At 30.4% G+C, this 124,878-nt stretch overlaps 2 protein-coding genes, 2 long non-coding RNA genes and 2 pseudogenes across 10 annotated transcripts; 3 read left to right on the top strand and 3 right to left on the bottom strand.

Annotated features, from left to right (window-relative positions):
* The first annotated feature begins 5,808 nt into the window (after positions 1–5,808).
* Positions 5,809–9,119, top strand: LOC149884487 (uncharacterized). Of its 5 annotated transcripts, XR_016454619.1 has the most exons (5): positions 5,809–6,152; positions 7,258–7,328; positions 7,840–8,023; positions 8,259–8,448; positions 8,788–9,109. It is a non-coding gene; the product is annotated as an uncharacterized LOC149884487 (long non-coding RNA). The 5 variants fall into 5 exon arrangements; XR_016454621.1 differs by having other exon boundaries at positions 7,272–7,328; positions 7,840–8,448; positions 8,788–9,119; XR_016454618.1 differs by having other exon boundaries at positions 7,840–8,448; positions 8,788–9,117.
* A 26,622-nt stretch (positions 9,120–35,741) lies between these two features.
* On the bottom strand, positions 35,742–37,838 carry LOC149884486 (uncharacterized; annotated as a pseudogene). The gene is made up of 2 exons (XR_016454617.1): positions 37,669–37,838; positions 35,742–37,587 (listed from the first exon to the last, which is right to left on the bottom strand). The product of XR_016454617.1 is annotated as an uncharacterized LOC149884486 (transcript).
* Positions 37,839–43,606: 5,768 nt separating this feature from the next.
* Positions 43,607–46,215, top strand: LOC149884485 (uncharacterized). The gene is made up of 2 exons (XR_016454623.1): positions 43,607–45,363; positions 45,520–46,215. It is a non-coding gene; the product is annotated as an uncharacterized LOC149884485 (long non-coding RNA).
* A 2,440-nt stretch (positions 46,216–48,655) lies between these two features.
* LOC149884484 (uncharacterized) lies at positions 48,656–57,347 on the top strand. The gene is made up of 5 exons (XM_090096130.1): positions 48,656–48,765; positions 55,387–55,583; positions 55,984–56,219; positions 56,298–56,457; positions 56,926–57,347. The coding sequence occupies exons 1-5, from the start codon at positions 48,656–48,658 to the stop codon at positions 57,069–57,071; spliced, it is 849 nt and encodes a 282-aa protein (XP_089952256.1). The 3' UTR covers positions 57,072–57,347.
* A 538-nt stretch (positions 57,348–57,885) lies between these two features.
* On the bottom strand, positions 57,886–60,206 carry LOC149884483 (uncharacterized). The gene is made up of 2 exons (XM_090094474.1): positions 59,583–60,206; positions 57,886–58,365 (listed from the first exon to the last, which is right to left on the bottom strand). Exons 1-2 carry the CDS (start codon positions 60,025–60,027, stop codon positions 58,157–58,159), a joined length of 654 nt encoding a protein of 217 aa, XP_089950600.1. The 5' UTR covers positions 60,028–60,206; the 3' UTR covers positions 57,886–58,156.
* A 2,502-nt stretch (positions 60,207–62,708) lies between these two features.
* LOC149884482 (uncharacterized) lies at positions 62,709–119,934 on the bottom strand (annotated as a pseudogene). Its single transcript, XR_016455041.1, has 7 exons — positions 119,770–119,934; positions 119,435–119,585; positions 116,770–117,030; positions 112,130–115,851; positions 81,953–82,163; positions 69,426–70,732; positions 62,709–66,344 (listed from the first exon to the last, which is right to left on the bottom strand). The product of XR_016455041.1 is annotated as an uncharacterized LOC149884482 (transcript).
* Between the last annotated feature and the right edge of the window lie 4,944 nt (positions 119,935–124,878).

Below are 124,878 nucleotides of genomic sequence, written 5' to 3'. Positions count from 1 at the left end.
ATGTTTTTGTATATAGTAATGTTTTGAATTAATAAACAAATAAATATAACCAAACAAAAAAGATAACTAACCAAAAAGTTTTACGGTGCTTACTATATGCCTCAGACAGGCTTCGATCACTAGCGCTTATTTAATTTATTAATTCAAACTTTCTTTATTAGCAGATTTCTTTTATTTTGTATACTTTACACAAATTCTATAAATTAATCAATGAAAAAAATTCAGATAAAATATATACTTAAACGGTAATAGTTACGCAGCCTCAAAAATCTATGCTTTAAATCTGATTTTTTTTCATTAAGTTGTTAGACATGATTTTGAAGCATTAATAACTCGTAAGGAGGTGGCGAAACTAAGGAGATAAAAGAATGCTTACTGTAATGTACTTTCTCGAATTATGATAAAAGGTACACATTTTTTGCAGTTATCCTTAGGTAGAAAGTTAATAACTTTTGTTTTTCACTCAACTCTAGCTTGTATATTTACGACCATTAACTGCCCAGTAGCTTTTTGAAGAACCTCTTTCAACTCAAAGCTTTACGAAGTTCAATTATTTAGGTTTACAAAATATTAAAACTGATCCTTTTTTAGAAGCGTAGTCTGCTCTCTAAAGGGTAGGTAAACTCTACAACAACGTTTTCCCCACTGATCTCAAAATATAACTGGATAGCGTATACGAAAAAATTTTTTGAAGCCAGTTTTGGCCTCCCAAGATGGCGACGGAATTAAGGAATGGTGATATGAAAATTTAGAAACTGATGATAATCAAGTTTCATATCTTAAGCTCAAATATTGATAAATATATAATTTTCTAATAAAAATCTAGTTTTTTTGTTTAACATAAGATTTTTTTCATAAAAATAGCGGAATATTACATATTTACATAAACTTCAAATATAAATATTTTTTTATTTAACAAAACATATTCTTACAATAAGTTGCTCTATATTAACTTTCTGTTTTTCGTTTTTTAGAATAAATATGATAAAATAAAAATTCTCAGTAAAACTTAGTACAAATTTTAATTTTAATTTGCTTAAATTTAGTTTGTTTTATAAAAGTAAAGAAAAAGTATTTGTTTGCTTGTGTAGAAATCTCAAGTTTCAAATGGTTAGCATTTGTTATATAATTTATGTACCTTTTAGTTCTTAACTACCCAATGCTGTGTGCTAGAAGGTTAATAACACAACAGCATGGTAGGCAGCTGATTTTATTTTTAAGATAAAATGTTTTTTAGGCATTAGTTCATCAGATAGGCACTAAAAAATTATAAAAGCTGAGCACTGTGATTACACACAACTCAGAGGTTCCTTCTAGAGTTATTTTATATATATATATATATATATATATATATATATATATATATATATATATATATATATATATATATATATATATATAAAATATCATATCATATCATAAAAGTATTTTTGATTGGTTTTTGAATAGGATAAGTTTTGTTAATTGCTTCCTAAGCTTTTTTCCAGTTATTTTGGCAGTTTGTTTTTTACCCAGGTGATAAAGATATATTTTTGCATAGTTTTCTGAAATAAGTTTAATCAGTGCAAATAAATGGTTATCAGTTATAGCTGAGTCAAACATATGAGAAGTTTGTTCATTAAATATTTTTGAGTAATTAACTGATCTCAAAACAGCACTAGAAATGGCATTTTGAATTCCTATTTCATTTGGAAGGTTGCCATTTATTGAGGCAAGCAACCTTTGGAAACATCTTTCAGTTTCTTCGCATATGATAGCAACACTTTTAGTTGGTTTAATTAAACCTCCTCTGTCTTTGAATTTTAAAAAACTGGTTTGTTCGAAATGATAAGAAAGTACTAATGCATTCCAACATTTAATGCAGATGGTTTATTGTAAATTTACGTATCATAAATTTTTTGATAAGATACATAATGTTGATAATGTTTGATAAAATACAAAATATATGTTATCAAAACATTCCCTTAATGATTTGTTTTGAATAACAAGTTAAAAACAATTGACTCAATTATTGAGAGCTGAAATATTACAAAAAATAATATTTAAGTAAAATAACATATATTAAAAAATAATATTTTGTACTTAATATTTTTATCAAATACTATATCCATTAATTACATATATGTATTAAATAATCCTAGAAGGAACCCCTGAGTTGTGTGTACTCACAGCACTCAGCTAATAGTTCATGCAGCATGTACATATCTGGTATCTTGCTACAAAAATTGAAAATATAAAATTTGTCAAAATTGTAAGTAGACACCACTGCCGCTTACCATACAGTCATGTTATTAACCTTCTAGTATACTGCATTGGGTAACTAAGAACTAAAAGGTACGTAGATTATGCATAAATATTATTTAATCGTAAGTTGCACTTAAAGAGTATATCGAATATTTTGTACCTTAGTATCAAAATAATTACTTTAATTGTCTGATTTTTTTAGAAATCATTTCATTTCTTTAAAGTCATTAAAACTTTTTTTCATAGTCTAGTTTTTCTTTCAAAACTCTATTTATTTTCTTTAATATTTCTGTAAAAAGCCTAATAAAATGTACATCGTTCACCGCTAAGAGCTCCGATCGCCGCCATCTTGGGAGGCCAATTTTGGCTTCAATTTTTTTTGAAAAAGGCAATTGAATACGCTATCCAGTTATATTTTGAGATCAGTGGTTTTCCCGGATCTAGCCCGAGGTGGAGCAGACATTCCATAAGAAGTTGGAGGGCGGATTGAAAATACAATATCTGAAATCCATTTTCAAACCTACAAATGTTTAAAAGGAATCCTTAACGACTCTTTGTCTCCAAAGATTTTGTGTTGCATTCAATTGTAAAACAGTAAACATCCCTGTTCAGTGTATGATATTGAGTCTAGAAATCTTCTCAACTGTGGGAGTCCAACAATATATATTGAAATTGGGAAACAGGACTGATTTCATTTGTTATCGCGGAGGCATCAGAAAATTGAAGGACTTCAAAAATGCTGTCCATTTGCCTCTGCTTGAATTGCTTTACCATTAGCTCGTACTCGAGGCCGTTCTACCTATGGAACTCTACATGTTGCTTTGAGTGCTAAATAATTTATTCAAAAGCCACAGCAATCCTTAGTCAGGTGCCGAGGAACGACTAGCTTAGCCACATATATATATTCAATTATTGGTTGTGAGTATATCTATTCAACCATTGGTTCTCAGTATATCTATTCAACCATTGGTTCTCAGTATATCTATTCAACCATTGGTTCTCAGTATATCTATTCAACCATTGGTACTGAGTATGAAGCAAAAAATTTGTCCTTTTCTTTCAATTGTTCATACCGCTGCATAAACTTTTCAAAATAAGTGTTTTACTTGGACCTTTATTTTAAGTTCAGTTAATACCTCGTAAACAGGGGTAATATGCAGTTTTTGTTTCATTTAATGCTTTTTTTTTAATTTCATGCCGACACTATGGCCGAATGAGTCTTTTGTTTAAAAATCTTTTCAAAATTATAATTTTTCCTTCCAATTTACACTTATTCGTAGCAGTAAAAATTGCAAATACTTAGTCCGGTACTTTAACAAACTTTAACAACCTTTGAATTTAAAAATTCTGAACAGTAGGTTTTCAATGTTACTTTGCACAATTTGTAAATGAATCTGTATGACCACATTCTTGACTTGCAATAGCGACAACATATGGTCACTTGTAACTCTTTGTTTCCGTTTTTATTTAATATGGCTAACACCATTGTTAATACAACGAGGAAGAGGTTTTTTGCCTCTTAACACATTTGTATAATTTTCTCTAACTTCGATAAATTTATGTTCTACGTTCTTGAAACATTTTTATCGTAAAGTCGTTAATTTTGTAGTAGAGAATAGACTTTTTTTTAACATTGATATTTTTTGAATCAGTATGATGAGTCAGAAAGAGTGATGAGACATTTATAGCACCGTACAATATTTTGACAAAAGTATATTTTTGCAGACCAGCTACTTAAATGAGTGTTTTCAGAAATCAGTTTCTTAGGTGCGGATGGCTCCGAAAGTTTTCTGTATGAGGAAGTCTGATGTATTTATGGGTGGAATTTTCAACAAACTCAACATCTTGATTCTAAAACATGAGAATATTATCAAAAAAAGAAGACATGAAATATCAGCTATAAAACTTTCAACTCTCCGTTTAGGATTGATTTTAGGACAAAGCAACTACACTAGCCAGCTTTTGAAAAAAACTTTCTGTTCATGGGGGATTCTGAGGTATTCCTTATTAAAATGGACTTCCAAAATCAAAATATGCCATTTGTTTTGCTTAATCAAGTCAAATTTTTCAGACATTGTACGGCAGTATCTGAAAAATTTGACCTGAATTATTCTTAGAAATGCATTATTTTAAAAGAAATCTGTTAGTTTCATCAAACTTATTAAATCAATTTCAATTATTTCTAAACTGGAAGAAAACGAAACTATTATTTAGCTTAACTCTTTTTTTAAACCAAAATCTACCAACAACATATGAACTTAACCGAGGTTGTAAAAAATTCGTTTCCCAAGGAATGAAGTTCTTAATGGCATTTGCTTGTGAAGCAATATTGGTTTGTCGCTTTTAACACACCAACAATAGTCAGCTAACATGTTGATGTCCCATCATGATTGATATTTGGTCTTCTATCATTTTCTCATTCGTCATATATCTTGTTTAATGACATCCATTAAGAAGTCAAAACTCCCGTTTTCACAATTTAAAACAATTTTTATGTTAAGAAAATGCAAAATTTTTTACACTATTAGAATTTTAATAGGCTGCCAAAATATTTCTATGTACACTTTACCGCAAAATTAACGCACTACTTATAAATTCCAACTTATTTTTAAAAAATCTCATGTATTTCCCGAATTTATCAATTACAAAGATAATATTAATGTTTGTTACGCCTTTTGTAGGTTTTATTCCGTTTCCTTCATTTAATTTCTAAATTATGGCAGCTTTTCATATGTAGCATGTTTTGCTGTAATTAAACCTCACTTCTAAAAGAAAAGTATGTATTGCTGTTAAATGGTTTTAACAGTATAAGATAACTGTCATTTGAGCAACACATCTGTTCACAATGCAGCGTTCTAGACGAAATTTAAGTCGTGATAAATGTGTTGCAATTTTTACTTTGTCAAATGAACGATTAACAAATCGCCGACTAGGTGTAAAATTTGGAGCGTCTTACAATAGTCGATAGGGTTCTACAAAAGTTTGTAGAGACCAATGATCAAGTTAGACGACATGGCCAGGTAGATCACGAGCTACGAATGCCGTGAAGGACCGATTTATAATACTTCAAACACTGAGAGAAGGGTTCAGTACTGCACGAAGTCTCCAACAACTTGCTAAGGTTCATGGAACTGCTGTTAGATGGAGGCGGCTCATTGACAGTATGGGGCGGAATATCTTTAGCAGCTCGCACAGAGTTTTTTTTATTGATGATGGATGTCTCAAAAATATGTGTAGCAGACATTTTAGAACCTTTTGTGGCACCTTTTGCTCTGTACATTGGAGATGAATTCCTTCTTATGCAGGATAATGCTAAACCTTATACGGCACATATTGTTACTGAATACTTAAATAATACTAATATTCAAGCTTTGAATAGGCCAGCTTGCTGTCCAGATATGGACTGCAAGCTGGCCACTTTAAAGCTTGTTTCAAAACGAGTTTTTCCTCCTCATTTTTGATATTGATATTAGACTTAATAGAAGCCAAACTTTTGGAAGTGGTATGAACGAGCTACTTTTCAATGATTTGTATTTAACAGTGTAAATTTTTGGATAAACTACCCAGTAAACACGCTTTAGTTGGTCCAACTGACGGGCCAGTATTGGCTACAGTTGGCTAACTGTTGGCATTTCTTGCCAACCATTAACCGACTGTATACCGCGTGTTTTTGAATCGTAAGTTTCCCGTAAGTTTGTAAATGTATATTATAAATATATTCACTTAGACCATGCGACTAATTATCAAAATTATTCAAATAGATTCATTCAATGATTAAAACTATTCAATAGAGTTAGTTTAGTTTGAAGCTTTTTATCATTTTTTTTTCTTTCAAACGCTTTTTCTACCCTTTAATTAAACTTTTAAACTCAAACTCTCGTACACCTCTTAATATAACCGTTACGCTGGTAAGTAGAAATATTTTACATTTATCCATTAGTAACACATTCAGATATAATTTTTGACATTGGTTGAGTTTTTAATTTATTTTTATGATGACACCATTGTTGTATTTGTATAAGATATTTTAGCTCTATTTTAACTATTATCAAAAGTTTAAATACAGCTAAAATGTATATGTGCGTGTATAGTAGTATGTTTATGTGTGTATTTCTGTATGTATATGTATGTTTGTATGTATCTATCTATCTATCTATCTATCTATCTATATATATATATATATATATATATATATATATATATATATATATATATATATATATATATATATATATATATATATATATATATATACACACACACACACACAGAGTGTCTGCCAGATCAGGGGAATTCAGGGAAAAGTCAGGGAAATCAGATATCTGCAAAAAATCTAGGATAATCAAGGAAATTAGGTTGTATTTTAAAAAAATACGGGAGAAATCAGGGAAAATGGCTCTTCATCAAACTTACATAACTTAAATAAGTTGTACATAGTACATGTAATATAAAAGTTTATTTGGCAGATAGTTTTATGAACTTCACTTGCATCAAGCGAATCTTGAATCTTCACTTGCAAAAATGTAAACAATTATACAACCCATATTAAATGTATCAATACTTGATACATTTAGTGTGGGTTGTATTATTGTTTACATTTTTGCAGTTGAAGAGCATTTTTCTAAACGAATCTAGGTCAATTTTTGTGAAGTTGAATTTGGGTAACTTTAAATTAAATCAAGGAAAACAGGTAGAAGATCAAGAAAGTATCAGGGAAAAGTCAGAGAAATCCACCTAAAAATATTGGCAGACATCCCTATGTATTTTGTATATATTGCATATAATATATGCCATATACAATATTGACATAATATGTGCAGTATATAAATAAATGGTATATGCAATTGTATATACAATATGACATATACATTTCATATTAAGCATATATAACATTTATATTATATTATATTATATATATATATATATATATATATATATATATATATATATATATATATATATATATATATATATATATATATATATATATTCATATAATGCATATAATTATAGCATTTTATTAAAAGGGACTTCGACTTCTGAAAACTATGAGAAAACTGTTCAAAATTTTGGGGATCAGGAAAGTAAGGTTTTGGATAAACTATTTGTTTTTTTGTTTTTGTTTTGTTTTACTACTTGTTATACATTGTGTATGTGTTACGCATACATACATTGATTATGATGCTGACATATATTGACAAAGGAAAACTATTTATATTTTTTGTAAAAAAAATTAATTTGTGTTTTAATATAAGTCATAAATGGATGAAGGCTTTAAAAAAATACATATTTCATGTTACAAAAATACACATTTCTACTTTTTTATGCAGATAAAGGTTTTAAATAACGCTCTTTTCCATGGCCTTAATAACACAGCACAAAAATGTGCTAGAATACCATTTTTACAGCAATCAATTCACCTACAGGGATAAATAACATAAATGTTTAAAATTTTAACTCCAAATATTTGAGTTCCATAACACCTTTATCCATGTATGTCTTCAATTTAAAAACTAGATTGTGTTTTTGAAACCAGTTTTCCAATAAGATTCAAATGCAATCAAATATTATTTAATTATTTATGTATGTTTATAGAGAAGTTAGCAGCTTTGGAGTTAAGATTAACAGAACTGGAGCAAAAAAATAAGTTTTTAGAAGTTCAAAGTTTTTTGGATAATGAAGATATTGTTGTTCCCCTGGCCTTCCAATGGAAAGTAAGGAAGATTTGGAGAGGCTTAACCTTATGATACAGATGAAATCTGAGATGGCTCTCTATAAAGTTTGAAATTATTTTTTGTATTATAATGTTTCTAGCAGTCTTCAGGTTGCGTTTAAACTAGTAACTATTATTTTATAAGATCAAAGATAAGTTTTTTTATAAGTCTTATAATTGTAATTTATCAAAGGTAATTTAATAATACCTTAGTTATATTATACCGCATTACATTTTCATTTACCTTTGAAAAAATAGTTTAAATAAAAAAGTTGTAATATGTAGCATTATTTGTTTTTAGGTCGAATATCTGCGTTCTATTGGCGGTAAAGTTGAACGTCCAAAATACATATGATGTGTGTTGGGAGCCATGTTTTCCAAAAATTTTAGCGCTTTATGTAATCTAAACGGATCTTCAAGTAAGATGATAGCTACTGGAATGGGCAAGGTTAAGTTGCGATGTTATCATTTTGTGTTAAAGTGCTTACTATGTAAGTATTACTAGTTATGTAAATTTTTAGTCTATTAAAGTCAACTGTATTTTTATATTTACAAAAATATGTTTACAACACTAAGAAAGAATATAATATGTTAGTACTTATGACAATTACCAGTGTTGTCATTAGTTGTAAATTTGTAAGATATTATATTCTCCCTTGGTGACTTGAACTTATTATCATATGCACATATTTTTAAAACTGCTAACCAGTTAATGTAATTCTTGATTTGCAAAGTATACATATAAGAGCTTAAAAATAACTTAAAAATAATTTATATTTAAACAAAAAATAAATTGAGTTTTTAAATTTATTTTCATTTTATTCTTTTAGCAGCAGTAAGAATTCAGTATCTTAATTCCAAGGATAAAGATATTTACCCGATGGTTTCAAGATGGTTTCAGGGCGCAAATGATCAAGGAGATGGGCGAATAAATAGACAGACGAAAAGCAAGGTTATAAAAAATCAGTTGCAGTTAATCAATGAAAAGAATATTTAGTTATTATTTTCTTTTGAAAATTTATAAAAGCTTATTTTTCTTGATTTTATTTATAAATCTAATTTTTCTTAATTATTATTAATAATTATCTAATAAATCGCCAGGTTTTTAAATATTAGCGTTTTACAATATTATTTTTAATTAAAGTTGCCAATATTAGTTTCAAACCTTTAATAATATTAACTACAATAATAGAATATTTTTAGTTCTTTATTTGTAAATATTTTTCTTTAACGTTCTGGAAATAAAAGTGTAAAAAATTTGTTCTTTTTTTTGTATTCAACTAAGTTATCAATAAATAATACAATATTTTGTGTCGACAGTAATACTGTTTGGTAAAGTCTGATATACAAACAATCACTATTAGATAGAAAATTAAATATGAAAAAGCAAAGTTATACTTTGTTATTAAGCAATATTCAAAACATGATTTATAACTTTTGCACTTTCAATTTAAGCGCAAAAGTGAATTTAAGAAATCGCGAAAAAAAAATCATATAGTTGGGCCGGTAATGGTACCAACTGTTAGCCAACTGTTTTATTACTGTTGGGCCGTTAATGGCAAACAATTGTTTAAAAACAGTTGGCTAAGTGTTGGTAAAAGCGTTACGTTTTTTTCACGGTACCAACTAAATAGCCGACTGTTGGCCCAACTGTAGCTAATAGTTGGTTATTAGGATCGGGCCAACTACTTACCAACTGTTCGATGTTTACTGGGTATTGACTTTAATGACCAACTACTGCCATATCATTAACGTTTGAAAAATCAGCAATAATCAGTCATTGTATCAAACAAGTTATTTAAACCTGCCGCTTTTAAATTTAGTTCTATTGAAGAAAGAAATTCAGCATCTATTTTTAAAAATTCATCAAGCATTTCTGCTTTTTCATTAAACATTTTTGAAACCATCTTAATCTTTATTTTTGTGCAATCAGACAGACGAAGTTTTTTAAAGATTCCTTACAGATTCACAAAAAATATTAAAAATCAATATAACAATTCACCATTAATTCGCAAAACTACATCAACAACATTAAAAATATTAGCAAAATGCTTCAAAGTAGAGTTTTTCTTTTTTTTGATTTGTAATTCTATTGAAAGCTGCTTATGTTTGTCTTCCTTTTTGTACATTTTTTTTGGATCTATTTTCTAAGCATTTGTAACAGTCACCCAAAAGTGCGAGCATGCACCAACATTTCCTTTTGTCTATCATATTATAGGCATGCTTGGTGTAATACCGTATAAAGCATTTACATAATCTGCCTCACGTTTTACTACACCAGTTGCATCTTATACTAATTTAATAAACTAAGCCTTTTTAACGTTGAATAGCCAGTTAGCCTAAGATCTTCAGTCGCACATTTAAACTTCTTAATCATCGGTATTTCACGCTAATGCGTTTTTGATCTCTTTTCAGCTAAAAATGGACCTTTGTGTGGATCACTACAGCAATCATCTAATAATCTAATCAATTCAGACTTTCGAAGCATAACTGAACATTATAAAAACCAACAGCATTATCAGAAAATGATACTTTCATTTATTAATGGCTTTCTCATTTAAGTAGACAATAAACAGAAACAACCGTGATATCGATGGAACTCTTGCAACAAAATTAAGTTTGTAGTCTCACTTTCTTAATCATACTGAACTTAATTCAATATGATTAACTCAATGGAAATTGTTTTTAGACAGCTTAATTTGAAGTCTCAAAGCCTCAATTTCAGTTCATAATGAAAACAGATTTTCATTAGCACTTCTAGCACACTCTAACCTGAAAAAAGAAAACTACAAAATTGTTCAACAGTTTTTTGTCAAAAATTTTTTTAAAGATGACTGTTTTTTTATTACGTCTATGAGGTCTATCTACAAAACACTAGAGTTTTCTTTTTATTATGGCATAGTACGCGTCTGATAATGGTAGTTACCATAAAGTTCATCAGCCATCATCAAGAAAATGCTTCATCAAATAAAAGTTCTTTCAATTCTTGTATAAAAAAGGTTGCTATCTAAACGTCTCAAAACAGATAATAGGACATAGCAATGTTTTACAAGAGTTTTGTTTATTGGAGTGTTTTTCTATTTGTTAACCAATGGTCTTCTTTTCCAAAAATTTAACTATTTTTTCTATATCATCAATCATTTTAATACAATCACTTTAAATGATTATTAATTTTTCATCATTAAGCCATTCGATAATTATGTATCTTATCTCACGTTATTATGTTTATAGATCTTTTAGATGCTTCGGCACTAAACGTTAAAGTTTTTCATTCTGATCAGTTGCTTAGTTCTACTATTTTTATGATTGCTACTAGAAGTTGTGATTGTCAAATAAAAAAAAAGCAAGTGTTAGATATTGTTGTAGGCAGTAACAAATATTTTTACAGCCTATAGAAAAAACTTCCACATATCACATAAGTCCAATAATTTTACACAACGTATTGGACTTGTGTGATATGTGGAAGTTTTTAAATAAAGTTATATAATGTTATATGTGCAAGTTATTGACCTACACTAAAAGGCAGGTCAAGAGGTACAGGATGAGCAATTACTTTTGCTATGATTGTGAGCCACAGTGACCGCCTGGTTTAAAACCTACCTACATCCGTTTTTTTATTATTATTGAGAATTAATATATTAGTTAGGTTAATTAAGATAATTACGAACTGGAAGGGCGAAGAAAAAAGAAAGGGGTGGTACATGTTTAGCTATATCGAAGTAAAGATATTTCACGTTTTTTAAAGACAAAAAATAATATATGGTATGTATAAAATTATTCACGCTCTGTATTATGTGTTTTTTGTAAATAGAAAATGCAAACGGAATTGTAAAATACTTTTAAATCCAACTTTCTCAAAAATCAAAAATATTTTTAACACAATTAAGTCAAAAGAAAAAATTTACTCCTATAGCAAACATAGAGACAGATTATCTACATAAATGCTGAAAATTCAACAACGCCCAACCTAGATCAACCTAATCTGATAGATTTTGTTGGCCAAACCATGTCTTTTGTTACCAAACCCATGTCTTTTAAAATCTTAATTCACCATCTTGTTCTGTGTAAAGTCATGGATCTATAGCTTGGTTTCCAATAGTTGTAGGAATGTCGTAAAACAGTTGCACAACAACTTTGTTTTATAATGGAAACATTTTCTAGTGTAAGTTGCACAACTTAACGTCGGTTGTACAACAAATTTTATGTTGTACAACTGCGGTTGTGAGGTTTAAAAAAAATCTATTTCTGCAACAGTTTTTTGTTTTTTGTGCAAAACGCGCAGTTATTTTTTAATGGAAACCACACAATAACTGTTGTATAACAATAAAGTTTACAAAATATCGCCATTGTGAGGAATTATTTTAACCTTCCCTGAGACACTAATGAGTCATTGCTTTCTTTATGAACTTGACAATATTTTTCCCATCTGACTGTGAATCATACAAACTCCACTCCCCTTTTGCACAGTAGTACAACCGCCTCATTTTAACACATTGAATACATTAAGACAAATTTGAAAATCCGATTAATGACAAAAGGTGTTCAAGTCTGTCAGGAGACATTCTTGAGTATCGTTTAAAAAAATTCCCTATCAAATAGCATCATTTTTTGCACCAAAGAACTAAACGCACCTTGCTTAACGAGTTTTTTAAATAGTTCTCTGACCCAAAACATATGCTTTCTTTTCTTTACGCTTTTTTGGCGTCTTAAAATTAAAAGTGTAACAAAAAGTCGATAATTTAGAGTGATATTTTTTTTTATGACGGCCATTTTTTGTTTGTTTACACTGTTTTTTTTGAAAGACTTTTGCGCTAATTGAATCTAATGGAAACATTGCGTTGCACAACAATTTACCGCACAACAAATCAAACGAATGTTGCACGATTGTTGTACGATATTTCTACAACTATTGGAAACCAAGCTTATAAGAGATGGACGTGCAACCTATTGTTTTTTTGCGAACCATGCTCGTTGCGTATTGTTACAAACCATTTGTTTTAAACAATAGAAATTAAATTATATTAAAGTCTGTCGGATTCGTCGAAAATTTTTGGTCTCGTCTAGCCAGTCGCATCAACTTCCTTTTAGTTATTCAAGATAACAGCAATAGAATCAGGTTTTAAGTTTAATTTTATATAGCTAGACATTCTTAATGTTTTAAGAAATAGCATTTACTTAACTACTTTAGCATCATTTACTTAACTACTTTAGCACATGTATAACTAGATATATAGGGGAAGTGGGGGCATAACAGCCCCTATAGCGTTTAGATTAATGGAGTATGAAAATAAAAACGGTGCGTTTTTTAACAGTGTATTTCGATAAACACATCATTAAGCTTTAAATTGCTGCAATTAAGAAAAAAATAAAACGATTTTTAAAATGTTATAACACAAAAATTAGACTTAGTGAAAAAAACGGCACCCTAAAATATATATTATATATATATATATATATATATATATATATATATATATATATATATATATATATATATATATATATATATATATATATATATATACAGTACTGTGCAAAAGAAAGTAGCACCTAAGAAATTTTTAAAAAAATGCACATTTAAATGAATATAAGTAAATAATATTGAGTTTTTATTAAATTAAACTAAGATATTCTTTTAAATAAAACTATATTTATTTATTTTAGTTAATGATTTCGTTAATAATATAATTTTTTTATTAATATTTATTACATGGTTTCAACTCGTATCATTTTTCACCCACTTATGTTTGCTCATTTATTGCGGACAAGGATCAACACTAGAAATTGATTACATCAATCACTGTACTATTTATTTATTTTGATTAAATTTATTATTGTTAAATATTTTTTGATAAATAAGAATGTGGCGAAGAATTTTTAGTTACTGTTGAGTTCTCGCATTAATTACAGATTTTTTCGTCTAAAAAAATTTTTTTTTTTTTCAAAAGTTTTGTTTTATAATAAAATTACTTTTCAGTACTAATAAAATGCCAAAGATATCAATAAATGACAGAAATCGCATCATTGTTTTACATGAAGAGGGGTATAGTCAAGTTAAAATAGCCAAACGTGTGAATTGTTTACGAGCCTCAGTTCAAAAAATAGTTAAAAAATATAATGAAACTGGTGATGTAGTGGATAAAAAGAAGTCTGGTTGTCCCAAGAAGTTAATCCTATGTGATGAAAAGTTTTTAAAAATAACAGCGCTACGAAATCGCAAGAAAGTAAGCGCAGAACTCGTTCAAGATCTTAAAAGTGCTAGTGGAACTTTAGGACATGCATCTACTGTGCGACAATCTCTAATAAAATCTGGATTAAAAGGCTGTGTAACTATTAAAAAACCTTTACTACGCAAAGGTAATAAAGAAAAAAGATTAAAGTTCGCCAGAGAGCACAAAGAGTGGCAGAAAAATCAATGGGACAAGGTATTGTTTACAGACGAATCTAAATTTCAAATATTTGGGACGAATAGACGTCAGTATGTTAGGCGAAGAAAAGGAGAGGCAATGAAAGAGCCATGTCTAGCATCAACTATCAAACATGGTGGGGGGAATATTCAAGTTTGGGGGTGTATTTCAATAAAAGGGGTAGGGGACATTGTTAGAATAACAGAAAAGCTTACAGGTGAAAAATATAAAAATATTTTACGTAATCATACTGTGCCTTCTGGACCACAGCTGATCGGGGATTATTTTATCCTACAACAGGATAACGATCCCAAACATACTTGCAAATAAGTTAAAAATTGTTTGTCAAATCTGGAAGAGGAGGGAGTGCTTAAAACCATGCCTTGGTTTCCTCAGAGTCCTGATTCGAACATAATCGAACATGTGTGGGACTACTTAGACAGAAAGAAGATGGAAAGGTTGCCAAAGAATGTAAATGAACTTTGGAATGTTCTAAAAGAAGAATGGTATAGTATCCCCATCACATTTATTGAAAATCTGTATAAAAGTATAACTAAAAGGCTCCAAGATGCTATTGTAAATAATGGTGGTCACACTAAATATTAGTTAAGTCTCTATGTATAGTTATAAATTTAAATGTTTTTAATAAAACTTGTATTATATTACACAATTTAATAAAAAATATGTTTGTACATATATCTTTGTTTTAATTTCATTTTGTTTGACATTTTATCTTGAATATATAAAAATTCTCTTAGGTGCTACTTTCTTTTGCACAGTACTGTATATAGATGCATAGTAATATACCTATATATATACCTATATATATGTATATATATATATAAATATATATATATCTACAATATGTATATATTTATTATATATACATATATATATATATGCATATATATAATATATAGTATATATATATATATATATATATATATATATATATATATATATATATATATATATATATATATATATATATATATATATATATATTCAAATTAGGAAATGCATAATTATATACCTACAATATATGATAATCACCAGATATACATAAATATTATATTTATGTATATCTGGTGATTATTATATATTGTTTAATCTAATATATGTTATTATATATTGCTAAGAGTATAAACCGATATCTTGTTATATTTAATATAAAAAGATATCGATTTATACTCTTAGCTTTAAATTTTAATCAAAAACTCATAAAAATTAAATAAAAAAATACAAAATCTTATTTGCGACATTTCAAAACAATGCTATTTCTATTTAAATTTTTACATGAAGCATTCAAGTGTGACGATTGTGATTATTGTCGTTGATAATTATCTAACAGTAACAAATGTCAAAAGTACGCGGTTGTGCCTCCTGTGCGTCTATACGGTTCTGCCCCAGAGAACAGTTTTTAGAAAGAATGCAGTTTCATAGGTTGCTCATTAAATTATGCTGATGTCAAAAACGGTTTTTACTAGATGAAATAATGCTGATAACAAATATGTTTAACACTAAAATCAAATATTGCTTAATCCTTAAAAAAAAGGTCTGGAAAAATATGATGTAAATATAATATTTTATTCAAAATAGACATTATTATGTACAACTTCCCAGAAACGCACCACGCGTTCTTTGTGCCATAATCAAAATCAATTAGGTAACATTTTTTAAAGGGAAATGTTGGAAAACGGTTATGCCTCCATATGTGGTTATGCCCCAACTTCCCCTAATAAAAAATACAATATATCACCTAGTTTTGTAGCAGCCTAGAGCATATTGGTTTCATGTCTAGGGAACTACTCTATCTAATATATCGCTGTAGACTTTTAGTTTATGAATATTATAGGTTTTTCTATTTTTATGTTTAACAACAGAAATATATACTGTTAAGGATAAATAACTTATACATAAAATGAATGTAAATACAATAAAGAAAAAATAATTTGTCACAGTTTTAAAGAATTTAGCCTAGCCAATTTTAATATAACATGATTTACCAGCTATATGTAAACTAATTTTTATTTGACAAAAACAAACGGGTTATTATGTGCCTTTTATGACAAATGAAATAGTATATGAAATATGAAAAACAAAAACATGAAACATCTGGCCGCATTGCCGCAATTATAAACTTGAATAACTTTTTAAAAGATTTGGCTTCATCAAATGAATTATAAAAAATCCCATTAGATAATACACCTTTAAAAAAATAATGCATAGTGGAATATATATTATGAAGTTTAAGAGTAGTCGAGGCAAAAATGGCGACATATCGGAAAAAATACTAAAAAAATACGCAAAATTAAGCCTGGTGAATGAAGGACCAAGGAGTTGAATGAAACCAGATCTCGACAAAAAATTTTATTTAAGCATTCTTATATTTCGCTATACTTTTTTTAGTCATTTTAAAATTATCCTTACAGGTATAGTTTATTTTTGACGGAACTTTGTTTGCACGAAAAAAGTTCCCAAATTTACAAATGTTCATCTTGAAAAAGTGATGAAAATCTGTTCGTGCCGACAACTAATTTCTTTTACCTTGGTGTAATTTATTTAGTTATTTGTCAACGCGTGAAGTTGTTACTTTATCCTGCACAAAGTTTAATCTGATCACGTGGTAAAAGTTTAAACTTATACCACGTGATCAGAGTTTCTGTTTTAAAACTGTGGGCAGCCATTTAAGTAGTTTTTTTTTGTTGATGGGTGAAAATTTAGAGTTTGTCGGAAACTCGCATGGCTCGCTGATTTCTGCGGCCTCTTTGATGTAAAACAATGAGTTGCACGTCCATCTCTTATAGGTCTATGGTAAAGTTAATTAACAGTATTGGTACTTTTAATGGTTTAATATGGCTAATCGCAATACTTACTAGGGCATATCTAAAATAACATCTTCGTTATAGTAATTTACATTCCATCAAATTAGCAAAGGATATTTTCATTTCTGTAATTAAAATATAATTGTCAGCATCTATTTTTACACCAAAGGCACTCATCAATAACACAACGTTGAAACAACGTTGAAACAACGTTGATCGACGTTGATCAACGTTATTTCAACGTTGTTTTAACGTGTTGTGCTAGCTTGTTTCATTTCCTGAAAATTTCTAAAACATTCATGTATTGGGATTCGATACTCTTAAAGATGTAATACACATGGGTTTATTAGATTTTTACAAAACCTTTTTTTTTTCAAATGCTTTCTTTAATGCTACTTTGAAACCTTTGACTTGGTTTGATGCTGGGATATTTTAAACATTTTATAAGCTCCATGATTCTTTCAAAAGATACTTAATTTGGACCAGCACGATCTCTTAATTTGTTAATGAGCCTCGGCTACTATTGTAAGTTGCTTTCCGTGCGTAACAACCGTGCGTTTTTTTCACCTCTAAAAATATTCACCTCTAAAAATATTTTAGTATCATTTTGGTTTTTAAGATACTTGAAGCAACACGTTCTGCTTTTGCTGATCCCAACCCATATGCTGCATCAACTAAAACTTTTACAGCTTTAACTTTCCCACTGAAAGTGAGTAATTCCTAAAGCAACATCCTCATAACATTTTAATCTTTTCATTTTTTCTTCATTAAATTAAAAAGCTTTAGAAATAATCTTTTTGATAATTCTGAATTATCTGCAGCTCTTTTTTATTATTTGATGGTTTTTATCGAAAAAAGAAAAAAAAAAGTAAAACAATTAAATTTTTTTTTAATTGGAATTTTGATTACGAAAAATCAAACAATCTAAAAGGTAAAGAAAAGTGTTAACCCCATGCACATCGATGGCGAGCGTGCCATTAATGACCCAAGTGAGCTCACTAAACTATTGCAAAGTCTCGCTACAAATAAGTTCAAAAAAATATTCAGTTTTTGTGTTTTAGTTATTATATTGTTATTTTTTTCTTCAACCCTTTAAGGTTTTCCTTTTATAAATTAATTTATTCTTTATTCAACTCGTCTAAATTTTCATATTCACATAACCAAAAACCAGCGAAACTGAATAATAGGCGTAGAGATATATAAACAGGTAATATATAAAATTTGTTATTTACAAAAAAAAAGAAACTAAAGTTTCCTTCCAAATTTATGAAGGTTCAATGAGATTCAAGTCCTTTTCTTTTACAAAAGGATGCATTAGGGTTCTTACCTTTTGAAAATTAATAATAAAAAGCAAAGGAAGTGTAATAATTACTTTAGGCATTTAATATTTATTAAGAATAGAGATTTTTATTACAATTGAACAAATAACTTGAAGACAGTCTGCAAAATTTTGATTATAGCAATCCCAGATAAACACTTTTGTTCTTTCTTTAGTAGCTCTAATTCTTTTATGAAGCTTTGTGGGCTTTTTGCTAAAAGTTTGAAAACAAAGAGCACATTGCTGACTTCCACTTAAAAACCCTGAAGCCGCAATGAACCAAAATATAACTGATGTTTAAATATAAAAACCTTTAAAAACTTTTAATTGAGAAGTCGATGCTTTTTTGGTAAAAAAACGCGGATAGTTTTAACTAAAAATTCTTCTTTGATTTTTTGATTTACCTGTAATTCACCACTCCACCAATGAAATACTTACTTTCATATATGTAGTTGAATAAATTTAAAATACAATTTGATGAGAGGAAACAAACCTGGTGGATTCTTTAGAGCAAAGTGCTATTCTAATATGGCGAGGGCTGAAGAACCATCACGAAAACTTTTATACAGACATAAAATCATCTTAAGCGTCTGTTCCACAAAACGGTACCTCATCAGCACCACAACCGACCCAAAATATAAATACACTTTACATCATTCTCTCTAATGTCTCGCACAAAGTTTTTCTTAATTAAAGGCATTGTGTATTTTTTGAATTATATAAAACTCTTATTAAAACGTATGTTTTAAAGCGATGAGTTGTATTTTGAAAAAGTTGTCACGATGATGAAACTAAAGTCATTGCAGCAGTGTGGTGTCAGCTCAGCTCTTAAAAGAAACTCTTGTATTCTCCAAAATAGAAAAAAAATCTGTTTTACACAGCTAATTTTTATCAATCTATACAAGCTAAGAAATGAAACATTTTTCCTACTTTTTGGCTCAATGAGGAATTTTTCCTTCAATCTGTCGTATTAGACTTTTTATTTACTTCCATAGCGACACACATTAGTCAAATTAGGTCATCAAGATTAAAACTATCATTTAAAAGCAAGTCTAATATTTATAATTTATGGCTTCATGATGTTAATTTAGCGTGTTTTTCGTTTTTAAATAGAAAATAAGACTTGCACTTGGCTATTACCTTCCACTTTATTGCTTTGTATCCTAATTTTTTCATCTTTTATTTAATGATGTGAGCTGTGAGCTTCTTCTACGTAAAGTGGAAAGTCACTACTTTTAGAAAACTTAAACAAGTCAGAAAAAATGAACTTGAGCTATTTGTTGCTAATGATAATGAAAATGATGTAAGTTATAAAAATTCTCCAACTTTGATGCCTCTATGAAACTTAAGCAATTGGCATTCCTTTTAAGAATTGATTCTTATTTTACTTACAGAACAAAAAAAAATTAGGACATGTAACTGATGAAATTAGCTTTCTCTCTAAATAAAATTATCAAAACGAATTTGTTTATTGGATTGTGGATAAAATTTTAAATGAAAATGATTTTATATCATTTCTTCAACCACACATAAAAAGCAAAACAAATATTTTCAGCATTCTATTTCATTACAAACAACGTAGACAGAGCTCTAAGTGTGGGTTAAGCATATTTTTAGGTTATAATATATTTTTACTCCGACTGTAAATAGGTGCAGGCTTTCTTTTATTGACGTAAGCACAGTAGCTGTTCAACATTTATTTTTCCTAAAGGCTTTTTTTTAGTTTATAAAAGCCTTTTTAAGATATCAAATGTTTATTGTCAAGTTTCGTTATTTTACAGTATCTGATACGTTTTACAGTTGCTATTGTTTAGATGCCAGCCAGAAAATAGAAACAGCTACATCGCTTCTTTTTTGTTAGCTTTGTTAACTTTGCAGTAATGTTAATGGCACAGGTTTTTAAGTTAAACAAGCTTTTTCGTTAGCTTAAGAAGATAAACTTTTTATTTGATTTTCAGGCTAACACTCATTGAGTAGTGTTTTTTTCCGCGCCGTTTACCACATATTCTGCGCCTGAGTTTCAAGTTTGCGTCATGTCATTCGATATAACAAAAAAAGAAGAACAAAATTAACGTTGAAATCGTTTAGAGAATATAAATCTGCAAACAACATTAACAGCTTCAATTGTGACACTTCATCACATTTTCTAACTCACCAAAAGTAGCGCACTATTGCCATCACTCTAAGGCCATCAACGTAACATTAAAAAGTTGAATGCTCAGTAAAACTTACCTCTCTCTATGTTGTATTAATACGAATCTTGAATATAAAAAAAATCTCACAACTTTAATCGGGATTTGTTTTATTCTAAATTGAGTCTTTTCATTTTAACGCTATCGATATGCAGCTTTTTCCGTTTATAACAATAAGGAATGCCCACAAGTGTCCGTTTCTTCTACTTTTGAGAAAATTCTGTTTGACAATATCAGTAGCCTTTCATCTTAAAAAGTTTTAAACACCTTAATATTGCCTGGTTAACACTGCTTTTCACTTGTATATTGTCAAAACTATTAGATAATCTACAATACATGATGAAATGCAAAAATTTGCGAACTAGGATATCTGTTGTTTTCCTAGATGTCATCGATTTCTAATACTTGTGTGTAATTATTCTTCGAGACTTTTTTAATGTACTGGCATCCTTATTTGTTATAGGAAATTATGACAGACATTTTCAAAAGTTTTTTAATTTTGAAACTGGTTTACAAAACGTTAGGAATGCGGCTATTGATAAGCCATATGTTTTTTAAATGTTTATCATTGGTTTCCATTTCTAATTCCTGCGCATGCGTGTAATAAAAAAGCCAAAATAACGACATTTATCACAGTGGGCAATACTTAAAAACTTTAAAATATTGTGAAATGGTGGTGTCACAAATAGGATTGATTTTTGCATCATTTAATTCTCTTCTGTAGAGTACTTTCTTGTTGGTTCGTTTCATATACTTGCCTTGGTTTGATTTTGTTAAATTCTTTCTTACCCCACCAAGCACACAACGTTGAAACAAAATTGAAATAACGTTGATCGACGTTGATCAACGTTATTTCAACGTTGTTTCAATGTTGTGTGCTTGATGGGACCTGTTTAATATGTGAGAATAACTCTAATACTTGTTAATGATGAACCAACAAGAAAGTACTCTATAGAAGAAGTTTTGAATAACTTGCATCGGAGATTGCATCTGAATAACTTGCATCTGAATAACTTGCGAACAGCTGTATTTTTGTTTCAATTTTAAGAGATTTTTTTTTCTGAAAAAATTCAAAAATTTTTATAATTTTTTCAAGTTATATTTTTAACAAATCGTTTTTTAATTGTCTAGAAAAATATAAACTTTTTAAATAATATTGCAACAAGAAGCCTTTTTTTCCAGATCTTTCTAATTTGCAGAAGGTGAAACCGTATACAGTAAGTAATAAATCATCTATGTTGCATTATTTTTATTATAAGAACTTAAAAAATGAATTGTAAAAGAAACTTTGTTTTACTATTATTTTTATCTATATTTTAGATCTTTGTTAACTATTTTGTAGGAACATAAAGACGTTTAGTTTGAGTTACTAACCAAAGAAAAGATATAATACCATCCAAGCATTTAGACTCAATACTGTATATAAATTAATATAAAAGTGCGTAATAAATCAGTGTATCTTGTCTCTACAGCGACATAACTTTTACTTATTTAGGCAAACAAATTAAAAAAAGTTAATGTTGATGTTGGCAACAGAGTGCATGATGTTAAAGAGATACAGCACACACTTTCATGATTTGAAAAAAAAAACTAAATCATAAAAAAGAGCTCTAGTTAAGACTGACTAAAAGAAATTTTTTGATTTAGCACCAGTAACTCCTAAAATTATTAAATCTCCATGTTTACTAAAACTAACAATTATATTTCTGCGTCCATCATCATGACCGAACGCTTCATTTTTTACAGCATAACAATTTGCAATTTGTACTTAATCGATAAACTGTAAATATATTAACTATATCATCTACACCTGAAGATGGGTTTGAATTTATTGTTGGTAAAAATCTTTGAAAACTAGTACCGATAAATTATAAGTAATATTCTTATTATTCTTATCTGTATACGAAGTAGGTTGATTTTCAGTAATGTATTGCGTAGTATTCAAACCACTAAGTTTTATTAAAAAGTGTGGAGGTTGTTAGTAGAATTATTTTACGTTAATCCTTTATTCAATCCTAAGCTTAAATAATGTCTTCAAGATGCAATTAGCGTGTGTGTAGGTGTTAAAGTATGTAAAGTGTTAAATATACGTGGGTGTTAATGTACGCAGTTGTTAATGCATGTAAGGTCTTAATGTATTCAATGTGTTAAAATGACGCGGTTGTAAAACTGTAAAAAAGGGGAGTGGAGTTTGTAAATTGTATGTTTCGCAGTCAGATGGAAAAAATATTATCAAGTTCATAAAGAAAACAGTGTCTCTTTGGTGTCTCAGGGAAAGTCTAAATAATTCCCCACATAATATATACATCCAGCCTAATTTTTCAAGTATTCATTTTCATAAGTATCTGTGGCTTCTTTTGTTAAGTTTTTATTTCACCACTGATTATGCTACCAGTGTTACCTTTTTCACAAGAATTGTATTTCAATCAAAATTTCTTCGTAGTAGCACTTTCATAATTAATCGGATCTGTAACACTTGTTAATTTATAATCATCCATATCATATGCACCAGTCGTTGAGCAACCAGATTTTTTTACAAATTATCAACATAAGTTTTAGAAGCAGCATATTGTGCACTACCCAGATAACACAAGGAAATCGGCCCGATGTTTTGCCGACATGTTTTAAATCCGCTTTAGATCGACATAGTTTTACTTCTTCAGGCCAACAAATAAAATAATTTAACTGATGTTCCATCGGAAAACGTAATCAGCTTGATGTCTGCAAACATACACCATAAAATGACTTATTCTGTGAATGTTTAAAATGCGCAGGCGTAATGATACTAAGCGTGCGCAAATTACCACATTACTTAAGTAATGCGTCAACATGCGAAAATTGTCTAAACGCAATGCTTAAGTGATGCGTCAACACCCTAGTTGACTGATCTTACAGATCCTACAAGAATCCTATGGGTTGAGTTGCACAAGTCCCTGCAAGACCTATAAGCATCCTTTTGAAGGATCTTGTAGGATTTAAAAGAATTCTTATAGGATAAGGTAAGATCTAAAAGAATATTTTAAAAGATCTTGAAGGATCAAAATAGGATTCTCATAGGATGCTGTAGGCTATTTAATTTTAGATTCGTAATAGGTAAGTTTAAGTTGGAATTAATATTTTCTTATTGAAATAAAATTTCATTCTGTGTAAAATAAATTTTGCACATTAAAAACTAAATAAATAGTATAGCAGATATTGTTTTTTTTTAGTACATGTACTAAACATGTACATGTACCAAACAAAATGTAAACGTTTTTATAGATTAAACAGGATATACCTTGTTATAACAAATGAAAATGAAATTTTTATAACGAAATTGTTAAAAAAGCGCGTTTCTTAATTTCTCCTTTAATTATCTGAGTGAAGTTAAGAAACGCGCTTTTTTTTCATTTGTGAAAAAAAGTATATTTTACAGAACTAACATTAACAAAACAACTTTTCTGTTTTTACTTACGATCTTACGAATCCTTTAGGATATCCTAAAGGATAATATAAGAATATTGCCATCCTACAAGACTTATAAGTTTTCTGTAAGATAGTCAACTAGGGCATGCGAATATTGTCTTAAAGTTTTCATTATCAATATTTAGAAATTTTCAGCTGAAGCAAACTTTAGACTTTAATATACTTAGTATTTAAGACTTGAGTTCTCTATCAAAGTTTATCTTTATAATAAATTGAAAGGCAAGTTTTTTTTAACTGTTGAAGTTAATTTGTAGACTTACTTTTTAATACCAAAAATGTAATAAAACTGTTGCTAGGAATTTAGAAAACGCATATTGTGTGTGTATATATATAATATATATATATATATATATAATATATATATATATATATATATATATATATATATATATATATATATATATATATATATATATATTCCATGACTGAAGAAGCCACATCAATTTACAGTTATATTTTCGTTTATACAACTTGCTTAAGCAATTTTGCCTTGTTAAATTTATTTAAATAAAAATTTAATTATAAACTAATATATTCATAAAATACATTCAAAATATAGACTAGAAAAAGATAGACCATATTGATTAAGAAATGTATACATTAGTTTTATATTTTATAATGAAATCGGAAGTTTGAGAAATGCAATTGCAAATTGTTATTTGAGTGTATCAAAAAGTATGTAATTTTTTTTAGGTTATAAAAACTGTAAAAGAATTAAAAAATATGGAAAAGATAATTAAATCTTATTTTAGAGTGGTCGCACCACTGACTTGTGATCTTTTCAGATGTACAAATCATTGCATCACAGCTTTATAAATGCTATTATAAAAATAGAATGGTAGCAACATGGCAATGAGTCCTGAAGTTTCCACTTTCACAATATTTATTAATTTAAGGGTTGAATTTTATGATATTAATTTATGGTCTTTTGGCTGCAGTTTGTGTTTTAAGCAGTATTGATATAAAAAGTAATAGAAATTAAAATTAAAGTAATAGAATAATTGAAAGTGAAAAATTTTCTCAGTTAAGTTGTAACCCAGTGGGCATGCATCTTCCGCACGACGTCCCACGGACGTCGCAAGGACGTCTGGACGTCTTATGGACGTCCTACGGACGCCGCGCGGACGATGCATGCCCACTGCATTAATGCAGTGGCATATTCAATTTTATATGCTGATTTATGACAGGTTAATAATCTTTTAAGTTTGTAGTTTTAAAATATTTGTGGTTTTACAATATTTTTGTATTTAGTTCTTTAACGATTCCTTTAACGAAGGAAATAATATCACAGAATTTTTTTTAAAGTTAGTGATCGCTTAAATAATATAATAAAGCTTTTTTACTTAAATTTTATTTATTTTTACTTAAATTTTATATTGTAAACATTTTTTTGTGATGTCTACAATTTTAAAAAGTAATATTTAAATGACAAAAGTATAAGTAAATAATGATCCTATAAACTTACAATACTTTATACAACAAACAATCTATATTAAATGTAGCATATAGTTATAATTATTTATTGCAATAATTAATAATATTGTTGTTGTTTTCTTTTTTATACGTCATATATAACTTAAATGTATTTTTTCCGGGCAATTCCTGATCGGCTATTCATCAGCTTATTCATCATAAGGTAAATTACCAATGTCATTTTTAAAACTTTGTTTACTTCTTGCTGATGAGCAGCCGCCCGTGAAAAATACATCAAAATTACATCTGTAGCCGATTAAATGCGAACATCGCGCTGATATCACTTTTACATTTTTGTTTACGCCCTGTCGATGAATAGCCGCTCGTCAAAAATACATCAAAGTTACATCTGTACCTGATTACATGTGGACGTCGCGCCGATATCGGGCCGATGTTAGTGTGTTATCTGGGTAGTTGGATCTATCACATTTTTTGTTTTATCATTAATTACTTTCAACTCGGCCATTAAGTATTAACCTTTGGTACACCATCTTCAATTGAATTAGTTGCGGATGGAACACTACCGAATTTATCAACGATCATTTTTATTAGTAAAAAAATTATAAATCTACTCCTATTAAATTCACAATTCCAGCTGCAGGTATACCAATATATCTAAAACTTTTAAGCTCACCTACGTCAAGATGATATAAGTTTTCAAAAAAAAACTTTTCATTAGTCACATGGCTTATTTCATCAGTAACTCATTGAACATTTTTCTCATCATGTTTCAGACCCATCTAAATATTCTATCTGTTTTTACATTTTAAAGAAACATAAATATAATCTTGGTATTTAACGGTAGTATTCTGACTTATAATGGTAATGCGCTTACTTTTTTTTAGGCGCAAAATTTCTCGTTTAAACTCTAATAATAACAATTCTTTTCCTTTAAATATCGTTAATAAATATTTCTCCGCTTTCAATTCTATGAAAACTTTTTCTTCTCTTCTCCTTTTGTAATATTAAAAATCCGCACTACTAGTCGTGTTATAGCTATCCATCCTATTCTCTCTGTCTCTGCCACTCCTGACTGTCTATCTTTCGCATCTGCTCCTCTCTTTCGTATTTCTTTTTTTTTTTTCGTTTCTCGCTTTTTATATTGGTTATATTGCTTTGGGCGTTGGCGTCTTTTCATTTGTATTTGTTATTGTGTAAAATATTGATTAATGTTTTTGGATGGTTGTATTGCTATAAACAGCATTTTGATTCACTTAGAATAAGCTTCCCCACAGTAGAATTTAATATGCTCATATGGTTATGTAGTACCGATCGTTTGTACTGTCATTTTTTTTTTGTACAGCACTACTAATAGATTCTAATTCATTAGGCAGTTATGATGCTAGCTTAATTAATAGATGCTGGCTCATGGCTACTCGTTGCTTTGTAAATAACATTCCATTATGTGAATATTAGAAACAATTATTTGTCGAATCAATGTTGCAGTACATTTCGAAGTAAACAAATGCACATTTAAATTTTTTTTGTTTTTGTAACTGAGAATTAAACTTTGTTCTTAAATGTGTCTTATTTTTATATTATTATCGTTTATATATATTTCTTACTTATTTTATTTATACTTATTATTATTATCAGACAATACAATTTGAATGCTTAATTTAGAATTGCTACGCCTAATTTCCGCTAAATTTCCACTAAATTTCCACTAAATTTCCACTAAATTTCCACTAAATTTCCAAACATTTTAACATTTGTTTCCATTTTTATATTCTAAAAGTTTTTTATTTTTAAGTATTTTCTACCATTTTATTGCTAACCAAAACATAATTGTGAATAGTAAAAAGTATGAAATCTACATCAATACATTCCATTTGTTATTTTACTAGTTCTATAACCACCAATCCATATGGTTTCTTGCAAGCTATTTTACGTATTCTTGTAAACTCGAAAAGTGTCATCTCTTATCTAACATGATCATAGCAGATAAAGTTTATAGCTTTTGCGTCTTTTAGAAATACGTATAATTAGTCTCTGAAGCACAATCCATTGTCTCTTTAAATTTTTCTTCAAATGACTTCATCACAATACAATATTCTATTTAAAAAAGATATTTTCCTAAACCATTGACCATTTTAGTTAAACCATCCTGTATTAATTGGTAGATTAGGTAATAGTATTTTTTTTCCATTTTTTGATTTACCTCAGTTATAAGATTGTTAACAATCTCCCCAATATAATTATCAGAATATATAGGAGATTTAAACAATCTTATAACTTTTATTAAATTATAAGATTTGTTTTCCATCTCATATATATTATACTATAGATTAAGTTCCACATGGAGATCAAGTATTTTGCTGTTATTTGTGTTAGATATTCGGAAAAGATATATGCAAGATATAATTAATGGATAGATTTAAGTTGTTGAAAATAAAATTTGCTGCAGATATTGAATTAAAGAACTATATATGTTTGGAAAAGAGTAAGATATAGAAGTTTCTAGAAAGTTATTTGAAATATATTGTTGTAAATTGAAAAACAATCCTTTGACCCTTTCGGTACAGATATGTAGTTTACTCATTTGACTCGCTGCATCTTTGTCAACTGAAACGTTTTATCTGTAGATAGCCTCCAATACGGAAATTTTTGATCGCTCTTTTTGGACAAGTGCTCCTAATTCTGAAGAGCTGGGATCAACCCATACTTTATCTTTATCACTTTGTACTTCCCATTCACCATAAGGTCATTTTCTCCCGCCCTCTCTAACACTTCGTCCAACACACACCTCACCCCTATATCACCGACGGTAAATCATCCGACTCACTTGTCAAAGAAACAACCTTCCACTTAATATAGCAAACAACGCGCAACCAGCCGTACACTGGTAAGAGACTCACGAACTATCTATAAATAGAGGAAACCGTCCTCCTCAATAATTTCCACAATAATTTATCCAGACGATTGCCTCTTGACCACATCCGTTTTCCGACAACCTCTTCATGGGCAATCCAAGGACTCCCGGTCCTCTAACATCAATTCTTTCGCTATCCTTACTTTTCAAACCATATTTTGAAAAATGTTTTCTAGCGCACTCCATGCTAACTACATTCTCGTCAACAAAAATATCATCTTCGTATGTCGAGGTCTCTTTTTTCACTTCGTCATCTTGTTCAAGGATGGCGTTCACTAAAGATTTCATGATCATTGGTGCCACATAAACTTAAAAGCCCGGTCGCGTCAAACAATGGCGTTTGCTATTGACATCACCGTTGATACGGCCACTACGTTTCATTTTATTTTAACTCGAGATGTGCTTTCCGCAATTCGTTAATAGCTGGAAAGTCCCACATTCGTCTCCAATGCCTCAACTCCTTGGTACAGACGTTCAAACTTCTCGTGAATATCTCGATGAAGCACCGGCTAAACTTTGTTTTTGTTGCTTGGAACCACTGCCGTTAGTTGATGGCCCTCTGGTAGTCTCATTGTACATTACTCTTCACTCTTATACTGTTGCTTAAGGTCTTCTAGAACCGTGTACTGCGCTATCGTATGCGTAAATAAACTCGGGTTGTCTCCTTTTCTCTATGTCTATATAACTTTCCAATGTACTTCATCAAGGAATGTTTCGTGATCACGCTTCTTGATTTCAAGTCATAATTTTTCTTCGAACACACATAACCCCTAAGACATGCTTTACTTGACTGAAAAATGGTAATCCCCCTTAACAACTATCTTGAACTCATTCCAAGGATTACACCTGCTCCAAAAAGTACGAAACTTGCCATTAGACCTGATCCTTTGTATCTAGCCTCTGAATATTTTATGCCTTACATCACTCGATCGCTCCAGTCGGTTGTCCTAAACCAATTTTTGAGAATTTAACTTCGTTGAACGTCTTGTATTGACAATAGCTCTCGAGTTTCCAACATCCACCTTGATTTGAATGATAACGTATGCACTTATTCCATGGGTATTTTAGAGCGAGATAGCGCACACAGCTCTCTTCCTCGTCTTGCTGCTGCTTTGTGCAGTACTTAGATTTTTTAGCGATTACTTAAATTATTTCCATGATTGTTAAGAAAAAAAAAGAAGATATTTTAGTACAAAAATCAATGAAAATCAATCAAAAAGGAGAATTAGGTCAAAAATTTATAACAAAACAAAATGTGTCAAAATTATATGATCAGTAAACTTAAACTGAATATCTCTTAAATTAATTATAGAAGAATCCTGAAAACTTATATTTACTTTGATTAAAACTTTAAACTAAATTAAAAAAAAATCACTTTCTTACCACTATTTCAAGAGATATTTCAATTGGTAAATATCTGACACACCAGAGGCAAAATAATAGGCAGAAAATTAGTATTACAAGATGTAAAATGGGAAATAATCTATACAAATATATCAAATATATCTATCCGAAGATAACATAAAAATTTAACAAAAAATAGAAAGATTATGTGGTGTTTTACTATGCTGTGTCCAAACAACGCTCAAAAACTACTAACTTTAAATGACGTAAAAGTTTCGCTAATAGTTGGCAGGCCTTCATAACTAAATTATAGGGATCAAAGTCTACTGTATCGAAGGTTAAGGGAAGCTCCTAAACTTAGCTTCCGAGAACTGTCAGCTGAATTTAGTAATAAGATTGGTTACGTTTGTGTTAGTTATAGCACAGCTAGGTGTCTTTATAAAAAAGGTATTGATTGTTATGTCGTTACCAAAAAACCGCTTTTAAGGGTGACAGATAGGATTAAAAGATATAAGTGGTGCAAGGAAAGACTTCACTGGTCAGTAGAAGATTTGTCTAAGGTCATATATAGTGATGAATCAAATTTCGAGGTGGTTAATCGTAAATCAGAATTTATCGTTAAAAGATTAACTTCAGAGAAATATAAGGAAAGATTTTGTATACCAAGAGTACAAGGCGGTTGCGGCTTGATAGGTATATGGGAATTTACATTGGAAGAATTAACCAGTATTATTACAAAGAGAACTTAGAAAATAAACTTTTACCTGCTGCGGGATCATTTTTTGGAAGGCGTAAAAATTGGATTTTCCAACAGGACTACGCAATGGCACATATTGCCAACTCGTTGAAAGAGTGGTTTCAAAAGCAACATATTACTCTTCTACCATGGCCTGCACGATCTCCAGATCTAAACCAAATCAAAAATATTTGTCCATGGATGGATAAGAAATTATCATAAGAAAATGTGAAAAGCGTTGCAAAATTGAAATAATGCTAATTTAGTTTCTTTATATAAAAGAGCTGCATTTTTTCAATTTAGAGAAAAAACTATGTAACTGTTTAGATACAAAGTTCAAGTTTTATTCATCACAAAGTTCATTATTTGTACACGAAAATTAATTAGTTAATCAAAAGTATTAAAAAAAAGTTGATTTCCTTCTGGACAAAACAAGTGCAACTCGACAAAATGTTGACCAAGCTGTATTTTGCTATCAATATTTCGTGGCGAATCCTTTGTTGTCGATCACAGCCTTGCATCTTCGAGGCATAGATTCGATCAGGTGATCAATGAAACTTTGTGGAATCGCTGCCAAGGCCTTTTGGATTTGTTCAAACAGTTGATCCTTATTACGAACACCTTCACAATTAATTCTCCACACAGGTTCTCGATAGGGTTAAGATCTGGAGATTGAGGCGGCCAATCCATCACCGATTGGTGGTTGTCTTGAAACCACTGCTTGACTACTTTTGCAGTATGTTTCGGATTGTGGTCTTGCTGAAAAACCAATTTTATTGGCATATTCCATTTAGCATGAAGTAACATAACATTTTTTAGGACATTTTTATACATGAAACGGTCCATTATTCCATCGTTTCGATGTATTGGACCTAGACTGTTAGCAGAAAAACACCCCCAGACCATTACATTGCCTCCACCATGCTTCGCAGTCTTATGGCAGTAACGTAAATCGAGGCGTTTTCCGGCCGGTCGACGTACACGGCAAATGCCATCGCTCCCAATGATGTTGAACTTCGATTCATCACTGAATAGGAGAGTTCGCCATTTTTGCACATTCCAGTCAATATGAGATGTAGCAAACAGAAGTCTTTTCTTCTGGTTTTTTAGTGAAATCAGCAGTTTCTTTGCAGGGAGTCGAGAAAACAATCCGGCTTTAACAGCACGTTGTCTGATTGTTCGGTCAGCTACAGGCAGCTCTAATTGCTTTTATATCTCGACTGATGATATCCAGGGATCCTTCATGACGGATCTGACGATCTTAGAATCCTCTCTAGAAGTGTTAGAACGCGGTCTTCCACCTTTGTTATCTGCTGCCAACTTCCCCGTAGAACGATATTTAGAACAGAGTCTTGATACGGTCCATTTTTTCACGCGATATTTGTCACAAATACTTTTTTGTGACATTCCACTTACGTAATCGACAATAACTTTCTTTCTTAGTTCCAATCCAAGACTGTCGGGAGCCATTTTTGCACTTGAAGTCATAAAAATGATGAAGATAAATAATCACGCTTTTCAAGGCTTACCGTGTTACATTTACCTTGTCATGATACAATAATGCTCTGTGGAACACAACGTCTTGGTTGGATGTGGACTGTATTGATGTAATGAAACACTTGTATTTCACTTCTTGTATTGATGTTCTTCGATAAAACACTTTGATAAAACTCACTTTGATAAACTGTCTTGATAATACTGACTGATTGACTTCCATATACTGACTGAATTACATGTCGATTTACATGTCTCTTATATAGTAAAGTGAACTTGTGTGAACCTGTTCTAGAAGATTCTAGATGCTTCTTTTCGATGCTTCTGGAAGCTTCTGGATGCGTCTGGATGCTTCTGAATGTTTCTGGATATTTCTGGATGCTACTGGATGCTTCTAGATGCTTCTTCAGGAAACTTCTGGAAGCTTCTGCATGTTTCTGGAAACTTCTGGAAACTTCTGGATACTTCCTTTAATTATTAAAAAACTTCCGTGACGTTGACACGGACCAGACTTAAGAAAATGAAACAAACCAAAAAAGTTGCTCTTGTTTTGTCCGCTGCAAAATGGCACTTGTCAACGAAATTCTGCCTGTGTGCTGTCACCTGTCAGCTTATTGTTCATGTCTTGGCATGCTATGACTCCAGACTCCTGAACTGTTTGCTGTGGTAGTATAGTTCATTTCGTTTTTAAGACATGTAAAATTAGGAACACTTTTTAGCATTGTTCGATGTTGGTTGCAAATGTTTTGTCCAATACTGTATATGCATTTAATTGAATCTATGTAAAAACGTATTTGAGCCTGCTTAAAAGTGGTGGTCATGCAAAATACTGAATTAAAGCCTGACATTACAATTTTGACACACTTTTTTATTACAGTTTTATGACCTCATTCTCTTTTTTGATTGATTTTGGTAAAAAAATAGCTTAAAGTTTCAAGGCCATATTTGTCTCAGGAGAAGCGATGCGATTAGTACCAGCGAAGTAGCGACATGTTCCTTCAAACATTCTAGGAGATAATAAGCTATTGAGTAGAACAGGTTATTTCTAGCCTCTTTTGTAAAACCCACCCTCAAAGGGTTAAGTCGAGGTATGGTCTTTTCTGGTTGACGTTTGAGATTGGTTGCGTTAGGACCGGCAATCTCAACGTATTTCAGACTGTCGCATGAGATATTGGTATCAAACAACCAGCTGGTTAGTGTACCTGTTTGTTGGATTCTCCTATGGCGTATGATTTTTTTGAAAGCTAGAACGAAACGTCCTTGAGAACTCAGAGTGATTTTTTCCTAAAGTAAAGTAGAAGAGGCTGTCTCACTCTTTTGGTACTTATCAGTAAATACCTTGATGCCTTTGGGCATTTTTTTGCTCAGCTTGATAGGATACAACAAAAAATGACCAAATGATTCAAGAGGAGTTGGTGAAAGCCTTGAGAGAAATGTTATTGAGACATTAGTTCACAGCTGCCCCTGTGTCTGTTGAGATGACAATCTGTGATCGATTGCTAAATAAAATCTCATATTGCAGTTGATCCCCGAAGCTCGAGGATAGGGAAGGATCTAACTAAGTTTAGTTAAGATCACTGAAAACCAACTCGATCCGAGCCCTGAAAATGCGGAAAAACTTTCCAACAGCCTTGAAAATATTGGAGAATCTGTCAAGAATGAGGGGTTAAAGACGAACCTCTGCGATAGCCTCAAACAAGCTGAAAACTACCAGGCAGCTCATAGATAATGAGGTAGATAATAAAAAAAGACAGCTATCGCCACTTTGAAAGGGTGGTTAGTTACTATTTTAGATAAAGTATCAGCCGCTCCAGCTATGGCACCATCAGGCCTGGTCTCAAGCCTCCAGGCCTGAATTGAAAGAAAAAGTAGTCATAGGCAGACTTAAAGACACGCTGCGCTAGATCGCTGGGAATGCTTCTAAAGAATTACCAGGCATATTCGGCTCTATTATTGTCTGGATCTTCCGAATCGCAGCGAATGCTGTAGGTTTCCTCACCGAGAATCTCTGACTTGCTTTTGCTGCTGGCAAAAGACTCATGATCGCGGCAGTAAACAAATGTAACCAGAGTCGCAAAAGGAGTGGTAGAGGAAAGAAAAAGTGAGGTGTATCGAGAAAATGGTCGTCATTGATCAACAATCTACAACAGACCCCCCGAAAAATTTCAAAATCTACATAAAGTCTGGTATTGAAGGTATAGATGTATTACTCCCGGTTTTCATGAACTGGCCACCCAATGTCAACATCTAATATTCTCTGTGATAGGTAGGCTGGGTTGGCGACAAGCCTCTGCAGGCGATCTGTCTTGCTGACTCGCATGAGATCAACACGCATCTCTTTCGCAGATTTTCCATTGTCTTACCAAAGACACAGTTGTTCATCAGCTTAAAGAGGTCTTTTTCAAAGTTGGAGCAAGCTTTTTTCCTCAAATCAGTTCTCATCTGTATGTAGGGCGCCAACTAGGGCTCTTGCATGAATTTTAAAGCTCTATAGATTTTTATTACCACCATCAAAGCGAAAGGTAACGCTTTAGGTTGCGAAAGTGCACGACATACCGTTCCTTACGTCCGAGATTGAGGACGAGCTTTACACACCTCTTGTATCCGAATTTAATATTCTCAACAAGATTTTACTGATAGATGTTAAGCTAACCTTCGGGGACTATCATGGTCTCGGGGGCTAGAGGACAATCGTTGTGGGTACCGTACAGCTCTTCGAGGTACTCAATGTCTAGCTCCTGGACATAGCTCTCTGGAGCATCATTAGGAGTCTCTAAGACTTCAGTCAGCTCCGGCTGGGTCATATCAAAACTGCTAACAGGCAGTGGCTGTACCATAGCCAAGCCATAGAGGCTGTTCGCGTTTAAAAAGGATATATAGCTGTTGGGCGAAGTGACATCGTAGTCGGGATGCCCTGTATTTTTTGCCTTGACAAACATTTTTGTTGAAACTGTTCAGACTAATCCACGATTACCCTTTATCAAAGAACAGATGCGTATTAATGTTGGTTAGAAGCTCGAGCACAACCCCGTCCTTTTTTAGCATGGATTCTCACGCCATCCCTGTAAAGATGAAATAATGGGCTGGGTCGAATCATACGTTTTGCGTTTGCGTTCCAAAATAAAAACTCACACGCAAGCTCTAACGTATTTGACACAATTTATTGCGTTTACTTACGTAAAAATAAACGCAATTTACGCAAATAACTGCGTTTACGCACGTACACGGTGATCTTCTATTTGACTTATTAGTAAATTTTTCGAGATCGTCCGTGTTTTATCATTCGGTCTTATTTTTATAAGATTTTTCATTCCGTACTTTCAAGGCCTTCTCAAACAGGCCACAACAGCTCATTTTCCGTAAAATTAGCGAAGGCCGACTTTTTTACGGTTAAAATTATTTTTTATCCTTGCTTTTGTAAACAAACTTCAAAAACAAATAAAGAGCTTTATTAGGACTAAAACATTTTGATTAAATTTCGGAAGCAAATATTGTAGAAATTTTTTTTTACGTTTATAAATAAGTTAATTACAATAAAAATTTAAAGAGTAAACATATAGTTATAAAAATGACTAAATCATTTTTATAACTATATGCTTATTTTAGCTGTTTAACACTTGTAATACAAATAATAAATTTTTTGATAAAAACAAACAAATATGTTAACTTTATTTTATTAAAATTATTTTGACTTTTTTTTAACTCAAAGTATTTTTATTTTGAAGTTGAAAGTTTTGCTTGTTTTATTAAACATTCCTTCCCAAAATCTTCAGAGTGTTTTTTACAATAGTTGTTTAAAAAAATGTTTGCTAAAATGCAGCGAACTTTTTTAACACTTCGAACAAGCAATTGAAATTTACTATTGCAGTTAATAAAAATGTCAATTAATCCTCTCTTGCACAGCAATGGTGAAACTTTATTCACAAGTGTCACTTCAAATATAAAAAAACAATAAATAACAAAGTAGACTAAATTGTCAGAAGGTTCTCTTAGTCTTTCCCTGTTCAAAGAACTAATCAAAGTTCCATATTCTTGAAACATATCAAAGGTGTCTATTTCTTCTAAAATTGAATGTAATTCCGGAAGTTTGTAAGCAATAAAACCTGCAATATATAAAAGCCCTTGTTTGCATTCAACTGAACCTCACAATTTTCACATATTGACATATCAAACTACACATCAAGTTCACAGTTATCACAATGGTGGTGAGCAGGAGGAAATATTGTAAAATCTGCTTGCTCGGCAATCAAATTACAAGTTTTGTGATTCTAAATTTTTGAATAACATTTTGCAGAGTTATCAGATATGTGCCACCTAACCCTTGCTGATATTTCCTAAACTGTTTTTCTAGTGAATCTGATTGCATATGTCCTAGCAATACATAAGATACACCGCAATTCAACAAATACTTGGCACAACTTGCTAATCTTTTAGAAGTTTTTTGCAAAGCACTCACAGTATCCATTGTTAACTTTTTCTCTCTTAATTTTGAATTTACGCATTTCAAATTTTCAGCAAAATAAGAAATATATAGACCTTTTGCTTTACTGCTGACAATAAGCCATCACTTGACAACTGTTTCAATAAAAAGTGCAGTATCTTTAGCTTCAGGAATTTTCACATGTAATGCTGCAACTGTTTCATCACAAAAAACTTTGAGAACTAATCCATAACTTTGTCGTTCAATTGGTTTTGGTGACTTGATGCCTAATATAACTTGCTCGCTTAGAATCTGTTTCATTATTAATAACATAACTAACAGCATTCTCCAGTTGAGAATAATATTTAATAATTCCTTTGTTTAAAAAAGAAAATAAATATCTCCAGAATCCTCTAAAGTTATATATATTGAAAACTTAGGTACTGGTCCACAATGTTCATATGATATTAAAAATATATTTTTTTCTTTTTCAACAAAATAAGATTTTTCTTCACAGTTATTTATCATTGACTTCAAATATTTTACAATTGAATTAAATTGAATAGCTTCCATTTTTTTAAAGTTTTCGAACTCATCAGGTAAACTATTTCTTTCAGAGCACATTAACCCAGTGACATCTCGTTTTCTAGACACTATTGGAATACAAGACACTGGTATACCTTTAAAGACTGATGGAGGATGCACTGGAACAAAACTACTACCTTTGAATTTTTTAAATTCTGCATCTTTAGGCTAGTGCTGAGCACAAATTCGCTTATAACCTGTAAACACCAAGTTTGCATTTGAAAGTTTTTTAATCCATAACTTGCGATCCTCGGATTCACAGACAAAGACATACCAATTTTATCTTCACCATTTTTTAAAACGCATTCAAACATTGGCTGACCATTTCCTGACTCTAAAACATTGCAAAAACAATCAAACTGATCACTTTCAGTTACAATTTTCCGGAGTGCACTGTAGCCTTTATTGCATTTATAAGACCCTGAATAAAATTCTTCAACAGATACTCCAATATTCACTACACTATCCCATAATAACTTTTTCATCTAAACAAGAAGAACTATTAATTACTATTAGTTAATTAATTCCAGTTATACTATTACAGCTTGAAAAACCATAACCTTATTTTCTCTTCACTTACTTTGAAATTATAGAAAATAATTTCATTTTTGTAAACTTGGTTTGCGATTTGAGTCTGATCATTTTCTGGCGATATCAGAAATTTACTTCAGATTAAAGAAAGAAACAGTAAAAACACCAAGTTTTATAAAACGAAACAAAATACAGAAAGAAATTATTTTGTTATTTATTTGAACGAAATACAGACACGCAATTATTTCTGTAAAGTTAAATAATTTTGCAGACCTGGAATCTCGTGACTCATTCGGTTAAAAGTTCTAAAAAAAGACTGATTTTTTAAATAGTAAATTCTACATAACAAAAATAACAAACCTTTCTCTTTCTACTTTTCTTAATAAAACAGGTCTTATTTTTCCTAATTGTCAAAAAAAAAAAATCAAAATTCCTTTGTTCCTTAATGTGTATTTTTAAATGCCCCCGAACGTCGGTAATCTGCCCCCGAACGTCGATAATCTTAAAAGTGAATTTTATTTGCATGGTTTCGTCAAAACAACATTTTTTTATTTGAAAACAAAAGAACAAAGTTCTGACCTTATAACGCACAAGTTTTTGTTTACAAAGTTAGGTGAATTAGCATTGTATAAAACATTTTAAATAGGTTACATGGAGTTGTTTCACTACTTGGTAATTTCCAGATCCACGGATATTAGGAAAATCTATATACGAAAGATCGCCGCACAATGGAAAATAAAGGTGTGTTTCGGACCAAAAATCGATAACTTTTTTGTTACTAAAAATAGAGATTTGAAATTTTGCACAAATGTAAAGTAGTATATGACGCTTCTTGAGAAATACTTTTTATAAGAATTTTTTGTAATACAATATTAAAAATAAATAAATAAAAATCAAAAACTTCAAAATTGGCAGTTTGTTAATTTACACTTTAACACAATGCTTTACAAATGTATGAAAATACCTTAAAATTATTAAAAACGACGAAAAATACATAAAGTGCTTACCTACTAATTATAGAAATATTTAAAAGAGTTTCTTAATAACAATTTTTAAATAGTTGCTTTTATGAAATAATGTATAGGTATATTAAGGTGGTACCAGGGTAAAGGTAACTTTTTAACAAGAAATTGAAAACTATTAATAGACTTTAGCTCTTTTCTGTTAATGAACAAAAAAAATATATAAAACAGTAGCCCAAAAAAAAAAATTTAGTGATGACGTCATTAATTATGCGCATAATTAGTGTTATGTTACCCCCAAAACTGCTTATTCTTTCATCTAATATAACTAACTCAAAAAGAGTCAAAACTGCTTGAAAATTTGAACATGAATTCTTTAATGTATTAAGAATGTTGTCAATGAAACAGATTTTTTTAAAACATTTTTAATTTTACCAGGTTGACATTCGAACTTTAAGATATAAAATTAAAGGTAGTTTGGGACCAAAGCATGATAAAAATGAGTTTTAAATAAAAAATAACAAAAATTTGCTTCACAGACAACATTCGTAATATGTTCATCTTTAAACCTGCAAAATTTCAGCCTATTATCTATTTTCTATGAAAAGTTATTTTTTCTGAAAAATTGAGATTTAGCGAGAAAAAAAGCGTTTCTAAGGTCGTTGTTATGAAGCAAGAACCAAACTGCTCTTTAAAAAAAGGCCAAATTTGATTAAAATTAAGAAGATTTTTGACTTTTTGCAATACGCATATTGAAATAGGAAGATTTAAGAATTCAAAACATTAATTTTGGTATTTTTAAAAATTTTATCAAAAATAGCCGTTTTTTACCCTGGTACCACCTTAAAGGTACTATATCATAACTACATAGGGACTTTCAGTTCCTGAAATCAGTTCGTTGACTTTCAAAAGCTGCAGAGTATCTTCATCAAGTTCTTGCACATTTCACGCAAAGAATTTATTTGGCTCTTTACTTCATCTACAATGGCTTTAGTTTTCTTGGAAATCTCTTTGCAGAATTCTATGCATATAGGTCGACAAAAACGAACATATGAAGGTGCCGGATTTTGCCAAACAACTGCGCCAGTTACAATATCAATTAGTTTGATAGGCACCAAAGAACTAGTAAACAAATTTGCATCAGAAATAAGTTCAGATTCCTCTGGAAGTTTCTACTTGTATTGGCTTTGGCCAGTGAAACCATCACAGCCCAATTTACTATATGAAAGTAAATGCTTGAATTCAATACTGTACAGAGAATCTATGGTCAAAATTCTAGCTACAGTGTGATCCAATAAATCTTGCAGTTCCAGAATTTTCGGATGTGTGTTCGTAATTTCTATTGCAGAAGATGGTGGATAGCAGGTCTGTTTAATTTCTTGAATTTTACAATATGGTGGAAATATGGAACAATTTCGTTCATTTGTCACCTTCCTCATGTACAAATATTGTGCTTTTGTTAAATATGAATCAATAAACACGCTGAGTGCTTCTTCATCAGTTAGCATATTTTTCTGGCTTGCGTTTTCCATAAAACTCGATATTAATTTTTTTTTGTCTTTATCAGCAATCCTTAATGATTCCACAAGTTTTGCTTCTGCTTCTTCTCCTATTGAATGCAACGCCTGAAGATATGTATTAAAAATATGCTCGAATCCATATTCCTTAAGTAACATGGAATTTTTTCTTTTTTTTGCTGGATTCTGACGAATCTCCATAAGACACGCACGGCCTTCCGCGTTTTTCAAAAGAAGTAGATGGCGTGAAGTCGGTAATTGTCTCTTCTGAGTTAGGTAAAGATACACAATATCCAACCAATCACTGTTCTTAGATAAAAAAGCTTCCTTTTTCCGTGACGCCAGTATCCATAGTTTATTAAAAGACGGAATAATGTGTCTTTGAATATCACCCATGATGAAACACAAGTTGTCCTCAGAAAGTTGATAATTTTCTTTTAAAATTGTTGACAGTGCCTCAACTGTCTTTCCTCCATCAATATAGGAAAGCAATAATTTACATTTCAAACACTTAAAAGTTGTCATTTTAACAAGTCACAAAAGTAACTAAAGTAATATTCAATACTCAAACGAGTTGATTTAATTTCCACTGTGAATTTGTTATACTGATATAAATGTTTCAACTCTTTATATATTGGCAGTGTACATTCACTACAAAAGGAGTGCAAAAATACAAGAATGCCATGGTATAAATAAAAAATTGATAATAAGTTAAAAAACATACACCAAGCTATTGTTATAAATGAACAAAATTTGAAACCACGATAAAAAGCGGTTTTCTGTTTTTTTACTTTTATCACTCTTTTCTCGATAATTTCGGAAACCGCACGTTTCTGCAACTCATTCTTATACATGTTTTTAATAAACACCTAGGCTACAATACTACATTAAATGTAAAGCGTGGGGAAGCGTGGGTAACTACCAAAAGTCTCAGTGAACTTGAAGAATATTATTTTTTTTCATTTATTTTATTGTTCAAATAATTTCTCCTAAACTGAACCATATAAGTAAAAATGTATAACTTTCTTAAAATCTCCATAACATGAGCCTTTCAAAAATGTATAATACATTATACTTATTCCTAGAAAGTTTTATAGAAAATTAACTTTTAGAATGAAGCGAACAGGTTTGAAATGAACATCCGCAAAAGTAATAAACAATAAGGCTTCAAATCTTTTATTTTTACATAAAATTATGTGAAATTCCTGCATTATAGTAATGATTGACCATTAAACTATTAAATAAAATTGAAATATAATGAAAGTAGCGACATTAGTAAAAAACATTTATGATATGCTGTTGCTCTACAATTTTCCACTGTGCGCCGTGGTAACTCGAACGCAATTTACGCATATAAATTCGTTTACAAACGGAACTTATGCATATATATATATATATATATATATATATATATATATATATATATATATATATATATATATATATATATATATATATATCCGTTTCCTTTGCCGTATCATAAAGTTTATAACAAGAAAGATCGTATATATATAGCGTATATATGTACGATATGTACTAAAGTTATTTACTTTGACTCAGTCTTCTCCCCCTTCGTTCGTTGCACCTTACAGTTTAATTTTTTCATTTAATTTTTTTTTAACAATTGTTTTTATTCTCTTCTTTTACTTTCTTATTTTTTCAAGTTTAGGATAGGGTGGGGCAAGATGTCCATACAGTAAAGTCCCCTGTGCATTTGATTAATATTGTTTAATTCCTTTTATATACTATTTTTTTTTTTAGATATTTACATATTCATACAAATAATTGGTATTAATCAAAACATAAACTTTTAAAGGATTTTGTTAGTAAATTACTAGAAAAGTTATAACTTTTTATATATAAAAATTTAAAACAATAGTATATAAGAAAATAAACAATATTAATTTACCTAGGTCTCACAAATGCACAAGGGGCTTGACTTTAGGAAAATCCAGCTCCACAAATAGTTAAAAAAAATTAGTTGTATTAGTTGTGTGATTATAATAAAGAAATGTCTGTTTTGTGGTTAATTTATTACACAATATTCCAAGTATAAAATTTTTAAAACACAATCAATAAAACTAGTTTATTTGCAATTAGCTAGTTTAGGGTGAAGAAAAATGCCCTTTTATGTGTGTGTGTGGGGGGGGGGGGGGTAAAACGTCCTGTGATTATTAAGTGTTAAAAGCTTTTAGGTAAACTTATTTCTTTTGAAACAAAACATGAATATTAAAACCAAATATATACAGGGCGTTTTACTTGACAAATAAAAGGCCATTTTCCTCTTTTTACTAAATACTCTCATTCTATTTGAAAAATTTTTTTTAGAGATTATAATTTTTTTTTTTTGTAGATCTTTTCCCAGCCATGGGCAATTAATTCCTTTAAACAATTGTCCCATTGTATGTTTTTTCATTTTATATATAAAAAAAGATCGCTTAAAACGAGCAATCAACCACAAAAACACTTTGCGATTGGTCAGCGCACACGCACACTTTAAAAATTGCTTAAAACAAAGAAAAACTCATTTTCCGCTCACAAATTGAACACAATAATACTCAGTTGTATACAGTACCATTACTTTAACCAAAACTATTTTTAAAAAAAAGTATAGCTTAATACTTTAATTAGTAAGCTCATTTCAATTATTATAAAAATCTATATAATAATGAATATATTCACTTCATTTAAAAACATAATACACTCATTTTAAAAGGAGCCATTATAATGAGAAATTAAATATCATTTTTAACAAACTTAGTTAACAATTATTTTTTATATTCGTTATAAAATGACCTAAAAGCATATTAAACACGTAATAGTTTGTTTTAAGGGATATGGCATTTCTAATGGCCTTTCCTTACAGCATAAAGAAGTTCCTATAGGCATTTCCTTAAGATATGCAGCTTATACATAAAAGTATAAAAAAAAATTAGTTTAGGAAACAAAACCAAGTTTACTTAATCGTTTCATAGGTATCTAATTTAATATGACACATCAATCTCGCAAGAGTAAGACCTATCATGAGGATATCATAAAGTCTAGTTCAAAAAAGCGATATGAAGAAGAAATATTGCAATCACAACAGTTGCAATTGCAACCTTATTTATCTCAAAGTTCGTCTGCATCTAAATTTGGAGAAGCAATTTCAAAAAGAACAAGATCTTTAAATCCTACAAAAACTACGAAATCTACTATGCAGACAATAAGTGCTGCGTTGGCATCATTATCGGGAAAGTCTTCGAATAATTCTTAAGTTTCCAATATTTTTATTCCTCCTATTCAGCAAGACCCGAGATTAAGGTATCAGGGTTATAATCTTTTGGTAAAATTATCTGAAGTCTCGTGTAATTTGATAAACAAAATGCAAGATTTTGGTCAAAGAAACATTTTTTCTGAAAAAGAAGTTTATTGTAAATTTAACTGAACGGGTATTTAAATTACTTTTTTTTTTTAGATTTAAAATATTATTAAGAACAATTTAGCGTATGATTTTTATATATTTTAGGAGTATACTTCATATCTTCATTTCTCTACATCTGATACTCAAATAAATAAATCATAAAAAGATGTTGAGTTTTTCTGCATATTGTGTAATCAAAAGTTTACAGCTCATGTTGGTCGAACATCCAACATTAAGAAGCATTTACAAAGAAAACATCAGAATATTTTGGGTTGGTGGTTTGACTCATACGACATACTAAACAAATCAAATAAAAGCGAAACGTGCTAGATACCGATACTTTGAACGCTATCAAGTTCTTTATTACATCAAATGGACATCTCCTGAAATGTTGGACTTTATTGCAGTTGGTGCAACATTAACGAACAGTGATTTAAAAAAAGAAATCATTAATAGGTGACGTGACGTCACAATCCAGAAAATATTAAATTAGGGGTTGAAAAGATTATAAATACCTTCACCTTCAATAAATCAAAAATAAATGGTAACTTTTTTAAATTTTACAGCTTTAATTACTTTAAACACAATGAATTTATTGATTACTTAAGTTATATTTATTTAACAGCTATTACATGTCGCGAGGTTAGAATTATTTTGTTTTATCTCCTATTTCAAAAGTTTGGAGGAAATGAGTTATTAATTTTAGTAAGTAATGATTTAAAACACGCTCTATTTAAACTTTATTTTTTAAATAATTTGTTTAAACATTAATTACTTAAAGATAAGTTATTACTTCTTTAAAAATTAAAGCAAAAATTTTAAATAGTTTTTACTATTAGAAAAAAATCAAAAACTTTCTTCCAACGTTTAAATTTGGAGATAGAACAAAATAATTCTAACCTCACGATGTGATGAAGGAAGCTCATTTGTCAGACTGTTTAAGCAATTATTTGGAAAGTCCCAAGAAGATTGAGTTGAATAGACGAAAGGTCGCGATAGTGCATATGAAGATGACCCATCGCTAAACCAAGAGGTTGCCCTTTATATTGAAGAAGCAGATAATGACCAGCTAAAAATATGTGAAGATTATGTATTGAAATTCAAACTCTGATGAACTTCTTGAAGTGCTATAAACTGAATCAAGGAAGCTTACTTTTACAAATGTTATTCAGTTAGCCAAAACAGCTGAGGAAGTAAACATCAGTTATGACTTTAACGAAGATAACTTATACAGTCTTCATAGTGCTGAGGTAAACAAAGATCTTGAAATTGAATTGGGAACATCAAAACTACCGCGGTTTTCTTGCGCAGCTCATAAAACAAACATCGCTGTACGAATCGCTATTAAGAAACAAAAATATGTGTCGTTTACTTGCGACGCTTTTAAAGTACGCCAGAAGCATAAATCAATCTATAAATAGCGTTCAATACCACATAAAAAATGAAGCTAAATGACAAACAAGTTGTGATGGAATTCGTTGATCAGCTGCTTTCCTAATGTTACAGAGTTTTCAAAGTGCTTATAAAAGAAATGCACTCGATCCGGAAAACCAATGCCCAATCGAATTAGATTAGATTGAAATATACCTACAAATCCTTCTTCCCGCATATCAGTTCAAATTAATTGTACAAAAGAATCTTTCATCAATTGCTCATGTTTTGCTTGCATTGACTATTATGATTTCAAAATGGAGTAGAATGGAATTACAAGGAAATCGAAAAGAATTTGCTAACTTGTTAATTTCTTCTTTTAAGTTAAAGTTTCAAATTTCACTCAGGAATTTATCAAGTAGCATCACTGTTGAAAATCTTAAAGCTTAAATTGTGGTTCTTTAGACCTGATTGTCAATTTATTGTTAAAGGTATTTAGTTATTAGGTTGTATTATTTAATTAAGACAAAAAAAGTTTTAAATTTAGTTTTAAAAAATAGTTATTCAAAGCCTAATTTATAAATTCAACTACTTTTATATATTAATTTATTATGTTAAAGTTTGTATCACAACCCAAAATTGTTTAGGAGCAGTAGAAAAGCTACTCGAAGTCCTGAAATTCTTTACACCACGTAATATTTATCAAAATGCTTTAGAATCGCAACCAGGATGTGAGCTTACACAAGCGAAAGAACGATTGAGTTCAAATGATCATCAAAATGATTCGCTCAGAGGATTTATGCTAGACGATAGCTATTGCCTAGAAGCTCGGAAGCCTAATTTTCAACTTTATTTACTTGAAATCGAAAAAGAAATTTTACTTTTTTAAGCAAATCGAAGAGAAAGGACTTGCTGTATCTGTGTTTCCTTCTTATGATTTTTGGTTCAAAAATTTTAAAATGCCAATATTACGAAAGCTATTTGTCATCTTACTAAATATTCCATCATCAGCAGCTTTTATAGAGAGATATTTTAGTACTTCGGGTTTTGTATGTGAAAAGAGACGAGGCAACATGAATGCTGATCTGATTATCAGTCGTTCATTATTAAAAGTAAACTTAAAACTTCTTGAAAGTTTAAATGATTTTTCGGATGACGATGACTCAGATAGTGAAATGTAAGCTTATCATATAAAGATAATATATTTTTTGAACTTGAAAAGCATAAAAATAAAATGAATTTATAATGCAATAATTTCAATAATAACAATAGTTTTAATAATAACACAACGGTTTAAATAAAAAGTTATATCTTTGAAATAAAAAATAAAAAGTAATTACTTAATAATTTGCGTATTCTTGAAAAGACACATTTTTAAAAATAGATTTGATAAGTTGCGTTTGTATAAAGTTTGCAAACCCATTTATACACGTAAGTTGCTTTTGAGTTACGTTTATAAACGCATTTTATATCCGTAAGTTGCGTATTAAATGCGTGCGTAAACGCAGTTATTTGCGTTTACTTTTACGTAAGTAAACGCAATAAATTGCGTCAAATGCGTTTGAGTTTGCGTGTGAGTTTTTATTTCGGAACCCAAACAAAAAACGCAGTTTTTTTTTGCGTTCCAATGTATGGGTCGAGTCCATAGTGCTCCTTGAATGAGTTCCTGACTTTTTCGAAGACTTCTGGCAGCAGTTTTACATCATTATTTAGGTCGACGTTGTAATAGTCGCCAAGGTTTAAGCGTGCTCTAGACATCTTGCGCGTGGACGTAGTCTTCATCCTTTGTCTCGCTCATGTTGAGCTTTGAGTAAATTACCTCCTCGGGTGGTAGACAAGTCTCATCGAACCGGTCAAAGCTATCGACGTACTCGTATTGCGCCTCAACAATTCTGGCTCAATTCCTGTAAGATCTTCACTTGTGATCCTCAGATCCCTCAATTTGAGATTATCCAACAGTTTTTGCCGCCAACCTCAGGCATCACAGTTCTCTGAGGTTTTTCCCCTATGCCTTAACAATCCTAGAGGTGCGCCTCCAGGAGGTCTGCTCCTGAGAAGAAATGCAGACAGCGCCAAGAAGGGTGCTTCCTGTGCCCATTTTTGCTATCTCGCTGGCAGATCCTCCCTAGTTCCTTGATTCAAGTATAATGCATCTGTTCTAAATCGGTCTTATCTGCTATTAATACTAAGGTCATGTAAATCATATTTAGCCCACTCTTTCATGGAAATACGTTTATCTATAGCTTAGAGTTTGGAAGATCAAATTTTCTGACATCCATACCCTTCACCGGGAAATTGATCCCCGCAAAGTTGAGCTCAACCAGATGTTGACTGTATTTGGTCATACGGTCTATATGAAATTCCGCTGAATATTTCGCGAACAGGATAGCCCACTCGAAGCATCTATTTTCCCTTTTCTTCACATTAATGACTGAGTTTGAGGATATAGCGAGGCGTCTCAAAATTGCTACTCCCACGGAATGGGCGGTACACTACAGTGCTGGTGTCTAATGCCTCATAACGAAGGAGCAGTCAGCCAGATCCTTCATTCACGAACTCTTCGAGCCGCTCCATAATACTTTCTCTTGATCTCACAAGGATACCCATGATATCATTTTTATTGAGGATAGTGATAGGACCACTCCTCAGTTAAACGGTTTTTCTAATAGTTTTTTTATGTTCATCACCATAGATATTTTCAATGGTTAAGTAATCCTTTTCCAGCTCAGCCATAAGGATTATCAAAACTTTCCGTTCTCCAGCCCTTTTCCAATACTTCAGGGATGCAGGGAGCAATCTCAATCAGAAACTATAGCATCAGACTCTAGAATATGTCCAAGTGGGATGATGGCTCTATACTCATTGAAGAAGATCTTATTCCCTGTCGATCCCAAATATTTATCCCCTGTCGATCCCAAATATTCCATCACGAGGTCAAAATCTAAATTGCCGAGCGTCTGAGCCGCAGGCTCAGGTCCTGGTAATGCTTAGGGTAGAGGGATTGGTCTTGGTTTTAGAGTAGGGTGGTGTCGTGGTCGTGGAGAGGGTCTTTGGAATGTTTTGGGTGAGTGATAGGCCTAGGTTGAGGGGTAGACCTTTGTTACGGTGTGGGTCGTTAATTGGGTATCGCTTGTAAGGTTTCTTGATTTTGATAATCTCTAAATGGAAAAATATATAGTTAGTACTCTGAGTCTTCACCATTTACTCACCAATACCCTGTCGCAAGCCGCGCTAGACGCTGTAAGACCCAGAGCGTTGACCTAAGGATAGAGTGGAAGGCTTGCGAAGCCACAGGTCTCTGCCCCAAACCGTCGGGCCTACCACGGATGGTCTATAAGACCTGATCGAGGGCTCTATGCAAGGCTTAAGTAGTGACAACCTCAGAGAGTATCCTCAGAGGGTGCCTCAAAGGGTGGTAAAGGTACCTCGGAGGGTAACTCAGGGGGATACATTAGAGGGCTAGCTCTATGCTAGCCTTATCTCAGCGATTTGGTCGAGGATTAGCAATACACTACTACTTTCTTCACATTTGAAACACTAGATATTCTTTTCGGAAACAGCGCAATTCTTCCCAATGTGATTTAACCCTCAATACTTATAGCATACTCAGAACTATACTTAAGTAAGCCCGTTCTCAAAAAGTTCTTGTGGGTGGTGGCAGCTGAGATACTCATTTTATTCGCACTAGTTCAATTCAAAGTGGCTCTTATATTCGGCAATATCGCGCCAAATATCTCGTGGCCCTAAATCTGGAAGAAACTACTTACGGTAATCCAATGACAAATGTCAGTCTCACTGCTTAGTCTGGAAATATTGCCAGACATGTCAAGCGTTACAGATCCGCCAAAAAGAAGCTTAGTAATATTTTCGTGTTGTTATGAGATTATATCTAGGTAAATACTGCCCAGCTAACACCAAACATTCAAGAAACGTTTGACAAACGTTAAAAACGCTCGGGCACGTTCTAAGAACGTTTCTAACGTTCTTCCAACGTGCTTTGAATATCCCTGAAATTTTAAAAGATGATTCTCTTTTCTTTCAGTTACGCATTTTCTTTGGAGTTCGAAAGTCTATTCCTCCAATTGCCATCTTTCTTTCTGTTCTTTGATTTAATAAGAAGTTATGCACATTTTGTGCTTTTTTCTGTCAGTCAAAGTGCATTCTAAAAAAGACTTACACTTACATGCTGTAATGTCAAATGTTTACTCTGACATGCTTCTGAAATCATCAACTGTTTTCTTAAAATTATCATTATATTTCCCTCCTTTCATAGATTTCCGAAGAGTTTTGCATTCCTTTTGGTAGTCAACATTGCCTCACAAACAAAGAGAAGAAGCTTTGATAAATAAACTTTTTAATGTTTCGACAAGAGTCTTCAAGATATTCTCACTGGAGGATCATCTCAAGCGTCCTCATAAGTTGGTAACAATATTTTACTCAAAGTATTATCAAAAACTAAAAATCCGTGTCACTTTTCCACGGTGACTCAGACTTGCCCTCTCTCTAACCGCAGGTGAATGGCATATGTGGTACCGCTAAATAAGTGTGTTTTCCATGTAACGATGGTGCCACCTCATCATATTGTGAGGAGGGAAAATGAAAATATTATATACATCATCTTCAAGTTCTACCTGACTCAAATATAATACATTCGAACGAAGAAAAGAGCGAGTCAGCCAAAACACCAGGTGGACACACCATTAATGTTTAAAACAGTTTTCACAAACACAACTTGAAAAACAATGACATGATTTTAATTTGAAAAGTTCAAGAAAATTCTGTAGCCATTTTGAGATATAACAAATAAAAAGAAAACTTGTAAAAACCTGTTTTAGAATAACATCCCAGTAAACACGCTTTAGTTGGTCCAACTGACGGGCCAGTATTGGCTACAGTTGGCTAACTGTTGGCATTTCTTGCCAACCATTAACCGACTGTATACCGCGTGTTTTTGAATCGTAAGTTTCCCGTAAGTTTGTAAATGTATATTATAAATATATTCACTTAGACCATGCGACTAATTATCAAAATTATTCAAATAGATTCATTCAATGATTAAAACTATTCAATAGAGTTAGTTTAGTTTGAAGCTTTTTATCATTTTTTTTTCTTTCAAACGCTTTTTCTACCCTTTAATTAAACTTTTAAACTCAAACTCTCGTACACCTCTTAATATAACCGTTACGCTGGTAAGTAGAAATATTTTACATTTATCCATTAGTAACACATTCAGATATAATTTTTGACATTGGTTGAGTTTTTAATTTATTTTTATGATGACACCATTGTTGTATTTGTATAAGATATTTTAGCTCTATTTTAACTATTATCAAAAGTTTAAATACAGCTAAAATGTATATGTGCGTGTATAGTAGTATGTTTATGTGTGTATTTCTGTATGTATATGTATGTTTGTATGTATCTATCTATCTATCTATCTATCTATCTATATATATATATATATATATATATATATATATATATATATATATATATATATATATATATATATATATACACACACACACACACAGAGTGTCTGCCAGATCAGGGGAATTCAGGGAAAAGTCAGGGAAATCAGATATCTGCAAAAAATCTAGGATAATCAAGGAAATTAGGTTGTATTTTAAAAAAATACGGGAGAAATCAGGGAAAATGGCTCTTCATCAAACTTACATAACTTAAATAAGTTGTACATAGTACATGTAATATAAAAGTTTATTTGGCAGATAGTTTTATGAACTTCACTTGCATCAAGCGAATCTTGAATCTTCACTTGCAAAAATGTAAACAATTATACAACCCATATTAAATGTATCAATACTTGATACATTTAGTGTGGGTTGTATTATTGTTTACATTTTTGCAGTTGAAGAGCATTTTTCTAAACGAATCTAGGTCAATTTTTGTGAAGTTGAATTTGGGTAACTTTAAATTAAATCAAGGAAAACAGGTAGAAGATCAAGAAAGTATCAGGGAAAAGTCAGAGAAATCCACCTAAAAATATTGGCAGACATCCCTATGTATTTTGTATATATTGCATATAATATATGCCATATACAATATTGACATAATATGTGCAGTATATAAATAAATGGTATATGCAATTGTATATACAATATGACATATACATTTCATATTAAGCATATATAACATTTATATTATATTATATTATATATATATATATATATATATATATATATATATATATATATATATATATATATATATATATATATATATATATATTCATATAATGCATATAATTATAGCATTTTATTAAAAGGGACTTCGACTTCTGAAAACTATGAGAAAACTGTTCAAAATTTTGGGGATCAGGAAAGTAAGGTTTTGGATAAACTATTTGTTTTTTTGTTTTTGTTTTGTTTTACTACTTGTTATACATTGTGTATGTGTTACGCATACATACATTGATTATGATGCTGACATATATTGACAAAGGAAAACTATTTATATTTTTTGTAAAAAAAATTAATTTGTGTTTTAATATAAGTCATAAATGGATGAAGGCTTTAAAAAAATACATATTTCATGTTACAAAAATACACATTTCTACTTTTTTATGCAGATAAAGGTTTTAAATAACGCTCTTTTCCATGGCCTTAATAACACAGCACAAAAATGTGCTAGAATACCATTTTTACAGCAATCAATTCACCTACAGGGATAAATAACATAAATGTTTAAAATTTTAACTCCAAATATTTGAGTTCCATAACACCTTTATCCATGTATGTCTTCAATTTAAAAACTAGATTGTGTTTTTGAAACCAGTTTTCCAATAAGATTCAAATGCAATCAAATATTATTTAATTATTTATGTATGTTTATAGAGAAGTTAGCAGCTTTGGAGTTAAGATTAACAGAACTGGAGCAAAAAAATAAGTTTTTAGAAGTTCAAAGTTTTTTGGATAATGAAGATATTGTTGTTCCCCTGGCCTTCCAATGGAAAGTAAGGAAGATTTGGAGAGGCTTAACCTTATGATACAGATGAAATCTGAGATGGCTCTCTATAAAGTTTGAAATTATTTTTTGTATTATAATGTTTCTAGCAGTCTTCAGGTTGCGTTTAAACTAGTAACTATTATTTTATAAGATCAAAGATAAGTTTTTTTATAAGTCTTATAATTGTAATTTATCAAAGGTAATTTAATAATACCTTAGTTATATTATACCGCATTACATTTTCATTTACCTTTGAAAAAATAGTTTAAATAAAAAAGTTGTAATATGTAGCATTATTTGTTTTTAGGTCGAATATCTGCGTTCTATTGGCGGTAAAGTTGAACGTCCAAAATACATATGATGTGTGTTGGGAGCCATGTTTTCCAAAAATTTTAGCGCTTTATGTAATCTAAACGGATCTTCAAGTAAGATGATAGCTACTGGAATGGGCAAGGTTAAGTTGCGATGTTATCATTTTGTGTTAAAGTGCTTACTATGTAAGTATTACTAGTTATGTAAATTTTTAGTCTATTAAAGTCAACTGTATTTTTATATTTACAAAAATATGTTTACAACACTAAGAAAGAATATAATATGTTAGTACTTATGACAATTACCAGTGTTGTCATTAGTTGTAAATTTGTAAGATATTATATTCTCCCTTGGTGACTTGAACTTATTATCATATGCACATATTTTTAAAACTGCTAACCAGTTAATGTAATTCTTGATTTGCAAAGTATACATATAAGAGCTTAAAAATAACTTAAAAATAATTTATATTTAAACAAAAAATAAATTGAGTTTTTAAATTTATTTTCATTTTATTCTTTTAGCAGCAGTAAGAATTCAGTATCTTAATTCCAAGGATAAAGATATTTACCCGATGGTTTCAAGATGGTTTCAGGGCGCAAATGATCAAGGAGATGGGCGAATAAATAGACAGACGAAAAGCAAGGTTATAAAAAATCAGTTGCAGTTAATCAATGAAAAGAATATTTAGTTATTATTTTCTTTTGAAAATTTATAAAAGCTTATTTTTCTTGATTTTATTTATAAATCTAATTTTTCTTAATTATTATTAATAATTATCTAATAAATCGCCAGGTTTTTAAATATTAGCGTTTTACAATATTATTTTTAATTAAAGTTGCCAATATTAGTTTCAAACCTTTAATAATATTAACTACAATAATAGAATATTTTTAGTTCTTTATTTGTAAATATTTTTCTTTAACGGTCTGGAAATAAAAGTGTAAAAAATTTGTTCTTTTTTTTGTATTCAACTAAGTTATCAATAAATAATACAATATTTTGTGTCGACAGTAATACTGTTTGGTAAAGTCTGATATACAAACAATCACTATTAGATAGAAAATTAAATATGAAAAAGCAAAGTTATACTTTGTTATTAAGCAATATTCAAAACATGATTTATAACTTTTGCACTTTCAATTTAAGCGCAAAAGTGAATTTAAGAAATCGCGAAAAAAAAATCATATAGTTGGGCCGGTAATGGTACCAACTGTTAGCCAACTGTTTTATTACTGTTGGGCCGTTAATGGCAAACAATTGTTTAAAAACAGTTGGCTAAGTGTTGGTAAAAGCGTTACGTTTTTTTCACGGTACCAACTAAATAGCCGACTGTTGGCCCAACTGTAGCTAATAGTTGGTTATTAGGATCGGGCCAACTACTTACCAACTGTTCGATGTTTACTGGGATGACTCAGAAGGTAAAAGAAAAGTACAAAACTTTAAGAAAAAGCAATTCATTGAATGTAAGAGAATTCGAAAGAACATCTGAGGACAGATAGAGAAGGAACGTTTAAGAAAATCTATCAGATTTTTTTTGGCTTTTCTTAGGGAGATTTTTTTAAGGGAAGATTTTGATGAAGTGTTTTAGTTTAAAGAGAGTTTTTGAAGATGTGCTTTTAAAGAGTTTTTCAGTTGTGTATTGTCGGTTATAGATGCATGATGAAAAGACCACAAATGCGTGAAAGTGAGTATCTGTGATTTTTCCGGTGAAGTTTTTAGTTATTTATATTGGAGCCCAGTTAAACTTCGAAGATTTTTTAGGATAATTGAGATCCATGGTTATTTGTGAAAATATCTTGTACCTTTATTTTTTCAGAAGCATTTTACATTTGAAACTAGTTGAGAAAAATTCAGTTGGTAGCTACCCAGTTAACCATCCCAACTGGGTCCCAGCTGGGATTGAGCCGGGATTACTGGGATTGGGTACCGGCTGGGATTTGTTCTGGGTGCCAGATGGGTCCCATACGGTGTGAAAATAACTCCATAAATAAAAACTGGGTTTTTACTGGGACTGGCATGGGAGCTCGTAAATGATTTACGGCTGGTTTGAAGATAGGACGCGTGGTTTAATGGTAGCGTGTATTTTCTAATCAAAGCATATTTGTTGGCATCGTTTTTATTAAAAAGTTTTATTGAAATAAAACTGCAAAATTCTTTTAAAATGTAACGCGGCTTGATTTAGATTGAATATACACTTGCATTTGGAGTAAATATACACAGGAACTTCTTTTGGTTTTTTTATTGTATTTTTGTAAAAAATATTTACATATCAGTTTTAATTCTATATTAAAAGTGTGAATATGTTAAAATCAATATTTAGTCATCCATTTAAAAAATGATTTCACAAAAAAAAAAAAAAAAAAAAATGTGACATGCTCTCAAATTTCTTAGATGCCCTGCATATAAGAAATTTTAGATAAATTTTAGACTGAAATTCAGACTGAATTTCATAGCCATTAATAAGTTTGAGAGTATGTCAACGTTTACTTTTTTACAGACTTGTAAAATGTTTTATCAAACTGAGCTCATGTTTTTTATTTTTAATGCTATAGACAAATGTGGAAATTTTTTCAAATTAGTTTATATGGTTTGGTGTGCTTAGCTATGGCTTAGTCACTAAGTCATTACACATTAATTCACTAAGTTAGTGTGTTTTGTTTTAAGTTATCTTTTTCAAGCAAATCTCAATGTTACTGTACAAAATATCTTAAGGTTTTAAGTAAACTGCCATATCTAAACTTTAAATATTATCTATAAATACATAAATGTTTTACATTTTCTATAAGTTATATAATTGATAATATATTACTTATATTATAAATACTGTAACTGATATTATAAGTTATAATACAATACCATACAACCATATCTTTATATATACAGACTATGTTTTATATATACAATATATTTATATATACTATTTTTTATACTTTATATATATATATGACTATATGTTTATATATGCAGACATGTCTATGTACACTTTGCATTTCTACTCAAAGAATTTATTAATTTCTTTAAATACTTTATAAAATATTTAGAATAAATATTATACAAGCTGATAAAAGCGATACAAGCAAAGTTGATTGCAGTGAAGAGTTTATTGAATAGTAATCGTTTGTATTAGTGATGTTATTGTTAATATTAATATATATATATATATATATATATATATATATATATATATATATATATATATATATATATATATATATCTTTTTTTTTTTTATTAGGAACAAGAAAGTTATTCCAGTGCACAAAAAATTTAAACATGTAGAAAAATCTACTTTTTTACCTAAACTAGAATGTTCATCTCCAATTCATATTATACCAAAGCCAGCTCCTCCTTCATTATTATCAGTAAAACATTCTGATATTTTCAAGCAATCTGATTGGAATGAGTGTGATATTGAAATTACTCTTCATAATAGTGAGTTAATAAGTTTTACCATTTTTGCTTGTTTTTTAATTTATGTTTTGATTATGCTAGTTGCGCTTGATTTAGCAGCTGTTGTTGAAAATAAAACATATATGCCGACATCCAGTTCCTCTGCTAACAGTAAACTTTTATGTTTTTTTCTATATTTATTGTTAAGCCAATTTTTTAACGTAGCTAAAAAACATTTTTTTCCATGACTTGTATAATAATGGAAAAAAATTACCAGGAAAAAATTTATCTTTTATATCTTCCTTTTTATTTTAGTACAGGAAAAAAATTTAATAAGTTATTGAACTTGTTTGTTATTGATAAGTTATTAATAAGTTTCATAATTATCAAAATTATCTAAAAATTTATTTTTCAAAAATAATGTTTATTTGTTATTTTATAGCTGCAAGCACTAGTCAGACTAACACAATATTAACTGCACTTTTGACACAAATTGAAGACATAAAACAAACCCTAAAAGTCCATTCTGCTATTTTGCAAAGCCTAGGGCAACGAGAACAAGGCATAAATGCAAGTTTATGTCAGCTTCCAGAGGATATTAGATTACCTATTTTGACGCATGAATTTTTACTGATAATGGATCAGAAGTTCGTAGATCCTCTAGTGAAGAAATGTATGGTTAGTAAGATAAATTTTTTCAAATAATATTTTTTTTTTCATTAAGTATTTTTTTAACTAATTTTAGACTTTGTGTAGATTAAAGTGATAGCTGAAATTGGTGGAGTTGATCTTTGCAATTTTATAAAACGATCAATGAAATTTCTTCTTGGCAATGATCTCTCTAGAAAGTTAAATTTTACTGGACAAAATCAAAAGCAACCATTTAAAACATTGAATTTGTTTGAAGTTCTGTTTAGTGAGTCTATACTTATACATATACATATACATATATATATACATATACATATACATATACATATACATATACATATATATACATAATACATACATACATACATACATACATACATACATACATACATACATACATACATACATACATACATACATACATACATACATACATACATACATACATACATACATACATACATACATACATACATACATACATACATGCACTGAAATACTTTGCCCACTTTTGTTTTGATTTTGACCCTGAAAAGGTCAAAATCAAAACAATTCCAATTTGTGAGCAAAAATCTTTAACTTTTTGGTGGGTTAGCATTGGTTTTTTTAAACAAACAGGTCATGACTTAATTATTTTTTTGTTATCTAAATTTATTTAATAATTAAACTTATATCTATTAAGTGTACTTCAAGCTATTATTGTCTAAAATTTAAAAAAAAAAAATTTCTCTAGGTAGTGTGAAAGTCAATGTAACTACTCAAGATGCAAATAAAAAGCAAGTTGAGGCAGAACTTTCAAAGTGGTTTTCTAATTCACGGGACCGTGGCAGTGATTGTCGAAAAAAGGGAAATAATAGATTAAAAGATGTCACCGGATAGTTCTTTGCCGAATATTTTGGAAAATAAAATTTTTATTTAAAATTATTTTGATTTTTAAATTTGTTGTTTATTTTTAATTTATAAAATTAGTGTAAAAGTGGATGAAAGCACTAAAAAAGCGAAACGATAAACTTTATAGCAGAATTTTTGTCATGCGATTATGGTGGCGGTATGAGAGAACTACTGTGGCAGAATATTACTATAGTAGAACAGTTTTGCTTCAAATCATTGTATAATAACAGTTTTTTGTTGCATAAAAGTATCATGAAATTCAAATCTGTTTTTTCAATTGATTCGTAAAAATTAAGTTAGACCTAATACATTTTATTGCCCTGACAGCGAATTTAATATAAATAACCTTTACTTTTTAATTTTATATAAAAAATGCGTCGCTTTTTAATCAAAATATTGTCACATTTCGCAGATTCGAGATACAAAAAATCTGCGAAAAACAAACTATAAAAAAATGAGAAAACCCGCGGTAAATGAAAAAATGTCTGGGTTCAATATGGGATTTCCCGTCAAAAACCCAGACTAATCCCAGATGGGACCCAATTGGATCCCACTGACAGAATCAAGATGGGACCCATGTGGGATACCCAGATGGGTCCCAGCATTTTCCCCAGTTGGTTCCCATCTGGGACCCAGTTGGAATGGTTAACTGGGTATTGATTAATCATTTATTAGTTTAACGTTTATATATAGATTTCCATTTCAATTTTGGAGCGCGCAAGTAATAAAATAGTCTTAACTGTGACATTTATAAAAGTAAACACTATTTCACATTAAAGTAAAACTTTAATGAGCACCTGCTTAGATGAATTTTCCAGGACTTTGCCTCTAAAGTGCAGATTACTCAGAGAGTTTTCTGTATAAGGTGTATATAGGTTGTTTTCTCTCTATGGTTTTTTCTCTCTTATGCCGTCCTCTTGAGAAACGGGTTTTTAAAAAAGAGAATTTATCAAAATCAGCAATGTTGAGCCTAAAACATGAATCAACTTATTCTCGAAATTTCTTCCTTTTTTTCCATGCATTTATTTACGTTGCACATTCATGAATTTATTTTCAATATGCTACTGAACTTCTTAGTAGTTACAGCAGCTAATGCTGTCATCAACCACCTCGTTCAATTTTGTAACATTTGTAAATCTGGCTTGGGAAACGAAGTATTTGGAGATTTGGATTGCGAGTGAGTTCAGGACGATGGACTTAGGATAACAACAAGAAAAGTCGGCTTGCAGCATAAAAACTGTTCTAGAACTTTGCAATTCACTGCAGTTGGTTATAACGAGTGCTATTTGATAAAAAAAAAAAAAAATTAGAATGTGTTATGGATATATAAAAGCGTTTTAAAAATCTACGCACACGTTTTATTGGAAACAACAGAAATATAGATTTCTGATAGGGGAAAAATAAAAAACGATCAAACTGATAGAGCCTAAGATATCACCGTTACACTTTTTGAACCAATACAAAACAATGCGTCTGAACAATTTTAGCTTAAAGGGTTGCGTATTTGTTTGACTAACATTCCGGCGTCCATCCACGTTAGCCTTCTGTAGTTAAATAAAATGTTATGTTATAAAACTATTCAGCAGTTTTATAATATAACATTTTGAATTTTCTAATTTTTTGGCGCCCCCTTTAAAGCGGCGCCTGTGGCCAAGTGGTGCTTGACCACGCTGTTGAGCCGGCCCTGGATGTGAGGATCCTGGTAAAAGTAAAAAAAATACTTGTGCATACAAGCTCTTTTTGTAACAAATCAAAATTTGAATTTTTTCTTTTGTTAATAAAAGAATCTCTTCCTCTGCCCTTCCCGTTTAATTAAGAATAGTCCACACATACTCAAAAAATCTAACAACATTGTTAATCCTTCTAGTAATGGTGCTAGTATAAGCTATAAATTAGTGAATATCTATTAAAATATTTATAATATATCTATACATTAGAATATCCATAAAAATACTATTAAATTCCATAAACAGTCAGCCGTTACGACTAAAGTTAGTCTAAGTTAGTAATGCTAAATAAAAATTATTATTGAAACTGTTATTAGTATGGTTATTAGTTTATTAATTTAACTGTTGTAAGTCGGTATTTCACTATTTGTATAGTATAGGTTGCTAGACAGTGTTAAAAAAGGTTGCGATACGCAAACATCAATTCGAAAAAGAGGTTCCACAGGATGTTTATCATTGGTACGAAAAAAATACAGTCAACTGGTATTACTACAGTCTACAGCTCATCTAAGTAATAACAATTTATATTTCTGTATTACAAAATTATACGTGACTACATCTAGTAACATGAACTGATTATGATTGCTCAATAATATTTTATTCTAGGAGTACCAGATCTAGTCATAATTAACTTTGTAATACAGAAAGAGCTATATGTATAGATGCCTTTTCAATCATTTATAATTATGATAATATAAATCATGTTAATAATTATCACAATTATACATTTTTAATAGGGATACTTTGTGTAATAATTATATTTGTTATTTACCTGTTAAAGTTAAATCTTTTTTGATGGTTTGTACTCTTCTGTTTGTAATGCCAAACAAGGCAATAAAGGCTTTAAAGCAGACTTTCTGTTCTACATAGGTTCCACCACGCAGGACTCGTATATGATAAGAATAGCTAAATTCATGGAACTGGGGCTTCCCTTCACAACGAGTAGGTCTTCTCTTCAACACTTTCTTAGTCGTAATAAGAGAAGATAGAAATGAGTCTTGTTCATCTTTTAAAGGGTAAGCATTGAATGCTTTAATAAGAGCTACTCTGTGTTCTAGATTTATTTTTTCGAAGCACTTCAAAAATGTGCACTGGCAGTTATTGCCTATTGTGTGGCTTGAAAGTCGAGCTTTTTTCGCCTTATCTTTTTTAGAACCCAATGATTTTCTTGTCTTCGGCTTTTCCGTCACTTGTGGAAAATCAGATGCATCCGCCATTTCAACAGGTTTGTTTATAATTTTCTCAATTTTAAATGGTTTAGCGTAGTCACATGTTTTACAGCGAGCAATCTGATCGTTCTTCAAGTGGGCAGATAAACCAGAAAGCTATATATCTGTGTATTTTGATCGGTCTTCTGGTTATATAGTCAATTATTATATAGTTAAACAGTGTGGTCTATATATATATGTACATATATATGCATATATATATATATATATATATATATATATATATATATATATATATACATATACATATACATATACATATACATATACATATTCATATATATGCATATGTATATTTATATATATATATATATATATATATATATATATATATATATATATATATATATATATATATATATATATATATATATATATATATATATATATATATATATATATTTACAGTAGCGCCCAAAAGTAATTAGACTAACACCTTTTTGGTTATATTTTTTTATCGAGTTAACATTTTTAAATGAAATTTTCCATAAGCATGTCAAACTATACTACAACTATGAAAAACAAAACAAAAATCCAAATTTGGAGGTAATTACTCAAAACTTTAATAAAAGTGTGGAAATGATTGGCTCAAAAGTTATTGGACAAACTAAATATATCGTTTAAAAGAAATACTTTCTCAATAAAGGATAAGTTCTCAGCATTTTTTATGAAAATTTCTGTTAAATAATATATATAATGTCACATAGTGTTATGTTCTATAACATAATGTGTATAACATGTGCATAATCCTAGTACTTCGTTGGAAAACCTTTTACCGCAACGATAGTATTACATCTACTTGGCATTTAATCAAAATAATTAAAATATCAATTGGTATTTCCTCCCAAGTGCGCTTAATCAACTCAAACAAATCATGCTGATAAGATGGTTTCCAAACACTAATTTTTCTCTCAATATATTCCCAAAGATGTTCGATTGGGTTCAGGGCCTGTAGATTGAGACGGCCATTCCAAGATACCACCTTTCTTTTAACGATCTTACTACAACATTATCTTGGCGAAAAGTTGTTGATTTCTGGCATCCTGACTTTGTTGAAACTTGGAAGCGAAACCGTTGTTGAAAAACTTTTAATGTATAACCGACTGATAATCGCGGAATGTTCATATCTATTGAAATTTGTTGCATAGTCTTACCGTTATTAGATGCTTGTACAATCAACTTTTTCACTGCCTCGCTTAAATATTCATTATGTCCCATTGCTTAAAACAGTCTAAGTTACATCAACATTGTTAGTATTTAGTTTGTCCAATTACATTTGAGCCAATAATTTCCATTCTTTTAGCGAATTTTTGAATAATTACTCCCAAACGAGGATTTTTGTTTTGTTTTTCATAATTGTAGTATAATTTGACACGCTCACGCAAAATTTTATCTAAAAATGTTAACTAAATGAGAAAATATAAGAAAAAACGTGATTGTCCAACTACTTTTGGACGCTACTCCATATAAATATATATTGCCCGTGTCAATAAAGAAATGTATATAAGAAAACATCAAATAATACAATTTCTTTCAATGCAAATAATAATTTTTAGTAAAAATCAGCTCGTAAAATTATGAAAACTTAAAAAAACAGTTTATAGTTAACTGACGTTAGCAGTTATTGACATCTTTCTTTTTACGTAAAAACGTGAAAAACAGAATCCAAAGGTAAGATTTCACTTATTGGCCCTTATCAAACTAATTCCGCCATTTATAGGAGAATATTGATCCTTCTGAACTTCCAAAGTCTCTAGGACATTCGGACGTTTCGATTCAAAATTTTTCTCGATCGGACGTTTCGATTCAAAATTTTTTGCTCTACTTTAAGAGCTTTAGTCGTTTTATTTATTTCGAGCAAAACTTATTATATGTGGCTACTACAGAGTGATGACCTTTGCCCTCGTTTAAATTTACTTGATGTTCAACATGAGAAAAGTTTAAACGAAGTTTAAAAGTCTAATAAATCACAAATATTCAAAAAAATACCTCAATTGCAATCATGCAAATCATAAAACATGATTAATTTAAAAAAAAAAGATTTCAAATCTGAATGACGAAAAGGTTGCTTGCGACAAAGTTTTTGAAAATGAACTCCTGCGTTATTCCCCTGTAATCTTCAATTTAAAGTAAGATACAAGTAAATTCAAAACACAAAAACTCATAATTTCTTAATATTTTTAAATTGGCTCAACATAAAATACCACTCCTTAAAAATACTATTCTCAAAGTCAAGGCAACCCCATGTCAAGCTCATTAAGCTAAAAATTGCATTCTCCACAAATAATGAAGGCTTAAAGAGAAATTTTAATATCAGTTTAAAAAAATTAACAAACTTCCAATAAACAATTAACACTAAAATTTTAGTGTTAATTGTTTATTGGTTTTAAAACCATAAATATTTCATAAAGTTGTATTGAATAAAAAGTATATAATAGTATGCCAACAATTATAAACTCATTTAGCTCAAAACGGTGGGTAATTCAACTTATTAAGATTTGAAGAAAATATCTGATATTAATTTTTAACAAAAAATAAAAAAAAACTTCTTTAAGCAATTAAAGCAAAGAAAGTAACCTTTTCAGTCAGACTAGTTAACATCATTCAAAATTAGCATTTTATATCAGCATTTTAAGACCAAGTTTATTAGAAAAAAAGATAATCACATCTTTATCTCCGAAAACTTTAACTCGGATTTAAATCTCTGAAAATATATTACATCACTCATAAGAAATGGTACATCAGCAAAAGTTTCATATATAAATCCGAAAGGCAAAATCTCTACATAACTAAACATTTTTTAGCATTATCAAATGGTTGCTATTTCATCAAGCACGTTTTAATCCAATTTTTAGTATCTAGTGTAACTGCATGTTCTTCTCCATAAACCTCCTTTTGCATATTTTCAACAACTCTAAACATTTTTTCTGCCTTCCGGAACTGTTGTTTACAATATAAACACCTTGCGATCAAGTATTGGGTAGTAAGTGTGTCTGGATGTTTTTCTCCTAAAACACTTTTTCTCATCTTTTCTTTATCTCTTAACATTATTTCTGCTAGATCGAATTGCTGTTTATCAAATAAGCATATTGCAATCCAGTATTTTGTACTTAGTGTTGCTGTATGTTTTTTTCCTAGGACTTCTTTTTGCATATTTTCAACATCTCTAAACACTTTTTCTGCAATATCGCATTGTTGTTTATCATATGAGCACCTTGCCATCCAATATTGTGCATTTAGTGTATCTTCATGTTTCAATCCTAAAACTTCCTTTCGCATAGTTTCTACATCTCTAAACATTAATTCTGCATCATCGAATTTTTGTTTATCATATAAACACCTAGCAATCCAGCACTTAGTATTTAGTGTATTTATATGTTTCTCTCCAAAAACTTCTCTTTGCGTATTTTCTACGTCTTGAAACAATTTTTCAGCCATATCGATTTGTTGTTTATCATATAAGCACCTTGCTATCCAAAATTGTGTATTTAACGTATCTACATGTTTGTTTCCTAAAACTTCTTTTCGCAAACTTTCTAAATGTGCGAATGTTTTTTCTGCGTTATCGAATTGTTCTCTATAAAATAAGCACACTGCAATCCAGTATACAGTATTTAGTGTCTCTTCATGTTTTTCTCCAAAAACTTCTTTTCGGATATTTTCCACATCTCTGAAAACCTTTTCTGCATTATCGAATTGTTGTTTATCATGTAAGCACTTTGCAATCCAAAATTTAGTACTTAGTGTGTCTGCATGATGCTTTCCTAAAATATCTCTTTGCAAATATTCAACTTCTTTAAATTTCTTTTCAGCATTAACAACTTGTTTTTTATCATATAAGCACCTTGCAATCCAGTATTGAGTATTTAAGGTATCGGCATTTTTTTCTCCTAAAACTTTTTTTTGTATATTTTCCACATCTCTAAACATTTTTTCAGCATCATCAGTTTGTTTCTTATCATAAAAGCATCTTGCAACCCAGTATTTATCATTTAACGTATCTGGATGTTTCTCTCCTAAAACTTCTTTCCGACTTTTTTCAACAGCAGTAAAAATTTTTTCTGCGTCATCGTATTGCTGTTTTTTATACAAACACATTGCAATCCAGGATTTAGTATTTAGTGTATTTGCATGTTTCTCTCCTAAAACATCCCCTTGCATTGTTTTTATATCTCTAAACATTTTTTCAGCAATATCGAATTCCTGTTTATCATGAAAGCACCGTGCAATACAGTATTTAGTATTTAGTGTATCTGCATGTCGCTCCCCTATAAGTTCTTTTTGGAGATTTTCTAAATTGCTAAATATTTTTCTTGCGTTATTGAACTGCTTTTTTTTATATAAGCACATTGCAATCCAATACTGAGTTTTTAGTGCATCTGCATGACTCTTTCCTAAAACTTCATTACGAATATTTCCCACATCCCTAAACATTTCTTCTGCCTTATCATATTGTTGTTTTGTATATAAGCACATTCCAATCCAGTGTTTTGTATTTAGTGTATCTGCATGCTTCTTTCCTAATACATCATTTTGCCAATTTCCAGTATTTCTTAACTTATTTTCAGCATTTTGGATTTGTTGTTTATCAAATAAGCACCTAGCTATCCAGTATTGTATGTTAAGTGTATCTGCATGTTTCTTTCCTAAAATTACATTTTGCATGTTTTCTACTTCTAAAAACATTTCTTCTGCTAAATTAAGGTGTTCTATTTCATATAAGCACCTTGCAATCCAGTACTTAGTATTTAGTGTATCTGGATGTTTCTTTCCTAACACTTCATTTCGTATATCTTCTATATCTCTAAACATTTTTCCTGCGTTATCATATTCTTGTTTTTTATATAAGCATATTGCAATCCATGATTTGGTATTGAGTGTATTTGGATGCTTCTCTCCTAAATTTTCTTTTTGCATATTTTCAAAATCTCTAAACATTTTTTCGGCGTTATCGAATTGTTGTTTATCATATAAGCACCTTGCTATCAAATATAAAGCATTTCGTGTATCTGCATGTTTCTCGCCTAAAACTTCTTTTCGTTTATTTTCTACATCTCTAAACATTTTTTCTGCGTTATCGAACTGTTGTTTTTTATATAAGCACATGGCAATCCAGTATTGAGTATTTATTGTGTCTGCATGCTTCTCCCCTAAAACATCTTTTCGCATATTTGCTACATCTCTAAATTTTTTTTCTGCGTAATAAAATTGTTCTTTTTTGTACAGGCACATTGCCACCCAATATTTTGTATTTAATGTATCTACATGCTTCTCTCCTAAAACTTTTATTTGCCAAGATTCTACATCTTTAAACTTTTTATCAGCATTATCAACTTGCTGTTTATAATATAAGCACAGTGCTATCCAGTATTGAGTATTTAGTGTAAGTGCATGTTTTTCTCCTAAAACTTCTGTTCGCACATTTTCTAAGTCTCTAAACATTTTCTCAGCGTTATCGAATTGTTGTTTAGCATACAAGCATCTTACAATCCAGTATTTACTATTTAGTGTGTCATCATGTTTCTCTCCTAAAATTTCTTTTCGTATATTTTCTACATCTCTAAACATTTTTTCTGCGTTATCAAACTGTTGCTTTTTATATAAGCACATTGCAATCCAGTGTTTTGTATTTAGTGTATTTGCATGCTTCTTTCCTAAAACTTCTTTTTGGCAATTATTTACACCTTGAAACTTTTTTTCCGCGCTGTCGAATTGTTGTTTTTTGTATAAGCACATTGCTATCCAGAATTGTATATTTAGTGTGTCTGCATGTTTCTCTCCTAAAATTTCTTTTTCTACATTTTCTATTACGCGAAGCATTTCTTCTGCGTTGTTGAACTGCTTTTTTTTATATAAGCACATTGCAATCCTGTATTGAGTACTTAAGGTATCTACATGATTCTGTCCTAAATCTTCCATTTGCATCATTTCCACTTTTTTAAATAACTTTTCCGCTTTATCGAATTTCTGTTCTTCATAAAGTTTTTTTGCATTATCAAATGTTTGAGTAAATGTTTCAATGTTTTTTTCCACTTCGTTTAGAACAACAGTGTTAATGGAATTTGAGAAGAAGTTGCTATTTTTTGGTTTTAAATCTTGTTGGTATTGAATGCTTTTAATCTTGCATCCTGCTTCACTTAGTTTGTCTCTAAAATATTTCTGTTTTAATACTTGATCAGCAGTGTTTAAGTTTTCTGCATCTTCGATCCATCCTCGTTGATTTTCAATAGCCGCTTTCAAATCCTCGTTTATGGAAACCTGTGCTTCAAAGAATGTTTCGATTAAAAGCTCGAGGTCATTTTGCTCTGTTTAAGAAAGAAAGGATTTTTTTATTAGCTTGTGGTTTTTGTAGAGTATTAGTTTTTATTAACAAGCAATAAGCAAATGGAAAAGTTATTCAATCATTAATAATCCGAGTGCGGAAATATCTTTGGAGTCAGACTGCGTTCTTTCCTCCTTTTAAACGGTAGTAATTCATTAAACTGGAGTTCTTCCGGTCATGTTTGTTGTTTTAAAAGTCATTATTTTTGGGTAAAAAAGTTTCTTGATTTGTAAAAAGATAATTTTACATTTTAAAAAAGAATAAGAAATCTTATTTCAACGAAAAAGACAGAGATATGGTTAACTCAGTGTAGAAGGAATATAGACATAATTTGCTCAGAGAGAAGTTGAATAAAAACCGAATCAGCGCAAATCAGTTTCATAGATTTGAAACTCAGTAAGAGGCTTTCTTTTACGTTTTTTGAAAAGGGCTTTAAAAAGTTGATAAAGTTTGGTTAAATATGCGCTTAAGATGTTAACATTTTTGGTGTCATGACAAACACTGTCAAACAAAACAGTTAAAGAGTTCAAGAAAAAAAATCACATTCTATTTAAAATAGCGCTTATTACTAACCTCAAAGATAACCTTTGAAGCTAGACAAAGAAATTATTTTCAGTAGAAAAAACAGAATGTTAGCCACTAAGTATAATACTTTTGTTTGTTTTTTTTTCCTTCAACCAAACTAAAAGCGTAATCGATTTTCAAAAAAAAATTGCACTTTGCCATTAGACTCTTCATTGAGTCCTAATTGTCAAAAGTTACAAATGTAGACGCGCTTCAATAAACATTTTTCAAAAGTCAACTTCGAAATAAGAGGGTGAACAGCTTTCACAAATGAGTTTTCTTACTCAATGGGAAAATCTCTTATTTCTTTACTTGCGTTACACTACGTAACAAATATTTTTGTTTTGTCCTCAAGTTGAAAATATGTTTTTCTAACCCATTTTGCTAAAAGCAAGTGGAAAATTATTGTTGGTCCACAAAAACTTTGCTTCTATGATTCTTTGAAATTTGTGTTTTGAAGAAAGTTCTCGATTCTTATTATATTATGATTATTCTTCAAGAATAATCCTAAACTCCTAGAACTATCTAGATGATCCAAGGATTTTCCAGAATATTCTAGAACTTTAAAGAAACCTTTAAAACATTAAAGAAACCTGGATGATAAGGCACATATACAAACACACACATATACACACACACACACGCACACATATATATATTTTTTTCCTTTAATTATTTGAGGGTTATCAACACCGTCGGTCAAGAGTGATCCAAATGGAATTTACATATTCATTATCATTTTTAAATAGATACAATTAATTAAACCCTAATTGATGTAATTTTTAATAATATTAATCTTATCAGCTTTTTATAAAAATATTTAAAAGCTCTATTTTAAGGAAATTATGGTCATTAACAATATATTGGAGCATATAGGGCCATGTCATAATGGTAAAGTAATACCATTTCTTAAAAAGCTTGCTATATGGTATTATCCACTTTAAGGATATGAATAATTTGGAGGCGCAGGGAGTATTCTGTGTTCCGAGATGACGTCACGAAAATCAAAATACATTTGTCTGCCATGTTGGTTCAAAAACAACTTTAGCTCAACTTTATTCAAATGCGGTTCTCTAAGTTAACTATATCAAAACTTATCAGTTAGCCATTTTCCTAGCTACTATTTCCTTTTAGTAAAAGTTTCAACTCGAAAATTATTAACAACAAAACAAAAGTGTTGTATAAAGTTCTTTTAGAAAAGGTTTTATTTGAATAACTCATAAACTCTTTATATCTTCAAATATGGTCTTCTGTTGCATTTTTAATTGCAGTAATCGTTCTGAAAACTGCAAGAAGTCGTTTTATAGAATTCCTAAGGTTATTAATCACCACGATAAAGATACGGAATTGTTGTCAACAGAACGAAGAGCAAAATGGTTTGCTGTTATAAAACGTAAAGATATCGATACAAGTGCCAGTCACTACAGAGTTTGTTCTGATCATTTTGCTTCTGGTTAGTTAATATTAATATATTCTTTCTTATTCATATAAAAACTATTTATAGGATATTTTTGTACACGTATAATAGCCTGCACAACTGAAAAATGTCCTCTTTCTAGTCTCATTTGGAATTTTGTTTATTTTGATATTGTCTTTATATAGTTAAAATAATTATACGATTCTAAACTTTTAAAGCATTTAAGTTCTTCTTTGGTGGCAGGGCTTGGTGTAAACAATAAATATGTAACAATATCAGTATGGGAGATTTTAGGATAGAATTCTGGATCGGAGAGAAAATTTGTCTTTTTCAACGTATATGGATCAATATTATCAATTTTTGAGATCTTTCTATATCTAGTTTTACTAGTTTTTATAATAGTCGCTCTCTGCCGTACTCAAGACAAAGATTGAATACGCTCAGTGTTATAATTTGTTTGTGAACCAACATGGCGGATACGCATAATTTAACATAAATTAAAACTTCACTCGGAACACAGAATTGATACCAATTTATAAAGATTTATAGTCTAAATAGAAAAAGAGAAGAACAAAATCCCAAACAAAAGACGTTAATATATGGTGTAGCTAATATGTAACTGAAACTATAGCTACAACAAAATGATCACTCTTTTATGCAAGAAAAGAAGAGGAAAGAAAAGGAAAAGAAAGAAAGAGAAAAAAAGCTCTTCGCAGATTAGGTTTAGACTAACCAATTTGCTTTAATCCAATTAAATGTAACAACTGAGACCTTGGTAGAACTAAAGAGTGATCCAATCTTTTAATCAATGTTCAGTTTTACCAAATTGTCAGTTATCCGCTCTGTGAAAATAAAAAAAAAAACTTCTTTACCCACAAATTGTTACCAACAAACTGGAAAGAATTTGTTAATAATTCAGCAATCATTTTAATTCCACAAAAAACTTTAAAACAATCCCAAAAAAATTATTCAATAAATGGATTTTACTGTCATCGGAAATGTTTTATTTTAGAAGTTACGAACATTTTCTAATCAATACTCAAAAGACAAACATGAGCTTGACAATAAAAAAAATTTTCTTACCACAGATGTCTTTGAGCCAAAATCTCTGTTTGTGTAGAGGTTCCTTCAACTCGCAAATTAAATTCAAAAAGCTTTCCTCGTCGCAGTGCACAAAACCACTAACAAAGGGCAAGCAAAGCCGTAGTCTTTTGTTATTTATAATTTCAAGACAATTAACGTTGAATAATAAATGAATAGAGGCACAAAGCTTCATTACAATAAAATGAACAAATTGATATTGCTGACTTCCAACTGTTTTTATAAACCCAAGTGGTTCAAGACCGTTTTCATCTAAAACAAGGCCCAGTTCACTTTGAGAAATGTTCACTTTTCCTCTATCCAATAGAGTAAAGGCTACTTCGCAGACGTTCAAAATATGTTGTTGATTTGTTCGCATTAACTCCTGTAGCGGTTCTTTCATTTTGCAGTTTTGTTGCATAAAATGTAGAAATATCAGCGTGTGTAGTTCCGTCGTAGTTTTAACAGACTGAACGTTTAAAGTCTCCAGCGTTGAAGAAGCTGCTTTCAAATAAAGTGATACAGAGAGCAAAGCCGCCTCATTGCGAGATAATTTATAAAGTCTTTTTAGGTCACCATTTAGAGCTTTACTACAAAGAAGATCTTTTAAGAATCTTTTTGCTCCAGTAATGTTAAAACCCATAATTTGCATGCCTACCACATCTTTGTAATTTTTAACTGTGCTCCAGTACCTCATTGCAGCAGCGACTGTTCCACTAATAACACATTTGCAACTTTCAGAACTAAAGGCCTCTTCAAGCACTGTTAATATAGGAATGGTGTTTGAAGATTTATGATTAATTAATTGTTCTAAGTAAAAGAATTCATCTAATCCATCTATTACAAAAATTGTTGAATTAAATGAAGAAATCTCGTATCCCTTCAGAATATTTTTATAAAACTTGTTAATTAGAAGTTTCATGTTTGAAAGATTTTGATGTTTGTTGAATTTTTTGAACTCGAAATAAAATACAAATTTTAAATCATTCCAAAGTAATCCATTTGACCAATTATAAAGACAACTTTGAAGAAAGTTTGTTTTACCAATACCTTTAGGTCCTGTAATCATAATCAATCGTGAGCTTTTGTTGAACACCTGCTCATATTTTATTGCTTTGTAGTTTTTTTGCTTGTAACAAAAGTATTCCACTCGTTAAATTCATCAGTAACCATCTTTATGTCTGCTTCTTCTATTGAAGCAAACTTTAATTTACTAACAAGAAGATCGGTATCTTTTTTTTGAGGCTGTTCTTGTGGATGCTTTATCTGGTAAGTGTTTAGATAATATTCTTTCAACTGATCACTTGCATCTAAACAAAGAGTGTAGCAAATAAATAGAAAATAATATAAAAATAGAAATAAGATAGAAACATTTTGATCTACAAGGTTTTGTATTTTCTTTATTTTATTATCTTTTTTTTTTAAACTCAAATCTTTAAAAACTTTATCAAAGATCTATGTTAGAGTTTTTAGAAAAAGGAACCTATTAATGACGTAGGGAAATTTTTCAGTGGACATTTTACGGATGTGAATTTAATAGAGAGTTAACGGATTTCATCAAGATTTAACTTAATTTAGTTATTTACACTAAACATTAGAACCAAAGATTTTTGGCTAAAGTTTAAAAGCGAGGGGTATTGTGACGAGTTTCCTAAAAATATTTTTTACGTTTAAATTAGTCTTACTGTGCTTCTTGGTTATATAAAATATGTCATGATTTAAATTTGAACGGAGTTGAAAGCTATTGAAAGCAACTGATGATCTTTAATCAATGGAGGATCAGAGAAAAGAAAGAGTTTAGCTTATTTATCACATCAGAGATGGAGGTGTTAAGAGCAAGATTTGAAAGGAGAAAAGAATTACTGAAGGTATGAATAATGCAGGAATCCTGAACAGACGATTAATCAAATCATAGTGTCTATTGAACTTTCTTTTAAGTAAATATGATCTAGAAGTGGAACCTTGCGGTAAAAGAAGAACATTATTCTTTAAACCATGTTTTTTTTTTTTTTTTTTTTTTTTTTTCTTTTTCAGTACGTTGTTTATATTCATATGAAGCCATCTTCAAAGAACTTCTTCATGGATTTAACATTAAGTTGGTTCTAAAAACATGAGTTTAAATACAGAACTAAGACGATACCAATAAATTCAAAACATTTGACGAAAATTTCTACAAACAAACACATGCAAATGAAGGTATTAGTCAAACCGTTACCATCCGAGACGGTCGTATAGCAACAACAATATGTTGTAGAGAAATTCGTACAGACTCAAAAAATATTTATAAATATGATAAGTAAAAATATAATATGTTTTTAATTAACTGTATTGGAGTAGAAATGATGGATTTGAAGTAAAATGATGATACTGAAAGACGGAGAAAGTTGTTTATGAGACTAAATACCTGACCAAGTCTTTTTGTGTTTAGAATCACAAAATATGAGAATTCGAGTGAGCTCACAAATATTTAGTTTAGGAGCACAAATTTTCCCAGGGATGCAACCATCATGAAGAACACCTAGCTCTTTAGTTTAATTTTAAGTGTGATAAGTTAAAAGAAATTCAAAATATATCAGCCTGGTGCTCGCTGTGAGCCTCGTTTTAGGGCAGGCTCTATATATTAGATGGCCTTTTAAATTTCATCATCAGTAATTGAATATCTACATGAACTACCAATAGAAAACGTTTCTAAAATAAGTTTTAAAAATGCAATTTTCCATGCATTTACGCTTTAAATGTCTAAGCATATATATATATATATATATATATATACTTATGATTAGTAAAAGACTTCTTCACTCGAGAGTGCTCAATAGCCTGCTGGCAAGAGCAATTACATAGAAGATACAGCACAAGGATGACAACTTTGGATGACAATTACATAGAATTGTAAACCAACAAAACGCAGATGAGTAAATCAAATCAGAAAATCTTCAAAAACCTCAAGCAGAATGTCATTAAATGATCAAAATGAAAAAAAAAATTTCAACCCTTTAACTTGAATATTCCTTAATAACAAAGAGTTAATTACATACTTATGCCAAAAGTAATTCTAAACATAGCAACTGTATTTAAATTAATCTTTTTTTGATATATAAAGTTTTTGTTTTAAAAGGTTTTAATAATTTAATTTTTTAAGTTTCAGAAGTTAAAGAGAAACTTTAACAACCTTTTAATTTTTGTGATTGAATGAGACTTTCCAACGTGCTCTGTTAACGGTTTTTTATAAGTAGTTAATAGCTACGTGATTTGGGGACAGGGGGAGGGGTACTTAGTTGATCAATAAACTCGTTAAAAGTAAATAAATCTTTAAAAGCAAACATGCACCCCCCCAACCTGGTTTCATATTACGATCCAATTCTGGTGGTTTTTCAGTTCTTCGTATTTCTTCCTGGTGCAACACTTGGCTGGGAAGTTTCATAAAAACATTAGACTTTAAATTACGATTAACTTGAAAGTCAATAGGTTCACTTGAACGGTGTGAATTAAGCTTGGGAGGTAACTCTGGGCAATTTTTCGGTGAGTTATTTATAACTGTTCTCCCTTCACAGCTAATAAAAACATTTGAAGTTTTATAGGATCAACATTTTACATTTAGCATCTATTCCAAATGTTTAAAATACTTCAGACATCATATATTTTAACATTATTCCAAATGTTTAAAATACTATCAGACATCATATATTTTAACATTAAAAAACGAATCATTTATTCTATATAACCAAGGTGCTAATTTGAAGTCATTAATAAGAACAATTCTTTTTTAACGACATTTTTAACGGTTTTTTTGTTTTTCTTTAATGTTCTCTTTTTGTGACGTTTTTTTCATTATGTATTTTGGCTGATGATTGCCGGCACGCCGGTATGAAACTTTAAGTACCAACAAAGTTGTCATCCTTCGCTGTATCTTCTATATATATATATATATATATATATATATATATATATATATATATATATATATATATATATATATATATATATATATATATAAGTGATTAGTAAAAGACTTCTTCACTAAATAGAGCTCAATAGCCCGCTAGTAAGAGCAATTACATTTAAAATGTTTAAGCATCGGCGTTACCGCACCGGTGGTAAAAAAATCTCCGTAAAATGCTGTAAAATGATATAAAATGCGTAATACGCATTTTCACCGTATACGTTAATATTGCGCATTAGGCATTTTTACTCTTTCTTATTACAGAAGACGGTAAAATTGCGTAAAAATGCGTAAAATCGGTAAAATTTCGTAAATCCGGTAAAACTGCGTAAAAGCGGTAAAAATTGGTAATTTCGGTAAATTGTGAAAAAAGTTTGTAAAAGCGGTACTTATTATGGTAAAAAATTACTTTGTTTTTATCAAGTCAGATAGTTGTTAAATAATTAATTTCCTTCTAAAATTAAATTAGCCTCCTATATAAGCTTGATTAAAGTCAAGTAAGACTACCAGTGTCAAAGTTCTTGCCTCAGTGATCTGATTAGTACAGCAAAACTACTACCAAATCAAACCATCTTTAAGAAACTATGTCTCTTTGGAATTGTTTTACCAAGCTTGACAGAGAAGAAGATAACATTTTTGGCTCTGGCAAGAAATCAGGATTTGCTGAGTGCAATAAAGTGATTAAGCTGTCTTAAGGTTGCACCAGTGGAGTTAAAGCTCACTAAAAGTAATTATTTTACTCTTACTGTAGTTTAGTATATTTTAAATCGCAGTAATTTTGCGTAAATTCGATAAAATGCATGAAAATTTTAATTACTCAAAACACATCAATGTGTCTTGTAGTTCATATATCTATTATGAACTATCTTCTATTGAAACCATGGCCTACTTAAATACACGGCCTTCTTTACTACTTAAATCGAAAAAAAATAGAAGGCCAGTTTAAAAATTGTATATTCGGCCGGATGGACAAACTTTCTCAAATTAATTTTAATTATTACGCTTCAGCAGTAATTGATGAGTTTGCAGTGAAGTGTACCGCAACATCAATGCAAATTGAAGAACATTTTAAGAATAAATTTTTTTTTTTATTTGGTGACTTGAGTTCTTCAAGAATAGAAGAAAACATTTCTTTTTCTGTGCTAAAATGTGATTTGAGATTTTCCAGCATACTCCTTCTTTTTAACATATATTGGTGGGTTACTCTGAACCATGACGGTAAGGAAACTGGAAGATTTTTATAAAAAACTTGGACATGTAAATTTTTGTCGATACGAATAGACTCAGCAACTTTAGGTATGTGTAGTTCATTTTGAATAATTCTATGGAACACAACACAATCATCAAATTTTGAAAATAAATATCCTGCTGGTGAATCAGCAGCTGAAAGGGAATCAATATTTTTAATAATATCCTTTGATAAAAATTTCTGATATTCATCTTCTTGAAATTTTCTTTTAGCTGGTGATTTTCTTGGTCCAGATATAACTGGAAGAGAAGCAGTAGCTATGCTAGCAGGATATATTGTAGGAACAGGCTTTAGGTTATACAGCAAACGAAATCGTTTTTCTGATGCTCCTTTATGAACTAATTTCTTCTCAAAGTGTTTTAAACAGATCACAGATGATTTTGTGACAGTCCAGAAATTTCTATTTACAAATCTAATCCATAACTTTCTTAAATCATCATCTTTTGGAAAACTGAAAACTGGAACTACTTCACCACCTAGATAATTGGAGGTACAACCAACAACACAGCATTTATTAACCATAATTACTATCTATTTATAAAAAGAAGCAACAATCAAGTATATGAGGTTTAGTTGATGTGAAGATTTAGAAAACGCTGAAATTTTTATCCTATGCCGGATTTACTTATTAAAAATTTATAGCGCAATAGTTAAAATATGTTAAGAAAGTTTGTCCATTCTACAGAATATACATTTTTTAAACTGGCCTTCTATTTTTTTCCGATTTAAGCAAGAAAGAAGGCCGTGTATTTAAGTAGGCCATGCTGAAACATTGTAATTTGCATCCTTTTTAACATTTATAACTCGGCTATTTTCTTTCAGATTCTACACCCACTATCCTTTTACAAGATGTAAAAAGCTGATAATGAAAATAAAGAGGCTGATAAGTCCTTTACCATAAGAGGATATTTGCAACATTTTAACTTTTCTGACAGAATGTAAGCAATGCTCTTATTCCTGGTCTTCTGAAAAACTGGTGACCATGCATAAAGTTCAAAAAGACATATAAGTTCTCCACTTGCTTTTCAAAAGAACCGTAAATAAGAATGAAGAGCGTGACCCTCAAGTTGCATAGCGCCTATACAACTTGATGGAAGAATTTTAGAAAGATCTATCAAATAATGGCATTAGAGTCAAATACTATAATGTGGGTTTACTTCTGCACCCATATTATTGAGGATATACACTTAAAAATATAGCAAACAGTGAAGAAGGGGGGGGGGGGGGGAAACTGCTATCAAGGAATTGGTTGACAATTACCCAACCACAATCCAGCTCTATGAGTCATTGATTGATGATTATACTTCGCTAAAAATATCAGACCTTGACAAATCTATTGATCCAGTGGACTTTGAGTTTTTGAAAGACAGGAGGCAGGTTTCAGCGAGGGCTCTGGGACTTTACAGTAAAGCCAAGCCACCCTTGATATTTGAATGTGAAAAGTATCAGACAATAACCTTCCTGAAAGGAATGTGGATGCTCTTGAATATTGGAAGCAAGATAAAATGAGTCACCTTTGCTAGCTGGTCTGACTAAAAGTTACTTGGTTATAACTGTGACTTTTGCTTAATCAGAATGAATGATTTTAGTTAGAGGTAGGACATATATAGATTTTAGGCATAATGCAAAACCAGAAAACACTAGGATGTTAGTTTTTTATAAGTCAAAAGTACACAAGGGTTCCTTCTAACCTCAAAGGTTGGGAAAAAACTTGTGAAGAAGAGCCATATAAGTTACCACATATTCCACCACCAACTGAGAAGACTCACCAACAGGGAAGATTGCAAAGTCAAACTAAAACTAAAAAAAGAGGGGCACCTAAAAAGACTTTTCCAAGCCAAATATCAGAAACTGAAACTGGTCCTGAAATTAAAGAGCAACAACAGTTACAGCTAGACACTCAAGAATCAAGGACTCTAGCTCAACAAAAAGGGTATGAAGGAGCTCTTGTGAAGACCAAACTCAAAGTCTCTCATTTGTTTATTCCAATGACACTTCAACACAGTAAAAGTAGTAGTAGTAGTACTAGCCAAAAACCAAAATTAATTAATGTGATGAAGTCCAATAGGGGAATGAGAAAAAAATGTACAGAGCATCTGAGCTTGCAAATATTTTATTAGAGACAGATGATGATATATCTGATGGTTAATTTTTTTTATCAATAACTTATTTGTTTAAAACTGTAAATGTAATATTTACTAATAGAAATACAAAAAGCAATTTAAAGTATATTTTTTTAGTTTTTCGGTAATTAGCAAAAATAGTGGTAAATTGTGATAAAAAGCGGTAAAAAGTAATTAAAACGGTAAAAAGTGATAAATGCGGTAAAAAGTGATAAATGCGGTAAAAAGTGATAAATGCGGTAAAAAGTGATAAATGCGGTAAATTTTCGTATTACGCATTTTTACGCAAAATACCGCGGTAATTACGCAAATTTACGCTTTTTACGCAGATTTAAGCATTTTTACGCAAATTTTCGCATTTTACGCAAATTTACGGATTTTACGCAAATTTACGCATTTTTACGCATTTTTACTGACGGTGCGGTAACGCTGATGCTTAAAAATACAGCGAAAGATGGCCACTTTGTTGGTACTTAAAGTTTCATACCGGCGTACCGGCAATCAAAACGCAATCAAAACACATACATCAAAAAGTCATCTTTGTTTTCAACTGGTATCATTTTTGTTTTTGTATAATGTATAAAAATCAAAAATGATAACTTCTCGGACACAAATATTTCATAAAGTAATCAGATTTTGAAGACTTCATCATGAACTACTGGCTACAAAATTCTTTTCCATAAAATAAACAAATTGCATTAAAAATACTGCGATGTAAAGAAAACAATGTTCGGAAACTATCTAATCAGCATGATTTGTTTGAGTTGATTAAGCGCACTTGGGAGGAAATACCAATTGATGTTTTAAATAATTTGCTTGATTCAATACCACGTAGATGTAATGCTGTCGTTGTGGCAAAGAGTTTTCCAACGAAGTAATAGGATTATGCACAGACTATTTAGATTATGTAACAGAGTATAGCACTATCCCACCCAACATAAGACGACTTTAAGACGAATGTAACTTGTCTTTAACTCGTCTAGACGTCTACAACTAGTTAAAGACGTATTTAAGACGGCTTTTCAACACCTCATTAAGACATCTTCCAACAACCAGTTTAAGATGTCGTTAAGACATCTTAACAAGACGTCTTTCGGAATAACCAGTTTAAGACATCCGTGAGACATCTTGACAAGACGTCTGTCGGAACAACAAGTTTAAGACGTCCTTAAGACATCTTAATAAGACGTCTCTCGGAATAAGCAGCTTAAGATGTCTTTAATCGTGAAAGTATTAGAGATGGACGTGCAAAATTTTTGTTTTTTTGCAAACCATGCTAGTTGCGCATTCTTAAAAATCTATTGTTATAAACAATAATATTTTAAGAAATAACGCGGATGATGAAAAGAAATTGAGATCATTTACTTGAATACATGTATAGCTTGAGAGATTAATACAAAATATCAAGAAGTTTTGTAGCTACCTAGAGCACAATGGTTCCATGTTTAGTGAACTACTCCATCTACCATATTGCTGCAGTCTTCTGTTTTATGAAAATTAATGAATTTTCTATTTTGGCTTGCTCCATTAGACACTATAGCCCTTAGTTTAAGTCCAATGGATTCTAATATCGTATATATATATATATATATATATATATATATATATATATATATATATATATATATATGTGTGTGTGTGTGTGTGCGTGTGTGTGCGTGTGTGTGTGTGTGTATGTGTGTGTGTGTGTGTGTGTGTGTGTGTGTGTGTGTGTGTGTGTGTGTGTGTGTGTGTGTGTGTGTGTGTGTTTAACAACAGGAATATATACAGTTAAGGATAAATAACTTATACATAAAATGAATATAAATACAAGAAAGAAAAAATGATTTGTCACAGTTTTAAACAATTTAGCAAAACCAGTTTATGGCAAACCGCAAGAATAACTTAGTATTTAACATTAACATAACTTGATTTACCAGCTATATATAAACTAAATTTTATTTGACAAAAACTAATGGGTTATTATGCGCTTTTTATAATAAATGAAATAATATATGAAAGATGAAAAACGAAAACATGAATTATCTGGCGCATTTTGCAAGATAATTATAAATTTGAATAACTTTTTAAAAAATTTTGCATTATCAAATAAGTTAAAAAATACCCATTAGAAAATGCATATACCAATAAACAACTCACAGTAGAATATATATTGGGCAGCTTATAGAGTAGTCGACGCAAAAAATGACGGCATATGGGAATAAATCTTAAAAAAATATATAAATTTAAAGCTGGTGAACGAAGGACCAAGGAGTTGAATGAAACCAGATTACTTTATCCTGAACAGTCTTATTAAACAAATACTATGAAAGTTTAAACTAATACTAAAAGTTTAAACTATAATACTAAGTGGCACGTCCATCTCTTATACGTCCATGCTTTAATTCCTTCCTTATTTGAGTCTTTAATTACGTCTTTATTTCCAATTGCCGAAGAATGACAAGAATTGTTTGGTTTAAAGTTATGCGGACAATTTTATCTGACAATAAAATCAGTTGTACACACTGTTAGAGCTTTTTTCTGTAATGCCCCAGGAAGATCATTTTAAAATGGACTGTTGCGCTCATACTGGATATTATTCTTGTGAAAGAGGCATTATTAAAGGTTCTTGGGAAGGAAGGGTAGTGTTTAATGAAGAACAAAAATTTTGCAAGCGGACAGATTACGATTTTAGCTGCCAGTCGTATAAGCAACATCAGAAATATGTCTCCTCTTATAGCTGCTGGTTTTAAATGTGTTTTTCCGGATTTCTGCCTCGACAATATGCAAAAGACCAACTAATAATTCATAAAAATTTTGAATTATTTCGTTAAGGTCCTATGGCTAGGTTATTACAAGCACATATTTTACAGATTTCTGAGAAACTAATCGAATTTAGAAAATAGATTGTTCACTATTGATTAATTTCAACATGGATCTACAGAGAGGCGGAAAGAGAAGTTTTAAAGAAACCCACCTTTATAAATGTGTAATTGGTAAGTGTCTTCGAATGCTACTTTCCAAAAAAAAAAAATGATTTTCTTGATCTATTATTTTTTTTAATTTTCTCTTTTTAGCGACTGTTCGAGCGACATATCCAAAAGAATTGGAGAAGACTGTCCATAAATTTATTCAGAACAAGTTAAAAACGCACCAGCATTACAAAAATCTTATTAAAAATATAATCATGTACTCTTTTTTGTGGATGCTGTGAAATATTTCTATAGTAAATTGTCTCTTTTTTCATTTATTGCATTTTGATAGTTCATATTTTTCACACCTTCCTATATTCAGTCACCACCTTCCAGTCTCTTTCTAACACAATATAAAAATATATATTTATATTGTATTGGAAGGAGACTAGAAGGTAATATATATATGTATATATATATATATATACACACGTCTTTTTAAGCCGTCATTAATACGTGTTAAATAAGAAAATTTGACGACGTTTTAAATAAGACGACTTACTGTGTTTCATTTGAGACCAGTTTAAGCCATCTTTAAGACGTCTGAAATAAGGCAACTTTAAGACGTTTTAGTGAAGACGACTTGAAGTGTTTCATTTCAGACCTGTTTAAGACAACTTTAGGATGTCTTAGATATGGCAACTTTAAGACGTTTTAAATAAGACGACTTACTGTGTTTCATTTGAGACCAGTTTAAGCCGTCATTAAGGTGTGTTAAATAAGACAACTTTAAGACGTTTTAGTTAAGACGGCTTACAGTGTTTCATTTGAGACCCAGTTTAAGACAACTTTAAGATGTCTTAAATAAGGCAACTTTAAGATGTCTTAGATAAGACGACTTACTGTGTTTCATTTGCGACCAGTTTAAGACATCTTTAAGACCAATTTCAAGACACCTTCAATTTGTCTTTAAGACGACTTGTTGTTGGGTGGGATATAACATTGCATATATCATTTAACAAAAATCTTTATGAAAAATGCTGAAAATTTATCCTTTGTTGAGAAATTTTTTTTTTAAACGATATATTTAGTTTGTCCAAATACTTTTGACCCAATCACTTCCATTCTTTTATTAAAATTTTGAGTAATTACTCCCAAATTAGAATTTTTGTTTTCTTTTTCATAATTGTATTATAATTTGACATGCTTATGCAAAACTTCATTTAAAAATGTATGTAGGTATGTATGCATGTATGTACGCATGTATGTATGTATGTATGTATGTATGTATGTATGTATGTATGTATGTATGTATGTATGTATGTATGTATGTATGTATGTATGTATGTATGTATGTATGTATGTATGTATGTATGTATGTATGTATGTATGTATGTATGTATGTATGTATGTATGTATGTATGTATGTATGTATGTATGTATGTATGTATGTATGTATGTATGTATGTATGTATGTATGTATGTATGTATGTATGTATGTATGTATGTATGTATGTATGTATGTATGTATGTATGTATGTATGTATGTATGCATGTAGTGAGATTTAGTGAGATTTAGTGAGATTAAGGTTTGGTGAAATACAGTTTAAAATAAAGTCAATTTCGATTATCATGAATCTCACAATAACTTTAGGTTTAATTAAAAATCAAAGTTTGGCAAAAACCGTTGAGAAAAAAAGAATAACCCATCAATTCCTTTGTTTATCCCAGGATATTCTTCGTTTTTAGTTCGCATATTATGTCCAACAAATATTTCTCGATAGGAGTTCTTTAAAGAATCTATTTAAAATTCTGAAAAATACCTTTTTGTTTTCCTTTATAAAAAATAGTTCTTTGAAAAAAAACCGTAAAATATCGCTGAAAATTTAGTTTTTGCGTTATTTACACAAAAAAACCAAATTCTAACTGAAGCTTCTTTCCTAAGACATGTAATTTCAAGTATTTTTATTGACTTTTAGAGCAACATAGAACATTTTTTTATATGTAAAAATAGTGCTTGGCTTATATGTGCAGTACTAAAAAATTGAATGTAGTGTCTAGTTAACTTATTAGATCAGTTAATAAACCAGAAACTGAACTTTGTTGTTTCAGGTAATAAAGAAGTTAAATAATAAAATTGATTGGACAGAATAATCCAGCAGTTGTGAAATTTAAATAAAGGTGATAGCTTTTTAGAGAGGAATATTTGATAGAGCAATCACATTTTGAAGACGATCTCATAAATAACTAGTAAAGAAATTCTCTCACATAAAGAAGCATATTTGCATTAAAAACGTGTAATTCATAACAAATGGGACAGCACTTACAAATCATTTGGATATCATTCAAAACGTCTGCTTTATCCATCAGCAGAAGATATTTTTCGACATCTTTCATAAAGTCAGAAGGATTTCGAAGCGCTAGCAAAATAAAGTAGCTCGTCCATTTTAAGTTCATCACTGGGTTTATCGAGGTCAATATAATTAATGGCAGTCTCGGGAAAACCAGCGTCATTTGCGAACCTTCTCCACTCAGAAGCTATATTATCAACCAAAGTGCATTTTATTCTAGGGTCCATGATGAGTGTGTCTAAAATAATCCAAGACTCTGTGTATATCAAATATATCAAAACTATATGCAACTATAAACAGTAAAATATATTATTTATACATATAATTTTGAAATATTTGATATATTCTAAATATATAGAAAAAACATCAATGACAAAAGATATCATGTTCGTAAAAGCTATGAGTAGAGAGAACGTAGCTATAGCTACTAAAAACATGGCTTTGACACAATCAAAAATGATGATTTAGATAACTTTCTTTTTAATTGGTTCTTTACAACTCGTTGTGTAAGCATTGAAGATAATTGAGTGCTGAGTGTATTTTCGCAAGGCGATATTATGAGGAAGGGAATGGATGAAGATGGAGATAAGTAGCTGTAATTTTTAAAAACAGTTCACAAATTGGTTTTTTTGTTAAAACAAAATGAGTTGTTCATGTCAGACAAATAATAGTTAAAAAAAAAAAAAAGGCATAAGTAAAATGGAAGAAACAAAAAGAAGAAAGAAAAGATTGTTGTATTTTAGTTTAAACTGCCATAAAAAATTGAGTAAATTATAAAAATATTTGAACAAAAAATACATAAACCCATGTTATCACTTCTTATTTTTGCTTTATACAGTTATATAGACAGCCTCAAGTCATTAAAAAGTAACTTCTACTTTTGATTAATTCATTTAAAGTTTTTGTCATAACTTAGTAAACACAAACTTTTTGAGTTCATGCTACTAAAAAATGATTTCGCCAATTTCAGCTAAATTTTAGCAAAAAGCACCTGCCTGAAGTAAAACAACATAAACAGATATTTCGAAATGTTAATTGGTGATAATGAGCTGAAAAATGGTTAAATAGCAAGACAATTGAAATCTATTACTCAATCAAATAAAATTTCTTTTGTTAATAAATATATCAATTTATGAAACTATTTGCAACTCTTAAAATGCAGAGGTTTCTTGAGAAAGTTCATCGAAACAAATTCATACGATCTTGTGACGTAAGTACTTTTATTTTTGAAAACCTAAATATTTACCTGAGCATGTTGTTTACAAGTTTCTTTTGGGAATAATCTTCTTCATGTTTACTAATCAGTCAATACACAGTAAGTAAAAACATCAGTCAATACACTGCAAGCTGTGACGGTTTTGAGTCAATTTAAACACTAATCATGAAATTCGATGTATTGATATTACAATTTGACAAATAAAAAGGGGACTTCTTCTAATTTTTTATCTACCTGTATATATTTAATCTGCATTTAACAAAAATTTAAAAATCAAACACCCATCACTAAGCGCCTCTTTTGCTACGAAACGCCTTTTCCTCGATATTAAGGTCATTGTTTCTACCGGCGTCATTTGATTATGATTTTTACCAGGTGAAGAGTATATTTGGTGCTTATTCGCATATATATTTAAACGTGGATTGAAATTGCAATATGAAAACTAGTAGATTAATAAGAAATTTAAATAGAGAGCTTTTTGAATAGAAATGGAAAGGTATTAGTGCCAAAATATTTACTCGCTGTTAACAGTACTATTATGGCTAAATGTAATACTGTTAATAGTTACAGAGATTTAGTTAACTTAGTCAGTTTAACTTTTTCCAAATCAACGAATTCTGCAACTTTTAAAAGTGCCAATTTAGGAAAAAAGCAGCTCTCTTGTTAATAATCATAATACAGTTGAGGAACCCTTGCAAAAAGGAGAAGAGCTTGATGACTATAGAAACCAGCCTAAGTTAATTTGGAGCCCGAAGCAGGATTTGGTTGAGGACCCCACTATGCAGACTAATACTCTTACGTTAACTTAACAATACAATTTGGTGATGCAAATTTGCGTAAATTGTCTTCAACTACAAAAAAAAGTACACAACAAGTAATTTAATAAAAAACGTTAACAACAAAATGTATTTTAATTTTTGTTTTCTTTTTTTAAAAAAAAAAGTTTAATTTATTTTAAAAAAAAAAATGTTTCGAAACAATAGCTTTCTGAAATAATGGCAAATCTACATTGAAACAAGTTTCAGTAAGTGTTCTATAAGAAAAACTATTAAAAGTTATTTTGCAAATACTTTTGTCTCAATACTTTTCACGGTTTGAAAATTTTGACTTTTTGCCGACTAAATATCCCAAAAATGCCCTTTTGAGGGTTGATTCTATATATGTTGGGGACTCCAAAAAAATAAATTTTAAAATCCTGGATTAAAAATCCAAGGGAGATATTTAGCTTAACTTTTTTTTATTTTTTTGGATACTTTGCAAATAATTGTTAGCAAAAATAGATTATTTTTTTACCATACTCTAAAGATTGCGACACAACCAATTCCCTTTGTACAGTCATTTAGAATATTCTCTTTAAATAATGATTAGTAATTGCTACACAAGTAATTCCCTCCGGACCAATATTTGTGACACTCTCTTCAGACAATCATAATTGATTGCAAACCTATTTCCTTGGAGACAAACTCAGCACAAAGAATTTGCACATAAATGAAATAAAAAGATGAAGCACTAAACTTATGATAGTCATGATACGAGAAACTATAAGCAGTTTAACAGTATATAATTAATTTTAATATATTTAATATATAAACGTAAATAAAAGTTACAAGTATCAACATGACTTTCTTTCTTTATATTACGCTAAAAAATATTACATTTACAAACTAAATAAAAATAATAATGCGTAGGTATTAAAATCATTGTTATTTTTAGCTATTTTTAGAAAAAATAAAAATGCCTACATTTTTCAAAGACCATGATGATTGCAGAAGGACAGTGTGTGTTATTTGTATGAAGAAAAGTGACAGACAAATTTCAAAACATTTCATTTATGAGATTCATTGCTTCATTTCTTCATAGGCGAATTTTCAGGATGAAAGAGTGCCACTTGGAATTTGTGTTACATGCCGTTGCAACCTAAAAAAATTGGGTGATGGAGCTTATGACTTAAAGGCAATACAGCTCTACAGTTTTGATTCCATTGTTGTGAAGCCATTAACAAGACTTACAACATGTTGTGATTGCATTATTTGTCAAATTGCGAAGGTGAAAGGTAAAGAAAATGGTCTTGCATCAAAATCTTTGCAAGAAGATAGAAAGTCAATTGAAAAACGATGCACAAAATGCTTGTCTATCATTTCTAGTGGAATTTCTCACAACTGCAGTGATACAACTCGGCGTGCAAACTTATATCAATTTGCATTGGAAGATTCTGTGGGCGCAGAACAAGTTGCTTCATCTGTCATTGCATCGAAAGAAGCATCTCCGGGCGGAACAATTCGTCTTGGTCAAGCTCATGGCAAACCTCTTCCGATAAGAAAAGGTTAGTTATTTTATTATTCTAAACATTCTGAGCAATACAATTTATATGTGAAGTAACTGATTTAGTTTTCTTTCTTAAGGAACATCTGCAGCTCGTTCACTCTTTCAAGTTTTCTTTCTTAAGGAACATCTGCAGCTCGTTCACTCTTTGACAACAAATAATATGGTTGATATTCAGCAGAGTACTAGGCTTTCAAACAATAAACCAGAAAGCTCCGATCTTTTCTAAACCAAATTAGTCCAGTTCGCCTTCTTGAGCCAAATTTTCAACAGAAATTTGCATCAGCTGGATCTAGTCGAAAAGATTTTTTCATTGCTACCAATGTAAAATTGCTAGATTCTAATGAGGTTCGTGACATTGTTCATTGTATTAATTTAAAAACCCTGAAGGAAAACATCACAGTTTCAAAAGATTTGATGAGCTTGGACACTGTGAAACTTGGCCTTGATGGTGGAGGGTTCTTTTTCAAAGCTAGTTTGAGTCTAATTTCTGAACACCAAAGGGAACAACAAAGTCCAGTTAAAAAGTCAATTAAGTTGGCTTCAAGTGAAAATTTTAAAAGCACAGGTGTCAAAAAGCAACTAACTGTAGCAATCTTTGAAAACACTTCTGAAACATTTGGCAATATCAAACTGATTTTGGACCTAATAAAAGTTAATGAATTAATTGACAAACTGATTCTGTCATGTGACATGAAGCTTGCAAATATTATCTGTGGGATTCAGTCTCACAGTAGCAAGCATCATTGCTGCTGGTGCAACATTGAGTCGACAAATTTGAACAACTGTGGCCAACTCAGAACATTTGGAACAATCAGAGAGCAACATCAAAAGTTTATTTTATCTGGTACTTCGATTCCCAGATGAAAAGCTAATCTTAGAAGCTATTCCTCCAATGAAACTTCATTTGCTTCTTGGTGTTGTTAATCATCTTATTAAGCACTTGGTTCAATTTTTGCCAAAAATAAAAGAATGGTTGACTTCAATACATATTCCATTAGAGCCGTACCATGGTGGTCACTTCAATGGTAATGATTGCATGAAGTTGCTGAAAAAAATTGACACTCTGAAGCAGATAACCTTGGCTGATAAGGTATTTGAAGCGTCATCCATCTGCCATGTTCTACATTTGTTTCTCCAAGTTGTTAATTCTTGTTTTGGATGCTCACTCTCTCCAGACTTTGAGAAAAAGATTCAAGAGTTTAAGAGCAATTATCTAAAGTTGAATGTTTCTGTCACACCAAAAGTTCATGCTGTCTTTTACCATGTTCCACAATTTCTAAAGCACCATAAAACTGGTTTTGGAATTTACAGTGAGCAAGCAACAGAGGCACTCCATTCAAATTTCAAGCCTCATTGGCAAAGATTTAAAAGGATTATGTCTCATCCAGATTATTCCAAACAGCTGTTGAATTGTGTTGTTGATTACAATAGCAAAAAAATCTACAAAGCACAAAAGGGTACAACGAAGATATTTGTGATAATTAAATTTAGAAATCTTGTGAATAATAATTTTATTGTGTATTTTTTTATTGCTATCTATTTATTATTTTACATCAATATAATAAAATAGATATTAAAATTATTTGAGCTAATTTAGGCTTTACAATTCAAAACAAAGTATTTTAGTAAAAGAGAAAATTCGGTTATTTCGAAGCTAAATATCTCCCTTGGATTTTAATCCAGGATTTTAAAATTTATTGTTTTGGAGTCCTCAATATATATAGAATCAACCCGCAAAAGAGCAATTTTGGGATATTTAGTCGGCAAAAAAATCGAAATTTTCAAACCGTGTTTTGTCTCGATACTTTTGTCTCAGTGTAACAGTCTATAAAAATTTTTCAATGACATTATTGTTTAGCATCGCTGAGCCAATTTGTATTAATACTAATCACAACAAGTCCTTTCGGTACATTTTTTTGCTTATGTCAAAACATTTCACTCCAGGACTTCAGGTTCGTTAAACAAAGTTATACAAGATGGCCAACCAAAAAGTTGCGCAAATGGTACACTTTCTTCTCATCTACAACTTATTCATGCTTTACTTGAATCGGAAATACTTAAATTTAGAGGATAAACACTTTAAGCGATTTAAAAGAACTTTGGTGAACTTTAATTGTTTGATTGTGTTAATTAGGTTGTTAAATCAAAATATTATTGTACACAAAAACAAACTCATGTTGTCTTATTGGTATTTGCCAAGTATTAAGTTTACATGGTGAAACAAGTAGCCCTTTGGTTTTTACGTCCCTAAGACCGGCTTCGATCACTAGTAATTATCTATTTTTTCAATCAACTTTTCTTTTTCAGTATATTTCTTTTATTTTTTACACTTTAGGCAAATCCTGAACATTAATCAATGAAGAAAGTTCAGATTAAATATGTATTTGAAGCGGCAATAGTTATTTCTTATACAGTTCCTAAACATGACATTAAAGCATTAATAACAAATATTTTACTTATACAAATGGATATAGAAGCTTGTTAGAAATGTGTTGGTATAGAAGATATATAAAAGATAGTTTACGTGTAGAATGAGGTCAATAAAGGAGAGATTATGTTGTCACCTAAGAGTTGAAGGCTATTGTATATGTAAGTATAATGAATTAAAATGGAAAAAGTGGAAAAGTGGAAAATGTAAGAGTAAAGAATGCTTATTGTATTATGCTTTCTTAAATATAATAAAAGATTTTAAGTTAAATAGAACGGGAAATGAAAAAAGAGGGAAAAGAAGTTTGAGAAAATGGTAGAATTGAAATTTAAGGTAAAAATAAAGATAAAAATTAGAGATATTAGAATAAAGTGTGCATGATATGATTACAATGTGTTAGAAATCTAAACAGAAAAAAGTGAAAACTGCCTATTTTATTTAAAAAAACAAAACTTTTTATCAAAGAGTAGAGTGTTCTGTCATATACTGTTTAATATGTTAAAATTTGATGAAGATGTGAATACTTCAACCCGTTACTGTATATAATGACATGACATAAAGACAACATAAATGAAAAATCCGCCTGCTAATTTTGCATCTCGTATTTTACTTTATTCAGCTTTCTTTCATTATCATTATAGGTCAATAAATGTTTAAAATTAAATTCATTGAACTCATCCAAGGGAGCAAAAGTTCCTTAATAATTTAATTAGTATTTGACCATTTTGAGGGTATTGAATCCAAAGATAAAGAGAAAATAACGCAATTTAAGTTTTTGATCATTTTTGAAATTTAAAATGGTAAAAACAAGTTTCTACGCTTTTTTTAAGTTTACATTCTGAAATCTTCATTCTCTTTATCAATTTTGGAAACCATACCAAACCGATAAAGTTCATCATATTTGCACAATAGGTATGGTGATATTTTTTTGTTGATGAATTCAAACCTTAGAACAAAATCATCATCCTCATATAACTGTTGCATCTTTATGATTGAAGTAGATAAAGGTGCATATTAATGGAAACTTCTTTTATATTGATAAAAACTTCTTCCCAGACATAGTGGTTGCCATTGAAAATCTATGAGCTTGTTTCTTTCGTATTAGCTTCATTTCTTCAGCAGTTACATATACAAAATTCATCTCACTGATTGATTTTTGGCAGTACTAAAATATCGTTTTAGTAGAAAGCATTTGACCAGCGATTGGACTCTGTAAACTAGCAGTGGCAACAAGCATTTTTACAGTTGCCATCAGTACCATCGATTCCGGATGTATCTAACAAAATAATCCTCAGCATGGTGACTTATAAATATGCTTGCATTTTTTATACTGTCCTGAGCAGCTATCAGAAAAATAATGAATTTTTGTGATCATGGGACAAGAATTAGTTTTGATATAATAAATATTTTGATGTATACTTGATGGATAAATCAAACATCATGATTTAAACCATTTGTAATAACTCAAAAAAAAAGATGCCATCAATTTCTCTTTCAAGTAATAAAGGACAATTGGGTGACTCAGTATTAAAAAAAAATCTTATACTAAAAAAGTGTTATTCTCTGTAAAATCTCGCAGATAAATTTCCTCATCAAGACTAATTTTTTCTTTAAAATGCTTTAGATAGCTCGATTGTAATTTTGCGGTAAATGAATGAGAAGTAATAGTATCAAACATTTTACACAGAAGCCCTATGAACTCCTGTAATGGAAGCTTCATTGTTAATACATCAGTTCTATTAGTTGTTATCCAATGTTTAAAATCTAATGTTGACTGCTCATTTTTATCCTTTCACCACTTTTGCATTGGTTTTCTGGATCATAATTGTGTTTCAGATACTGTTGTTAGTAATGTTGGGCAGCTTGTATGCTAGGAAAACTGTTGCATCAGTAAACCATGCAAACTTGCGATTCTCTGCTGCAGAAAAATATTTCAATGACGTCATGGTGGGACTTTTGAGCACTCAACATAAGTTTTACATTTTGCTGTATTGTACACACACGTACAGAATGTATACCTTATGGACCAGTAAGGATGCACCATTTAGGCCGAAGGCTGCAAAATATGGAAAATCCGATTTTGTGATCTGAGTACTTTATCTTATATGCTGTATAGAGTTCTTTTAGGTTAACTTAACTCGCAACGTTCCTCCTGCGAAGCAAGACTTCATCCAAGATTAGAAAAACATCAAGTTATTGTGGGTTGGAAATGTTGATAAACTCAAGTAAACTTACCATGAAGGTCAGAAGAAAAATTTTGGTGCAGAGGCGTAGAAAAAGCATCGCAATATCATGTCTACGGCTACGGTTGGTGATATCACAAGAGGACCTACAACTAAAAGTGTTGAAAGTGATAATCATACTAATCAGGATTTTGTTTCTGATATTTTTTCAATTAATTATAATATGTTCTCCATATTTAGAATGCCGGCGACCACTTCCTGCATTAGAAAGCGCTTGTGGTTGGTATGGCATTTTAAACAGAACTAGAGCTACAACAGCAACCGCAGTTTCGGAAGATTTTTTTCTGTTTTTAATCCACTAAATACCTCACATATTGTTTGTTCGAGTAAAATACGATGAGAACGTGATAGAAAGCATAACTATAATTTTCTAAAAATTCTAAAACAGTTTGTCAAATTTATTTTAAGGATGAAAAGACAAATTTCTTGAAAACATTAAGGAAAGGCTAAAGTTTTATCGACAAAATATTACAAGAGAGCGCATTTTTTTACTGGAAGAACCAGGATCTAAACATCTTGGGCATTTATTACCACCTGAATCATCAGGTTATTTGGTTAAAAATTTTACTGCAAACTTAATTGCTTCCAAGATTATCGACGCTCAAAGGTTTGAAGCAATTGTTTGTGAAGGAACTGCTTTAACTCCGGAAGCAAGGGTGGCTCAATGCGGCTTATTGTTAAGGAATACTAAAAACCTCTGTAAGTTCTAATTAGCAACCGGATCAACCACAGGACCAAAAGCCTCTTCAGGATCAAGCGGTAATGCGCTTGTGAACTTTAAGAAACTACTAGTTGTAACTCTTTTAAAAGTTTAACTTAAAGATCTGATTTAAATTAATGTGTACGAAGCAATATCTAAAGGTAGTTATCCGCCAGCTTAGTCAAAGAAAACACTAGGGTTTCTTAACACTTTTGATGTCTGACAAAGGCAAATAAACTTCTACAGTTGTATGTGGCAAGCGAGGATCTGTCAATGAATGTAAGTGTTAAACTTGAAGTCAAAAAACCGAGTTAAAAATGCCGAGTTTTAGAACGAACATAGTAATAGAGTGTTATGAAACTCTTTCTAAAACTGATAAACATTATATGGATAATGGATATTTCAATTATTGATAAAAAAATATTTCAGAGTCATAATTTTTGTTTTAGGTCTATGCGACTTGATAATTTGTTAGTTGCAATTTTGGAAAATATTTTATATTATATTTGTTTCATGGTTTTACATAATCGTTTTAAATAATCGTTTATTATAATGACAATTATTATGGTAAAACAAAAGCTGATTAAAATGACATACCATGCGCTCAAATAGCTGAAGGAATTGTAAGTTAAAAACTTTGAATTGGTGTAATGTGGTTAAATAGGGCAACTGGTTGAAATATTCAAATCTACATCAAGTATGAGTATTTGTTGATAATCTATTTTCGCAGTTCTTTCAAATAGTATATCACAGGAATTCTACTTTTTGATAAAAAAAAAAAAAAAGGTTATGAATAAACCAGGCACTTTTTATGAAAAATACCTATTTTTAGTAACTCAAATATTGCCAGCAGTTTGCTTAGCACCCAATAAATAATTCTGTAAATAAGTATTCCATAAACAAGATCTTTTTCTTATGAAAATATTTTTCAAATAATATTTTAGTTTAAAGTAAAAAACAGTTTTACCTCTAGTTCTCTTACTTACGTAATCAGATGTCCTAGAGTTTGCAATTAAATGTTGATAAGCTGCACAAAATGGTATTCCGCAGTTCAGTCCACTTTTAAACAGTTTAGATATCCTCATCATTTTTTATTTCATTCCTCTTATGATTTCTTTATCTTCGCATTTAAAAATTTATACGTCAAGTAATTACAAAAAATGTTGCATCATAATAAATGAATTTAGGATTGAAGTTTTTAATGTTTTAAAAAGTATAAGTTCAGAAAAGTGTTAAAAGATGAGCTATCCAGCTTAAAATTAAGGGAATTTAACATCAAATCAGCTTCCAACAAAAATCTGTTTGAGGGTATAGCTATATAGCGATTCCAGTTTATTGCAGCAATTTTTGAAACTCTGCTTTAAATCCAGTGGGACTTAAAACTAGAGATGGGAATTGAACCCTTCTTTTAAATTTCGGGTCCGGCTCGGTTCGGTTATATCTAATGTTCGAGTTTGGTTCAGTTCGGTCAAAAAAAAAATGAAGCTGCTAATAAAGTGCGCATGGCATTAAAGCAATAACTTTCTGAACACAGATAACGGTAGCTTAAGTAGTCTACTGTCAGTTTAGTAATCAGGACTGAGTGTAATATTTGAGAAATATCAGCATTTCCAACATTTCTAGGTTTAGGCGAGCCTTACGCTCACTCATCGTCACCCCACACACTGAAAACACTCTTTCACTGGCAGTACTTGTAGCAGGAATAGCCAACAACTTTCAACCAATCAATGCCATTGTCGAAAGCTTTTGTTCACGGTAATTGTCTTTCCAGAATTGAAATGCATCACACACTGACTGTCATGGGCAGTGCAAAGTATTTATCAAACTTATGTCTTTTGTCATTACTGCCAGCCTTAGACACTAGAGTGGCAGCTGCTTTAAAGTCTGACAGCAAATCATACGATTAAAGATAAGCTTTACTCTTCTTTAAAGGAGGCAGCTGACTTCATGCACTAAAGCTGTCTATATCTGTATTGCTTGAGTCCTTGCGTATTACTTGAGGTGATGAAGGAGAAACACTTTTGTCTACCATACTATGCATCTCTGAATAAACAAAATTGCGATCTTCTGCATTGACGAAAGACAAGTATTGGTAAGAAGGAACAATAAGTGTTAGCTTGTGCGAAGGATGAATAATATATTTTTCATTTAAGCTGAACAGAAAAGCGGCCTTCAAGTCACGCATACTGTCACTATCTGAACCATTGATCTTACAGACTGATCGAAGAAAAAATAGTATTGGCAGTACCTTGTAGTACCACAGTAGCGTTGTGAAAGAGATGCAAAAATTCTACAACATCATACAACAATTTTTCATTAACGTCGTTCAGTTGCTCAAGATAATCGAGCTGCTTTGAATCAGCAAGAATGGACCTGACATGATCTAACTGGCATGACAATAATTGCAAAAGAAAAAATTCACTGTTCCAACAAGTCGAAACATCCTGTTTGAGTGTGTGATTTAGTACCTGGTTTTTCCCACTATGTTTGAAGAAGCCCACTACTTCCTTTGAAGTCTTGATCATTTCATGAACTAAATTAGCACCAGGGAATTCCGACGCTTTTTCAATTGCTAACTTCAGATTATGGCCTGCACATCTAAGACTAACATTGTTGCGACAAGTCGACTTCATATTACTCCCATTTTCAGTCACAAATACCAAAATGTCACTTCTTATAGTCTGAGGCAAAAGTTTTTTTAAGTACTTCAGTTGTCTTTGCTTTTACGGCAATCCTAGTTTTAGACTCACTAAACTCAAATAATTCAACACACTTACTGCACAACACTACAACACAATACAACAACACAATAACTGCTGGTAATGTAATGTATTGTAAAAGCCTTATTAAAATATTTTAGAATGTCATCAGTCCAGTGAACAGCTTTTATTGCTTTCGAAGATTTTTTTTGTAAAACTTTTGTAGTAGTGTCTTAGACAACATTGTTTGATCATACGTGATATCCTCACGTTGCACCAATCCGTACTTCGATACAATGTCGAAGGGGTGAATGTATTAAGCAATCATGTGCAGGGCTGTACGTTGAGGATTTTCACGTTTGTGTTTAGGAGCCTGTAAAGTATAAAGCAATAAACAGTAGACATTAAATACATAGCAATACATAATGGCTTTTTTTTTTGGCAAGAAAAACCATTGCGTTACAAAAATATTACAAACTACTTGTAACAAATATATTTTGCTATCAATGGCAGCAAGTAACAAGTGAAAAGTTAAAACAGCAAATAGAAAAAAGCAACATCGCTAACTATATTTACTTATCTCTATCTTTTTAGATAAAAAGCTTGTCATTTTTAATTGCCCAGTTTCTGTATTGATCTTATTGATGTGTAATGTATTATACCTTTGTAGTATGACAAATTGACACTGACAACCATAATCCACACTGCTAACAAACGGCAAACTCCTTGATGACCTGTTGATCACAGCATGATCACTCACAGTTATACAAAGTTAAATTAAAATGTACAGTAACTAAGGTCGATTGACTCTATTTAGCATTTAATTATCAGTTAATTATCAAACTTGAAAGCTGCTCAGTTTGGCATTTTGTACAATATGAAATGCCTGAGACATCCAAGTGATTATAGATTATTTGATGTTTTTATAAAAAAAAGTTATTACACATGCAGCAAGTCTAGCAACAAAATTCTTCCCCAATTTCAATGCAATGGAAGGGTGTCCAGCATCCACTCTTTGTACATGAAGCGAGCCACTCCGTCTGTTATCAATTTCTCCAACTCTTTTTTTGTCCATTTACGAGTTAATTTACTGTCATTCATTATTAAAAAAAAAATTATTATCTAATAAATTATTATGTATGTAATATGTAAGACATGTAATATGTAAAATATGTAATAGATAAATTATCATGTAATTATTGCAATCATTAATTACTAAATATGAATAAAAACTTAGAACATTAACAACACCTCAATATTGCAAATGTTTACAAACAACATTTCCGTTTTGGTTAGTAATGTTATGTATTGTAGACTTATGTTATATATTAGGTTATGTAGTATGTTATGTATTGTAGTGGTGTGCGAATAGCAAAATTTTCACAACTGTAAATCTTAATTCGGTTCGGACAGTTCGTTCGGTTTGGTTCGTTCCCAACAATTTTAAAGCTCGGCTTATCTTATTAATTCACTCGAGGAAGTAGGCATGAAAACTTAAAGTTCATTAGTGAAGCAGACTTAGTTGCTGCAGAATAAGTAGCATCAGCAAAATTTGCCATTAAGACGCATTCATTAACGGTTCCATGCCCCTAAGAAAAAAGATTGGTTTGTGATTGTCTTTTACCTTTTTCTTTTACTGAGTTCTATATTGTATTTTTTGGACTGTGAATTGCTCCGCATTTTTTTGAAGAACCTCTCTCAAATCATTCCTTGATACAAGTTCACCAGAATACTGGACTCTTCAACAATCGCATGAGAAAACTAGGATCTGCTCTCAACCAAATTAGTTCAACTGGAATTGTTGAATCTAAATTTCAACAGAAGTTTTTGCAAAAATGGTAAAGATTGAATGATCAGTTTATGTCACAAGCATAACTCTGTTCGATAATCATGTATGCCATAAGCCACCATTTTTTATGAAATTTTCTAAGAAAAATTAGAAGTCATAAATATTAGAAATATTTTTCGCGAACATTTTCGATTATATAAAACTTCAAATTTTTTTTTGATTTCACCAATCAAAAATATCTTATAATAAAGGAAGAGTTAGAAAGAACAGAAAAAACAATAAAAACTCAGAAAGAAAAAGTTCAGAAAAAACAATAAAAATACAGAAAAATAAAGTTCAGAAAAAAACAGAAAAATCAATAAAAATTCAAAATAAACTCAGAAAATATCAGAAAAGATGATAATAAAAAATGCAGAAAAAGTCGGAAATGATCAGAAAAAGTCGAAAAATTCAAAAAGTAATGCATTTATTTAAAAATTCAAAAAGAAAAAAGAAACAAAAATAAAAAGAAATCAATATGAATCAGAATCTAATCAAAAATCTAAATCAGAAATGGAATAAGAAATCAATATGAACCAGAAATGCTTAAAAAAAAATTACAAAAATCAATAAAATTAATAAAAACAGCATAAACTCAAATAAAAAGTAAAAAATAAATAAAAACAAAAGAAATTAACAAAATAAATTAGAAAAAATTGGATAACAATCAGAAAAAGTCAGAAAAAAGATTTATGCTGGTTAGAAGATAAGTTTAAAAATGTTAAAAACCCTTTTTAAATAAGGGGCTCAGCGGAAAAGTGATCTAACCCACATTTTTGAAATTTTCCGGATAATCACTGCAAACTGTACATTGAGTAAGTAGTTTGTTGTGGAAAAAGTGCCAAACTCCAAAGCCCATCCATACAGTGCTACTACCTATAATCTTATTTACTTTAACAGAAAAATAAAATTTGAATTGTGGAAAAGTTGCCAATCCAACAATCAACATGGCGAAAATGAACTGCTGAGATTTGGAAGAGTTTTTGATAAAAAGTGATTGTAATGATTCAGATGCAGATAACAACACTTCTTTAGAGGATAATGTTAGCGAAGGTATGTATATAATTAATGCAGCATCAAGATATACTTTTCATTAAGTTTATCATACAATAATATAGTTTTTAGCCTCAATGTTGTTTAGGCAGGTTTTCCTCTTCTAGTTTTCCAAAACTGACATGCACTTTTTTATTTCAGTTTCAAGTATTGACCATCAATATGTTGAAGAAAACGCAAGACCTATATCTATACAAACAGGAGTTAATGGTATGTACAATTTGTCTAAAACTAAATAGGCTTATAAAAGGAATTTTTTAGTCCTATTGATATGGCCTAGGACTGAATGTTTAAATTGGTGTTAGGCCTAACATTAGACTAGCTAGGGCCATTTAGTTTGTTTTGTTAGGAACTCTTTTCTTGTTATAAAATAATTTTTACCTGACATTTTCATTGCAGATTAAAATGTTAACCTTGTTGGAAAAGTAGGCTTTGGTTGGGTGGTTGGAAAAGCAGCTTTTCCCAGGAAGTACAAGGAGAAAACCATAGTCATAGACATAGTCGTAAGCGAGTTGCCCAACCAGAACTACACAAAAGAAATATTTTGAAACAAAAAAGGTCAACAGGGAAGGGATATGTTACATCAAAGGGCAAAGTAGTTGAACCAAAGATTTTTATTAACAAAGATTGTGGTAGCAATCTAGAGTGCAGCAGTAAAATAACAGTTGCTCGCCGTAATCAAATTTTTTCTAACTTTTACACCATGAACTGGGATTTAAAAAACGCCTTTGTGATGGGTTCTGTTGATGTAAAAGAAAAACACAGGACGTATACTGCATCAAATAACTCCCGTAGGGCAAATAGTCGTTCCTATAAACTAACTGATGAATGTGGAAATGCTAAAAAGATTTGCAAAACTTACTTCAAAGACACATTGCAGATTCCTGATGGGACAATAACAAATATTTTAGCAAGGAAAAAAACAGATGGTACACCTATCGAAGATCACAGAGGTAAATCGGCTCCACAAGATAAAAGTAGTGATGAAGAAACAAAATATCTTCAAAGATTTATTCGCTTATTTCCAAGGTACCAATCTGACTATAGCAGAAAAGACAACCAGTACAGAAATTATTTGCCTCCAACTTTACGAATGTTAACGATGTATGAGAAATATGTTTGCAATTACAATAAAAATGATCGCAACCCACTTTCAATTTTTGTATTTCGACGCATATTCAATACAAAATTCAATTTACATTTTCACTATCCGCAATCAGATACATGTCAAAAATGTGAAATATTTAACAATAAAATTAGGTGTCTTTCAGAGAGTGAAGAAAGGAACGCTGTTAGGAGGGACCTTTTTATTCATCAAGAGATGGTTGAAAAGGCAAAAGAAAAATTGAAAGAAGATACACTAGATGCACATACAAATCCAAAGAATAGGGTATTAGTTTTCGACTTACAAAAAACTCTACCGACACCAGTGCTTAGTACAGGAATAGCCTACTATAAAAGGCAAATGTGGACTTACAATCTTGGAATCCACGATGAAAATTTAAAGACAGGTTTTATGCATGTATGGAGTGAGGAACAAGCATCTAGAGGTACTCAAGAGATAGGTTCGTGTATCCTCGAGCATGTTTTTCGACATAGACCAGAAACTGTGATCCATTTAATATTGTATAGCGATAGTTGCGGTGGACAGAATTGTAATACAAAAATGTCTCATATTTTACAATATATTTTGCAAAAGTCTCCATTTCTGAAAACCATTGTACAGAAATTTTTTGTACCAGGGCATAGTTTTACCTCTTGCCACTGAGACTTTGCTGTGATTGAAAAAGCCAAAAAAATGAATGACCAAATTTTTGTTCCAGATCATTGGATAGACCTTATTAAAAATGCAAAGAAGAGGGCCCCAATATTTATTCTAAGAAAAATGGAGACCAATGAATTTCTCAGTACAAAATCATTGGAGAGTGGGATAACCAATAGAGAAAAATTAACAAATGGCGAAAAAGTTTCATGGCTAAAGTCATGCTGGATAAAATTGGAAAAAGGATCACCACGCTCATTTCAAATGAAGCAAACACATTTAGAAAGTGACACATTCATGTTGCTAGACGTAACAAAGCGAAATCGTGGACGGCCATCTACCACTATCAATGTTGAACTTGAGCCCTTGTACCCCAATGGTAGAAAACTCACAAGAGAAAAGCTAAGTGATCTTTTTAAGCTAATACAATTCATAACACCTGTCCATTATTCCTATTATCTTGCTCTTAAAGGTGACGAGGAGGCAAATGATTTGGGTCTAATAGATGATTCTGGTGACGAAGACATAAATTAGTGCATGCTACATATATAAAAGAATCATTAACAAGTCATAAACAAAACATTCATTTAGCCTAACCAACTCTATTAACAATATTTTAAAAATTTTGAAGAGGCAAAGTTGCCTAACAGTTTTGTTATTGCAGAACACAGTAATATAGTGTCCTAATTTTTTAGTAGATATACCAATGTATTTTTTCACCTGTCTTTACAATAAATACTATTTTTCTGATAATGAAACTTTTTCCTGTTATTTTTAAAAAGATCCTTAAAGTCTTTACAGTTTACTAAAAATAAAGTAATTGTGGCTTTGACAACTTTTCCGCTGAGCCCTTCAAATAGTCTTATGATATGCGCCATATGTACCATGCAAATGAAAAAAACATATTCGTAAAAGAAGAGTAAATAAGTTTACCCTTTAAAATGATTTGCTAAACTTGACGTTTTGTAATAAAGTTTAAATTCCATTCAAATAATGTGGAACATTAAGATCGACCAAAATATTCGTCAATTACTGTATTGATTGCTGCAGAACTTATGGTCTTACAGCTGAGGCTTTGTTTATCGTTACATTAAAATACAATCAGGGTTTTTTAAATATAAATGGAAAAACGTTTACGTAAATATCAGAGAGTTAAAGAAAAAAATATTTATGAATTCCAAGCACAAAATGTTTTTTATTCTAGTATTTTAAATCTTAAACTAAATAAACAGCAAAAGTGTAAATTAAATTGATTAATCTATTTTTCCTTCCTCTTGGTATATACGGTCCGAACATTAGCAAAATTTATTTAACATAAAACGCATTTTTCACCTTAAAGCTTTCTCTTTCTTTTGTTTAGTAAGAACAATTCATTCATCTGTTTTAAATAGGCGCCGTCTGATAATTCATCTCCATTAAATATTGCCAGCTTTAGCTAATAATACATCATGGATTTAATTGAATGTTAAAGGGCTTAATTGTCAAAAGTATTTCCATTCATATGCTCCACTCACTTATTAAGATTTTCTTTACCTTCATCAGGATTTTATAAGGTTTTTTATTGATGCCTATAGTTTAATCTTCATCGTTTCATATTTAAGAATTTAAACTTATAGATAACAGAAAGTATATAGTGGAATGGTAAACACTTAATTCAAAACCTTTAACAAATTCAAAACAGAAAACGATGATAAGTTTAAAAAACTTTGCTTATTGAATAAATTATAACTATGAATCAACTCAGTGATATTGGTTTTTATATCAGTCAGAAAACGGCACTTGTCATTATTAATGCCTTTGTTTCAATATGATTATTTATCCCAATATCATCTTGATTTTTTTCTTTAATTGTTTGTCTTTTATTTCTTATTTGTTAGTCGAGGTGATAATGATTCAGATTTTGCTCTATATTCTCATTTTTCTTAAGCTGATTTTAAGAAAGGATTTCAGAAACAAGAATGGTGTTGCCATTTAGCATTGGACGATTACTCTTAATAACCTTCATCCGCACTTCTACATTACATCTGCATTCTACATATCACTTCTACATTACAGCTGCATTCTACATAACAGCTTTGTCTAGCTAAAAGAAATGGTTTCTTTTCAATACTCTGTTACTAAATGCATTAAAGATTATTTTGTTATGAAACTTTTGACCATTTGAAACTATAAAACCATTTGTTTATTTTTTATTTTCGTTAATCCTTGCATCCTGACAATTTAAAACTATCTTGTGAAAACATTTAGATTAATTGATCAAATAAAGTTAGTTTTTACCTCACAATCTAAGGACTTCAATTTCGAAATAGTTCATAAATATTTGATTAACCATGCAACATAAATCTCTAATAATTAATTTTTGCAGAACTCCTATAACAGTTTGTCATGAAGTTTATTTTAGTCTTTAAACAAGATGCCACTTATAACAAGCAAGCTGCTTATAGTCATTAGTATTTAAAACAAAAACAAAAGAAAACGAAAAGACGCCAACGCTTCAAACAAAGAATCCAATTTAAAATGCCAACAGAGAAGAGAGGTGTTTACGAAGTTCAGGTTTAGAGCCAATTAACAAGGGATTTGCGTAAGTGTAAGTTGTTGAACTGTAATGAACTACCATAGAGAACACATGGGCTGAAATGCATAGTTTATTAGGTTATATTGTTGGATAGGTGGAGATAAAAGACCTAAAAAGTAGACAATTAAGCGTGAGAATAGCTTGAATATATATTCATCTTGAGCTTTTATATTTTAATAATGAAGTCACAAGTTTTAGTAGTGTCAGGTTTTTTTGTAATTAAGTTTCAAGCTGTGAACTAAATTATTAATGTTAATTTTAATGATGAAATTGCAAATGACGGCAAAATCACTTATATTTATGTAACCAAGGGCATATCTTGGATAAAAAGCGCGGACACTTTCCGACTGAGTTGTCAAGATAAGATGAAGAATGTTAGTCGCAGAATCATTTGCTGATAGGAAAATGTTTTGCTGAGAGCTTTATCAAAGTTACGCTCAAAATTGCTTTCATTTTTTGATACTTCAATGCACCGATTTGACCAAATGGTTTGTGGGAACTTAGTCGCCTGTAATACGTATTCTTTGATACTATTTTATCAACATATGCTTTGGTCTGCTTGAAAACCTAGACAGACTTTTTAATGTCCACGAAATCAATTGATCTGAAGTGAAAAAAATGGTAATTAATTGATCACTTATCAATAGAAGAAACGGAACTGCCGCACTTGCACAAAAAAGCTTTCAATAAATACAGGAACTCTTATTCTAGTTAATAAAAAAAAATTTTTTTTAAATCTTTTACTTTTACAACATTATCATCAAAAAGCTAAACCGTAATCTTTAAAAAGTTGCTCTCGTATAAACTTTCTCGACACACTGTATATATAAATTTTTCCATCCTAATACCCAATTATAAAGTTGTAGGAAAAGATTTATTCAGTCATAATAATTATAATAATGATAATATTACAAATAATAAAATGATAATAGTGATCATATTAATAAAAGTCATTATTTTTGGCTAATGAAACATTTTGTTACCAAGATTTGTAAAAAAAAATAGTTTCGGAAAAGAAAAAAAATTACATTGTACATGTGTGTCTTCCAGGTGTTTTCTCTATCTCGCTCTTTTCATCAATTAAGTACGTTAGATATTTGAATCAAGTAAAACTTAAAGATGATCTATATTTTCCTCCATTCGATTGAGTGAAGACTGCTTCGCAGACGTTTAAAATATGCAGCAGATTTGTTCGCGGTAGCTGCACTGTTGGTCCTTTTATTTTGAAATTTTATTGTGTAAAGTGTAGAAAAATAAGCGTCTGTTGTTCTTTTCAAAATCTAATCCATTTGACTAATGATAAAAGCATATTTGCTGTATGTTTGTTTTCCCGATACTTTAAGGTCCTGAAATCATAAATAACCGTTAGCATTTATCAAATACTTGCTCATATTTAATTACTGAATAACTATTTTGTTCATGATGATAGTACTCCAATTTGTTAATGCTACCATTAAACATCTCTATATCTTTTTTTTTACTGAAGATAACTTTATATTACTTACGAGAAGATTGAGATCTTTCCTATGCTTCTGTCCTGGTCGATGTGTTGTTCCGTAAACGTTTAAATACTTTGCTTTCAGCTGGTCAGTTGTATTTTAACAAGAATAATATGCACTATATTTTGTTTTGTACAAAAATCGAAGTATTTTAACTAAATCTTTAAATAAGAAGCTCTTATACGACAAGAGTACAAGTGTAAATTTAGTTTACTTGCATCTTATCATGTACTTTTTATTTTGTTTCTTTTCCTTTTTAAAATATAAATCATTACCAAGTTTTAAAGTATGAGGAATATCTAATGATGCTTTTGAAAAATTATTAAGCTATTTATGGACATGAGCTTATTTGACAGTTATCAAGATGGAAGCTAAGTTTAACAAAATTGAACTATTTGCATTAAACATTAGAACCAAAGACTCGAAGCTAAGTTTACTAGCACAGAGATTTGTAACGAATTTCGAAAAAGATTTATTAACCCCTTTGACGGACACTTGCGTCAATAGCCGTCAAAGCGAAGTTCTCTATGTGGCATGGCGGTTATAGTCACAACCTAATTAAAGGTGGTAAATTAATTAAAATTGAATTTATTTAAGCAGAAAAAGTAAAACTATACTTCTAATATTCAAAAAATTACAAAAATATATAGTGTTAATTTTCGAACTTCACTTGTTCCTACCAGGGCTGTAGAGTCGGAGTAGTGGAGTCGGAGTCGGAGTCGGAGCTCATTTTGGCTGGAGTCGGAGTCAGAAAAATTGTACCGACTCCGACTCCGGTTTAAAAAAAATCTTTCAAAGTTTCATAATTTTCATAAGGATTTTATAGATGTTAAAAAACTACAAGTCCCAGGATGGTCTGAAAGCTGTAGGATATCCAGACACAATGGGAATTGCAGTTTGCAACAACTGGAGGACAAGGAGTTTGACATGTTTTTTTCAGACCTTTAAAACAGTGATAAGCAATAGGATATTTTGCTGCTTATCACTGAGAATCATATATCACCTCCCTTGCGCTCTCCCCTACCTTCCCTTAAACTATTTAACTTCATAATCCCCTAACTCCCCACTTAAATTGTCTGGCACTGTGCTACATATTCTTAGTAGAATGCTAGGCGTGCCTCCACCAAGCACCAAAGAGTTGCTCCACAAACAGAAAGACTGTAAGTATTCAATTAACTTTGTTTCTCTGAGAGAGAGAATATTAGAAAATTAGTGATTGAAGAAGCTGTTAAACAAAAAGAAGAACTTAATGAATGTCTCTCGGGACGCTTTGTGTTTCTTAACAGAGTGAACTATTTTGCAATCAATGTTTAATTCTTTTTTGAAAAAAATGAAGCAGTTACCAAGACATTGGCAGTAAAAGACGCCAAAACTAATCACACCAGCAAATTTCTCCAGGTCTCAGTAGAAAAGATTCTTAAAGAATATGAACTTAAAGAAGAACAAGTTCTTTCTGTCCAACTGACAATAATTCAAACATGATTTTGACAAATTCATAATGTTATTAGCGACTGCATAAGAGTTTATTGCATAACAAGAGTTCAGAAAAGTTGTTTGTTCAGAAATTGTTTTCTTATAAATATTGTTTAAAGCACTAAGTGGTTTGATTATTTGTATCATAGTGATGAAATAGCCAATGTTAACATTTTACTACTGTTATTTGTTGTTACAAGCAAATAACTGTAGTAAAACAAACAAATATTTGTTGTTACAAATTGGTTACTTATGAAGGAGTCGGAGTCGGAGTCGGAGTCGGGAATCGGAGTCGGTCCATGATAAAATCAAGGAGTCGGAGTTGGAGTCGGAACAGCAGCTTACCGCCTCCACAGCCCTGGTTCCTACTGTCCGTCAATGTGTTAAGTTAATTTCAATGCGCTGCAAGACTGTTGTAAAGAGCAATACTATGATATTAATGAAAAGCACAAGTTATTGCAGCATTTGATATTAAATGGAATTAAAAGGGATAGGTTACAAAATTCATTACTTATCAGTAACAGGAAACAAGTTCACTTATTTTTGCTGATTATTACGGACTTTTTATTTGCAAAAAAAAATAGACTTTCTTTTTGTGGCAATATACATTTATCCCGTTAAAAAAATGTTCATCTTTTTTTCAAAACATGTCGACCATGTTGGATCAGGGTCTAGAATTAATGCTAACATCTTAGCGTGTAAAAACACTAAAATGTGAAGAAAAAATGAAGTCTAAGCAACTCCGTATAGTGAAGACAATTACTATATGCAATCCATATTAGGGTTTATGAATTTTTCTTTCGAAGCGTTAGTTTTATACAATCTTTGCGATGTATCGAGTTTTTACATTAACACTGTTCCATAATTTGGGGGTGAGTCATCAATGAAAACACCCGAAAAAATCCTTTTGAGAGATCAAAGTACATACCCATGTGATATCAGAACAAGTGATTTTAAAATTAACGATTTCCGTCCGTGAGAGAAATTTGCATTTTAAGTTTTTTCCTATACCGGCTAAATTTGAGAGATGGGTTTTTGACAAAATTTCAACTTTGGCTATAATTCAATACTTTTTATTCTTTAAAATTTATTTTGATAACAAAAATAATATTTATATTTTTACAGGAATTTCTAAGCAATTGTATGTAAAACTAAAAATTAATTTAATGCATTTCTCAAAATTAGAGTTGCCACATCCCAACTCTACTCTACTTTTGTTTTGATTTCCAGTTAATCCTAAACACTTGATAATTTTTACCATTTTTCCTTGGTTTTCACATTAGGAGGCCTAAATATTTCATTAAAAACTTTTAAATTTGTTGAAAATGCCGAAATCTGCAAAAGCTCAGTTTGAATGTCGTAACTGTTTGCATTCTCTGCATGTCAAAGAGTGATCGCTGCTTAACACCTTTCCTAATCAACAGATTGAAAAAACATAGCCCTATACCCTTAAACTTTGCAGATGATCGCCTACCATATGGCATGTGTACAAACTGTCGTTTTCACTTGCAAAAAATAGACGAAGGAACATCAACAAAGCCATTTCCCAAGCTCTATGATTTTAACTCAATCATTGTGAAGCAATAAACAAGAAACTCTCTGCCTTGTGATTGTATCATTTGTCAAATTGGAAAAACAAAATGCGAGGCAACACCTCCATTGGCAGTTGATACAACTCATGAAAAGTGAACTAAAACTGAAAAAAGATGTGCAAAATGTCTAACATTACTTGGGCCAGGGTTACCCCATAAATCCACCGCTGGAGCCAGAAGTTTGATTGCCCTAACAAAAGCAAACACAAAAACTACTGATATTGTGGCATCTTCAGTGTTAGGGACTCAAGATGCATCTCCAAATGGAACAGTTCGACTCAGCCAATCAGGTGGAGATCCTAAATTATCAATAAAACTTGGTAAGTTTCTTTCGTGTACCAATATTCATTAAAACTCAAACTTAAATTCTAATTTCAGAAAGAAAAAACTCTTAGATAAGACAGTACCTATCATTTTGTGCAAGGTTTTCCTACTTGATGATTTCTCCTTGCATAAATGGAATTAATTTATTGCACATGCTTTAGATTATGCACTAAGTCTTTTAAAATTTCGGGCAAAGCTACTCCAACTCGACTGTTTAGAGATCCTCTTCCAATTAAAAGCCTTGCAACTGTGCAACTTAATACAGAACTGTCCAATAATAAGATGACACAGCTTGTCTCAACCCTCAATTCTATTGCCCCTCAAAGACTCGTTGAGACAAATTTTGTTAAGAAATTTGCACAACATGGACAGATGCTCAAGGATCATTTTACTGTTTCTAAATTAAATGTTCAACCAATGAGACACTAAGAGATGTTTGTGCATTGTAAAAATGTTGGTCACCTATTGCAATTTGTTTTATCAGCACAAGCTGTCCCTGAAGAACACATTGTAAAGGTTGGATTAGATGGTGAAGGTGACTTTCTAAAGATGAGTTTTCGTGTTCTTCAGATAACTGCAGCACCAAAAAGTCCTGTTTTGAAGCCTCCTAGGCTTTGCAGCTCATCGTTAAAGGATTCTGGAGTAAAGAAACAGCTAATAATAGCTATATCAGAAGGAATGCCTGAGACATATGAGAATATCAAAAACCTTTTGAAGCTGGCAGATGCTAATTCTATTTCCTATATCTTGTCATGTGACATGAAAGTAGCCAACATTGTCTGTGGTCTTCAATCCCGTGCCAGCAGACATCCTTGCTGCTGGTGTGATGCTGACTCCTCAAACCTTGGCGCTTGTGTTTCCTTGAGAACTTTTGGAAGTATCAGAAAGGCTCATCAAGCATTTGTTAAGAAAGGAAGTGATTTGAAGAGTGCGAAGCATTTTACAAATGTCATTTACACACCTCTACTCAATGCAACAGATGATACACTAATTTTGAAAGCAATTCCACCTATGGAGTTACATTTGTTGTTGGGAGTTGTCAACCATCTGTACAAGAATCTGATTAACATTTGGCCAGATGGGAAGGATCGGCCTATGGAATTAAGCATACCTCTTAAACCCTTTCATAGTTGTCATTTTCATGGACAACACTGTCACAAGCTTTTGAAAAATGTTGATATTCTTAAACAAAAAATTCAAAAAGCAGCTGTAGATGCAGCACTTCTATTTGTTGAAGCATTTTAGCCATTTGAAAAGGCACTTCTAATCTCAATCACTCCAAAGGCCCACACTGTGTTCTTTCATGTGTCTCAGTTCATCTCTATCAGCAATTAAGCTCTTGGACTTTACAGTGAGCAGGCCACCGAAGCTCTGCATAAGAGAGACAGGACTCACCCAGAATATGGATCTCATTTGGCTAACTGTATTGTAGATTATAACAGTAAACATCTTTAGAAATATTTAAAAAAATGACTTTTTTGCTGTTAGAGTAAAGCATTCTAAGAAGTCATTCTTGAAGTAAAAACTATTTTTATGTCTTGGTCTGTTCTTGTTCCTTTGTTATTTATTCAGAAAATAAATATTTTGAAAAAAAAAAATCTTTTTATAGTTGCCAAAGTTAAAAACTTGTCAAAAAGCAATCTCTCAAATTTAGCAGGTATAGGAAAAAACTTAAAATGCAAATTTCTTTCACGGACGGAAATCATTGATTTTAAAATCACTTGTTCTGATATCCCATGGGTATGTAGTTCGATCCCTCCAAAGGATTTTTTCGGGTGTTTTCATTGATGACTCACCCCCAAATTATGGAACAGTGTTTAACATGTTATTTAGATAACAAAAATAACCATCACACAGAGTTTTTAAAGAGATTTCTTTAGAGAAAATTTTTTAGGGGAGAAGGCTTTTTGAAGATTTTATTTTGGTGTTTTAGTAGAGTATTTTTAAGAAATTCTTTTTCTAAGTGAATTTTAGATTAGAGATTTTAAGTAATTCACCCTTTAGAGAGAATCTTATGAGAAAAGAATTTTTAGACTTTAAAGAGAATTATAAACAAGAATTTTTGGAGATTTTAAAGTGAATCTTATGAGAAGAATTGGTAAGAAAATAATATTCGAGTGACTTTATAAGTTAATATTAGAAGAATATACATTGATGAGAAATAGTTGAGAATATTAAGTAAAATATATATTGATGAAGAATAGTTGAGAATATTTATTAAGTAAAATAAGTAAGAGAAAAAAAAAACAGTGGTAAGTATTATTATTTTTGTAAGCATTTCAATTAAGGCAATATTACTATTATTATTCCTACTTGCGTTAATAATTGTTAATTAAATCTCACGCTCGTACCGCGCTCCAATCACATCTGCGCTACACACTGACAGCCCTACCTCACAGTAACACATTCTATAGCTGCGCTACTCTCACACTCACATCTTTGTTGTCACACTACCTGCGTCACGCTACCATTTTATTTTATTCCCACGCCATCACATGTATCACCAATGGGACACGATAGAAAAATGATTGAATCCCGCCGTCACGGAAAATGATAAAACCCTGCCCTGATAATAGGTTTTATACGCCGGGTTATAAAATTCTGTCAAATTAACAGTGTTTTCAAAGCTTGATAGATAAATCATGATTTTAGTTTCTTAGTACTTAAAATAACTAATGAAATTGAAGTAGTCTTAATGTGCACTTAATCCTCAAGAAAATGAATTTTAAATATTAGTTTAATATTATTATATTAGTTAAAAGGTAAAGAGAGATTTTAGTTATCATTTATATATTTATTATATAATATATTATTTATTATCATTTATCTCGAAACATATTTTCAAGTTTTCTTAAGCGTATTAATATAAACAAATTTAAGCATGATTTATGAGATTGTCCTTTCAAAAAGGAGTAAAAATGGCATTAATAATGTAAATAAGAAATTGATGTGGTATTAAATCACAATATGAAATGTCAGTATAAATACGAAATTTTTGCTAGCTCAGAACAATACTTTTCCTTTAGAACAACTTCACATAAAAATGAAAATTAAAGAGTTTATAGAAAAGACATAATTTTCTATATTAATATTAGTAGCTGTGTAACATACAGCTAGACGTTAAGCTGAAAGTTAACCTAAAGCCCGTCAATATTTTTTTTTGGGAACTTAACTAAAAGATTTCTTTATTTTTTTTTAATTTACGTAAATTTTTAATTAAGCAAACGGAAAAAAAGGAGGAAAGAGGAAATTGTGAAAAAGTATTTGACGAAGATGGCAAATTTTTAGGGGCCATTAAAAGGACAGTAAAGCTGTCACTATTGCAACTAACTACACCGATGTTTTTTTTAATCTTTTTACTCAAAAAATGTAAAAAGATAAAAAAAAACAAAAAAAAAAAACAAGCTAACAGTACGTTTCCATACTCATGCCTCGTTTGTTTTCTAATTATGATAAAAGTATGGGAGGTGTAGATTTAATGGGTAACCAGATAAGACTACTTAAGATAAGGAAAAGGTCAATTAAGTGACGGTGGTCTTATTTACTCAATTTTTAGACGTAGCAATTGTAAATACCTGGAGATTATGCCAGATATTATATTCCACAGAGGCAATATCGGTACTTGATGTAAAACGTAAAATAATAATTGGATATTAAATCATTTATCAGATGGGAAAACTAATTTTACAAGGCTAGGACCACAAAAATTAAAATCTATTGGTGAAAGAGTATGTTTAGAAGTTAGATATGATAGAAATAATCATCTTATAAAGCCTGTTGATTCACAAAGAAGATGTGTAGCTTGTGGAAAGAAAACGACAAGAATGTTGTGAAGTTCGTCTGTAAGATGAGTGCTTTCAAGCTTTATAATTCTTTTTAGCTTTATAACTTTTCACGCTTTATAATTTTTTTTAAGTTCTATTATTTGTACCTATTGATAACATCATTGAATAAAAAAGTAATATAGAACATATTGTAAGTTTTTTGTTACATCTTGCTAATGTTCCAAAATTAAGAAGGTAAATATTTCCTGATTCTGTTTAAAAATTTCGAAAAAAAATAATTTTGAAACCAGTATCATTTAGATAAGTAAAGTTAGTTATGTAAACATTTTCTTATCTTTTTAAATCTTTGAATTATGGTGGGTATTGAGGTAAATATGAAGATTTAATTTACAACTTCACTTTTTAAGATATAATGAATGTTGACTCTGGAAAAGCTAAAGTAGCAGAATTAATCCTTTAGATGATCAATATGCCTTAAAACAAATAAAGTATAAAGGATGATCATTCATCTAAAGATGATCAGTAAAATGTAAGAGTGCAGTTTATCAGTCACATCAGAAAAGGACTAAGATGCAAGATTTGAAAGGAAAAAAGAAGAGACCATACGTAGGAAAAAATATCGAAGAAATTGCAAGCAGACGGCCCTCGTGAACCCTTTTCATAAAATAAAGAAAAATTCTGGTAGCTTTCTAAAAGACAAAACAGTCTTTCAGGCAATTATGATCTGGAAACGGAACAGAATTTTAAAAGAAGAACGTTTTATTTGGAGCCACGTATTTGTTTGCATTATTTAATTGTGTCTCTCCTTGTTATGCTCATATTGAGAAACATTTTTATAGCTTATATTTTATTTATGTTCTAAAATCATGAGTGCAATCTCGAACGGAAACAACTCCAATGAAATTTAGATGCTAAAACGGTTAAAGGAAAATAACCACATACTACTGTCAATTGTGATCATATTGTTATCACCAGAAATGGGTTTATCGCAATGATAATACATTTATGAATAAGGAAAGGGATCAGCTGCAGATATTAAACAATTTTTATTTCTTGTATTTTGAAGAACTTATCAGTAGAAATGAAAGATTTCAAACTAAATTGAGCGTCTGTGAGATAGATATGTTAGAATACGGTAGTACATAATGGTATTGAAAAAAGAAAAATTAAAAAGACGAATTTAGAAGTAAAAAACTTGTTCCCCAATTTGATGGCAAAGTAGCTAGCCATGTAAGGAGGAATCAAAAGACGCCAGCTTCTGAAAGAAAGAATCCAAAATAAAAAGCCAAAAACAAGAAAAGACGAAAAGAGGAGGTAGTAGGTTACGGAGAAGAGGCAAGGAGTCTAGAAACGAGAAGATTACGGAAGAATTAGAGGTGGGGAAGTCAGGTTACAGCTATAGGGGATCAACGGCAGGGAATGTAAAAGAAAGAATTAAGAGTAAGAATAATTTGATTACATTTTAAAGCAGAGAGTGAATTTTTGATAATCTAATTTTAAATTTGATTTACCTATAGGAAAAGATTTTTATTGTTAAAAGTATAAAAAAGTTCGTAATAAATGCGCAATAAATGAACTTCTAGTTTGAAGATTCCAATAGCCATTAATTTTAAAGAGTAATAAGTATTGCACAAATTTTTTTTGTATGTTGTTTAAATTATACCAATAAAAAGTTTTATGTTTCATAAAAATAATCCTTGGAATCTCCTTGGAATTTTGCATAAAATAGTTTGTAAAGTATAAAATGAATTAGCGTCACATTTTTGAATTTAGGCTAATTTTGTTTTCTCTTGTTGTCTTCGATTCAAATTTAGATGTAATTAAAAACTAAAGCAAAATCCGGCCTTTTTAATGTTTTGAATATTTTTTCAGCATATAATACTGGCTCAGTGATGTATCTGACAGATTACTATGTAAAGTGCTACCAGAGCATGCCCGCATGATATATTTCAGTGATGCTGGCATTTATTTAACAATTGAATAAAAAAAACAGCGTAAATACGTAAGTTGAACGATATTTACTTAACGTTTCCGAAACTAAATAAGTAAAAGAGGATTATATCCTTATTTTAGAACCCTAGAGTGCGAAATGGCCAAAACATTTCAGATTTGGCGGGGGACCCAACATACTTTTTAAGGAATTTCTCTGCTTACTTTTATCTTTAGATTAAAAATTTCCAGAATTGCAAGGCCATTTTAAGCTCATTAAGCACAAAATTGTGGTCAAAACAACTCATGAAGGCTTAACAAGAAAAATTAATATAAATTTGAAATAAAAAAACCTCTTTTTATCTACTTACACAAAAGAGTTAGCTATTTTAGTCACAAAAAAAATAAGCTATTTCAGTCAAATAAGCATATTTCAATCCATTATTTAGTATATAGAATGCTCATATGTTCATCTCCTAATACTTCTTTCTAGATTACATCTACATCTCATGTCTATTTTTACATTATTGAAAAGTGTATTGATTATCGCGCAATCTCTACATCACAATACATTTGTCAGCGTCATCAAAATGTTGTTTTCTCTTTAAGCACATTTTAACCCTGGACTAAGTTTTTTGTGCCCCTGGATGTTTTTCTCCCTAAACATCCTTTCTTCAAAATCTCTAAATATTTCCTCTGCATTGTTGTTTGTCATATAATCATCTAGCTACCCAGTATTGACTATTTAATGTAGTGGCATGTTTCTCTCCTAAAACCACTTTTTCCATATTTTCCACATCTCTAATCAAATTTTTAGCGTTATTGAACTGTTGTTTATAATGTAAGCACATTGCAATCCAGTGTTTTGTATTTAGTGTATCTTCATTTTCCCCTCCTAAAACTTCTTTTTGCATTTTTTCTATTTCTTTAAACATTTTTACTGCTTTATCAAAATGCTGTGAATCAAGCAAGCACCTAGCAATCCAGAATTTTGTACTAAGTGTATCTGCATGTTTCTTTCCTAAAACATTATTTTGCAAAATTTCTACTTCTCTAAATATTTTTTCAGCATTATTAAAACGTTGTTTATCATATAAGCATCTTGCTATCCAATATTGAGTATTTAACGTATCGGCATGTTTCTCTCCTAAAACGTCCTTTTGGATGATTTCCACATCTCTAAACATTTTTTCTGCATCATCGAATTGTTGTTTATCGTGTAAGCATCTGGCAATCCAATATGCAGCATTTAGTGTATCTACATGTTTCTCTCCTAAAACTTCTTTTCGCATAAATTCTACATCTTTAAATATATTTTCTGCGTTATCGAATAGTTGCTTTTTATATAAGCACTTTGCAATCCAGGATTTAGTATTTAGAGTACTAGCATGTTTCTCTCCAAAAACTTCCATTTGCATGTTTTCAAAACTTCTAAATATTTTTTCTGCATTATCGAATTGTTGTTTATCATATAAGCACTGCCCTATCAAGTATTTAATGTTGAGTGTAACTGTATGTTTCTCCCCTAAAACTTCTTTTCGCATATTTTCTACATCTCTAAGCAAAGTTTCTGCTTTATCAAACTGCTGTTTTTTGTATAAACACATTGCTATCCAGTATTGAGTATTTAATGTATCTACATGCTTCTTTCCTAAAACATATGTTTGCCAGATTTCTACTTGTTGAAGCATTTTCTTCGCTTTCTCAATTTGTTGTTTATCATATAAGCACCTCGCTATCCAGTATAGAGTGTTTTGTGTATCTGCATAATTCTGTCCGAAGACTTCTCTTTGTTTATTTTCCACATCTCTAAACATAATTTCTGCTTTATCGATTTGTTGTTTTTCATGTAAGCACCTTGCAATCCAGTATGTAGCATTTAGTGTATCTGCATGTTTCTCTCCTAAAATCTCTTTTCGCATTATTTCTACACTTCTGAACAATTTTTGTGCGTAATCAAACTGCTCTTTTTTATATAAGCACATTGCAATCCAGGATTTAGTACTTATTGTATTTGCATTTTTATCTCCTAATACTTCTTTTTGGATACTTTCAAGGTTTTTGAAAATTTTTTCTGCGTTTTCGAACTGTTGTTTTTCATATAAACATCTTGCTATCAAGTATTGACAATTTAATGTATCTGCATGTTCCTCTCCTAATACTTCTTTTCGCACTTTCTCTATATCTCTAAACATCATTTCTGCGTTATCGATCTGTTGTTTTTTATATAAGCACATTCCAATCCAGTATTGAGTATTCAGTGAATCTACATGCTTTTTCCCTAAAACATCCTTTTGCCAATATTCTACATTTCTAAGCATTTTTTCAGCATTATCGAATTGCAATTTATCAAATAAGCACCTAGCTATCCAGTATTGACTATTTAATGTATTTGCATGTTTCTCACCAAAACTCTCTTTCATGGTACTTTCTACATCTTTGAACAATTTTTCTGCATTTTCGAGTTGCCTTTTTTTATATAAGCACATGGCAATCCAGTATTTAGTACTTAGTGTATCTGAGTGTTTCTCTCCTAAGACTTCAATTCGCATATTTTCTAAATCTCTAAATATCATTTCTGCGTAATCGAACTGTTGCTTTTTGTATAAGCACATTGCAATCCAGTGTTTAGTATTTTGTGTATCTTCATGTTTCTTTCCAAATATATCTTTTTGCCAATTTTCTATATCTCTAAACATTTTTTCAGCTATATCAAATTTTTGTTTAGCATATATGCATTTTGCTATCCAGTATTGAGTATTTAATATATCTACATGCTTCTCTCCTAAAACTTCCATTTGCATAATTTCTAAATCTCTGAGCAATTTTTCTGCGTCATCAAATAGTTGTTTGTCATGTAAGCATCTAGCAATCCAGTATATTGTATTAAGAGTGTCTGCATGTTTTTCTCCTAAAACATCTTTTCGCATTGCTTCCACATCTCTAAACATTTCTTCTGCGTAATCAAACTGCTTTTTTTTATATAAGCACATTGCAATCCAAGATTTAGTATTCAGTGTGTTTACCTGTTTCTCTCCAAAAATTTCTTTTTGCTTGCTTTCAAATTCTCTAAACACTTTTTCAGCGTCATCAAACTGTTGTTTATCATAAAAGCACCTTGCTATCATGTATTGAGTATTAAATGTATCATCATGTTTCTTTACTAAACTATCTTTTTGCCAATTTACTATATTTCGAAAGATTTTTTCTGCGTTTTCGACTTGTTTTTTTTTATATAAGCACATTGCAATCCAGTAATACGTAGTTTGTGTATCGGCATGTTTTTCCCCAAAAACCTCTTTTCGTACTTTTACTACATCCCTTAAGAGTTCTTCAGCGCAGTTGAATTGTTGTTTTTTGTATAAGCACATAGCAATCCAGTATTTTGTATCTAGTACATCTGCATGCTTATTTTCTAAAACATCTTGTCGCCATTTTTCTACATCTCTAAACATTTTCTCAGCGCTATCAAATTTTTGTTTGTCATATAAGCATCGTGCTATCCAGTATTGGCTTTTTAATGTATCTCCATGTTTCTCTCCTAAAATTTTTCTCTGCATATTTTCAACATCTCTAAATATTTTTTCAGCTTTATCGAGCTTTTTTTTATTATATAAACACTTCGCAATCCAGTATCTAGTAATTAGTGTATTTTCATGTTTCTCTCCTACAACTTCTTTTTGCAGTTTTTCTACATCTTTAAAAAATTTTTTTGCCTTTTCGAATTGCTGTTTTTTATATAAGCACTTTGCAATCCAGGATTTATTATTTAATGCATCTGCGTGTTTTTTTCCTAAAACAATTTTTTGACAGTTTTCCACTTCGCTAAACTTCTCTTTTGCTGCATCGAATTGTTGTTTATCATATAAGCACCTTGCTATCCAGTAATGCGTATTTAGAGTGTCTGGATGTTTCTCCCCATAAACTTCTTTTTGCATGTTTTCTAAATCGCTAAATATTTCTTCTGCCTTATTGAATTGTTGTTGTTTAAATAAGCACATTGCAATCCAGTATTGTGTAATTAAGGCATCAGCGTGGTACTCTCCTAAATCTTCTTTTTGTTTATCTTTTAGATTTCTAAAGACATTTTCTGCGTTGTTGTATTGTTTTTTTTCATATAACGTAATCGCACTATTGAAGGTTTGAGTGATTGTATCCGTATTTTTTTCTTCTTCATTCAAATCTATCGATCTGTCGGAATATGAAAGGGTGTTAGTTTTCTTGGATTTTAAGTCTGCACTGTTGTATTTGCATTTTAACTTCGTTCCTGCATGATTTTGTTTATCTATTATTATTTCCTGTTTTGATTCTTTATCAATGATGTTTTTCTCATCTGCTTCCATGCTCCATCCTCGTTGATTTCCAACAATTTTTTCATTATCCTCGTTTGTGGAATCTTTTTCCTCAAAGAAGCTTTCGATGAAATAGTCGCGATTATTACGCTCTGTTAAGGAAAGAAAGGTCTTTTTCAACTTGTTGTTTTTGTAGAATGTTTTTTATCTTTAACCTTTTATTGCAAAAAGCAAACCAAAACTTTAATAATAGTGAAAAAAAAATTTTTAATTGCGAAATCAGAATATCAATTTCTAAAGTATGCAATGTGAAAAGAGTTTGCAAAAATATTAGTAAAAGGAAAAACAATCAGAGAGCGTACTTTATACAACGTTTCTTAAAAAAACTTTTACACTTTGACAGAAGACTATTCATCTCCTTAAATCACAATGAAAATATCAAAATGCCACCTTCTTAGCTTATGGTATATTATTGGATAAAAAGGAGGGTCTGTATGATAATGAAAACACCAATATCATAGAATTAATCCTCCAGAGTATTGATTTATCTAGTGGAAAAGAGGATATAAAGGAAGATCTTTCAGTCATAGAAAGTCAGAAGAAAGAAATAGTTTAGATTATAAGGCACATAAGATGTAACAAATAAAGGATAAGATTAGAATGGGGAAAAGGGATTCAAAAAATGGTACCAAAAAGCACTTGTGAAACCTTTTGTATTCTTGAAGCCTGTAGCTTACTTTTATAGGATTATGATCTGGAAGTGGAATTCTGTTGTTAAGAACAGCATTTCTTGTTCATCTTGCAATGAAGAGCAGTGACAAGCGCATAAAGATAAAAATCAATTAAATGCTTTAATTTAATGCTTTAAAGTTTCAAAGCTTAAAATTTAAATTTTGATTGGAGTAAATAATTCAGCTGTTGTGTAAATTTCTTTTAGAGACGTTAATTTTATTGAGAAATAAAATTTTTCAAGACGGTTTCATATAATATTGTTAGGGAATTCTTTTACATAAAACATCAAAACGGCATAAAAAAAATGAAAAGCATAAAAAACGGGGGGTTACACTTACGTATTGTTTGGATTTCATTCAAAATATCTGCTTTACCCATCAGCGTAAGACAATATTCGATCACGGTCATAAAGTCAGATTGATTTTGTAAAACGAGCCTTTTAAGAAGCTCGTCCATTTTAAGTTGATCATTAAGTTTATCAAGGTCAATGTAGTCAATAGCAGCTTCAGAAAAGCCAGCTTCATTTGCGAATCTCTTCCACTCAGAAGCTAGATTGTCAACCAAAATGCATTTTATTTCGGGATTCATGATGAATATGTCTAAAATAATGTAAGACTTGCTGCAATTAACTTTAAAACATTTGGTCGTTCTTAGTTAAAACGGATTTATCTTATTTTTATCATTAATCCATTTATTAATATCACACAATTGCTGAAATACCCTAAAAATAAATGCTTTAAACTTACTTGAGATAAGCAAAGTTGTTGCAAATCTTTCTTACAGATCATCTTATGAGTAAATAACTCTTAGAACAGATATGGAGCGTAAACTAAAACGGATTAAAATTAAGGTTGGAAGATTTTAGTTTTGATAAGAGGTTTGGTTAGAAATAGAATGATGAAGTAGAACTTAGACCTAAAGGAAATGGACATCATTTAGATTCAATTGGTTCATCTTCAAAAAAAATACTTTTGCAGCCATTTTGATTTAGAAAAAATTGTCTTTGTTGATAGGGAAGAGAAATTTTGAATATAATTTAAATGACGGAAAAATGTAAGAACGGTGATTAAGTATTTGAAATAAAACATTTAGCTTTCATTTATTTGTTGTATACTCACCATATTGAGAAAGATTCAATGACAAAAAGGTATCATAGTTTTAAAAGTTACAAGCATAGGCGATAACCTTACGGTATATTGTCATGGAAAAACTTTTCAAAAACCAACGGTATTTCAATTAGTATTTGGATTACCATAGTTTATGGCTTTTCTCATGGTGTCCAAATACAATCGATATAAGATGGTTTTTTTCATATCTCTCCCAAAAACATGCAGATATTCATGAGTTTTCAAGGCATTTAAAGAAAAAGTTAAAATACCATGTGCTGTTTTGACATGTTTCTTATGAAATCATTTGCTTTTTGAATTGGCATATAAACACCTATCGAACTCACACGCTTGGGCTTTATGACACAACATATTGGTTAAAATATTAAGAATATTAACATTGCTAAATTATTATAAACTATTTAAGCTGTTAATATATATAAAAAATATTAAGAATTCGTTGATCTACAGAGTGGTTTTGTGGAATGAGATCAGTAAATAAAATTCAATTGAAATGCTGTAGAATTCTACAAATTTTTAAAAAAGCAAAAGCTTCAATGTACATAAAACACTACAATTTGACAGCAAATAAATGAAACATCGCAAATATATATATAAAAAAATTGTATCGTATTTTGAGATCAGAATATCAGTAACATACATGTAAAATATACGTTTTATACAAATATGTTCAATTGAAAAACAAAAACATTAATTTGAAACTAAAATATTGGAATAACAAATACAATGTTTTCTTTCTGAAAGTATAGCAACTTAAATGGTTGTATTTGAAATTAAAAGCTTTAATAAATTGAATTGAACCATTTAATGAAATAAAATAATCATGAATATAAACTGAGCACTCGTTACATTATTAGCAGCCGAAATACGATGAAAACACTACACAAAACATTACTGAAAACAAAGTCAATACACTGCTATTGGGATAAAAACATACATACATACATACATACATACATACATACATACATACATACATACATACATACATACATACATACATACATACATACATACATACATACATACATACATACATACATACATACATACATACATACATACATACATACATACATACATACATACATACATACATACATACATACATACATACATACATACATACATACATACATACATACATACATACATACATACATACATACATACATACATACATACATACATACATACATACATACATACATACATACATACATACATACATACATACATACATACATACATACATACATACATACATACATACATACATACATACATACATACATACATACATACATACATACATACATACATACATACATACATACATACATACATACATACATACATACATACATACATACATACATACATACATACATACATACATACATACATACATACATACATACATACATACATACATACATACATACAAACAAACTATAAGTTTGGCAATGACAAAAATGATCATACGAAAGACTTTATTTTTACTTCGGTACTTTACAATTAGTTGGTGGACAAATAAGAAGATTAAGTGCTGAGTGAATATTTTAAAGCTTATGATGTGAGGAACTAAATGAATAAAGATGGCGATAAATAGTACGAATTTTTAAAAACAGTTCTTAAATTCCTTTCTTGTAGTTAAAACAGAGCGAATATTACACACACAAATACACTCACTCATACAATCACATGGTGTGTGTGTGTGTGTGTTTGTGTGTGTGTATTGTGGGTGTGTGTGTGGGTGTGTGTGAGTAGAAACAAAACGAAGAAAAAAAATGATTATTGATTGCTATGGCTCTAAACATTTACATTTAAATTGAGCAGATTATAAAGATATTTGAATAAATAAAACCTTACCCACCAGTTTACTCCTTCTTCTTTTTATTTTTTTATTCTTGTTGTACAGTGAAACAGAAATCCCAACCTCAGTCAAAAGTTATTGCAACTTGTGAATAAACCATCGTAAGATTACATAACAACTTTGTAAACACTCATTGATTGAGCTCATACTACTAAAAAAATAATAACACTGAACTATGACAAAAGTCGCTGAAATAACAGTATGATTGGCAATATGTAAAATGATATAAATTGGTTGGTAAAAAAGCTAATTACTGATTGATTTTTTGGTTAGGTTATTGATTTGCTAATTAAAGCGTTACTATTTTCAATATAAAAAGTTATAAAATAATTTACTTTGCTAAAATGCTGACAAAGGTTGAAATATTACATCGAAAAAAGTTTCTACATTGTCATGACATAAAATAATATTTCGAAATGTTTAGTATTAACGTGAAAACGTCGTTTAAGTATTTTCAGATAATTTTTTTTGCCTTGTTTACTAAAGAGTCAATCCACAGCAAGTAAGAGGATTATACGTCAATTTAAACACTCCTTTTGAAACTCGATATACAGAAAATGAAACTTGTTTACTATAAAATAGGAGTGTTTTTTTGTAACCTGTCATTATCCTGGATAATTTTAGACGTTCTTACAAATGGTTGCAATTCCTTTCATTCCTTAGACCTAGATGCAAGATGTTATATACATGTTTTTTCAAAGAGTTAAACCTTAAAATTGATCATCAAGTTTTATTTTGATGGATTAGTGAGGCTCTCCGGAATTATACCATTCATCTTCCTTTTTTTATTATCACCTTTTTCCTAACAATTTATACTGACTTGACATTTAGTTGGTGGAACTGATGCGGCATTTACTACAAATAGGTGTATCTTAGTAGAATTCCTTTTTCTTATCGTATGCTACAAATTCAAGTAACCAACAAGTAAAAGTAACATTCATCAAGTTGGTTATTTGGGACTAAAAGGTAATATTTATCAAAATAGTTTATGGAAATTAAACTGTCGTTGTTTTTTCTAATAGTTAGGCATTTGAACCAAGAGATTCATTCGGTATTTTAAACATACTTAATATTTTTTAATGCCTAGCAACGAAATTAGTGCTCCCAGAAATTTACAAATATTAGCAAGAGCTACTTTTTTCAAAGATATTTCCTAAAACTTTAAAAATATGAAATAACGGCTACTGGTAAATACTGCTTATTTAAATTGAAAGAAAAACAAGAAAATGATAATACACGAACTCTGATTACTTCTAAAATCAGCACATTGTAAAAAAAAAAAAGTGTATTTCAAGTGCGTCGAAAGCACTCTAAGCTCCTCTGATGTAATTTGAAAATACAGTGGACCTAATATTAAGTTAGTTGTTTTTACTAGACCAGGACAGGTATCAAAGGTATAAAGTATACGAAGCGTTTAACGAATCTTTTGAAGCAATTCTCTTTTAAATAATGATAATCCAGTTAATAAACCGCTTCCAAAAGAAGAATGCGATTCGTATAATCTCCATCCCGAGCTTTTTAGAAGCTCGAAACAGGGTTTGATTAGGGACTTTTTCCACTTTGGAGGCTCTTGCTGTGATGTTAATTTCAATGCAGTAAGGTTATGCAAAATGTGCATGAAATGTCTTTAACATGTTTTGTAAAAAGTAAAAATAAGTTTTGTGTTTTAAAAATTGATAATACTTTATAAAAATTTCTTTAAGAAATAAGCCATTTTTCTTTAACATAAATTCTTATTTCTTTTCTGTTATCACGTAGTTTTAATTTATAAGAAGGTTAAGATGCCAGTATGAATACAAATTATATTTTTTAATCCTCATATGAATTGGCGATCACACAGGAAAATAAACTGTTTTTTCATTCGCTTGAACTATCTGAATTTTTTTAATAGGTCGACCATTAAGTTTGTTGTAGAGTTTCCTGATTTGATGTCAAAGTCTAGTTAGCTTAAACAAAAGTTGTATGAGAAAAAAGTCATGGTTCTCAATTTTTTTTTTTGCATTTTACCATTTGCAAGCAGACATCTGTAAACTGGAACGGTGAACCTGAGGGTAAATCAGTTCTTAAAAATCATTAAGCAGTTGTGTGATCAATATCTAAGTCTTCAAATAGTAAATAACCTTTGTATAAAAAACACAGCCTGGAGCTCATGTTTGACTAAATTTTACGACATAGGGAAAGAAAAAAAAAAACTTAGGGGAAAGTTCCAATAGCTCACTGTAATATCCACTGGGAAATTATTGGTGTTTCAGTGTAATTTAACAAAACTAGTAAATTACTTCAACCTGAGTTGCAAACAGATGTTACTGATGAGTTTGGAATCAAATTTTATTAAGACGGATTAATATTATCCTTATTATAGTTTCAGTTTTTCTGAAAGCTAATAAAGAGAAAAAAATATTTCCTCAGCAGCTCTTTAAACCCCTCTCTTATGTTATCCAGTATTTCCAGAATAGTTTTGATTATAGAGTTGCAGTTAATTTAAGAAATATCTTTAGCAAACTAAGATTTGTTAATACTTGACATGGCTGAGTGATATCGAAAGAACAACCTAAGGGCTATTTTACGACTGGTTCTTTGCTTTCTCAAAAACTTTATATCTGTATACTATGAGTTCATTAAAAAATATTAGACTTTTATCTAAAATTCATGCAAAATAATTCTCTCCTTTCTAAATGAAGCGTAAAAATAATTGAAAAAATAAGGTATATTAGTTACTTTCAGTCAATCATGCTAAATAAGCACATCGATATTTTAATTTGCCCGCTACTAGAAAAGTAATTACCCTTCTAATTTAATTTTAAGGTCCCCGCGAACCAATAAATATGTACATGAATAAATCCATGTTAAAAAAATTCGAATTTAAATTTGTGCAAAACTTATAAATCAGTAAGAAGGGATAGAGGAAGAGCTATTGTGTGCCCCAGCCAGATAAAAAGGACACAAAGAGCGAAATGTTAATTTAAAGAAAGAAATTTTTAAACCTTTGTTTATAAATTAGTAGCGTTTAAAAAATAAATCAGGAGCAAACGTTTTAAGTTTGGCTATTTAAACTTTGGCTAGTTAAAAAATTTATAATTTTGTCAAAAAAAAAATGCTTTGTTAAAAAAATTACGATTTTTTTTACGATTAGCTAATAAAAAGAAAAAATTTTTTTAATGACAATTTTTCATTTTTTTCATTTTGTTTCATTAGAGTCAAATTAAAAATCGATTTGAATATCAAAACAAAAGATAATTTTCCATAAAATTTAAAGCTTAGGTTTCGTTTTGTTTGCATTTTAGAAATGGATACTTTGAACTAGAATTATTTTTATATACTATTATATATATAGTATTACTATTATATATTTTTATTCAAAATTCTACTATTATGTTAAATATATAAAGCAGTTGGATTAGTATTTCATATTACAGTTATAGCATTATTTAACTTATCTTAAAATTATTAAAATTAAAACGTGATATATATAACAAAAACACGAATAACAATTCTATTCCAAATAAAGCAATTAAATTGGTATTGCTTAATCCATTTATGATATATATTATTATTATTATTCAATGAGTTTTACTTTGCAAATCCAAATCTTTTCTTACAACAAATTTCAAGTTTAAGGTTTCATGCGAAAGTCGAGTTCTCAAATGGGTATGATATGGGTATAGACCACTGCAAAGCTACAGGCTTTAGATACTAGTATTACCAGCTAGTGGCGTGTTGTAAAAAGCAAATGACATTTCGGAAAAATATTTCGATAGTACAGCAAAATATAATCAATCAAAAATAGGTTTAACAAATATTTATGCATTGATGAAAATGGTATGAAAAAGGCAATGCATATTGAAAAGTTAATACGTAGGTTCGACAGAAAACCCAAGGGATCTGAAGTAAAAATCGTAATGTGAAAACATTTTTTTGGAAAAATTTGTTTTCAAAAAAATCTATAAATTTAATGAAAAATTTTTTCTCTAGTTTATATAAAGAATTCCGTCGAAATGATTGTAAACAAAATTTGGTACATATTTAATAGTATAAAAGAATGTGAAATGAGCTTAAAAGGATGTTAAGTAATAGAAGTTATAGATACAGATATGGGTATTATAAAGTAGTTGCGAAGCTATCAGAATAAAAGCTATTGGGTGAGTGTTTTCTAATACTGATAACATCACTCATTAATAATGGCTTAATACATCTTTTTAGCAATATCAAGTATCAGCGAAGAGGTAAAGAAATTGAATCTATAAATCGTTCTGGTCTACGCACTACTAAGCTTGACTTACTAAAATATGCTGATGATTTTTCAAAGCCTCATATTGAATCACATCTTTAACTTTTGTAAAGATTTTAATAAAATTGTATATGGTATTAAACATACACTTACGCACACATGAAAGCCTGATGATGATACTGCTATTGTGAGAGAAAATACATCAGCTGCTTGAAAAGAAACGCTTGGTAGATTTTATTGCTAAATGCCAGAAGCAACACCTTATTGATAGAATAGTTTAAACTTTTAAAGATAATAGAACCCAAAGTGTTCTTGTCTATAGAATGAGAAATCTGATCAGACTCTGTGTAAAAGCACCCCCAGTGTGCTTAGATTTATTTTGATTGGATTTCAAACAAATCGAGATCAGCTTCAGATTCCAACCATCTTTGATAATGTGAGTTTGAAAAAACCTTTAGGTCACACTGAATTCAACCAGATATCCTGCAGCTGACTATGATGTTAGTTTGATATTTTCTCAAAATATAGATGATTAGTTCTGTTGACAGATAAAACAGTTAAGGCATATTTATTAACAAAAACCAACCTTAAAGTGGGTTGATCAAGCTAGAGGTTTTTATGATAAATATTTAAACTATAGTTTAAATAAACTTCTTAAACTACACTCGATAAATAAAATAGTGAAACAATACTCAACAAGAGATGAAGAAAAGTTAGTTGTAGCCGAAAAATTATTAATACAATAGAAAAAACTTTAGATGATCTAGTTTAACAATACAATAATTTCTTACTCTCACTTTTGATTAAAAGATGACTACTAAAAAAAAAAAAAAAAGTACGAAGTGTGGAGTAAGCTTTACTCAGATAAACTTAAAATAAAAGAAACCAGGCGAATACAATAATTTCTTACTCTTTGATTAAAAGATGACTACTAAAAAAAAAAAGAAAGTACAGTGTGGAGTAAGCTTTACTAAGATAAACTTAAAATAAAAGAAACCAGGCGAATACAAGGATCCATCTAGTCTGGAGAGCTTTATAAACCAAAGCCAAATGTTTAAAATTATAACTATTTATATATAATTTTAAAATTATAACTAAAATATTATAACTATTTATCGCGCGAAAAAAAAAAAAAAAAAGGAAAACCTTTCAAAACCATACACATAACGACACAATTATTGTTTCACACTAAAACACCCGTACCCGTATTCCTTTT

The sequence above is a fragment of the Hydra viridissima genome, unplaced genomic scaffold (genome assembly GCF_058129835.1).
Source record: "Hydra viridissima isolate aposymbiotic clone 2 unplaced genomic scaffold, HvirCarnegie_v1 scaffold_8, whole genome shotgun sequence".
Lineage (NCBI taxonomy): Eukaryota > Metazoa > Cnidaria > Hydrozoa > Anthoathecata > Hydridae > Hydra > Hydra viridissima.
The sequence above is the reverse complement of the archived record's forward strand: the minus strand, read 5'-3'. Positions and strand labels throughout refer to the sequence as shown.

What these genes read in the sequence shown, in the direction of transcription:
- LOC149884483 (XM_090094474.1), bottom strand. Translation starts at nt 60,027, where the DNA reads ATGGCGGATGCATCTGATTTTCCACAAGTGACGGAAAAGCCGAAGACA. An exon ending in AAAAGATTTAACTTTAACAG is followed by an intron (nt 58,366 to 59,582) that starts GTAAATAACAAA and finishes TTTATCAAATAG; the next exon opens with CACTCGTTATAACCAACTGC.
- LOC149884484 (XM_090096130.1), top strand. Translation starts at nt 48,656, where the DNA reads ATGTCAGTCTCACTGCTTAGTCTGGAAATATTGCCAGACATGTCAAGC. An exon ending in TGTTATGAGATTATATCTAG is followed by an intron (nt 48,766 to 55,386) that starts GTAAATACTGCC and finishes TTTTTTTATTAG; the next exon opens with GAACAAGAAAGTTATTCCAG. An exon ending in CTCTAGTGAAGAAATGTATG is followed by an intron (nt 56,220 to 56,297) that starts GTTAGTAAGATA and finishes GACTTTGTGTAG; the next exon opens with ATTAAAGTGATAGCTGAAAT.